The sequence below is a fragment of the Trichoplusia ni genome, chromosome 19, assembly GCF_003590095.1.
Source record: "Trichoplusia ni isolate ovarian cell line Hi5 chromosome 19, tn1, whole genome shotgun sequence".
In the NCBI taxonomy this organism is placed as follows: domain Eukaryota; kingdom Metazoa; phylum Arthropoda; class Insecta; order Lepidoptera; family Noctuidae; genus Trichoplusia; species Trichoplusia ni.
This window is the reverse complement of record NC_039496.1, coordinates 866,492-968,177: the sequence shown is the minus strand read 5'-3', so window position 1 is coordinate 968,177 and position 101,686 is coordinate 866,492. Positions and strand designations below refer to the sequence as shown.

Sequence of the window (101,686 nt, the reverse complement as noted above, 5' to 3'; positions counted from 1 at the left end):
TGCGAATCGTATTTGTTTGTTTATCTGCAAGCTCCGGCTTCCTGCTATCATAAATAAATATATTGAGAGTTCCGAGAATAGATCTCAAAGAAATATTTGGTTTAAATTAAGCTGATGGAATCATTGCGATCAGTCGGTATCGTGGGCGGCTGTTTGTTTCATTATGAATGCCTTACGCACCATTTAAATACGATGGAAATACTCTTTTTTGCAACTATTTATTTCTAGCCTACATTTGTGTAAGAAAGTATTTAGAATATTTTTCTTAGAAATAGAATAAGATGATTTCACTATACACCACAGCAAACATATTTTTTTAAGACGTTAAAAGTTTGAACCAGTTCAAATGCAAACAAGTATGTGGCTCGTAAATGGAGTACGTTTTTTACAATGACTAATCGTGTTTTAATTTCATGGTTACACACAGTCAACGTACCAACTGCCACTTACGACATTTTGAATGCGCGTTAATCGTCATCGCCATTGTTATTTATTTTAGTAAGGGCTAGTAGTTACAATAAAAATGTACGTATATGCTTATTTATTTGAATGGTGCAGCATTCCACCCTTGTCAAAATCAAAACTTCCCGGTATTTAGTATTAATCCTCACTGAAAGAGCATCGGCCGTGAAATGAAGAGTCTCAGCGCGGCCATACCCACAGCACGCTGACTCGAGGCTCCTTGCTCTGATCCTTCCTAGCCATTCAATTGACTGCCAACTTTTAACTTAGGAAGATAAGGTTCAAAATTATTTGTGATGCAAATACGTTGTCGGGCTCTGCACTTTAGGTGTCCAATGACCCTGTCTTTATCCACAAAACGATTTACCTGTTACGAAACCATACTACAACTACTTACTATAAAACTAATCATAATTCACAATAAACACCCTTCTCCCAAGGCAGTAAAGTACCATATTACATAACTAACACAAAACAGAGACAGTAAACACAACGACACAACTCAGCATTGAATTCCATTCACAAGTTCAACACAAAGAACTCGTTCATTCTTCCATTCTTTCATTGAACGACTGAAATAGGTCACCATGTCACCTCTAGCCGGGCTTACTTCTATAAGCAGTAGTGTTCTTGAACCTGATATTAGCTCTGGTCATTCACCTCTGCTAACATGCTTTCAATGTAAGTTTACATTACTAGAATACTTTTAAGTCTGGAGTTTACCAATTCGAAGTGCAAAACGCATAAAAAAAGAGTTGAAAAAAATACATATACTATACTATAATAAATAAAAAAATGAATTCTTCTCGATTTTGTAGGCAACAGGAATAGTAGTATTACAGAATATTAATTTCAATATAATGTGAATTCTAATGCTCTATTGAAATACAAAATTTATTCAATTCTGTCAATTAAATAAATGCAAATAGACAGAAAATTAAACGAACTCAATAGCAGAGCATAGTGATTAAAATCTATCCAATGACCTACCACAATTTCTAAAAGTTAAAGTACTGCTATTGAGCAGGATAGATATCACTATACACTGTATAGTATGCCATCTCGCTCCTACAATGTCTATAGACTTACTCTAATATAGGTGGAGGTAGGCCTGATTTATTTACGTCTATCTGAACATCGAATTGCCAATAAACTTTCGACATTACGACTTTGTACCATTTGCACACATTTGTTTTTTATAGGATACAGTAAATTAGGGAGCATTCTGAATACCAAGGATTTCTTCTAAAAACTGGGCGATGACGTCAGACCGGTCCGTCATTGACAGGAGGTTTCCATGAAGTACCCACACAGCTGATCCTACGAGCTATTTGAGTAACAATTCGATCGGAACGCAGACACTCCTACACGGCTACAAACTGTGACGTCACAAGAGTGGGGGCAACTATTTAAAACGTCACCCATTCATAAAATCCCGATACTTCATTTTAACACTGACCGCAGTCGCGTGCGCACGTTCAAGTATAAATCGCGCTATTTTTAAACCGTTATAAAAACAAAAGCGCGTGTTTTTTTCTTTAAGTGGTGATATATATTGTGAAAATGAGCGGCAACTTCCTCACGATACCCGGAGATGACCCTATTCAGAGGCGATCAAGGGTAAGTGTTTTTTGTATATTATTTATGTTGTCAAAAATAAAAAAAAACAAAGTCATAAAACTGTAAATGTTGGAAACGAACTTGAAAACTGAAGGTTGATTTGAAATGACATCGATGAAAGGAATGTTATTTTTTTAACATTATTAGTTTTTTAAAAAGCCATATACAATTTTGTCATTGTGATTAAAATATTGATATTTCTCTCTTCCTCTCTCGATGTCGAATTACATATTATTTTGAATAGTGTGTATTATAATAATAATGTCTAGCCAGACATACTTTCGTTTCAAAACATTCAAAACAACAATAGATCGAAAAATCGCCCATGACTGATGTGAATCCGGAACTTTTGGCAGCGTCCACTGCACGTAGTGTGCCAAATATTAGTTCTAACTTTTCTCCATAATGACGGTGTTCCTAATCAACACTTCATTAGTATTATGAAGGCGAAAACTAAGGTCATGTTCAAAATTGCAGTAGTTCCGCGTCAGAATGCTAAAATAAAGAAAAGTTACAAATACGAAGTCATTCTTGGAAAAACTAGACAATGTTGATTCGTATTATCATGAAATGAATAGAACATTAAATTTCAGTATATTATACTTCTAATGTCGTACACTTTATAATCATTTTTCCTGTACATAGCTTTTTAAGGTCTTTGTCGGATAAAACCTATTTCTTTGGAAACAAAGATAATAAATCTGCAAACGGTATTCTCATTAGAAAAATACGAAAGAAATTCCGTTATCTTTTATCATATTCTTTTATCATAGAGACATGAATAAATAATTCCTAATCATGATAATAATAATTTCATCGAATCACGAATTACGTAATATTCCAAAATAAATAAGAAACCAAATTCTTATAATGAGTGAGTAAATTCGTTAATTAAAGTTCCAATTATCCTTTATTGACTCATGGGGTAAACCCATTCAGTCGGTGTTATGAACAATATGTCATTTTAATTGGTAAACTTCCAATAATTTTAGGTTTTAGGAGAAATATATTTGTTGGTAATTTTATGGTATATTTTAATAATAAGTTTCAAACATTTCAAGTACTATTGCGTTTTTAGAATAAATCGTCGCAGGGACGTTTTTGTGCTTCATTTACAATTAAATAATAGAAAAATTAACAAATTAGGAATATATTCTTATAGAAAAAATGAATACCAGAGCCATATTAAAATCATTCACAACAAATGCACATACATACATAGCACTTTATATTGTGGTCTTAATCAAAATGTAAAATAACCTTCAATTATATCAGCTTTTACACAAAAAACTCTTCATTTCAATTTTACTTCCAAAAACCAAAACCAACTTCCAAAAACATTTAATTTCAACTACTCCCCTAGCACCACCTTTCTTAGCACACCATTGCATTTATGACAGAGACAACACTACGTCATATAGCGGGCCATCTCAGTCTCACTTGCAATTATATTACTTTATTAGGTGGTACCAGGCCTGTAATAACAATTATACCGCATACTATAGCTCCGTGCATCATTGACACTTGTACGGTATCTCGGTCAAGTGCATGCTCCGCTTCTTCCGTGTTCACGTGTTCATGTGTTGTATAATGCACATTAAAATGTTTTATTTGAGCATTTTTGAGCGAAAAAGAAAGTTTAGATTAGTGTGAGACCTAGTTTTTACCGTTCATTTGTTTTTCAAAAAATGTTACTGTAGCTATTTACGTCATCAATTAATATTAATACTATTTAAAGGCATGGTTATTTATCTATTTAATTGTCTTTCAACAGCTTTCAGCGTTCAACATTACTACTTAAAAATACTTGCTATGTAGTATTTCATTACGCAAACAACATTTAGAGTCGGAACATAAGCAATGACTAAAATAGGAATTGATGACACACATAAGGTCCATTTTATATTATGAATTAAAAGAAGAAGATTCCCGTCCTGATACTGTTTAACAAGGCGACATAAAAACCTGTGTCCCATGACTTATAATCGTGACTTCTTAAAAGTATTACATGGATTCCGGTTTTTTCGAAACCTTGCGTTAACTCCGAGGATGGTATAATGAAACAGAGGCCCTACTGGCGCCTGTATTAGTAATATTATTGTAGATGTGGAAGTTAATTTCTTAGTAATACAATAAAAAAGTTATTAATTTCTTATTTTACAAATTGAAGTTGCACAACTTTAGCTGCTAATATCACCACCTGATCCTGTCGCGGGGCCTTTTACAATTTTTTCGTAACAAAAACGACTTCCGAATTAAGATACTCAATCCTTGTGTCAAAGGGTTTTTCACACACCCAGGCTCAGGGCCAGCATAATAATATATGTATCATCAAATTTGGGATTGAACCCAAAACACATCGCACTAAGAGGTTTGGCGTGGTGACTTTTACCACTCGTCTATCCGTGCAGTGAAATTAAATGCCTATATTTTTATCAACAAAAGACAATATTTATTTGAAATTGTAGTTATTTTCTTGATTGCAATATAGAGAAATTAATATTTGAATAACTAATCTACAAATTTCATTCTGAACTAATATTTAAATTACTTGCTCGAATAGAACAAAAGATAGTGCCTCAAATAAAATAATTGGGATAAGATCAGGTGAATGATGATGAAACATAATTACTTGTTCTAATATTTACTCTAACTTTCTTTCATCATATTCATTTCAAACACGGATAGATGTCTTAGCCTCGATCATTAAAATCGCAAACAGTTTGTTTTTACGTAAAATACCGCTCAAAAACAATATCCGTTTTACTATGACGTACATAGATCGCTTACACGAGAATTCACAAATAAATTCCGATAAAAATGTATTAGAAAACCAGACGTCCGTTTGAGATCTCGCATCCGTAATTTTATATATAACAAGATGATTTCCGCGACTTTGTCTGCAAAAAAATATATTAAGAAAAATAGTGGCAAAGTTTCGTTCGATTTGAAATTTAGGTGAAGAAGTATTTGTATCCCTATTCCCTATTTTTATATCCCTTCTTGGCTCTTTAACGTAGATAAAGCTCCTAGATAAATTACATTATATTGCTCAATTGAGCAATCTATCAGCGATATTTGGGAACGACAGGTATTTTGACGTATCACATCATTAAAAACAAGGGAAATAAAAAACAAATAGGTTTGGTGGTTACGCGATAAATAATAAATACGAATCCAATAATTTTTAAAAATCTGTCTTTAAGACAGTCACTGGTCGTTTAGAGAACCGCAAGTTTTTCACGGACCTGTCAAATCACATAAAACCCTTCAAAAAACTCAGTTGTAAAAGTATAACAGTCATACCAAATATACTTTCGCACTTGCATGTACTGTTTGAAACTTTTTACACGCAAATAACGATTTACGGAATCATGCATCCATTGATTGGTTTTTTCAGCTGTAGTTGACGCCACAACATGTTTTCCTAGTGGCTTCGTTAAATATTTATGTCTGATGGTCTAGACATTAGCAGTGACGTTTTACATTCTTTTCAACGCGAGCCAAAAATAATAGAATGTCTTCATTCATGACAATGTATTTAAATCAAGTATAATGTTCGGTAGTGAAAATTTTATGTATGTATTTAGTGTAGCTTGTGTTCGTTCACATTTAACTGTTTCGAACATTCGAGATTGAGGCATTACATTATTTGTATCTATACTTCTATACTAATATATAAAGCTGAAGAGTTTGTTTGTTTGTTTGAACGCGCTGATCTCAGGAACTACTGGTCCAAATTGAAAAAATCTTTTTATGTTGAATAGACCATTAATCGAGGAAGGCTTTAGGCTATAAACCATCACGCTACGACTAATAGGAGCGAAGATACAATGGAAAATGTGGAAAAAACAGGGCAGGTATAAATCAAAACTCATATCTCCTACCCACGGGGACGAAGTCGCGGGCAACAGCTAGTTCAGTTATAAATGCCGTCTGGTTGACACAATGTCTTGGTAATTAGTTGCCTTTGTTATAAGGGAATAGGCAGATGCGAGTGGTATTATTATATAAAAGTAAAATCGTGCGTTTCATTTCCTTTCTGGGACAGTACGATGAATTTAATATGATGTACAATCAGATTATTATTGTAATTGGTGTAATTTTATCGATTTAAAGGCCGTTTCATGGTCTTCGTCTCTTTTTACGATATCGGATACATTTTTTTTTTAATATCTATAACTTTCACTGGATCAAAAATATTGTGTCATGATTATGATGGTGTCTCTTTAACTTCATACGCCATCAATAAAAACCAGCATGGTTTTATTGGTTCGGTATTTTTGGGGGCTCTTGAGCGTTATTACGATTTGATAAAAGACTTGAATATATTTTTTATCGGTCATCTGAGAATTTTCAATTCAAAATTCAAATTCCACTTCTAGCAAAATTCCTTCTCGAAGCACAACGATTCTACGATTCAAACAATTGGCAACCTTGACTAGAACCATCAATTATCTGTAAGCTAAGTAGTAAAATGTTAGCACCGATCGAATTCCGGAACATTTATTGGCATTACCATTCCTTGCCGACATAATGTACAGGATTTATGAGTATATAAATAGGGATCTTCTCGCATAATAGCGAATGACTCAGACTATCTTATCGTGAGTAACAGTTAAATTAAAGGTATTTTGAATGTTTGAATGTTATTTGAAAGAGGGTTCCGATTGTAGCTCCAATTTTGCTGGTGTTTTCCTATCATGGAAATGTGTACATTTTTGTTTGTCAGTAAATACACTACAAAAATGAGGATATACGCCATCTAACGCGAATTTAGAAAAGTCGAATTGACAAAAAATATAATAGACAAATTCTTGTCTATTATATTAAATCAATGAGAACTCGAACTTGCAACTCTTGGCTATTGCACCATTCGTTTTATCAACTACATATGCTGCCGAAAAACTCAGACGGAAGAAATGAGGAATCATTTAAGTTTGGCTTTGCATGTAAATATCGTAGTATTTTCTACGTATCAAATAAAAAAGATTGACGACACTGTCTCTTAAATTCTTCTTAGAAAATAAACCTACATAGTAAACACTTAAAATACAAATAAAAATACACAACAATTTGTGCCTTGAAAGAAAAACTTTCGATCACAATTTGTATTGTCATTCCACAAAGGTCTTTCATCGATCATTCTTGATTTATATATCTAACCATTCTCAGATACCTCTTCGTTTATTCCGTATCCATGTCAGCAATGCAATAATACTTGTGTACTTAATCCTCGATCAATGTCAATCCGATAGAGAACGTAATGCGTGAATGCTGCGTTTTATTGAATACTAGCTAATGCCTGGGGGTTTGCCTGCGTGGATGTCAGTTGCAGATAATTGCATGTAGATTAAAGTTTACACACTTTTATTTGACATTTATTTAAAACTAGAGTATAGTATATGCTATACTCTTGTACTGTAGTAACAATGGTGCTTTCAAAATATGTAAATAATTAAACCAAGAAGATACATAAAATACCATATTTATAGTCTGTCTATATTCTGTCTGCAATTACCGATAAGTTGCTTGCCACCAGACCTCTGCCTTCTTCTATGCTATACTGTATCTCTGCATAATACTTCATCTAAATCTGTTCAGTAGTTCTTGCGTGAAAAAAATACAAACAGACATACAAAGCATTCATAATATTAGTAGGATCTATTCAACATTCCTTTGTAAGGGGGAAGCCGGCAGATTGATCTTAACTGGCAGATGAAAGATTTAAATGTTTTCTCCGAAAAACCTTTTAGCCAAATATCTGTCTGTCAGGCCACAAGACTGATGAATCGAAAGCAAAAGGATCAAAAACAAAAAACTTTTCAAATGTTGTTTTTAAAACTTATTTACGTGTTGGTTAGACTGATTCCTAATTATTTGAGAAAGGCTTTAGAACTAGTCTTTCGATCCCATATAGTTAAGGCAATGCCAGACTAGTTTTTGAAGGCTTCACAAACCATTCCACCGAAGTCCTTAATGAGCATGAGCTGATCTGGTTTCAGGGTTGCGAGTTGGACTTGAAATCGAACTATTCAGGCGATTGACTCAGTAATTATAATTAGAATCGAATTTAAAGACAATAATATAAAAGTGTGAATCAGCTTTAACAGACTATCATACAACATTGTCATTTGTCACATTACGATGTACATACATTTAACGATTGCCCTTCATCCTGCTCTCTAACCTTGATTTTCGTATAAAAACTTCTGTTGTTGCTGCCATAAAAGAAAATGAGAATAATAAACGTAATTATCCCTTCAAGTTCAGAAAGTTTTGTTTTATTTGCGCTAACATTTCTCATTCTTCATCGTTATGTTTGAGGATTGCCAGAAGCGGTACTCCTTGACTGATCTGTCAAAGCTTAACGAATAAGTAGAGAAAGGAGGATTTTATATAAATGGCTAAGCACTGTCAATAATAATTGCTTTCTACTAAAATCTTCCTACATTATAGCCTCATAAGATAAATGTGCGTATTGCATTACAATGATGGCAATCATAGTACCTTTTTGAAACCAGACCCGTACAGCACGGCAATGTATTGCAATTAACTCGACGGGATATACACACGAGTTCCTTATATATTCGTATTAATAAAATATTAATTAAAAATTCACGTATTGACCATACAGTGCTTGTGTGGGCAGCCTTAACGTCAGATTCAAATTTGGAATCCATTATTCTTACTTACCAGGAAAACATGAAACGTATACCTCACCAACGCACTCGCATTTGCTCTCCATCGCATCTATGTCGAAAACAGCAGTCATTAAACAAAAATAATACACCCTCGTCAACACCTAAACATTTCCTCGACAATTTCGAAAATGATTCCATAAAATTAAATAAAAGGTGTTCAATTAATTTAAATATTCCATTAGCACATCACAAAACAATAGAATTTGGTTGTAACAAATGAAAAGTTTTTATCTCATGGACGTTTGCCAAACATTCCTCGAATATATTCGTATGAGTGGATCCAGTTCTGATTGTCACAAAGCGGGGCAAGATAGATACACAGCATTAACAACGGATGAATTCGTAATGTGTCCGATGCATAAGAATTCTGGCGTCAGACATATTCAATAAAAAATATAACTTATGGCAGTTTGTTTTCTAAATGTTTATCGGTTTCATGTTGGCTAATACTTCTGATGTCTATGCTTTTGTTTATGATGTTATTGAAACAACTGCGATTGTATTCAGAACTCTATGTTGTTTTTAATAAGTAATTAAAACTCAAACTTCTTGCAGTACCTCAAAGATTCTTTGTATGTCATCTGAATCACTGAATCTTCTAAATATGGACTCAAAAACATTTTAAAAGACATTACAAACAATATTAAACTCAATACACGCATTTTATAAATTTGGTAGAAATTTCACGTAAAATTACTCTAATAAGATAAAATAAATTGGCACAAGAACAACATTTCACCGTTCCACGAAACATCAAGAATGTAAAAAGTTAACTACACCGAGAAATAATTCAAATACTCGGTTTTATTTTTAAAGATAAAAAAGTTTGACACTTGCCTCTCACGAAGTTTCTGTGGCGAATAATTGAAAAAGTTTTTTATCAAGATGCTTTTGAAGAAAAGGGTTTTTAGTGATACGTGTCGGCTGTAGTTTAGATAGGACAGCAGTTTAGATCTCAAGGGACAAATGTTCTTGAGACAGCGACGACGTTCAACTTATTTCACGAGATGTAGTTGCGTAACCTCCGGAAAGTGATCATTCTAAATTTATCATGGGTATGAAAAAAAGAGCTTTTTTCTGAAATTATAATGAATGCTGAAATTACCAAAATATCATAATATTCGGTCTTAATTAAAAAAAAAAAATTAAAAAATGGAGCAACAAAGAGCGTAATTAAAAAAATATTGAATCATTATGAACGGCAATTTACCTGAATAAACATATTGTCATAAAAGTAAATTCAAATTAACCACGTCCTTTTGAAGTGTGCATATTCGGTAACGGCGCCACAAAAATATTGACTTTATATTATTTTCGTATTTGGTTATTTTTCTGTATCTCCGTATATTTGAAGCTAACATAACAAAGAATAACGAATTCCCTGTGATCGATGCGTCGTGTAGACGACAAATAATCTGTCAACACATTTCTGTAATTTGTCAATCCAAACCTATCGCATTGTTTGAGGAAATACGCAAATAGTACAATAACAATGTTAAAATGAAAATGAACACAATATGATTAGTATTTTGTCAGAGTGGAAGGAATAGTTTGTGTATGATTCGGAAATTAGCAAAACATGATTAGTTTTTGTCAGAGAGGAAAGAATGGTTTGTGTATAATTCTTGCTTTACGAAAGCAAAGCGGCACGCTACACAGCTAAAGCGGCAACTCTATTTTACAACGGCCTATATCTAGCCGCAATTTAAGCGGCGGTTGTGTAAGGCGGGTGTCTGAAATCCTTCAGACTTGGGAAAGACAGGAATGAGAAAATATTTTAATTTTCTATCGTCTAAGTGGTTACCATGTTTTCTCATTAATTTAATAATGTCGATCGGTCGGACTCTCCTTTTTTTGGAGACGCGTATATCCTCTCCTCTCATGGATCCCAATGAGCTTCCTTCTCGTCTTCAATCTGACTTCAAACAATTTGCGTATTACTTGAATACAAACCAACTAATATTATATTTAGAAGAACAGAGTATTACGCACAAGATATTACGGTGCACAAGTGTACTCAAACATAGGAGCAGTCTTTGTTCTACACTTTTAATGTTCACAACAGAACGGCTTTGTATGCGTACTGATGAAACTTGGTTCGGTCAATTCGATCCTGAAATGGTACTATTAAACAAAATTAAGATCGAGTAGCACCGTTTTAGTGTCCTTAGCTGATGAGCAAGCATGGTTCGGAAATTAGGCGCTTAAAGGCATTAATCGATTTAAAGTGAACTTGATTCTGGGCCTAGAAATCTGTGTGACAAGCGTCAAATTAACGTGACTTCAAAGAAGTAAGTCTTACTCGTATGGTTGAAGTTTTCTTCTTATTTTCTTTTCTAACGCGATGTAATAATACCTACGCGTTCTGGATTATTAAAGTACCTGGTTTTCGACTTTTGAGTCATGGTTACCTCAGGCGTGGCGTTCTCGTTTAAAGTTAGATGAACACTAAACTACTACTCCAAATTAAACGAACAACAAGAATTCGTTCATGAATCAAAATACATAAATACTCTAAACATACCGATGCCAGTAACAATGGCGCTGCCAAAAAAAAACTTAAATTATTTCTGCGTCATCGGCCCAGTTTAAATCATCAAAAACAACACTTTTACAACGTCGCGTCCGTTAAACATTTACACCTAATTTTATCTGGTAAAATTCCTTTAAATAAACTACGGAAATATGAATCACAGAACATAAGAACGTCAAAACAGCAATCATTCAAATATAATGAGTGTTAAATAATAAAGGTCGCGGCGCAACGCCAAGCTATTCACGCTGTCATTCACCCGAGCCATGACAAATTCTTGTATTTTTATTTGTATATCCTGTAAAATATTTCAGGTATTTTGTGTCAGTGCGAAATACCTGCCCCGCTAGCCAAGCGATATTTCTATAATTGTTAATGTCAGTAGATAACGCTCAAAAGTATAATGTATGATAACAACCATTGTAAAAATTTCACTTGGCTAGAAGGGTTGAGATATTGTACGACTTACAAAATACAGTAGGTACTAACTATATACTGCATGACCATTGAACACTATCTTCCAAAATCTTATTGAATAGAATATTGAAAAAAGTCGTAAAGGTATCTGATTTAAACTTCGGTAAAAAAAAACCTCTTCTCTGCGTGGTAATAATAGAACTGATTTGCTTTTTAACTTTGTACCTTGCTTTTTCAAGTACTATGCATACTCATTGGGTATCAAGGATTGAGTCTAGACGGCTGCATAAGAGAAATTCATGTTGATACAACGTTTTTTAACAAAGAATAGTATATTCTTTTGTTATTTTTAGGTATAGGAAATTACTTCAAGTATTCTTTTAACGTGAAACCCTCCAGAACGTATACTCTATTTTAATTTTCTTATTTACCCTAGACTTCAGAATTTATTCAAAATAAGCAGTGCAATAAGCAGCAATTTTTTAAAAACTTAAAAGGGTTATTAGGTTATTATAAAACGACCAGCTGATGCCCGCGACTTCGTTCGCGTGGACTTCAGGTTCGTCCCGTCTAGTCTAGTAATAAGTAAGAAATACGGTAACTAAGCACTGCAGAGCCCTAATCATAGGTTGTGTTTTTTGCGACCTCACATTAGAAACCTCAAAAATTGTAGCCTATGTGTTATTCTGATGTATAAGCTATATTGTGGTAAAGTTTCATTCAAATCCATTCAGTAGTTTTTACGTGAAAGAGTAACAAACATCCATACATCCATACTTACAAACTTTCGCCTTTATAATAGTAGTAGGATTTTCAGATAAATACAGCGAGTAAATAATATAAGTTCAACGAGTAAAGGAATTCCTTCCACATGAGCTGTACATCCTTGGGGTGTCATTTATTTTCTGAATTACAGTAATTCGGAGAACATTAACTTAATACGTTTCTGAAGTGTGCACTTGACCAGCTTTGCTTTTCAGAACAGACGTTCACACAACCGTGACACTTTAAAACAATATAGACCCTATATCGTAGCCGTATGGTTGTTTTTTTAATTTTTGTAGTCCATCATATTACTATTTTTAGTTCAATATCAACGGCATTTCATTATAGTAACAAGCTAATTGATATCACAATTCTCGTTATAAGAAATTGAGCAAAAAATGTGAATTGTTATGAATAGTTAGCCAAAAAACCTTCTTTTGTTTTTCCTTTCTTACCTCATCCGACTCCATCCTATAAGACAAAAATACGAGCTAAAATTGCTAAATATGGTATCATTCAAAACAATTTTCGTGAATTATTACGTTGATGTGCAGCTTTCTAAAAGAGACTAGAATTTTCCCTTCAACTTTCTACGAACAAATTTTCTTTTTGAAAAGACACAAAAAAACGAATCAACACCAAGATTACTTATAAAACGTTGTGTGTCTCAAAGTATGAAGTTTTATCATAACAAGAATGTTATTATGTTTGCACAGCTTCATATTTTTAAACAAACAGAATTTCACATATTAAATCTTTGAAAACAAAACTCTCCATTTTATATCAAATGTTCCTGGAAAATTATGTGTGTGTCAAAATAATTATATATATGTTTTTGATTCCCGGAAAAGCACAAGAAATTTAATTAAATATTTCCTTGACTTTCATACCTTAACATCGGATAAACATGGGAAGAACACGTGTAAATTAAATGACTTAAACAAAGTTCATTATTTCTTAAACTCTGTTTTTTTTTTGTAAGGAATTCTGTACCGTGAAATTTTCTCCTCATGACGCAAGAGCGTTTTACAAATTTCAAGTCACTGGTATTTAGAACAAGCATTCATCGATCACATATTTTTTTGGCATTGGTAACTTTTTTTATATAAGACCATCAATTTAGTTTCTTTATTTTATTGAGCGTAATTATTATGGAGCTAGTAATTGGCTACAATAGGATAGGTTATAGTTGTTTTATATTTTGACGTATGGTTATAAATATGACTTACTTAGAACCATCGTCCACAACTACTTAAAAAATTGCAATACATTCTACCGAAATAGAAACCCTTGAAATTGATGAATTCACCCATCGTTGCCTAACTTCTGCGGAAGACTTCTGTTACACGTTGACAGAATTTTGTTACTTGCATTTGGGCACGGGACCCAGTAAAAAAGAAGAAAAGTAAAAAATATCACTTATAGAACAAAACTATTGACTATTTAAAGAATGTTATAAAACTCTTGGTGATGGCTACAGTAATGTTTGAAACAGCTGTAAAACATTGGATAAACGGTCTTTATTGCGAGTGTTAAACACGTTGTTTTTGTAGATTGTTTGAGATTTTCTTAAACTGTTTTGTCTAGAATTTAATGCGGATATAGATTTCAAGGATAACTTTCTGTTTATGTAAACATATCAAATGGCAGCCATATTGTTTATTTATGTTAAGAACTAAAAACTTTTTTGCGTAAAATACAAAGGTCATTATTAATGCCATTGGTATCTACCAGTCAAACAATGATATTATCAGCGTATGGTCTGACAGCTGATCATAGTAGTACTCTTTATTCATTAGTCATTTTGCTAGCTCCCTGAAGGTTGGCGATTTTAAATTTCAACGTTTTCGATACAGATTTCCAGACGAATTTTTACTGCGAATGTCTGCGATGAAACAAAAGCAATACACAGAAGGGCAAGGCCGCCAAGACATCATAGTCAATCACTCAATGATGACACGAAATATTGAATCCCACGTAACTAATTATTATTCTCCGAGTTTCGAAAGACATCTTAGACAACTGTTACGGGTAATTCGAAGCTATAAAGTGTCAGAACCAGTCTTACTAAGGGGTACTCTCCGAACCGACGTTGTAAAACTGGTACTTAGCACTGCACCCCTCCCCTCAGCATCCTGTTAGCCTGGAAGCCGACCCCAATATAGCTGGGAAAAATTTGATGATTTTGACATTGTTACATAGACCCTGTAAGTTGAAAAGATGCTTCTAATACGTTAAATCACAATGTTGCGTTTCGATTCAAAGATGTTTTCGTTTTGATTCAAAGATGTTTTGTACGCGAAACCTTGACATATTTCGTTCGTTTTATTATAAATCCGTCAACGTTTATTATATATATATACGACAGCATATGTATCTGAATCATTGTCAATGATAAAATGTGGTTTATTTTCATTGGCTTTTGATGTTCACACGAAATTTGATTGCATTAATTAATTAATGCAGTGGAAGTTCGTGTAAGGTGAATAAGTATTATTAAAACCAAGCGTGAGTTGGACTCGCGAGTCTGTTTTTATTGCGAAACAAAATTGCAACATAATTTGTGCCTATGACAAATTTGTGACAATACCAACCGCTATGATGAAATTATACAATGATTAAACTCATTATATAATTTATACCTGCTAAAAAAAAAACTTTAAACATTTCGAATTTTTCAGCTATTACGTTTATGAGATACAGCCTAGTCGCAAACGAACAGCCAGCGGAGGTCTTAATAGGGTTCTATTTTTACCCTTTGTTTCCCTTTCCAACACAACTTGTGTTCTAAACAAATGACAATGCCACCAAAATGCTTTATGGTAATCGTTACGTATTGCGTTCTAATTAAATTTACCTAGATTTACATCTGACAGAAAGCCGGCAACTGTCCCAAGAGTGAGTCATTCTATGAGCTAATACTAGGCTACAGATGTTCACAGTCTTTGCCAATTTCGGATTAAATTATAATTAAATTTTATTATGCGTTCCGCTGTTTTAATTTCGTTCTTCCCGTTTGCTTGGAGAGAATAATGGACATCATTCAATTCAACTCATCTCTATGAAAGTACGTACGTAAGGTACGAGCGGTTGACAGTTTTATATAGTGTCGTATTTTATTACTGACTGCACGGATAGTCAAACCGAAGAAGGTTGAGGTCACCACGCCAAACCTGAGAACCACTGAGAACGTGTCGTAGGTCCGATTCTCATGTACGACAAGCATTTGTGTGATCCAATAATACTTGTCCTGAGTCGCCGCGTCTTTGTCCATGTGACTTGAATGTTTGTGAAACCCCCGTGAGATTAAATTACTTAACGCGGAAGTCGTTTTGAAAAACAGGAAGAAACGCTTGCATAGAATCCGTTCAAAGATGAGATAAGTTCTCTTTACTTGTTTTTAAACTATGAATTTTTTTGTGTCCAATCATTTTTATTGGATTTACCATCATGTTTCAAATTAATAATATTGCGGGTATGGAAGAGAGATACCAGTACGCCGTGTAATGCGCTGTTTCACTTTTATGACCATGATAATATTACTTTTGGAAACTTTAGTAGATCCTCCTATATAGCCTAGTTTTAACTCATATCATTACAATTTCTACATCGTTAATGCATATCAAAAACTTTGAACTGTTCCTTAAACTCAATAAAAGATAAGTTTTAAATGCTTAGTGACGTGCCAGTCACTGTCATACATTTCTTTATAATTTGTTCAGCTCACGTAAATGATTTATTTATGCTTCCGTCGCCGCCGTCTACATACACTTCTCAACTTTCGTAATTATAACATTTAGTTTTCCTCTTGCACATGTTTCTATTTATTCATCTATTTAGCAATATCACCCGTTGTCTTGTTAGTAAACAATAACTGTCTTACATGATAATGCTTTAATGACCTGCACACACTGAAAAACATAACATACAAATTAATGTCTGTTTTAATCATCTACGTGAAGGATTAATGATCTTCTATTGCCTCGTGTCTGGCAAAACGAGTAATTACGCTACTTTATATTATCCAAAAGTCAAAGATGGTCACCCACCTACGAACCGACCGTGTAAAGCGTAGTTTAATCTGTGATCGATACTCTTATGCACATCTGTTAGTCAATACAAATGTGACATTGATAGTTGAAAGTTTTATTACCACGGCCGCTTTTAATTCGATAGCATATTTATTTTTCAAACAATAAATGCACATGTACTACCAAACCTTTAAGTAAGACTAAGACCAATAATTAGAACGAGATGGCTCTATACTTGCGTCTAGAGACCTCTCACTCACACCAAAGCAAAATAATGTATTTATAGCAAAGTGCAGATAGTTTAACACATTAGTGCGCGTGGCGCTGTGTGTGCGTGCGATGGAGAGCGACTATTTATTACGGAAGCTTTAATTTATGTGACAGTGACACACAAATCAAAGCTGTCTTAGTACACAATGTCAATGTGTATTTACAAGGGCTACCCGCACATGTCGCCGCGCGCAAATATGAGTTGAATTGACTATACGGGCACTGATTGTACTCATCAGCTCCCGACACAAAACCGACATCTCGAACACAAAGTTCATAGAACGTTTATTTTTAAACATCCATCGATGCCAAGTCGTATTTATTAATTTATAACGCATCACCTCTGCGTTAATGGAAGTATTAGGTACCAATAAAAAACCGCAAGATATACGTTTTAGTGCTTCAGTCGTAAACTACTAGGAATGTTTTCTTTTAAGATTTGAATCAAGATGAAATCGTTGATATTTTTTGACATAAAAAGTTTATAAAAATATGTTAAATACTGGTTTAACCATGTTTTATTTCAGTCCTTTGTTGACGGATTGACATAGATTTTTTGAATTAAAATTTTGAATTTTCTTAATTTGCTTTAAACATGGTAACACTTTTAAATTAAAACGAAAACACAAACTACAAAAAAACATCTTTTTTAAACATTCAAATTGACAAATTTTAATTCATCCTTCAATTTAAAAATCCTAAAGACCAAATATACTTGTGAGTAAACTTTTAAACGTTTATAGTACCTATTATCGATGTGGAAGCGAGAGAGCGCATTACGCTACATAGTGCCGTCTCGCTTACAGGATAGAAGGCCTGCATAAAGAGTTTATACACAGGATTCACAGATCTCAATCAGTATTATATTGTTACCAGGGACTAAAGCTAGTTAGACATAAATCAACATTGAGGTGGACAATCGGATTCCAATATTAATTATGAAGGTTTATATTAGTAAACATACTTGATAGAATTGAAAGCCTTTTAGTTAATACCTGTAAATCTAGCAAAACCTATTATTTAGTAAATGTTAAATTTAATATTAAGATTTTAGCTATGACTCATAATTAATTGAAACATTCAATAAATTACTGTCTCGTGAAATTATTTTCGAATTTCGACGAAAAATAACTGTTTGTGGATTTTGCTTTCTTTAAATTAATTAGATTTCCAGCCTGTTTAAGATATAGAATCATGATTATGAACGTGACATTGTGATTAAATTCATTCCATAACTAAAAGTAAAAAAAATATATAAAAAAAGATAAAACCGACTTTAAATAAAAACTACTCATCTAAAGTTGATGAAATTTGGGAATGGGATCATGGGAACAAATTACGGTATGTCAATCAATCGGAAGTTTTGAATTAAGAACGCATTAAGAATCTTTATTTTTGACGTCGGTCGAAAACAAGTTTGTTTCTAAACATATCAATTCATATATCAATAAGGCCTAATTTTATTTGTTGTTCGTGAGAGGTTTATAGGCTATTTTTTTTTCAGAGCTCATCACTCACAGACCTGATCTCCGCCTTCGACACAAAGGCACAAGCACACACAGACCTACAAAAAGTGACGGCCTTCAGTGGGTCGTTTGACAAAAGCCACAAACCGACGTTTTCAAAGGATGAATACGGCAAGTAAGTAACCATGGGAATGGAATGGTCAGCAAAAAAACTGATTGAAATCAGATTTAAGTATTGCAGAAACCATAAAACTGCTCTATAAACATAGTTCAAAACTACATAGTTTTTTTAGGAAACAAGGCTACCAAGTTTGTGGGACAGAGACGGTGCTCTACGCATTATAGTTCGCTATCTCACTTTAACCACTACAGCAATAATAACTTTAAGCGGTTGGCAAGATTTTTGAACAAATTTGTATCCCAGTCACAATACGAAGCTAAAACGAAGGTAAAAACTCCCGCACTAATGAGTGTAACCTATAACAAAAATTTCAGTTATAGACACAAAGACACAAACATTCCTGGAACCTGCAACACGTCGCGCATAAAGGGTTTGGCGTGGTCTATAACGCTCGCCTAAAATAGAATTCATTGAAGATTTTCGTTACTGACTGTATCTGCACTAGATTGGTATTGACACAAAAGTTTCAGAAGCCATTTAAGTGTGGTGATGCAGAAATATAAAACCTCTTTGTGTTACGCCTTTTGTACAAAAGCAGTCGTATATGCGATGTCCATTCAATGAATAATAGGACTTCTGCAAATCGGCGTTTGAATGGAAAACGAGCAAAGTGCAAGTAAATGATAACGAGGGTGAACTTTTTATAAATATTTTTGAAAATTAATTCGCTATAAACAACGACGGTTTATACGTAAGATTATTTTAAAAGGTAAACAATATGAACATTATTAAATTCTTTTAAAATTATTTTATTTTGTATTGTCTGAATTCGAAGAAACGCTTAAATATTTCATTAAAAATGTATTTAAAAAATAATATGAGGGTTCTAAAATTTCTCAAATGTCTTTGTTTATACTAAAATTAAGGTGACGGAAAATTTTAATGAACTCAAAAAGAAAACATCAAAGCGCTGTAGTTTGGCAATTTTAATTAAAGAAATTTCGGTTTAAATAATATTATGTATCTACATTTTTAATTAAATATTTGATACAAGGTAAAATTAATGCTTAATACCTTGGACCAGATTTCGATAGGTACGGTTACTAATGACTACATTATTGGTTGCCATAACGAAAAAAAATAACTACTTGCGAAAAGCACACTTTGCCGCTCTATTCGCCAAACCATCATCAACATTCGTTAAGTAAAGATTTCTTGGAAGGAAGCAAGCAAGCAGATGGACCGTTTTATAGTATGCAAATCATCAGTCAATAAACCTTATCATATAATAAGGAATTAGACCAGTCCAAAGGAATCCGACGAGACCAACGACAGTAAACTACGTATTACGTAAAGGTCGTATTGTACTGATGGTCCTCAGGTTTCTCACAAAAATAATAAAGAAGGATAAAAAATGTTCAGAAATTCAGTCACAAAATTAATTAAGACATCAATATTTCAATGAAAGAAATATGTGAAAATTTGAACAGTCTAGCTATGGCGGTTCATGATAGACGCACGGATAGACGGACACACGCTACAGCCTTAGGAATAGATAAACTCACTTTAATTAACTAATAACTTTTGGAAAGATAGAATTTACTTTTTCTCATTTCCTGATCGAAAATCAACACGTAAAAAGCGAACGACCTGATAATATACGTGTCACTTATTAAAACATGCTTCATGTATCAAAATAAAATATTGAGTACCGAAACCTACCATTTCCAATATTGTATTTCACGAGGATATTAACAGGAAAATGTACGCGAACCGCAATTACCTCAGTGACAGACATCCCATTAAATTTAACCTTTATTTTAAGGTCATTGATACTGATGATATGGAAAATCTTCATGAATAAATTCATCATGAAAAACAGACTAAAAGCAGGCACACTGACATATAGCTCGTAGAGTAGACATCCATTTAGGCTAAAGTCAAATTAGTGACACCTCGAGCAGACAGCTGTTTGGGTTAAAGTCAAAAGTGGTGACCGCTTACCGATAGGGTAGCACTCAATAAGGTGGACTAACAATCTGGTCAAGATCGTTAAAGCGTTAATTGCAAAAAGGCATTAGGGCATTTACCGGAATTTAAACTTCGTATAATTTACTCAAACAAAGTCTGTTTCGGTATCTTTTGCTGTAGTGAAAAGATGGTTTTATTTAACGTAGTTTTTTGGATGTTACACATTGATAAACAGCTCTATTCCTTAAAGTTTATAATATTGGCATTGTACCAAATAAGATTTCATAAACTTTGTCCAAATCCACGAGAGTCTCAGACTTTATTAGACGTCTAACCGTTTATTTTTTTCTAGACCCATCCCTGGATCGATGACAGAGTTCCGAGGGGCTGAAGCTCAAGCAAGAGTTTGTACAGAAATGAAAGAGCTCTGCGAAATCATCAACGAGTATGGAAAGACACCGTGCAAGAGTCTTCTACCTCCAGAACTGAAGGATGCCACAAAAGTCATCTCATTTGGTGAACTATTTACGGTAAGTGGTGACTGAAAAGTCAAAAGTCTTAATGAACTTTGGAGAGAAGAATCATCTCGATTAAACTTTATAAGTGTTGGTATATTCAGCTTTAAAAATATTTATTTGTTTGTTTGTGCTGAAGAATTTATAAAAACGAATGTAAAATAATATGAGGTTATCATGAAATTATACATCTCATAAATTGCGCACTCATGTAAATCTGATACGCGATACTTTTGGCGCCGACCTAGTTAATATTCAATAATTCTTTTCGTTCAATTACGAGTTACCAAATTGGCATTCTTTTTCGTTTTTATCGATTATAATGAACATAGTCACCAAAGTAAATAATAGAGGTTTTACAAAAAGTTTGTTTTGACCGAACCATTTTATAGCGACCAGAAAAACAATCAGATTCCTAACTAGCCGTGCTTTGTAGTATGACACAAGGGTTCCTATAACAAACATTCCAGTCACAGTTACCTTAGTGACCTCAACCACTCGACAATCTGAGTTACGACTAGCCAACGACAAACACTACACATTTATCAGTTTAAATGATTAATGAAAAAAAATACGATAAATTGTCAGGTAAATAGATTTTGACTCAAGGAACGCCAAGTTCTAGCATTGTATGCTGTTATGAATAGGACAGTGGGTCCCTTGGGTCTCGTAAATCATGAAGGAGATTAATACCCGGTTCGACAAGTATTGGTCGGGCGAATACATCAGTTGGTCAATATTGGGATCGCTCTATTGTTAACAAGACATTAAATGCAAAGTTATTCTAGTATTATCATAGTTTGTGTCTGATGGTAATAAATTACGATTTTCATTTGTTTTCAAATTTGTATACCCTTCACGGTACACACGCAGCATTTTTTTTTCAGATTCGGAGTCGTTTGTACACGAGTGTACTTATGAATTTTCTCCGGTTTTATTGACAGATTTTTTCTTAAGCTAAGACGTGATTTTCACTTTTAAAATAGTCGTTAATCACTTATAAAACATAAATTTAAGTATGTAAGTGATTATATTCAGCATAAAAGCCGAGTCTAGGTGACTTTGAAACTGGAATTCAGGTTCTTAAAATATATATGCCTAAGTGTAATTTTGCTTAAAGGTCACTAAAAATATACTGTATTTAATAATGCGGAACCTTATTATTTTTTTAAATAGAATACGTCGTTCATGGTGTGTACATGATTGGAAGTTATTTGCCTACAATTAATTTGTTCTATGCTGATAATTATTTTTTTTAATTTTTGTTCGGTACCCGTAATTGCTGCTGGGTACTTAATGTTAACATAATTTTTAGGCTCGTGTTCCGAAGACGATTTGTAACAATAAGGAATACTAAGTACATATCCTACATCAAATCCAGTCCTACCAAGATTTCAGCAAAATCTCAAACCGAGAAGTTCATGCAATTTAATTTGCAAGTTTTCGATAGATAGACAGACTGCAGAACAGGTTACTTAATAAAAGCTTACAAAAACGTGTGAGTCTTGACATAAGTGATAACTTAAGCTAAGTAAATACCTAACTGATCGGAAATCGGAGTAAGTATCCCAGTAACGCGTTTTTCACCGATAAAAATACATCATTCCAAAATAAATTTTAGTTTAAGGAGGTATACCTACCTCGTTCATATGATAGGCGCAATAAAATTCATATTTAAAAAAAAATCTCGGTAAAAATAAATACACAGATATCATGAAACTGAGCTATGTTCAGATTGAAAGTAGAATGAGTACAGACAATCACACAAAAGCTTTTATCGTGAAAACACTCTTATTGCAAAGCAGTACGGTTCATTTTAAGGATTTTAACTGCCGCCGGTTGATTAAACAAACAAGTTATCTCGTAAATCTTATCCAACGAGGCTTGTATATTTGAAATATCTGTAAATTCTCCTCAAAATTGTAAACCAAAGAAATGTAGACTAGACAATTGATCACAGCCTTGTTTCAAAGTTGTAACACATTGTTTTAACTTCAGGCTTTTGAAAGTTTGATCTAAGAAGTTTATTATTAAAAACCCGAACACCAAGTTTTTTTTATTTAACGGACGACTTCAAGTGATATAAACTTGTGAGCAGATATTATATAATAAACTTCTTGGAAATAAAGGAACAACTACGAAACTTGTGAAAGTTTCTTTTGAGATAATAATAAGTTTTCTTTCTTGTAAATATAAAGAAAGAACTGAAACTAACACTTTGATGGTCATCTTCAACTTTCTAAGAATTGTGTTGTTCTAGAAGCTAACTTGTATATAAAGTTCAAAGTTCCAAAATATTCTCTCGGTAATCTGTGGTAAAGTCATTTCTAATTCACATTTTTGCGACCTTAGATTTTCCTCCATACAAAAGAGACACAAAACGAACTTTATATACAGACAGCTGAATCGCAGGTCTCAATCAGTCCATGCTAAAATCAAATATCCTATATTTTTTCCTTAATCCCAATAGACATTTATGAAGTCTTTAAACAACAGATTCCCCATAAAAGACAATTCACGCCCATCAAACCTATACCTATGAATTTTCACTAATGGCACCCAGATCGTCCTAAAAACTAAGTGAACTCGAACATAAACACTCATGATCTACGTACGTTATAATTATATAATTCGACCCATACTTAAAACAAAATAATACATTATCTCGTCTCGGAACTTTTCGAAAGAAGTTTGTGAACGAAGCTTTCAAACGTCGGTTCGAATGGTCGAAAACCGTTCTGTATGTTGACCCCTAGTGGTCAACACGACCTCATACAGTCACTGCCCTCAGACATGATGCATTGAAAATGAAGAAGAAGAAAAAGAATCCGCACTTAAAGCAATTTGTATGTCGCTAATTCTATTTACAAACCGAATGAATATCGCTTTGACTCATATATCCGTGTTGTAAACACCTGCAAACATCTCCAACGTAAAACTCATTGTTTTAGTGATTACGAGCCATGTCGCAAGGTCGTTTCAAAAACAAAAATAACTCCTAAATGTTCGTCAAAATATTATGTTTAACTCAAGTGATGACAGCCTTACTGTTTGAAATGAGGAAACGTAAATATTTGCTCGAAAATCTGACTTATTCTCTTTGAATAATACTGAAATTCAATATTTTTGTATGTAGACTTTCTACTTCCGCTGATATTCGACTAGAACTTATTAAGATGTTGTGCTGATTAATTATGCCAGAACTGCTCAAAGACTTGAGGCATTGATCTTATTTCATTTCTTCTAGGGTTTCCAATCCTTTGAAATTAAACAGAAAACTGCCAAGAAGAATAACACTCCCAAAGAGTATTTTGTGTCTTTTTACTAGTATTTAGACCTTATCTCACGGTGAACATAACCGGAGTAAAAGGTTAAGCCCTAAAGATAGGACTTTTTGTTTTTATTTCCGAGAAATGAACTTCGAATATTTTTGTAAATTTATTCCTACAAAATTGGACTAAAGAAAATCTAAAGTGAGCTGAGATATTTTTACCAACAATACTCCTACAACCAGATATCAACCAGAAAATAAATTACAGATTTTCCCAAAACAATTCAACTATCTTCATAAAATTATAAAATACTTCATCAAAATATATTGTGGGTTGCCCTAAATTAAATTTATTTAATCCAACCGCATTTTTTTGGCCTATTTATACAGACTCTTCAATTTCACAAGTCCGAATCTTACTTGACCGGTTATTATTGATGTGCGGGTACAGACCCCTAAAGTCCCATTTACCGATTTCTCCTTATTATCCTACATACCTAAAAACAAACTTCTCTATACCCTGTATGTAATAATAGGAACAGTATATTATTCGAGTAACATCAATACACGTGCCGTCAACCACTGAAAAAGCTTGAAGGCCTCACGTGCCTGTCTTACATCATACACAAATGTAGTTATATGATATCGATATTGTGATTGTAATTACTATTCATCCGATCTGCTAACACATTATGGTCCGATGACGTATATAGGATGTGTAAAACATCTGCAGTTCAAAAACAAGTTTTTTTTTCAACTCTTGCTCTCTTGCTTTAGAATCGAAGTAGTTGTCAAGAAAATTCGAAGGGAAGCGTCAAAATTTTACGAGTTTAACGGTTTAATTAACCATCTGTGAAAATTTAACGGTCTAAACGGCTCATGAGATTGGTACGAGACGGACAGACAGACTACAAAGCCTAAGCAATAAGGTTAAATATTTAGGTTTTTAAAAAAAAAAATTGTCTGTACACAGTGAAAATGAGTTGAAACAAATAAGTTTGACTCCTTTAAACATACTTAAGACCAATTCAAAAATGTCTTACTTAGTAAATTGTGTCAACCGATTAGTTTTCCTGACTGTACTTACAACTGCCGATACGCAAGGAGGTTTCATTCCCACGCAGATATAGCTCCATAAAACGAAGGTTATTTGACACGGATCATAAACATCCGATATGATACGTCCAAAAATAAACCGAACACGAAAACAAACAATCAAACATGCCGATTTTTTTAAAACCATTTCATAATTTCTACACAAGGAGAAATGTAGAAGAAATGGAGTCAGTCAATCTAAGTATAATTCTGGTATTAGTGTGTACGAGATTGTCCGAAGGGGTTACCGTGGCTTAATTACACGAAGGGCAAAGGAAGGAACAAATCAAATTAGTGTGCTACTAAGTGTTCCTTCTGAAAGTCAGATTACATTGGACAGCACACAGTATCGCCCATCCTTTACCGTTTCCTAAGTGCTTTTGCTGTATGAAAAGAAACGGCGCAACAAACTCCCCAGCACTATACAATATAGTTCTAGCACTCTACACTCTGTATCACGGCGTCTCTTTTCCACAATAGGGATGACGACAATTTTTTTTTGCAGAGTCCCTCTTGTAGTTTTTTTGTATAATGATGGATACGTATTTTTTAATTTGTCCCGCAAACATAAATTAACCAATTTACAGTGAATGAAACTTACGCGTGACGTCACGATTGTGTATAAATTTTACCATATCGTTACGTCACAAGCCCCATCTCCTAAACTTTAAAACAGTTAATCTTTGTCAATTCTAGTTTTTCTGAAAAAGGAAAAAATACGTGTCTAATACTTTTCAATTATCTAACTGAGGGACTAATGAGATTTTTTCTTTTTATACCCAGTCGTCATCCCTATTGCAATAACAGTACTTTAGGGTATCTTGATAGCCCGCAAGTACCATTTTATGTTATCAAGGTTAAGGTCAATGTTCTCAAATGGCAGTGGAATAGCTATTGAAGACCTCGTTTTAAATGTACTCTTGTATCAAATTGCTCAGTATTGCCAATTTAGATTCGTTTTCAAGGTATTTCAATAACTTTTCAGTTTCAATTCTGTAGCTGTTTCATTTTAAAATGAATTCTTTTCTCTATTGCCTTAGTTTAAAGAAAAGGCTAGACCATGTTGTTAGAGTAACAATATTGATGAAAAAGAGCGTTTTAGGCAAGTTTTTTTTCTTGAAATACCTATAAGTGTTCTTAGTGCTTTATCAGCAAGAAATTTTCTTTCAATAAATTTATCGTCATTTTTACACTTTATTAATTAAAATAATCATTATTAAAACTTTTTTAACGATCCACCCTCGTTTTCTAATTAAAAGCTAAATTTAGGTTTATTATAAAATTATCAGCTGATATTTATGTAACATCAAAAGGGGACGGCGACTGGACTTAATTCAAAATTCTCTGAAAACTTAAACTTTTAAATGAGGGATCAGTGGAGAGTTTACATTTTCCGGCCTAAAAGTCACCTTTCGAACTTCTTGTCTGCCATAACACCATTTTTTTATTATTAATGTTGTTCAGTAGAAGAGATAAAGTACTGTAAAAAAGTTTTAATTAGGATTCCACAAGATTCCAAATTTGAAATCGTTCGCCGATTTTAGTTTATCGATTTACGCAATTTCTTTCTGTCTATGGCAAAAATGTTTTTAACAGGTAGTAGGCAAATACCCCCGCGATACGAGGATTAAAATATTTAATGCGAGTCGTTTAAAAAAAAACGAATCGAATTTTGAACTAGAAACATCTGGAAACGATGATCTATAACATCATTAATTCCTAAAGAACAAATTGAAGTAAAACAAAAATTATTTTTACCTCAATTATCTCGAAAATATGAGTGGAGGTAATCATGAAATATTTTATTACCCTACCACCAATATAATCGTCCGAAATTACGCTGTTATCAACGTAATATTCACAAGAATGTGTTAGAAAAAATACTTTTTTTCCCGTACATTATTTTATTACTATCATAAAACTATTACATGAACGGTGTTATAACATATTAAATTCACGGAAACCCTTTGATAACGGGCACTAAACTGCGTATTAAAATGGTTAACAATGAACCACGGGGGCTTATGTCATTGCAGTTCGGTTGAGGGAAAGAGATAGTGCTATCTTTTTATTACTCTTTCATTTTCACTTGATTGAAAGTATTTTTCTGAAGACATTGTGAACCCCAGTAAACGTAAGGCAGTATTTTGTGACGGCAAAGACACGTAGCAAACTGGCTGCGCCTTATGTACAATCGATTTAAACAATGTAAATGGCGTAACAATGCTGAGAAAATTAGTTTCGTCCTTTCAAGTTTAAAGTGGGTATTTGAAGTCGGTTGTACGAGTTTATTCTCAAAAAAAAATTACTTTCCTTTGTCATGGTTGCAATTAGGTAATGAAAAACTGTCGTTAAAATAGAATATCCATATCCCAATCATTCGTTTATTAATGCGGTTGACCAAACAAATTATGTAAAATTGAATTCATATTTATTAGTATACATAATTATCGTATACAAATTGTTTATTAAAATAAATCCACGTGTCAATATTAATTTACTTTACTAAAATGAGCGTATTATATAATATTTGGCAGATTACAATTGATAGGAACTTATTTGTTATTTTGTCCAATATATGCCAATTAAGAGCTATTTTTAATGAAAAAAACTGATACTTAATATGAAATACCATGTGAGCCGAATTCGCGACACAAATGGTTCCGTATCAACCCTCAATCACTTTTAAAACCCTTCTACACATTTGCTACCTTTGCTTAATTTCGATTTTTATTTTTAGTGTTTGTCTTTGTTGTTATAGTGGCAGCAGAACTATATTATCTGTGAATATTGCACTTTTCAATTTGACGGACAAACCGACAGACGTACAGACCGCGGAGCTTCGGATACTGATTTAGCTTTTCTCTGGGCAAGCAAATTAATACCTAATTATATATTAGTAACTAGTATTCTATTAAAGCGAAGTCGTGGAACGGACCATGTGGAAACGTAAATTAGCCAATAAGTCTCCAATCCGCATGACAAAAAACAGGTCAAAAAAGATTTCAGGCACTGTGATTGGTTAGTTCAGATTTCTGTTCCATTCTGCACGACTCCACAGCTCTTGACACCGCGAGACTTTACGCCAGTGGCATAACCTGAAAGCTGAGTCCATTGAAGAAAAACATTACACGTAATGGGAAACTTACTAGAAAGATTTAATGGGGAATATGCATGATTTTTTTTTTATTTTTTATATGTTTCTACTAGTTATTACATTACCAAACATACAAATATCACGTCCAAAATATAAACTATTATGCAAAAAATTTAATATTAAAATCGCGATCAATTTAAACGCGGCCATTTTGGCGCGCTTGCTCGTGACGTCACCATTACACGAGTTCGATGTCAACAGCAAAGTGATTGGTTTACAAAATTACCAAAAAATAAATAAAGTGAGTGAATATCGACTTAATTACCATGGAAAAGCACAAAAAACCATATTATAAATATTGTGTCGTTCCTATGTGTCCAAATAACATCAACACTGCACCTGACAAAGTGTATTTCCTTATGCCGAAAGGTGAAAATCTAAGGAAAAAGTGGTGCAAGGCGATGAGAAGAGACAATGTATCGTGTTTGAGCTGTTTATACTGTTGTGAAGATCATTTCAATGTAAGTAAGGATATCAAAAAAGTAAAATACATATACAAATCATTCTTACTTTTACCTACCTACTTGTTTTGTTTACAAACCTCTACAAAACATAAAGTAGTTTACAAAAAGTTGTAAAGATATTATTAAAAATTCTTATTCGATATTCTAAATTTATCTTTATGTATGTATAAGTATTATTCATGAATAAAAACATCTAAATTATTAGAGTAAGAGGCAAGTTCGAGAGTAAAACGTCGATTTTCGGAAGATTATCCGACTGCGCTTTTACGAAACCGGTTTCAGTCATTCTCTAAGTCCTTCTTCACAATTAATTAATATTTTGAACACATAAAACTATTAACTTAAGATAAAAAAACAGCGACACAATACAATAACAATTATTCCTCCAAAAAGAAACCATACAAATAGCTTGTTGACAGCAGACGTCTCGTGTAAAACTGACGTCACGTTTTGTTCCACCAATAGTGTTGCGTTTCGAAAATTTGCGCGGTAATTTCAAAACAGCCACTTTTTGATGATTAAATTTCATTATTAAATTAAAATAAATTCTAAAAATAATTGTATAGTGTGTTTTCAGTAGCAATAAATATTACAAAAAAAAATATTTTGTCCATATTTAAGTTACGTGCATATTCCCCATTCGACTGCACAGATGACTCAGTGGCTTAATCTCTCGGCTATCCGCCACTGGCGTCATCACAGCTTATCAACTGGCCGCGACGAGTTGCGGGTTCAATCCCCGCAGAGTTCAAGCGTTTGGGTGATCCACGAATATCCTGAGTCCGGGTGTCTTTGTCCTTATATCTGCAATTGTTGTGGAACTGCGACGCAACGCTTAAATAAAGCGGATGCTATGTTTTAGGAAATATACACATATATCTGTATGCAAGTGTGACGTAAATAGAACGCACAACGCTCTAAGTCATACCGCTATCTTAGTGTGTTAAAAAGCGGACTTATCTACGTATCGATTTTACATAGCCGTCAAAAAAGTACGACAAAAATAAACTCAGCAATCGATACTATTTATACAAAATTACTAATTAGTCCTATAATTACACTACGGCTACGTAATATTTGGCAAAATCACAATACTTGAACGAATATCAAGAATCTTTAAATTCCTCTCGCATTCTAACATGTCTGCATTGTCAGAACTTATGATAAATTGTTTTATTTAGAGTTTCGAAATGATTCACGACTTATTTTATGAGCTGATGCTTTTAAAAAGACTTGTAATTGGTTGTTTGGTTTATAATTAGCAAATAACAATAACAACAATTTGGTGATATTTGTTTTTTTGCGTTTAATTTTGGAGACGTTGATGCTCCTTTTCCTTTACAGTTTTCTACCTTGTAATGTTATGTGACATTAACCCAGTAATGATGAACGGATTTTACTGAATTCCGGAATGTAAATGACATACTTGCTCCAAAAAATGGCTTTTTTTTGTAGAGCCAAACATAAAGCTATATATACCCAACCTGTTTTTGACTTTAATTACTGTAAAGCAAGTCATTGTGCCTTCTTACGGTAAAGAATAATTCTCAGGAAATGTCGATCAAAATAATTAAGTATGAAATCGGAAACTCACAACCATCATTCCTTCTTTTTATAGAAAAAGTCCTTTGCTCAACAATAGAACAGCCATAGACCTGAATTATATTTATGAGTCATTTAAAGAGAATGCACTTGGAAATAAATAGCACAATAGCACAAAGCGAATGCAATATTTGAAATTATTTTCTCGTCTGAACGAACTCGGTTTTCATTATGATTCTTTTTACTTTTAACTGCAAATATTTCAATGAAATTCTGTTCCTTTACCATGAACTGATAAAACGATACTTTTTGTTTTGTTAAAGCGAGATAACACTACGTATAATTTAATGTGCCGTCTTGCTCTTTCATTGGTAACAGTCCCGTTGTAATAACTTATAATACAAGGCAACTGCAATACCATTTATTTTTAGTTTTAAATTAAAATTAGAATAAACTTTTACATCACAATGGAATTCAAGAAGCTGTTTGTAAAACGTTGAAGAAAATCGTTCTACAATTTGATAAGAATGTCTTACTATAGTGTTAATCACAATTTTAAATACCGACTTTCATTCTGATCAGTTTTTTTCCATCTTTTTCTAATAATCTTACCATAACTAGGTATGTATAAATCTTGTTAAACAGAAATCTTGCTTAATCAAACAGTTATTAAGTCTTTTTGGTTCGGTACACAAATGGATCTCTAATACTTAGGCTCTGTTGTCTGTTCGTCTGTGATAGCTGGTCAGGTTAAATATCCACAGACGATGTATACGATGAAGACGATGCTATAACAAAAATCATGTCATTTGATGGGTGACGAATATTTAACCTATTTGTACTAAGTGTCACGTGTTACATTCACATATGCATTTTTTTAATTTACTTATTCAGTATTAAAATGAAAATATATAATATATATATATTTACATATATTTATATATAAATATAATATGTGTTTTGTTACTTTTTTATTGTCCTTGATCAAAAATGTTTAAAAATAATTATTTACTCAAGTGTTCCAATGAGCAGAAGGCAATTAATCGTGAAATAAATAAATAAATCACACAACGATGCCGATGTCATTACAATATTATATTAACTTATTTTTTGGATCGCAGACAAGGTCGCGCGATCATTGATACATTCCGCTTAATAGTGTCAGGTACCATAACAATGTCGGGTGTCTTAGTGTTCTCTACTCTAAGACACCTGACAGTTGACTTTTACTAAGTACCTGTCATATTTTGTGTATTCGCCTCTAAATAGCTACATAACTTCCATGATTTTATCTGTAACTGATCACAATGTAAACTACAGCTGTAAGTTCAGGCACAAATAGCAAGTGATACGTACAGAAATCATTCAATAGAACTATTTGGCTCACACAAGCAACTTTTCAGTGTCACCATCAATTAAAATAACACTTAATTCATCAAATTTACGATTATGTGAATGTGAAATGAAGCATGATCGGATATTGTGATAACACCTGCCAATGTTTATTGTAATCCACAGTTGGCTTTCGGCAATGTCATGACACATATTATAGCTGCAAGAATATCGTTCTTTTACTGTATTTCTGTCTTACAATTATCGCTTTTATTACCTTTAATTTTCAAACTCTTGAGACCACTGCGGGCCGTGCGTAAAGAATTGTTTTGGATAACCGCGCATCGACTGAAAGCGGAGACGTTGAATGGCAGTGCAAGCTCGCTCATTCAGAGTCTGGTACTACCCGCTTCCTACAGCAAGGAGGTGGGTGCTATGATGGTTTTGAGTGACCAAAAAAGGGCTCTTGAGGTGTAATGACGCTACTTGGTTGGTACTGTTGATAAAACTATCATTTGGGTTTAATTAATGATAAGGGGAACACTGCTTATGTCAGTGGTGACCGATAAACAACACATTCTCCATAGCAAATATAGTTATGTACTGAGGATAATAATGTCTTATGGCTGTCACTAATTCCCTTCCTATCCTCCTTTAACTAAATCAGAATGATAACAAGGAAATATCCCAATATTTACACTGACAATCCAACTATACCATCAATAAATCATCCACAACTTCAGTACTGAGATTACTGAGAATTATTTTATATCATGAGTGTACGAATAAACAAATAATACATCATAAGATGAGACCGCTGCGTGTGTGTGTGTGTTGTGACGTCACACGACATTCCTTGTGGCGAGTCACTCCGTCATGGCCAACGTTAAATTTGGAATCGGTTTACCTACTAATGATAGGGCTGCCAGATAAAATTTGTTTATTAGTGGCCTGTTTATTTATTTCACTATATTTAATAGATTTCCGCTGTGCTTTAGTTGCGTGATTTAGTTTGGTTTAGTTTCAGTTCAGAGTTCAGAATATGAATTTGAATAATATAGGTACGGGAATTCATTCTTTTTAATAAAAGTTTAAATCTTGTTCATCCCTAGTATTGACATTTTAATATACAAACCTTGTCATGAATAGATCGAAATTATAATTTTATTTTATTTTTGGAGTAGACGAAATATTTTTGAATGGACCTAGCTTCTACTGATTTTATTTTTGTCACAAATAAATACATAATTGAACACGAAACAACCCAAGTACCTGTAATATGACATCTAAAAGCCCGTATATCGTGATTGTGGAAACGGGACGGCGCACCACACTGCACGTAGCGCTGTCTCTCTCACACATCGACAACAATCTCGCTTCGAAATCTTTAGGTACAGGCACAGAATACCTTTTCATATATTTTAGGTAAAGCTAAATATAAATGATATATACCACAACAATACTCTCCACTGTTGAATGGACTTGAATAATACAATACCCAAGTATCATTCAAACAAATTGTTTGTTACATATATTACAATATATACATACATAGGTACTCCATGTACCTTATTCTCTTTGTGTCAAAATTACACGATTATGGACGACAACAACCTAGGAGAGTGACCATTGAATGGCATTTGTTTTTTCATATTAGGTTCAATAGCCTTGATTAAGTTAGTAGATGGTTCCGTCCTGGGTTATTTTGTCGATTGTTCAAAGTGGTAGAACAAAGGGTACAATGGCCTATAAGATTGTTTGAGACTTTGCTATTTTATGAATGTACTACTCTACACGGGTAGCCACGTGGTTGAGGTCAGAAAGCCCAATGATCAGAGCGCAAAGTGTTACGATTTCGATCCTCACATAGGGCAAGAATTTGAATGTTCCACCAAGGCTTTTCCCGAGTCTATTAAAAAAAACATTAGTAAAGTGTTTAAAAAATTAATTTTTAATTACAAATTCAAGTAATTGAAAACCAATTAATCTGTATTTTTTTTTTCATTTAAGTAAAATTAAACAATTTTTATTTTATTGCTATTAGACCAATGGAAAAGTTATGTTTACATACCGTATACAACCTTCATGTAAAAAATAATTCAAAATCGTAGAACATTAGATGCCCATACTGCAATCTATTATCTAAAGAAACAATGAGTTGTTTCATGCCAATCTCTGTTATCATGATTTTCTTTGAAGACTATTCTGTTCAATATAATCAACCTGTCAAGTTGTACCGACTATTTTATATCGTAAGAGAATGTTCTGATATCTCGTTAAACTACTAAAAGGTTATTATGAGAAAATAAACGCAGTTTGTGTGATGTAGACGGTCTTTGTACAAGCTTTAAGCTAAAAGGTCAGATCGTGTAAGATCTCTTCAAATCTCTTGATATTCGATTGCAATAAACTTTCTGTTTTCCGTTTATTTCGAGAAATTGTGCTCCCGGGCTGGATAGATTCAAATTTCGTTAAGAATTTGATACAATTTATACTAGCTGTGTAAATTAAAATAATACGATACCTTACTGTTTAAAAAAAACCCAAGAATAGTAGGATGAAACTCTGTATAACATTTTGTATCAATTCCCTTTGTTCAACTCAGGATGTACTATAACTATAGATCAGTACTAAGCACGATCTTTCTTACTAGTTACAATACAACTTAAAAGGGTTTCACTAGAAATTTATTATTTGATTAAAGTCCCTGAGGACCGAGAGTCCTATGTCCAGCAATGGACCGCGATACGTTAAGTTGAATTATTTAATTGAAATCATACCATAAAAGCATCTTAATTAAGAACAGATTGTGCATGAGACATAGGTTATTGTTGTAATAACACACCTACATGTGTGTGAAACGTTTAAAGCTTGTTACGTATTACATTGCATTAAAGTGTGCACTTTCATAGAAATACAGAATACATTTCAGATCGTTTACATTCGCATTTTCGCCGTAAATCATTTATGATTTTGATGAAGTGTCGATGCAGCTGTTATGATTCAAATCCTACGTAAAATCAATGCGTTGTTCTACCACTTACTGGTCCGGGTCAACCGGAATGTAGGCAAGAATTTTATATGAAAAAAAAATATAAAAATGTTTCCTTGCAGATAATTTTAGTTATTATAAGGAGAGAAGAGTCATTGTTATGGTCAGGGACGCGGCCAAAAAGGGTTTTTATCCTCCAAAATAAATTCATGTTGACCTTACAATTTACAACGACACATTCTTTTTAAAGTTATTGTGTCATTAAAGACAATAAATTTTCTGAAAGTGTAAAGCGTAGGCATTATTAAGTACTATGTAAAAACAACACAACCTTTTTTTAAATACTCTCTGAATGACGCTGAGGTTGAGCTGTTTATCATTTAGGATGATATAGCTCTGAATGAGTATGTTTACACACGAGTAAATATATTATGTATACGGGTATATTTAGGCGACAGTAATTGTATTATTTAGCTGACGATATAATAAATAACTCGCTTTAAATATAAACCAAACTTATGTACATTACGGTTTTAAAATGAAAACTTGTAGAATACGGTTCAATTGCAATACGTAGAAAGAAACATGTTTAAAAAAACTTCCACGAACATTAAAATCACATGCACGAAGGCGTGATTCATGGATCACACTAATGCTTGTCCTACGCGGGGATCGGACCCACGATAAGTCGCGTTCAGTGGGTTAGGCGAATTTCATTATTATTAATAGCCTGGAATGTCCCACTGCCGGGCAAAGGCCTCCCCACTCTTCTTTCACTTGTCTTTCTCATGAGCCGCGTGGGACCAGTTCGGTAAGAACGAATCCATGTCATCCCGCTAACTCCGTCTGGATCTGCCCCGTTGACGTCGGTTTTATTGGTTCCTGAAAAAAATATCTCTCGTTACATTTATTATAGCAACTTTTATTATTTAATTTAAATGTTATCGTGCTGGTTCCGTCTCTCATAAATATTTTCAGTCTCTCTGTCTCTAAACCACCACAAATCACGATTAATCAATTGGGTCGCAAATATGACTGTATTATTACCGGTATAGCGCTTTCGAATTGGAAATCCGAATTTCCATTGAGTATGGATATTTGTAGAGACTCTACAAGTACAGAATCATTAATCTTGTTCCGGTTTTTGATAACTTTTTAGTTTTAATTATCTGACAAGTTAGTAGGGTTTGATGATTAGGTAGACTATGTTGATATCTCAGAACCTCAGACTAGATAAACGTGATGAACGATTTTATTGATTGTTTTTTTTTTATTTAACAAAGAATAGCTGTCATTTGATCCTATAACAATTTCGTTAACTTTTACTCTGTAGCTTTCAGTTGAAAGTTGAAGTAAATATTATATTACTTGTAATACATCGGATACGAAATGAAAATATAAAATATTTTATCATGAATCTAAAGTAGGTACTTGTGGTAAACTACTTTACAGATTGCACTAGACGGTAAGCTTCAAGGAAAATGTTTCATGTTTTTCACTCTTGAAATTGTACAAATTTAAGATTTACAAGAACTGTCACACTAACATCATAAAGATGAAAGTATGTAAATTTGCTGTTATATTATTATGTTTGTTACCACTCATATCTCAGTCAATTTTGATGAAATTTGGAATTAAGGTACACCTTAGCCCTTACCTACTTTTATCCAACTCTGTAAAGGAGCGTAATGCTTTGCGACAACCCAGTCGGAAGGTCCAACAACAGCTAGAAATATATAAAGCCATAAATAATTCAGTTATTCCTACCTACATTACAACATACAGTGTTATACAAGCCAAAAAAACTCCGCATATATCAATCGATGTACGCACATAGTAATGAACCAAAACTGAATGCCACTTCCATGATTTATACCATCCGGTCAGATATCTTTATACAACGGAGGAATGTGCAGACATTATATTAAATAATTATGACTACCGTACTATAGAGCAGTTTCTATATGAAAACTTGGCAACAATTCACGTTCCTTTTGACTGCCAGTTCGTCCAATGACGCGTAATTAGTAACATAAACACATTAGTCCTGTACGTAGCCGAATATGGAAGCGGAAGATAGAGCAGACGTGGCTCGACTGAAATAAACTGGAGTATTGTCATGGAAGCTGATGTTCATTTGTTTAACTAAGGAGAGAATGGATTTTCTGTAGTATGAATAACTAGCTGTTGCCCGCGACTTCGTCCGCGTGGTTAGAAGATATATTTATACCTGCCTTCTATCTATCTATCTGCCTTCTATCTATCTTGTAGGATTCAGTCAGCGTTTGCAATGTAAGCGCAAAAAATGTGTTTTTTTACGACCTCACACTAGAAACCTCAAAAATTGTAGCCTATGTGTTATTCTGATGTATAAGCTATGTTGTGGTAAAGTTTCATTCAAATCCATTCAGTAGTTTTTACGTGAAAGAGTAACAAACATCCATACATCCATACTTACAATCTTTCGCCTTTATAATAGTAGTAGGATTGTCAGTGTCAACCTGAAATCATACCATTATCACAGAGGAAAATACTACAATAGGGAGAAAAAATATGGACTTCTGAATCATTTGTATTATCAGTTACATAAAAAACAGTTACCCACCTGAACAGTGATACTGAAAGCAAATATTAAAGGTGCCTTAGTTCAAACAAGGGAATCGGTGGGGTAAAGTTCAACTCACCGTAAAATGAGTTAATTGCGAAGCTCAAAATCCTTTTCAATGGTTTTCACTGATACCGAGAGTAGATTGTTTGGACAATTCACAGTCCATTCCTTTCTATTTATTTCATCATTACAAAACACCTAAAAGTCCTTAGGCTAACCAACTGCCAAGACCTAAAACCGCAAATCGTGACTCAATAGCTCAAAGTTTAAAAACTTAGGCTTCTTAGAGTAAAATTCATATTTTTCTACTTTCTACTTCTAAATATCAGCTGTTGAAGCGCCACTCTGTGCCGTGAGTATTATGGTATGATACACCATGATGTTCTCATGACTGCGTAATGTTAGGCTCGAAAACAATCTGTCTTCTATATTTAGTTCATGCTCAGAGCAATAATGTTTACGTTTGAACCTTCAATCGGTCTCGAACATTTGTTTGCTTTTGCAATGAATTAATTTTAGATTGATTTGTTACGTATGGACATAGGTCATGGATAGATTCCGTGGAATATTAGGTATATGTAAAATGTTTCTTAAATCTGGACATGTAATGTTATTTTGTCTCATAAATGCTGTAATGGTTGAGGAATTGGACTAATTATATTCAGTAGGCCAACAATTCTTTACTTTTCAATCGACCGCGACGCTTACCATTTTTTACTGAGCCAAACACTTAACCTAGAATTGCTATGACCATTTCTCCTATTTTTTTTCACGTGTATTGTATAGCTTCAGAAAACAATGATATAGCAAGTTATCACAAGTAAATCCTTGTTGGATAACCTGACGAACATGAGGAAGACTGTCAATATAGTTATTTGTATTTTCCTTTCGAGTTTCCCGGGGAAGCCGGTGAGCCGTCTTGTTGTTTAGGTTTGCCGTCCCATTGGACTTCTGAGAGACGGGATTGAGTAATGGGCGTATCTGAACTCTGAAACTTCGTAGTACAATTTAAGCACAATGTATGTTGGATTGGTTAGTTGAGATTTGTGACCGAATTTCTTCAGTGAGATATTGTATTTTTTTTTTCTTTTTGCCAATGTACACTCATCTGTTTTTGGGAAAGCATTTGAGAACAAGTATGTAGTTAGATTGCAAGTTTTTGGTATTATCCTATAAATGTAGGAACTATTGCGAAGTTTTATACAGGTTATTCCATTTATATTGAAAACCAGCTAAGTAAAGTCCACTTAAGAAGTTTAATTTGTCACATCACTCAAACTACAAGTCTGAATAAACTTAGACGTTATCAAATGTCAGTCCGTCTCTACTTTCTACCTTAAAGTAGTCGAGGTAATAATGCCATTTGATGAAGCCTTAATGCTTACAGAGTGTCATGTAAAACTGTCAGACTTTATTCAGCCATCACTTGTTTGGAAACTGTGACTAAATTAACATCTAGGCACCTTCAAGCTTTCGTGCCTTATTTCAAAAATAAGGCACAATAACAAATAAATGTATTATTTCCTATCTAATTTGGGCTCAAATATCAAGAGCGGAATAAATCGGATAGTAACAAAACTCTAAGCTTATTTAATTAAGGAGGACTTCCTATAAGTTATTGCGGAAAATACAAGTTGAATCCTAATAAATTTCCACTTTACTTGAAGTTAGAAATCGTAAATTTTCGCCAATTGTGAAACAAACTCCTCTACTTGAAGTGCTTATTTGGAGTTAATAAATTCGTTTTGCGTTCTCAATATATTTTTAGTACATTGTAGAGTCATGTTGTGTTGTGTTCTGAAATAAGTTCATATTAATTACCTCGTATTGATTATTGAAGACTATTTTGAAAGGTATCGGGATGAATGCCAAAGATTTCACTGGGTCGTTAATGCGAAAAGGGGATTGAAAAGTAATATTTAAATATAGCAGCCTACTCGTATCTTGCCACTAACTGATTTACTTAGGAACTAAATCTAAAGCTAAAATTATCGATTTTGGGTCAATTTTCTCTACTAAATCAATTCACCCACACTGAATAGATAACTTATAGACATAGACCTACATATAAAAGCACACAAACCTAAAAGGTTTTCTGGGACAATTAATTTTAGTTGGCCAATATAGGGTAACGTTTTTTTAAATAAGAAACTTTTTAATTTCCTGTGGTTCGTGCCACGCAAAAACGTCAAATTTGGTAGGGTTGTGATATTTATCTTAGAAAATTATATACAGATATTATTTTAACTGTGTAATAACAATTGAGTCAATTTTTTAAGAGCAAAAATATTATACTAAAATTTTAGGATGAAACTGATCGAAAGCTGCTTATTTAAGAAGTAAAGGATGAGTCACATCTTCTACTGATAATGGAAAAAATATAAAACAGTGAGACACAAAATAGAAAGTTACCCGTCAAGTACGAGTCGAACTTGCTACATTGAGGGTTTTGTACAAATACACGAAAGAAAAATAAATCATGTGAAAAAATACATTTGAGGATGACCTTAACTTCGATATTTATTTTTAGTCAGTAAATATTATAACAGGACAGGACAGACAGCGAAGTCAGTTACAGGGTTTATTATTTTCCCTTTAGGTACAGAACCCTAAAAAAATGAGAAAGATGCTACACATAAATTACGATTAATTATTGTAGCAGATAACCCCAAGATTAGCTCGTAGATAAAAAATGGTCAAAAAAAAATCGATGACTAAATACTCAGAGGTTTTTCACTATTTACTCCATACATGTCGGATTGAACTCGTTTGAGTAAAAAGTAAATAAATGTTCGTGTCGTGTTTATCTTGGTTTAGAAAGCTTTTTCTACACACACATCATGGTCCTACAAACGAAAGGGATAATAAATGAATTCCTTCACGCACGACCCCAAGTGACTTTTTCATTTTTTTTTCTCTTTGGGTCAAAGTGACCCATTTGTAAAAGGGAATAATTAAGCGATTGATGATACAGGAGTGCATAACTATGGTACCTAATATTTTAAGGTATTAAAACAAAGCATTTTTCTTTTAAATATCCTTTATGTTAAAATACATTTTCAAAAAACTTAATTTGAAAAAAATTGTCGTACTTCGTATCTAGGATTTCATTTATCGCTCAAACAATAATCATTTACTTAAAAATACCGTTTTAAAGTTTAGAACAGCTTATGACGTTCAGATAAAGCAAAATCTGACATCAGAAATAACTTCTATACATTGTTATTTGATCAACTTATGATTGCGGAACATGAGAAGAAATACCTACCTATCTTAAATTATTCATTAAATTATCTGACGGAAAAAAATCTCATCATCCCAGTAATACATTAAACAACTTGAACCAATATCAATACCGATGAACCTAAAAATAAATGTTCGTGACCCAAAAACCTATCAGTTTTTGGTATCACACAACTTGAATTTTCCTTCCCTTGATCTAGAAAACTTCTCAAATACAATTTTCTTTTACAGATATACACAGTGATCTCGGACAAACTTGTTGGTATACTGCTAAGGACGAGGAAACATCAGCTAACGTACTTTGAGGGGGAAGTGCTGTTTCAGGTATTTATTTTATGATACACTTTTGAAAGTAACTTAGTTAGATATGGGACCTTGGCTTACTTGATTCTTGGAGTGGTGAAAGCTGTCAGCGAGCTGTTTTAATGGTTTCTTTTGCTGGGATAGTAGTGATGTTATTTGTAGTTAAATATTTTTATGTTTCGTCCTTGTGAATGTTGTTGTGTAATAGTTTTTTTAATATAGCAGAGATTTGTTTATAATATGATGAACCCAGAATGCTCGTTCCTCTGGAATTTCTTTTTTATCTATAAAACAGTGTTGTTAAAAAATGAATTCAGCAATGATATTTGCGTCAGCTAGTTGGACTTTATACGGAAGGAGTACAACACTTTTAGAATATAAAATTATAAATGGAAAATGTGACTGGCAATTCGATGACATATTAATCGCTGTCATTTTCTTTTACAACGTACATAATATTCCTGCTTTGTCGTTACGTTGTACAAATACGGTAGGTATTAAAACAGAATATCACGAATACTCTAAATATCAAATTACCTTTTCAGAAACGCGATGACGACGTGCCAGTATTCCTTATGCAAACGATGCAAGATATCCGAACATACTGTGACAACAAGGCTATGCAAGCAAGGAGATCCGTGTCGCCCATGCCTCAATAATGTTACAAATAAAGTATTTAAGGAATCGTTATTGGAATAAGTTGTAAAGACGAGGGTGAGAGTGAAGCTTAGTTAGAAAAGGTTGTAAGAACAAAGTTGTACCATATGATGATATATTCATACTAATTTTAGTAAGAAAGTTTCATACTCGTTCGACTTGCGACCCCAACGCCGAGTAGCTAACTCGGCATTGGGGTTAAGGTCAAGGTCATGAGGATGCCGGTTGGATCCGAGACTAGTGTGACTATTTAGCTAAAAAAGCCTGATTATAACTTTTCATTATTTGAAGATATAATTTTCAGAAAACGAAAAACCTTTATGGGTGACTAAACTATTAAAAAATGTACTCCACTAATTAAACTATAAAGAAATTTGAAGGTTTTAGATGATTCCAAAAGCTATTGAATTGTGTTTTCGATAAGCATGTCAAAGAAATATGACTATACATATAAAAAGTAACTCCCGAAAACCAACCCTTTATTCAGTCGCAGTAGAGTAAAAGCTATTTATCTAAAAACACCCCTTACATTATACCCAACCCCTTAGACCAACATCATTTAGTAATACTAAATCCACCCATGGGTCATTTTGACCCATCCGACATTATTCCTTTTGGGTCACCCTAATATAGCACGTCCTTACCAACTACTTGCAGGATAACGCAATAAAAACAATAGAAGGTCGCAATCATGCAAGGGTTTCTTTTGTTTTCATATTCTTTTTTTTTACTTATTCTTGTACAGTCAGCAACACAATGCTATTTAACACATTTTTTTTTCAAATTTGACATTATTTTTAGTGATATGTATCCATTTTTGTTACGTATGTTTTAATATAATATGGTGACTATTTGGTTGCTTATTAACACTTTGTACGATTGTTTTGAATATTATATATCGTGTTAACTAACTTCTGCGACTGACCGTACGTGATGGGTTTAACAAAAAATTTTCGATGTCTGTCTCCGATGCTTTTGTGAATATTGGACTTTATTAATGTTTTTCTTTTAATGGAAAATAATTCTTTTGTATGCACAACCACGGATGCAGAAGTACATCCAGTCAGAGTTTGTATTTACGTAATTATTTTCTTTCAAGATTAAATATTATTTAATCTGTTTTACAAATATAACTCTTCGTATATATAAAAGTCGAATGAAAACAAAAGCAGAGTACCTTGTTAAAATCTGTTGAAAAAATATTAAATAACCTTTCTTTTACTCGTACTACATGTAAATATTTTAATTTAAATTTTCCTCACATTACGAGTAAGTTTAATGTCTTTACAACACCCATTAACGTCTTTGCCTTCGCTCACAAATTTGGTTGTTTTATGAAGCCTTGGTACAGGCTTCTAATAATGTTATAAGTTCCGTGAATTGTTAAGAACGAAAATATCACTAAAGGAAGACCTCATTTTTGTATCCTCTATTATACGTTAAACTAAGAATATTTCCATTCAGAATATTTTCATTTCATTCTTTAATATGAAAATCAAAGTATTTTTTTGCAAGGTCCCTAAAAAGCTGTTGGGTTAGATCGGCTTTTTAAAACATCAATTAGAAATGAAATCATTTATTCTGCAGGCAGGATATATCATCACTTTAAAATGGTTTTTTTTAACAATGCTGGGATTCGACATTTTCTGTCTGCCTACCCTAAGAAAATGACTAAATTCAGTATATATTAATAAATTATGAAAAATACAACGGTGTTCAACATATTATAATTTAATAATCGCTTCACTCTCACATGAACAGGTCATCATTCTTTAAGACCGAGTTCATTGTACGGTTATTTTATAATTAATCAGATTATTTTATCGAATCATCTCAACTTATCGCGGTCTGCCAGACATAGGCCTGCGATGCGTTGTGCCATTTTAACATTAATAGATCATAATGGTATTGTATCCATTAAAACTACGGCCAACTCCTCAAAAAGGTTGTCTAATATAATTAATTTTAAGTGTTTTATTAAATGTTTAGGTCATTAAGAAAAAGCCTAAAATGCACTTAGTTTATAATCATTTTAATGTTAATTTTTAAATTTATTAAACAATTATTTTAAAGTGACTAACTTTATCTAATAGGTTGAATTCTGACGCCTTGAATATTAGGTATGTAATATCAACTACAGTAATTGTAAACGGTAATTATTTTATGAACAAACCTGCGATTTGTTCATTATATCATGACAAGTCTTACGCCACTCACGTCTACCCTAAGACGTATCAAAATGCAATTTCAAATTATTGGTCAGTGACCTCATTAGATTAGTTGCCAAAGCTAATGGAGCATATAGCCAAAAGTCGCAGGTTCGAGTCCTGTTTAAAGGGGTTTTTTTTTCATTGTTTTATCAGTAGAGAATTGCGACAATATCCGATCCGATTGTAATGTAATGCGTCTTGGTCATGTGAGATAATGTAATTGCCATTTGCCATATAAAGTGAGTTCTGCAGTTAACTTTAAACTGATTATTTTCTTCATATGTACATGTCTTTTAACTAAATACTCTTACTTTTATTCGGTATCAATATTTTTAATAATATTACCTCATATAACAAAAGTTTAATAAAAAAATATATAATTAATACTTGAAAGTGGAATTAGGTTAGGGCTTAGAAAGATATTTTTGTAAAGAAGGGACCTTTTGTGTAGTTTTTGCAATTCGCTTTTTGTTTGCAACGCCAAAATCCTGAATGTTAAAAGCTTTTGTTGCTCGTGTGACAAATTATGCTCAACCTATCGTTCCCCTGATCAGGAAAAGAAGTACAGTAACTAGCAGAATTTATCAGTTTACAAAATTTTTACTTACATATCTAACTATGTCATTAATTTATTTAAGTTTTTATCATAATTATAGGCAATTAATGGTCAACTAAATGACTTTGCTTGATGTAATAACTTTTTCATAGAAAAAGTGCCTGTTCTAAAGTATATTTTAAATTCGGTACAAAATGAATTCAATTTTAAGTTACGTAAAACCGCAACAATTGTAATTTTGGACAGTTAGGGTCAATTCACACCGAAAGAGCCGCGGACGGCAGCGTATTTAAACTACAAACAATTTAGAAACATATCTTCGTGATTACCCACAAAATTCAAAAGCCTTCTAGCGACTCAAGGTGCTTTGCTTAGTCTTTTCTTTCAGTGGGGGTTGATCCTTATGAGGAAGTCCATCTCGTGTATATTTATTTGAGAATACTTTTGTTTTAATTTGTTTTATATAATGTACTAAATAATATACGATTTGTATCCGCTCATCCTTTAGAGATTTATGATGATAGGATTTTCGTTTGAGTTGTTTTATGTTGAAATGTTTTTAGTCATTTTGCCAGGATAGGGTGTGAAATGAAAACGATTTTTTTTTATATCATTTCAGAACTTAACCTTCTTTTAGATAAATTGGAAGCAACACAATGGAATAATGTATTTTTGAATTTTTTGTCCCGAACAGAAAAACATGTAAACTAATCAGTTTTAATTTTATTCAGTAGAAAATATTATTACTCTATGTATTTAAAGCCTCTGCCTTTAAAAGACATGGCGATGTCACCAATGGCGCTAATAAGTCAGAGCTTATTACAACATAATGTGTTATTTATAGAATCACCGAGGGCATATTATTTTCTTTTTTTCTAGGCTTTAATTCAAATAGGTTGTGAACTTAATAAAATATTTCATTAAATCAATCTCGCTCTTTGTCAATCAAGGCTCTTTGATGAAAATATTTAATAATAAATTAGTTCTCATTTTAAAGTACATTTAAAATATATTTATAGTTTTATTATTGCTAAGAATTGTTGCAATAAGCATACGGATAGTTAACTTAGTTTACAAATAAATTAATTGGAATTAATTTAAGAAAATTATTTTCGAATGTTTATTTTTGTATTTAAATTTCATTTATAATTATATATTATTTTATTTATTTTTAAGCCATAAAAACAGATTTGTGAAATGTTTGATATAATATCTATATCTTTTCGACATTTTTACGAAATAAGCAGCACCCTTGTACACCTAAATTGGTTATTTTGCCTGTAGGTACATAAATTCTAAAATTATTAAAAATCTGTTGTACCTAATATAATTTGGTCAGCTATATTTTAAAGTTTAAAAATATTAGGCGCTTTAAGAATAATGACTTTCTAGTCTACCTAGTCTTAAATATGTTAATTTAATCTAAATGTGTTTAAAATAAATGTATTAAATAAGTATTTTATGTTTTAACATTATTTATTAAATACCTCTTTTGTGGTCTAACTGGTCCTTAGAGAATATATAGGTATATACGTTTTCTCTTAGTAGCTACACGCATACGTGGGTTGGCATAGATTGTTTGGCAATATTCCATTCAAGTAGAAAAACAATAAAAAAAGCATCTCGGAAATTGTACTTTCCTTAAAACAACTTATGTACTGAACGTGGGTGTTTGAACTACTCTCAATTTTTATTAATTTTGTATACAGATTAGGTATTGATAAAATTATAAAAAAACAAAAAAATCGCCAAGTGATTACTGTCTATTCTAATGTCTAATTTTTGATTTCTTCATTCGACTTTTTCCGCTTGGGAAGCTAAGCTATATGTATTTTTTTACACGAATCCCACACTAAGTAATCCTTGTGTTGCGGGGTTTTCACAAACATTAGAGTCACAAAAGGACACCCCGACTCAAATAAGCATTTGTAGATCACACAAATGCTCATTCTACTCGGGGATTGAATTGTGAAAAAAAATAACGTAGGTATTTTGATTCCCGAATATTCAAAAATATTTACGGCCTGATGCGAATAATGCTGGCCCGCTTATGTGTGTAGTTACTGTAATATTTATTATCAACTTTATCATCTCGTTAGCTAGTCAACTTTTGTTCGCATAAAGAAAAAGTTTCAATACGCAATTTTGTATTTCCCGTATTTTTTGTTTTCATCACATTGTCTTAGTTAGTTGTTCCGTTCCAAGGCTTTGAGTCGAAATCAACAATAACAACATAAAAAACGTTCAATAATTCATAAGTCGAATATACAGTGGAGATAACCTGACTTACATAGGCAGGTATTTGCATTAAAGTGCAATATTATACCAGCCTATAGACATCCCACTGCTTGGCAAAGGCCTTTGCCCGTATTCGGAAGGTTTAAGCATCACACTAGTAGACTATGGGTTGGTAACTGTGAATAATAAATTCTCTTTAGGGAAAACAAAACAAATGCTACAAGATATTGCCTTCATTTACTTTTCATGGTAAATTACTTCGGACACTTCCTTCAAATAATTATAGAGACAGTTTTGCTCGTGCCTCATTTCCATTCAAATAGAAAAACAATAAAAAAAGCATCTAGGAAATTATATTTTTCCTAAAAATAACGTATGTACTGAACGTGGGTGTTTGAGCTGGTCTCAATTTTAATGAATTTTGTTTACCAGATTAGGTACCGATAAAATTATAAAAAAATCATATCGTTGCTAGGTATTAATTTTAGAAAAAAGTCTTCAAATAAATACTATCTAGCTAAAAACCAATCTGTTTAAAACAGTTTATGATTTACAGCAGAAAACCACGAAATCAGATTAAGGATGTAAAAGTTTATGAATTAATTGAAATACTGGAAAAGCTTATTGAAACCACAAAGCATTAGTGGCCTACAACTATAATCTCCATCCCCACCACTTCACCACTTGCTATTCCATTTTATATCTCAACAATTCCCGACTGCAGATGTAATTAAATTGACGTCACTGTGTAGAGTCGTAGATAAACATTTCATTTACACTACTGCAATACTACTTTTATACAACTTGAACCTAGAGTCATTAAACCAGTACCTAAAAAAACACAATGTGTGCCACAATGCCTTCTTAGTCTAACTAGCAGCAAAAACGTTTTGATCTAGATTTTAATGTTGACCATGCCATCTCTAGCATGAATAAACATGCTAAACATTTAAAAATTGAATTCAAGTCCAAAGCAAAGCTCATTTGAAATCATATTATTTATAGAAATAATAGGTATACGTATCATCAGTTGTTATTTACAATAAACTGATATGATCAAATTATGTTTACTTGACAAATTATCTGCGACAACTTTGACCTGAATTTCGCTTACGTAATATTTGGAAAATTACATTTTTGTAAAACGAATGTTTTTCATTTTCGTTACCAGACCCATTTTTTTAGATGCTTTCGATTGGATTTCTTTTCTCAAAATTTCGTATTCATATTTAAGAAATAGGTACTAAAAATGACTTGAAAAACTTAAGTTTTAATTAATCTGTACGATTAATTAAACGAAACAAACAAAAAGAACTGACGAAATAGTTCTTATGACTTTATTAAGAACACATAATATTCACCTATTGTAGGAAAATAAAAATACATCTCTATATTTGACATAAAATTAGAAAATGTCTGTCGAGACTCATTATGAATTATATGAAACTGCAGAAACTGTCATAACTATTAAATTAGACGGTATTGCGTGTTAGCAAGAATGCACTTATTTCAATTTGCATAGAAATGACAAATTGTAGCCATGTCAAAAGACTATTAAATTCAGTATTACGATCTTTAAAAAGTTATCGATTTGCACTTGAACTTCACCTTGAATTGATGTAATCTTCATCGCTTACCGAGCCTCCTATTCTAGTGGAACTTTTCCTGTGGAAGTCTTATTATAAAACTAGCAGATTCCCGCGACTTCGTCCGCGTGGTTAGAAGATATAAGTTATGACACCTTGGGTTTTCGTAACCCAAGGTGTCATAACTTATATCTTCTCAATCTCAATTTCATATCTCAATTTTCTTTCAGAAATATATTATATTATAGTTTTTGAAATATGTTATAACCTATGTTCAGTGGGGACAATGCAGCTTCTCAAGGGTGATTTTTTTTTTCAAATCGGACCAGTAGTTTCGAAGCCTTTTCGTGTCAAAGAAACAAACAAACAAATCTTTCCTCTTTATAATGTTAATGAAAATCAGACAAAACTTCATACGTTTTCGTGAAATATATTTCGAGAAAATCATATTACACCTACATACAAAAACATAGTATTTGTTCTTTATTCATTTAAAAGAGAAAATACATCATTATGTTGCCATTATCTATAAGTATTGCCTCAATTCGGTAAAAAATACACGTGGATTCATAACTAAGTATTCAGAAGTCTCTTTTATTACAGAAATAAATACGTTTCCCCCACTGATACCTAGCTATTACTGATAAATAGAAATTTTACTTGGAAACGACAATTTGATTCTTCGAACAGATTAAAAAGAGATTTTATTCATATTTGTGACAGCCTTTCATAAGAACACGAGACAATAGAAATATATACAAGCAAATAGAAATTTGTACCTAATTATGTATGCCTAAACAAATTTGAGTATCGCTTGTATGGAAAGTACAAAATTAGATAGCAAAAATTTCTACCATCAAATTTTCACGAAACTATAACTATGTTTATGAAATTCCACAATTTACTACGTAAGTAAATTTAATTTTCCATTACTAACATAATAGAGAGTTTAACATTATCATTAGGCTTATAAATAGTAGATTCTAAACAATGAGTAAACGGACACACATTAAACATTAGATCTGCTTAATTACTGTGTTAATTACGTAACATTACTTGCTAAGGAATTTTAATAAGGTACATTAGTGAACAAATACGAAACGGATTCAGCGTAGTGAGTACGTCTAATGGCCTCAGCGAGCATCACAGAAATATCAATGGTTTGTATCTTTGGACACGTTTTCATATTAGCCTCTTGGGGAATGGTGTTCGTAACAACGATGCCCTCAAGACAAGACTTGTTTATCTTTTCTATAGCATTTCCTGCGAAGACGCCGTGAGTTAGTATAGCGTAAACTTTGACGGCTCCAGCTTCATACAAAGCTTCAGCGCCTTTGACGATAGTATCACAAGTATCTGCCAAATCGTCAACCATTATGGCTATCCTGTTTTTAACGGAACCGACAAGGACAGTGGAATCTCCTTCATTAGCTCTCTCCCTTTCCTTGTGAATGATGGCAAAATCGATGTCTAGTCTGTCGGCGATTGCTGTCATCCTTTTCACACCACCTGCATCAGGTGACACCATCACACTACTCTTCCAGTCCGGAATGTTTTCTTTGATCCATTTAGTGATAGCTGGCTCAGCGTATAAATTGTCGACAGGGATGTTAAAGAAACCTTGGATTTGTGAAGAGTGCAAGTCAATTGTGATGACGTGGTCAGCACCAGCGACTGATACAAGGTTTGCAAGTAACTTAGCTGTGATTGGTGCTCTGCTCTTCTCCTTCTTATCTTGTCTAGAGTAAGGGAAACAAGGAATAACAGCAGTGACGCGGGAAGCTGATGCTATTTTACATGCGTTGATCATGATGAACAGCTCCATGAGGTTGTCATTGATCTCCCCGCAGCCACTCTGTACAATGTACACATCCTCACCTCGCACTGACTCACCGATCTCAACATTGGTCTCCTTGTTGCTGAATTTCTTCGTGGTAGCTCTTCCCAAATTGATGCCGAGCCTCGCTACAATTTTCTTGGCAATTTCTGGATGCGAGCTTCCAGTGAATACTTTGATGTTCGGCATTCTGGCACTTGGATGATTGAAACTCCCTTTTCTTTTTTCTTCTGTTTGCTCCTGACCGTTCTCAGGTTTCATTAGATTCAGATCTGAAGTGAAGACTTCCTTCACTGGTCGCGATTCATCACAAATTAAGACGTTATTTGTTATAAGCGAAGATTTATCTGGGTTCACTAAGAGGTCAGTTCACTATAATCTATGTCCCCCGCATGGACTGTACACTGTCTTATCCATGTTTCGGTAAACACCGCAATATAAACACTGAGCTCCGTACTTGTTTATAGATTGTGACAAAATATTACGTAAATTGTACCACGTATTACGAATGATCGAGCAAGAATAGAGTACGTTCACATAAGTCTATTTAATTGTGTTCAAGATAAGAAGGTCGTGGTGATCTGTCACTAATTGCATCATTACTGATAAAATTATTACTGCTCGACATAACCTGTTTACGCGTTGTTATGGATACGAAATAACAATCGATATCGTTTAGTTATTTGTGGACGAAGATTTTAGGATTCAACATGGAATTTTTGAAGGTTAGTCTGTCCTCAGAAATGTATTAAATTTGAATGAATAAAATATTTGTTATTAATAGATATGAGTTACTATGAGAAGATGGTTTAAAAAATATTTTTCCAAAATCGTATACGAAAAGCGATTTTGTTATTTTGCCTTCAGCAAATATAAAAGCCTCTTCAGACAAATTCGTTCAAACGCGCGATTTTTTGCTTCCAATGTAGGATAATCCACGCCCAACAAGAATCAATGATACGCGATAGATTTTGTCATGTTTGCTTTTATTACTTTTCTACCACCACATATTTTCTAAGCAGTTGTAGGAGCCTAGATCTATCAAAAACTTGTATGTTTATTATTTTTTGCAAGCCAAAAAATATACCGAACCAAGTTGGAAAAAAGCTATTACCCAAGATCCCAACTCATGAGCAATCTCAAAATGAATTTTTATATAAACAAAATTTGTAGTCATTTTTCTATGTTCTATCTTATAATAATTGCAACCGTTTTTGGCGTGCGCGCTATTTCTTCTTGGTACACCTTAACAAGGACCATTGTACCTATTTCTAATTTACGTACGCACATAATATAACGTAGGATCAAGTAGTCATGTCAAACCGTCAGTATGATGTAAAAAATCAGAAATAAAATTAATACATTTTTTATTAAACCGCGTTTAGTGTATACAATGGTTCGTAGGTCTTGTGTTTTACATGTGCGAATGACACGACAAGTGATGTCATTCAGACATGACTTATATCTAGCGTCTCATTCAAAGATAATATAGAGACAAAATATTTTCTTTTACTAAAAAGAGGTTATAGTGATCAGTAAAATAACTCTTTACCCGCTTAGAGTCTGAGTCAACACAGGAGACAAGCAAAAAAATAACGTAAAAACATACAATAAAGTAAGGGCAGTTATATTCGGAAAAATATTTTAATTAAATTGAAATTATCAAATCCAAAAAATACCCTGTTCTACCATTATCAGGTTAGAACAACACCAGTATATGAGTAATTAACACTTTCATTGTTTCCTGAAATTGTTATCTCATAGCAATGATGCAATAATGGACGCTTTGTGTCTTAACACACAGGCGTTTTGTTCATAAAGACAGTAGTTGGTATTTTCTTTATTCTCTTAGCGTCCTTTGTATGGGTATCCACGATAAATGCCTCTTAGAGTTCCGCATCCAAAAAGTAAAGACCGAATTTTGAGGCTTCGCTGTCTCTTATTTTTATTTTTTTAAAACGACTTCCGCAGTATGGTATTTAATCCTTGTGTCGCGGGGGATTTCACAAACATACAATCCACATGCACAATGACACCCAGACTCAGAACAAGCTTTCGTGTTTCGGATTCGTATTATGGACCGTAATAGCTTTACGGTAACATTAGACTTCTATAATCTCGCAAATAAAGTATTTTTACCACTGCGAAAGCGAACTTCCAAACTGTGTGCATAAGACGAAATAAAAACTACAAGGCTGTTCTGAAATATCTTTATATTGTGTTTGCATCTGACAAACGTCATTTTGTACAAAAATCTTCTAAAAAATCTAATTAATGATGATTCAAAATAATATTTCTCCAAAATCAATTTACAAACTTAAATACTATTTCTTTAGCATTCATCAAACTGCATAGATTGATTAGTGTATCTACTTTTCTGTCATCATCGTAATTATTTTGGTCATCACTTAAACCATAAATTGATACGTGTCTTAGAGTACTTGACCAGATTTGTCCATGTGGATCACAGATCACTCCAAAATCATCGCCTAGAGCGGAAATAGTTAATTCAGTTTCAGTTGATTTAAATTGGATAGTCATGTTTTCGGACATATAAAGTTTTCCACGTGCGTAACACTTAGGTGTTGCACCATCAGATTCTTCTGCTACCTTTTTACTTTTGTCTCTTTCATCCGCTGTGTTGGTATTAGATAGGAATATTGTTCTTTTCTTATTTACTTCATCACCCAAATCAGGGTCAGAAGTTGTCGGATCTTCAGTGGTAGTCGTTTCTTCAAATACTTCTGCAACGGTTGAGTTTTCACAGTCGAGTGCAATTATTACAGTGTATTCTGATTGGAGACGAGTTAGTTCAGCCGTCAATTGAGTGTTCTGAAATGTAAAATTTGTAATAAGTAACTGGATAACAAATAAAAATAAAATTTGATAAATAATTATGATCCTCTGTAAGAATCTAAACAAAGTTACCTTCTGCATAATGATAATAGAACCAGCACGCATGAAAGTCAAAAAGTCCGCTTCCGTCGTTGTCATGGTAACAGCTTGTCCTTCTATACCATCAATTTTCAAACCACCCCAAAAGTCAAACCAGGTTCCTGGTGGCATCCATAGATGAACATGGCTTTGACTCGGTTGCAAGTTAGGGACAATTACCAAATCATCTCCTACAGCAAACTGTGTTGACAAATGTCTTAGAGGCTCGGCATTCGGAAATTGATAAAACATAGGCCTAATAAGAGGTCCTTCTTGAAGTACTGTGTAAAAGTAAGGCAACAGACTCATACGTTTAGTCAATGCTGATATCATTTGAGCTCTATCAGTCCCAGTGAATGCTAGTGGATCTCTTGCAACATCTTTTGAATGTATCTTGATCATCGGCATATACGTTGCTGCCATGTACCATTTAGCGCACAGTCTGATTTGCGATTCACTATCAAAGTTGTCCGTATCACCACAAACGGGTGTCGACCAGTACCAATGTCCAGATATTCCTCCCAAACTTGCTTCAATAAGTTCTCTATTCAGATTAGTCCAAGAAGTTCTTATATTCTGTCGGTTTACAACCACATTCACGTTCATCCATTGGCTGGTGGAAAATGTTTCTGTTGGTCCTTTGATTTTTTCGAATGCACTAGCGAATTGGTTTCCGAATTCGTTGTGGGTGTATAAATATTTCTCAGGAAGCTCTTCGGCGTTAAATGAGAGTGTCTGGTCATCGTCAATCACGATATGTCTTGTGGCATTCCATTTTGGTGTGAATTTGAAAGCTGCTTCAAAATCCTGAAATAAAAGTTGTTAAAGTTGATTTGTTTTATTTTTACTTTTTATTGATTTCTGGTCTTGGTGATACTTTATTGGACCACAATTAAACCAAATCAAATCTTTGACTCACGAGAAGCTGCTTCTACTTATTAACACTTACCTCATTGAAGTATGGTAAATGATCATGTATGTCTACAAAATCCTTTTTCGATTCATCTAATGGCCAATTATTTTCTAAGATAACGCCATCGAAGTTGGTGTTGTAGATCCACAGACTCTTCATGAATTCTTCGCTTACATTCTCATAGTTAGGATAAATGACTTTGTTACCACCTACTTCCCCTTGATATATGTGTGATGAGTTTGAACTTCTTATGATGTACTTTTCATAAAGATCATCATCAAAGCATCGTTCACTCGCTCTCGTTTCTGGTTCATTTGTAACTTCTTCTGGCTCTTCGGTTATACGTTCTGTATACTTTATCTGTGAAACAATAACAAAATTTATTTGTTCTCGTTACTCAATGTGACGCTATTAATTAGTATTAAATAATCAAACGCGACAAGCTGTGCTCGCACCATAAAAAGTTAAGAGTTTTTAAAATTTATTTGTTTACAAGCCAAGCGTATTTGTTTTCGTTTTTTCCAAGGAAATCCTTTTCATAAAACAAATTTTTAAACACTTTTTGGTACGTTGTTGTTACACCCATATCTCCCTAAGCTCGTTTGAACAGCTAACATGGTCATTTTAGTACAGATTTAAATAAAGACCGTTGCTTTTCTTTGTTGTTAGTCTTTAGTTTTTGTTCTTACAGTAAGAACCATCACTTTATGACCAAATTTCCACAAAATTAGACTGCACTTAATTGTTGTCTATTCATTAATATAAACCTATTGTGCCCGCATACCTTTACCGTCCCCCTATTATTAAGATGTTTATATATTGTTCGACTAAAAGTAACTAAACAGCCAAGGCACAACTAGAGTGTTTATAAATAAATTGTTGAATATCTTGTATCTTCTACTTAGTTTAAGTGTTCTGAATTCACTTTGAAGATATTTTATATTTGTTTGGATTCTTAACGCTAATTATAATAACGCTGGACAAAGGGTTTTATTAAAATTCATTGACGAATATTTATTGATAGGAATTTTACAAAGATAATATGATTTTATTAAAGGAGTACGGAGAAATTAGATGCTGAAAGAATTTCCAAAAATTCATAAGCTTAATCCTTTTGTCAGTTTAATTTAGTTTAATTAATAAAAATGAAATATTTTCTTAATGGCATTTTGTATTTTTATAATATTACTCTAACTTATTGTTACTTATTTGGACAACTGGCTCAATCCTTCTTCTAGTCTTAAAGATTTTCGAAGGATAAAAACGATTGTTAAAAGTTTCTATGGTACAGCAAAATAATTGAGTGATCAAACGAACTTACCTGAAAGTAAAGTTCAATCGTACTTATCCTGGCTTCGTCGCAACCATTTTGAAACCATATTTCAATACAAAGACATAAAGAAATGAATCATGAGAAACCTTCAACAATTATAAAAGTGGTTGCAGAATACTTACATATGGAGACACGTGAGGAATATACTTTTTGTTAGAATTCTTTAACTGCGTGGCACCCTGGTTAATAAGAGTTACAAGGTCAGGATCACAATCCGTTTTGAATACCACAGGGGCGGCGCCACAGTGGCTGTCGAATGGGAGCCTCTGGGTGTTTGACGTGGTTATAAATGTTTGAAGTTCTGTTAATGGATTTTCTGATGTGCCTTCACTGAAAAAGAGATAAACGGATGATACAGTGCAAGTTCTGAGTCTGGGTGTCATTGTGCATGTGGATTGTATGTTTTTTGAAACCCCCCGCGACACAAGGATTCGTGAAAAGTGTTCACAGGGTAGCCAGCTAGGTAATATTGACTCCACCTGGCTTAAAAAATGAGTTGTCAGTGATGACGTCTGTAGTATTGCTGAATAAATTATATCATTATTTTGTCTTGATAGTATGACTCTTTAATGTTTATGCACCTACTTCTTGTTATCTTTACATCACTGCATCACCCTTTTTTGACAAATAAAGGAAGGTTCAGGCATTAAGTGTGCTATATTGTGCTAGGACGTGTAGATAAATAAATAAAATGACAATATTTGATATCTTCTTGAAGGATCTATAGAAATTCTTCTTTCTTTTTTGTACACTTGATGATACAAGTCTTCATTTTTTTTTAACTCCTACGCCCATGAAGCTACCGTGCTCTGGTATCCAAAATTATAAATTAAACTAATAAATAAGTATGAAAAAGGTATCACAGATGTATCCCAAAATTAAAACAGGAACAAATTACTTTAACGTAGTATCACGTGCTTGTAATAACCTGAGTTTGTTGACCTTTACTTTTTTCTTAGGAATTTATTTATGTTCCAAGATAAGGAACATTAAAAAACTCATTCATACTTTGTCAGATCTTTTTATAGCTATTATTTTAAGAGAACGTTTTTCAAGGTAGGAGGATAGATTCTTTATTATTATACGTAAAAACATTTAAAATATTTATTTTATAGTACACTACGCAAAACATTTTCTTCTACAAGATCTTTGGAAGATATCAAAATATGAAAACTTGTCTTAAGCCAACAGACATCCGTAACATAAGCTATATTAGAGGCGAAAAGGCAACACTAATATAGATACACCGTGATTTCTTTGTCGTCTCACAAAAGCAGCCCAGTTCATGTATCCAATGACTAGAACACGTTCATGATAAAAAAATAGGTATTTATGAGATTTGAATAAATTTAAAATGCATTTTTTTTTCAATATTATGATGCAAATCGTAGTTTTTTAGAAACACAGCTCTGTTGCGAGCGCGGTCCAAGCCTTGTAACAATAGTGAGAGGCGCGGGCGGCCGCGTTTTTATCATTTTTAAGAGTATATTTCAGATTTCTCTTGTTACATTTTTCTTCCTACTTATTATCTTAGTTGATTAAAAAAAATCGCGTCTAGGGGTATTTTACGTCGGGTACATGAACTGGGCAGCTTTTGTAAGACGACTAAAAAATCACCATGTATACGTTTACTGTTTGTAATCAACTATTAGTATATTTGTATCATGAGCTCACCTGCAAACATGAGCTCCAAGCATCCAATATTCAAGATTATTTTTGAAACCGAGCATTCCCTTCACATCCCTCATTATATCGGCCGGCGTTGGTCCAACAAACAAATGGAATTTTAATCCCCAATTTGTTATACTGCGTATGACCATTTGATTATCGGGTCTGATCAATATTTCCGTAGGGGCCATCGCTTCAATCAAAAATCCATGATACGAGTTATTTGATTGCGCAAATATAAGCGGGATCGAACTGAGTCCACCACGGTGACTGTATATCATTTTTGTTGTTCCACCTTTTAATGGTATCTCTCCTAATCCGTACATATAATTTGATGAATTCGTGAGTCTGAATGAGATCTCCCATATATTATTAGACGCTATCAAGGGGCCTCGGGCCGTATTGAATATAATTCCATTAGGGCCATTAACCACGATGCTCAGCTCGTGTTTTAAGACAGTGTAATCATATTTCTTTTCTGTAATTCTTCGGCCGCTGATATCGTCGTCTGAATGGTGGAATGTCAAAGAAAGATGCGAGGATGAAACTTCGTCGATTGATAACTTGAGATTTGTTAGACTTCTCTGTAATCTGTAAGGAACAGTTGGTACTCTGGGCTGTAACAACATTCCTTCTGACCATTCTGTAGGGACTAAGTAGGAGAACCGGGAAGGGAATCTATGGAAGCACATGTGGCTTTGGTGGTCGTAACAGCATTGTGGATGGCAAAGCTCTGGTGGAACAGCTTCCACACCGCAAGGTAGCCTGCTTTGTCTTGGTGCCAAGCAAGACCCGGTTGAGTATCCATCTGAGGGTGGGTGGTTGAAACTCGGGAAGAAAATGAAGTGGTATATTAAAAGTGGACACGCGACTGCTATCAATAATAATGATAGAGTAACCCTAAATGTTTTATTCAACAATATTCGGTCGTACCATTTTACATCTGTAAAGAAAAATAAGAGTTAGTTTTTATATGCACCTATAGACTTTTGTGGGAAAAATGTCCTAAAACCTCTTTAAGTCATAGTTTTAATACAAGAACTAAAATCTAAGTCAAAAAAGAAGAAAAAATGGCGAAACACCTATCTAATCTTCGCATTGAGTAAACAATCACAGTTATCTTCATAATCATAAATCCTATAATAAAATATTCCCTTTGAAAAGTGGTTGTCTATTAGGATTATGTAAATTGACTGAATAACACAACATCAATTCCTTTGATCCGATCGAGTGCGAATTTAAGTAGATATTTGGCTTCTCAGAAAAGGAAAATGAAAAGCTCGCGTTCTATTTTTGTTTTGTTATTGTGTAATAATCCGCATTTTTCATATTGGTGTCAGGGTGGTAAGTGAGACGGTGTGGTTGTGACAGCCATTATATATGGTCTCCGATTTATTGGTCTATGTTATCGGATACTCTAACATCTATTGTTCTTAGTTGATGGTTTTATGATTAATTTTATACAATACACATTATTCACATTATTCATTATAAACTGAAATCTGTTTGTGAATGTACTCATTTATTTTACCTTGAATGTACGTTTATGCCGAATTGGCTAGAAGCCATATTGTTTTATTCGAATAAGATTTTCGCGATATTTCGACTTCAATGAATTTTAAGAGCCTTCGACATAATGAATAAAATTTGACTTAAATTGTGCGTAATTTGTTGGATACGTATAAAGCATATTTGAAGGTAATTTGAACTAAATTGCGTTTCCAGGAAAAATGAGGCACGCAAAAAAATTATAAAATTACAGTACACAATTTTCCTAAAATTGAATCTTTTGAAACAGCGGCATCAAATTTGACACCTAAAATGTGTAGCGAATTATACTTAGAAATGTAGCTAAACATATGGTAACATACATTTTTTTTTTCTTAAATCTTTTGAACCCTCCGTGAAAATTAAGTAGGTATGTATGACTCAAATATATTTCAAAATCTGCCTAAACAGAATCAGAAATCCCTTTAAGAGTAAGAAAGGCTTTTGAACTTATCTAATAAGAAGAGAAGCTTAAAAAAAAATTCATGTGTCCCTCTTCTCGTGAAAAATAATTTACGATGTATATATTTTTTTACTGAAAGCTTTTTTAACATCAATGTTCAAAAAATGTTAAATATCTGTGCCATGGTCACAAATATTTCGCTTTTGAATAATTCGCATGTGACCTTCATAGATAAAATTAAGTAGTTAACTTTAAAAACTTGAGACGAGGTGAGAGAGTTTGATCACAAAATTTAAAGGATCATTAACAATTTAATTTATATTTAATAGAGTTCTGTCTGAGTTATAATCCAAGTCAGCGTTGGTACCACGTATCACGATTGAAGCGAGAGAGCGTGTACTGCGTAGTCTGCGTAGCACGACGTCTCGCTACGGCTACGACGACAATTTACATGGCGTATTGCTACGTCTTACTACGACTATTAAAACGATTTAATTCAAAATATTGGTAGGAGGACTCTCAGACAGTCTTATGAGTTAAGTGCTACAGAATGTACTGACCCAAATTCTACTAATTATTCCCATATTAAATGTGAACGTCAAGAGCGATACAAATAAAAGGGATTCTTATTTCTTTGTTAAAGTGAGTTCGAGTACCACTTATCATATTGTTAAAGACTTACTTGTGATCTTATTAAGTTTTAAGTATTCTGATTTATTCATTTTATTATTTTGATGTTTATTTTTGAAAACATTGTTTTATCAGAAATAATTCTTTTTCATTTTATTCGATATTGCAAAAGCGAGCAATTTACATATTTATTAGCTTTTTGGAAGATGAATAAATATTTTAATTTATTTTTTCTTATTTGATATACACAATATCGAAATTTGAAATTTAAATGTCTTTGTTTTTTTTTTATGATTGATAAGGACGTTACTTTGTCCATGATCATTTCGGAATACTTAAATGTAAAAATAATCAAAATTACGATTGAGGCTAAGCAACGATTGATAAGGTCATAAATGCGACGTGAGTGAGAAATAAATTTGAGTTGGTATTTATAAATGTACTAGCTGACCCAGCAAACGTTGTTTTGCGGATTTTTTTTTTCTAGTTGTATGTATTTTTAATGCCACATTATAAAATAAATAAAAACAAACAATTTCGTCCAAAATATAAAATATTTTTTTTTAGTGTGAGCAACTTTTCATAAAAATCGCTCGAACCGTTTCGGAGGAGTACGGTAACTAACATCGTGACACGGGAATTTTATATATTAGAAGATTAATCAACCAAAAGCTATTAGTCTATTTGTACAGAACCCTCAGTATTGCCAGTCCGTCTCTTACTCGACCGATTTTATTATCCAATGACTGTCCAACCACCCTGATCGCTGTGTAACGTAATTGTTCAATTCCAAAAGGTAGACAAAATATTTAACAATTTGTATCAAAAGCCCGGGGCATCGAAACGTGTCCAACAACATCCCTACTAATATTATAAATGTGAAAGTAAGTCTGTCTGTCTGTCTGTTATGCTTTCACGTCTAAACCACTGAACTGGTTTTAATGGTTCAGTTATTTGGTACTGAGATAGAGTTGACCTTAAGAAAGAATATAGGATAGTTTTTATCCCGGACTTTTGAAGAGTTCTCTTGGAAACGCGATATAACTGAACTGGACGCGGGCGAAGCCGCGGCATAAAGCTAGTTAGCTATAAAATACAATATTTTTTTACATCCTTAGTCTCCAATGCTCAAATGTTAAAAAAAAAACGACACGTGTAGTTTCCAACATGGAACATACAAGTAGTGGGAAGAGTCATTCACATGTCACGTCTTTACATTCTGCTAAAGAAGATTTGTCAAGTGTGTTGGTTTAAATTTTATATTGTTTTCTTTTATGAGGCATTATTTGCGATAATCGAACTAAGTTTAACCATTTAATGAAGCCGTCTGTCTCTACCGACACTCGAGTGCTACTTCCTTATATTTTCTTCCTCAATGTTTTCCGCTATTTAAAGAGTTTTGTTTTATGTCGTAGGAGTATAGAAACGTGGACACCCACTATTTGGCCCTTATTTCCTTTAGGAACATTACAGTGATAAGTGGGAGTATAAGAATACGATTTTCCTATACTAATTATTTGTTAAAGAAATTAAGATCAAGGGCATTTCATGTAGTTTGTAGCGTTAAAATACATTTTTATAAAATGAACGTTTGAACAGATATCTAAGTATTATTGGTTGTTTAGTGCTCATATTACAAGCTCTGCTTAGTTTGTGACTATATGGTGTTGTGTGAATGCTGTGGAGTCGTATTTATTCTATTTGTTTGTATCACTTTCAACTCATGGAAATTACTTTAAGGAAATAAGCCCAGTCGTGTTAAAAGAAGGGGGGTTATAGAGAATCCAGAATGTGAAGCATTTATTAAAGGCCGTACACTATTCTTATTTCTTATATTATAAGTGACGTATAGCCATCAAAGTACATAATAAACATTTTATTGGAAGTAACTAAATAATTACGAAAATATCTTTGGTAATTCTTATATTGATTATAACACCACGTCCTCAAACTATAATAAAACGCATATGTCCAAAAAATAAACATTCATAGATACAGTAGAAAAACAAAACAATACCTACGATGCAAAATATGGGTAAAATAAGATACAAACTTACTTCTGTATTTGTCTTGAGCGAAAGTCAGATCCTCTTCAAAATCATCTTTGGATTCGTTGATGTGTGGTATCATTGTTCATGTTCAATTGTACCTGAAAACAATGAACGAACAAATTAACTTTGATTTAATTTATCCAGAAATCAAATAGTTATCTTATCAATATAAATTCCGGTAATGATTCAGTATGTTGATTATTTTGCAATATATTTGAAATATCTATTGTTTATTCTTTCATTACATAGCTGTAATAGGCTATTAATAAGACCATTGGAAACCCAGTCTAAGGTTACAGGTTAGAATCCTGACGTACACCAATATTTTCGAATTTACCTTGTTCTTAACGGCAAAGTAAATTCTACAAATTATAGTTTTTACTTTGTTATCATTTAATGTCTTGGTTACATGTGGTTCCATGCATCAGCTACAGGTCAAATCCCAACGTATTAAAAGTGCCTACTGATGCAACTTTTTCGAAATTATTTCTACTTTTCGAATTACTTTAAGAGACCGGTGTCATACGCTGACATCGGAAACCAAATATTATAATAGATTACAAATATTGAAATCTAAAATCACCAATATTTCAGTTAGCTAGCGTGGTGATGATTGCTCGAAACCACGGGAAGAGGCATGTGACCAGCAGAGCGGCATAAATAGCAATATTTAAAAGCTAGCATTATGATAGTCATGTTATTGTTTGGAGTACACGCAACAAATATTCTTTTCCAAATCACTTTTCCTCCACTTTTACACGTTTACGTACATACATTCTGAACGTCAATAAAAACTAAACATAACAGTGTATCTCATGGCATGTCTGTCTTAAGAAACTTTTATTAAAGGTGGCAGTTTGAACTTGAATAGTGTGGGCAGACAGCACCCACGCAGTTCAAATTCATTAAGATCAATACATAGTTGTTTTATCAAATAATACTGAATAATGTACTATGGTTTAATAAAATAATTTAAAGTAAGACGTTTAATCTTTATAAGGTAGAAACCGTTGTATGTCATGCAACGTGCTGTTTCTTTTCCACAATTGGATTTTTGCAAACAAAATTCTTGTTACTCTTATAATTTTGTGTTTCATTTTTATAACAAAAGAACTTATAACTACTTATAGAATTCCAAAAAACAACGAAGGTTTGCCTGTAAAGCGTCACAATTATGAACATAAAGCCATTTAAACCCAAATTGATACACAATAATAAATATTTCAATAGAAAGTGGGTACAAGTAACATCACATAACATAACTCTCGCTAGATTTGACTACACTAATAGTCTGGAAGTTAAAAGTTCAAATTCGTGCCCATAATGAGAAAAAAACCCTTCCTCTATATACATTAGACTTGCCTGGATTCAAACCTGCCACCCGCATACAAAGCTGATTGTACCGTAAGGTGACCCCACTTCGCTACAGAGATAGTTCTCTCCCGATTAAACAAGATTTATAGCAGTAGTTTCGTATTTATTGATAAATTAGTTTAACATTCCGATTTGATTTATTCAGGCTAATATAATAATTCAATACTAATTTGCAAAACAATGATCGGGTTTTAGTTTTAAAAAGTTTATTACATAAACTTTAGTCAGATTTTGATTTATGAAATCAGACTTTAAATGTTTGCAATAAAGGTTCAATTTGAAAAGCTGAAAACATTCTTCTTTAAAATTATTATTATGAAATCTTCAATCTCGATGGTATTATATTCGCTTTAAAGTGATACTTCAACTTTTTCGTATTGGAATTAAAACTACGTAATATTCTACTGCTTATTAACGATATTTTTTTGGTAAATTGAAACACGAACAAGATCTAAAAATGCTAAATTAATTTTAATTTTCCCATGTTTTTTTTTATACACTCTCTTTCTTATGTTTTTTGTTTGTTTGTCGTTCCGGTAGGATTTTTGTTACTCAATTTTGAGGCACTTTTCAGGGTAGCTTCAAACCCGATGACAATGCAATTCACAAATATGTAACCGGCTGAACCGATTTTGATAAAATTTGACTGGAGTGACAAACCGTTTGTAAATTATTATTTTTATCATTTGCTGTTGAAAGCTTGGTAACAGATGAACTGACACCATTAGTTCAGTTTTTACCTTTGAATTAAGAAACACTAAAAACCGCCTTATCTACGACATTATACGTAAGTAGATATGTACAATATCTCAAAAAGTAACTAGAATGAAAATGATAATCCCAAAACAAAAATATTCAAATCGTTGTTATCAAAATAGTACGATAACTGTATGTAATCTGGTCATAATTGGATAAGTATCCAATCCGCTTGACCGGGTTTTGTTGGAACTCGCAAATTATGTGGGTAGGACCATCGATGTTGACATAAAGCTGAATTAGGGCTCAAACACTCGACAACCCAACGTACCACGCCCCAGGACAACGTCGTGACATAAAATCTCACGGTGCACTCCTGCAGCTGAACAGCTTTTTTAGATGACGGAAGTCATTAAAGTTAATCATTTGGCAACGCCCTGAGACTGTGTGAGAAATATCCTGCAAGTTGCATCACTTTGATACTTAGAGTCTACCACCACGTCAAAGTAATGTTATTGCGGTTTTGAAAGAGAGCCGTGTATTGCGCTCTCACGTTTAACTAATCAAAACAATGCTTAACTCTCTCTTTACCCTCAGAATCGTACCTGCGCGTTTCCTTCGGAAGCCCTATACTGAAGTATTTAATGTTTAAAAAATGCATAGCATGTATTCATACTTTGGTTTCCAAAATATTTGATGCAATTTATCCAGAACCTAAATTATAATTCAAAGTTCAACTCAAATAACTAAAATTTTTTGATTGTATCTTATGTATTTCATTGCTAACTATTTTTAGAATCAAAAATACTTTTATCCTCTATGTGATTTGTGTCCAATTTACTACATACGATATTAAAATTGGCTTGAACTCAATCTCTTTTGAGCATAGTAGAATAAAATAAGTTCTAAGTACTTCTGCTGCTAAGGTTTTCATCGAAAAGGCTTTTGCCGAGGGGCATAAAATTGCCCAAAGAAAATACATGAAAAATCTTTATATTTATGAAAAACTACCAAAGGAAAAGTGAAGGGTTGAAAGAAAAACGTAAAGAAATATGAATCTGAACGCGTTTTAAATCTACTTTTCTTGAACAAGTTTGTTTGCATGATAGGATACAATATAATAATACAAATTTTGTTACTACGATTAATATATTGTAGACTTTAATTATTCTTCAAAGCCAGACCAACTAATTAAACGCGCTTAGTAATTTGAATTAATAAATGTGAGAATCATAGTTTTACTACTAGAAAAACAATAAGAACACACATCGATCCAAAATTACAAATGAATGAAAATAAAGGTCCTGGCCTCAATTCTGCTATTTACAATGGCGGATGAATTAATGAAAATTGGATTAAAATTACACTGTTTTGTAACTCTTCCCAATCAGAGCTAGGTTTGTGTTAAGTCTCAATTAAGTCCTAGTTGACCATAGGTTAACTCTGCTTGACGCGGTCAGTCCGTGGATGGGTGATCTATCATCTATGTGTGTATGTTATAAAAAGTTCCTCCATGTTTTAGAAAGCATGTTAAATTGTGGGTCCCGTCTGTTATTTACAAACCTTTGACAGTCGTTAAGGTTAGTCAGAAGCTAGAAAGTCTGGTATAGTATTGCTCAAGTAAACAATCTAGTCTTACTAGATGCAATTTTTTTACCTGAGCAATGTTCCCAACGTTGTTGGGAAAAGACAGGGATGGTGATAATAAAGACAGAGTAAGGCCAGATTTAGGTCATAGTAGAGTAAAATAAGTATACTGACATCACTTCCCGTTTCGTTATAAATTGTTTTGATTTCTTATAAAGATTTTCCTCATTTACTAATTGTCGATAAGAACTATTAAATCGCCAATTTAAACGTAAATATGACTGATATCAACAATATTAAGATTATAACAGTGCATTAAATAAAGATATCAAAAGAGATTACTACAAAGCAATTTAATAAAGGATTCAAAATGAAAATGCCAACAATGTTGTCTAAATTTCTATTGTCTTCTGATATGAATTTTAACATTGGCGACAATGGACATTTCCAATGTATAGACTTGATAGCATATTATTATAATAGCGACAACATTATTAAAAAGGTATAGGTAATGAAATGTTCTCTCTGATACAAATTAGTTTTTTAAGAAACTGCCAAGAGAACCTAGCAATCAACAAATTATGAAGCAGTTGGCACGGTCGTCAATTTGCTGGGTGACAATTTTTTTTACAAATAAACCCTTTTCTACGGAACCGCACTTGACCAGGTTTTGTTTTTCATAATTATCAATACTCTAACTGGTTAGACAGCATCAAACAAAGCAAACAGACTTTACTTACAAATACTGTTGACATTAACCCTTTAATTGTTTTGCGTGATAACTTCATCTTAGTCTTTTACGAGGCCGAAGACGATTAATCGTAATGGAATAATAAAATCAAGTTACAACTCCGCCGACGGTGATTATGGTTTCGGCGAAATTCGCGTCTTTCAGTCAGATTTGATAGCAAGTAAATTGAAAACATACAAGTTACTTTACGACACTTATAATATGGGACTATTGCAGATTTATTTACTTGGTATGTGTTGTATTTGTCAACAAGTAAATATAGAAAAAGATAAGAATAAACAAGCTCCTTTACTTTACGTAGTAATGTATTATCACGCATTAAACATGCAAAATTTCAGCTCAATCTGAGACCGAGAAGCAGTTTAAATTTTCAAAATTACACACATGTAATGCCGCTGTGATACTGGAATATATTAATTATGTTTGGTGATACCATGAGACTAATGTCGTTAACATGTCAACGATACAAAAATGTAGTATCTAACAGTAACCAGGACCACGACAATACAGGGCAATGGCACCAGCCCAACTAAGACGTAAAAGTTTATCGTTTTTCGGAAACACCCACTCGCATTACAACGCAATTTCATCGCCTCACATGCCACAATATATTCAACTAGATTTACTTTTCTCATTAAACGAAAACTACGAATAATGGCGTCGATAAACATTAATATTACTTACTCTGTTGCTACTGTTCCAAATTTTGTGTAAAACACTTCACAAAAATCACTTAAAAAAATATAATTATAATTAAAAACTCGTCATTCGTCCACAATCACTCAATGCTTTGTTCGTTTGATTTATCTGTGACGAAGGCGATGCATTGATTATCATAATTATTGATTTAATGTCTTGATAATGCGGCTGATAACACGGTTTCTCAAGTAAAAGGAAATAGATAAGATTATTAGATAACGGGGTTGTTTTGAATATACTGATAAGTGAAGTATTTGACGGAAAATTGTTTCTTTTTTTAGTACGATGACGTATGTGCTACCGGAATTATTTGCTTAAATATAGAAGTCCTTTTCCTACCAGATTAATACTTTTAAATCTGGTTTGTAAATAAAATCCTTGTTGACAATTTCTATATTTGCAAATCTGACAATTCGTTAAAAATTTTAAACCTTGCTTCATTTTTCATTAATCAAATACGATTTTAGTGACCAAAAAATGAATAAAACATGTTTTATAAACATAAAACAAAAAAACGTCTCAAACATTCAATATAATAAATTATCCTTTTTTGTTCGTGTTAAAAATGTCATAAATGGACTAGATGTTAAGTGTTAAATATTTGTCTACACATTTTACACCCATTGAATTACATTATTTACCCGTTATTCGTATTTTTTAAAACTATTTTTTAAATTACTACTTTATTTACTACATTACACAAAATTCATTAGCTAATAACCGAATCTACGTATAAAGTTCGTACTTTAGTAAGGCAAGTAACAATGCCGAGATATCTAGTATCGTAGTAAGAATAATCAATTATACATTCCCAATATCCCGTTCAGTGCTTCCTCAGGAAACTAAATACTACTAAATTTGTAATAGTTCAGTGAACTTTGATTTATTAATAGCCGGTTATAACTAGATCAAGTCATTCACGAGTAAATTTTAATAAACCCAAAATATAAGAGCACTTTTTTAATAAAAAATGAATCCGGTGATCTGTTTGTGATTTCACGTGCTAGCATTGACTGCTATCTACCCCCAGAATGGTCCATAAGGTCACTCTATCAAAGGCCTCCTAATAATATTTTTCTTAACTGGCGTTGGAAGACTTGAAACTTCGTCGCTTATTACCATACTAACGATTGTTCTTGCCACCCTTGTAACACTTCATAGTGTAACAAATCTCGAGTTATTTGAGCATTTATAAAAGCCTTAATAAACAAGAAATTAAGGACAGAAAAATACTCGGAAATTGTTTTCCGTGAACGTTCTAATTCGGTTAATTACTAGCTCTTATGCCCTAACAGTGCTTTTGAACAGATGACAATATAGTTTTTTAAAGCACACCTAAATCAGATATAGAAATGTCGGGGTGGCCTTGAGTTTCTATGCATTAATTTATATGCAAGAGATGCAAGCCTGTACTGTATAGTTGTTGCCGTCGTGACCGTTTTGCTAATTTGCTGAAGAGTTTGTTTGTTTGTTTGAACGCGCTAATCTCAGGAACTACTTGGTCAAAATGAAAAATTCTTTTTGTGTTGACTAGACCATTCATCGAGGAAGGTTTTAGGCTAAATAGCATCACGCTGCAACTTATAGGAGCGAAGATACAATGTGAAAAATCAGGGCAGGTATAAATCATGACTTATATCTTCTCACCACGCGGACGAAGTCGCGGGCAACAGCTAGTTAGGTAATAAACCTGTTGGACAATCAACGGTTTGGCAAACGTAATATCTTTAACACTCACATAGGTGTGTAAAGGCATCTTCTCTTACGAAGGCCATTTAGAAATCGCTATGACAATGATTTTGCTAGTTTATTAATAGACCTGTCGGTCACTGAACCGTTAAAACTCAATCATTTTAATAAAAAACTTGTGTATACTCAACGACAGTATAAGTGTTCATTAAAAAGTTCTGCCTTTTAGAATTTAATAAAAACAGAGACCTAGATACACTGGATAGGTTTTTGAATATCCAATATCTTGTATATTAGTTTATGAATGCTACAGACAGGCAGACAGTCCGACACTTTTACTGACAACTTATAAAACAACAACAACTTATAAAAGGTATATTTTTTAAACTCCTAAGCAAAAATGAGTTTAAAAAATATACCTTTTTTAATACCATAATATAAGTATCAAATAGAAAAGGCTGAACATAACAAATTTATCACGATTATCATTATAATCCTTATTTCAACGTTAGCAATTAATTTCACATTACTTATTTCTTTTCAAGTAGTCGGGTTTCCTGTTTTTGTTCACATTAAATCTTTATATTGCCTTGCGATTGTTCTATTGTTTAATTTACCTTAGACTTTCAAGCGACTATTTTGCTTCCCTTTGTCCTACGTCTATTAAAAGCACCTTTTAGTCCTGAGTCGTGAACAAGGTCAACTATAACACTGCTCTCAGTGCTTCCAGTTACAATGGAGTTTAATTTTAAACTTTGAAGTTGAAAAAGTCATATTTAAAAGTCTAAGACAGTTGGAAAAGAGTAATAAACTGGATATTTTATACGTTTTAAAAGATCCGTGCTCCGTGACAAAGCTCTGTCTATCAAAAAGTTGAAATTAACCGTTATAGCAAGACAGTTGAAATTGTCACGGGAGACGTTTTGCAGTTGCCTATCTGTCAAAAAATAATTCAAACAAACCGAAGCCTAATCAATGCTTTGTAAGAAATAATAATAAAATAATCAATCCGATGGGTGCCAAAAGTCATTACGATACGTCAAATACGATTTTAAGTCCAGTAAGTAAAAACATCTTTGACTGAACATCATTACTTGACACGACTAGTTGTTACGGGCAATATTAGAAATTCGCGCGTCCTTTAAAATACGGCAATGTCTTGGTGTCGAAATGAATGGGCACTTTACCGTCAATCAATGTTAACAACTTAAATGGTTCATATTAAGACTTAATTGAACAGTACGTACTTATAAAATAACTGCAAGAAAACTCAGAAGTCGAAGAAATTGTAAAATCCAAAATTACTACACCTTAATTAATATTAGTAATTGGATTGTGAGTAGTTAAGTGTGTTAGTTACATACTCCTTCGCGCCTAAACTGCTAAATCAATTTTTTTTTCTCAGTTTTCGAAAATTGCCTTATAATGGGCATTTTTGGGAAATATAAAGTCATTAATGCTAGTTCTGATGATTTATATTCACGAGAATTTGCGTTTCAAATTCGGCGTGTAGTGTGAACAGTTCCCATAAATGCTGATATTATTTTTAAAGGCAATTCTTTTGTTACTTTAAGCTAAAAAAAGATGAGGTAAAGTTCACAAAATTAATAAAATGTACCCGCAAGAATTTGCATTCGATTTGTAGTTCAGATTTTTTTTACATTCAGTTTCCATCAAAATGCAAAATGCAAATTAAATGGCTTATTCATAGTAAGCTTGACCTTACTCCACACGATTGGAAACGTGCCTTCAAAAGCTGATATAAAGCATCCAAAAGCAAACTATCGGTAAACTAATATTTGTTTCACTCTCGCATAAACTTCATATTTAGATTACCAGTCTGGTCGCCGATCAATGATTTTCAATCACAACACTCATAGCAAGGGCAACTCATCCGAGATTCTGTAATTTATCCCGTTTGCCTTTCTTTTGCAATACGTGTACAAGTTCCAGTCTTTCTAAATATATCGATTTATGGTTTATGATTTTCTGCTCTAGTCGATCTACGTTCAAGCAACTTTTAAGTCAATAAGCTTGTTTAGTTCCAAACTTCATCATTATGCCAAAATATACCATTATACCTATGCGGAGCAAAATTGTTTCTAAAAATTATGGTTTCGAGTCATGAGGAAACGTGTGAAACGCTCATTTCTCGTACGTCTAATATTAGATCAAACAGTTTTTATGTGGGGCGTGATCGTGGTGTGAATAAAGTATTTTTATTAGTACAGTTGGGGTGGTAGGATTCCTTCGCTTCAAACCTAACTTATTCTTGTCAGAATACCCTAAATTGAAGTCTGATTGTCGGAAGGCTCTCTTTGGGCTGTGTCATGTGTGAAGTGCCATTGACATGCCAGTTTGTAAGCATGGTTGGATGTTTCAAGCTTACCCTTTCAAGCAAAAACCACTGAAGGGATTTGGATGAAGTTCGGTACATAAATAGTTTATGACCTGGATTAAAATATAATATAGTTTTATCCCGATTTTAATGTTACCGTGGATTCATTTTTAGGCGGAGCTTTTGGCAACTGCTGGTCGTACATAATAATTAGGCTCATTTTGTTGACTTAATAAAATCAAAGCTTACCTACGTATTTCTACGTGTTTTTTCTTCAGCTTATTTGTACTCAGACACGCACTTCAACAGTTTTTATTTTATTTTATCGAGTGCCTGCTCAAGCAAGCACTTTCGACTTACCAGTCAGAGCGCTGTTACCAGGTGTATCACCAGCAAGACTTGCGATCATGGTTTATTTATATATGACGGCTTTGACATCGCGGATAAAACAAAATCCAATTAGTTATCGCCTACGTGTATATTTGATTCTGTGTCAGGTACATCGAATCTACACCTACACGAAGATCAAAGTATTCAGTTGTAGATATTTAACTTGTTAGCAAACATATTAATAAAGTTCTTAACTACCTTAATAGGAATAATCCTGGCAGAAATATGGTTCTGACTAATTCCTACATAGGGATAAGGAATTTTTATGAAGGCCAGTTCTAGTTAAAAATTCTTCCAGGATCAAAGTATTATTGGGTAACAGACGAATACTTGACAAACATTTTATTAATCGACTGTCAATTGCTATGCTCAGATATGTGACTGGTTGTGAATCCTCTGGTTTGCAAATGACAGTCGTGATTAGTAACATGTAATACCTTATATACCAGCCTATAACACATGTCACTACGCTGGCTCACTGCGCATTGGCGATTTGAGATAAAAAAATATTTGGAATCCAGATTTCCTTACGATGTTTTTTTTTTCACCGTATGTCGATTTTAGAAAAGTCAAATTTTGCCTGTACAGGGATTGAAACTACACCTCTTCTATAAAAAACCATGTACAGAAACGCATGACTTCTACGACATCATCGGGAAATTTGACAAAATATCGTTCACCAATCATTCAGAATATATATAATAACCAGTGCAAAGACCTAACAAATTATAGTTCCAAGCAATCTGAGCAAAGACAATCTAACTAAATACCCAAACTCTAAATAGAGTCAACTGTCTACCTAATCCCAGCTTAGTTGAGAGGTCAATAGGCTTAACGAATTTAAATATAAATTACTACCAAAGTTCAATGCTTGCTGAGATCAACAACTTTAATTGCTTCCCCTTTAAGGTTGAGGGACTAATGCAATAGAATGTCATGGTCTTCTTGAGGTTCGAAGAATTGACTTGTATGGATGAGTGCAGCATCGATGCCTACGTAATCAAATACCTAACCGACTTTCCCAAAGATATATACATGATTTTTCTCTATTATAATAACACACAAAAAACAAATGGATTAGGATAATACTCATAGGAAAACCGGATTCTAAATATTAGAATCTAAAATCGCAATCTTACAATAAGCTAGCTTGGGGATAAATACTCGTAACGTATTTGATATCGAAAGAGGCCTATGTTCAGCAGTGGAATGTTTATAAGCTAATATTATAATGCAACCGACTACATAGTAATTTTAAGGGCAAGCTAACTAAATCTATTCAGTTAAATTAATATTATTAAGCCAGGTGTATTCATGCGTAAGGCGTCAAAGGCACCCCATTTGTTTGAGGATCAAATAGAACTGCTCATCATAAGCTCAGTCACTCTTCAGTGTCGGTTCCAAGGAGTTCGTTTAATCCTCTAATCGGACTCTTTTAAGGATCTTCCAGTTAATATAATGTTGTTGCAACTGCGGAAGGGAGATGCTGATATACGTAGTGTATAGTGCCGTCTCGTTTTTGCAAGGGCAACGTTCCTACTTTCAGAGTTAGTGATAGAATATTTGATATAACCTTTGAACAAGTACAGTTGTTTGGGATGTTATCGTTCCTTAACAATAAAATGTAATAATAATATTCTACGACTTTTACACAACGCCATCTAATCTCAAACTAAGCAAAAATGGTATGAGTACCAGGCAATTGACAATTATCTAAATAAATCTATATACTAATATATAAAGCTTAAGAGTTTGTTTGTTTGTTTTTTTGAACGCGCTAATCTCAGGAACTACTGGTCCAAATTAAAAAAATCTTTGTGTTGAGTAGACCATCCATCGAGGAAGGTTTTAGGCTATAAACCATCACGATGCGACTAATAGGAGCGAAGATACAATGGAAAATGTGAAAAAAACACGGCAGGTATAAATCATAACTTATATCTTCTACCCACGGGGACGAAGTCGCGGGCAAAAGCTAGTAAATTCATATTTTGTCTAAATAAATTCATATTTTGAATGAATAACCCCCAGACGTAGAGCTAATGATCGTGCTCATCACATTTGTCCTGGATGAGAATCGATCACACAACCTCCGGTATAGCAGTTAGAGCTACTAACCATAAGACCAAAAGGCCAGCCAAGGCCTCATTAACGCTGAAATGTTTTTGATCTGACTAAACAACAATTTAAAGGCTGACTTCTATAGTTCAGCACAATAACTACAAATTTACCTACAAGAATTTACTGATATACACAAATGTCTCGAAGTTTCAACGCATCATGGTCACAGTAAATTGCGTAACTTCTTTATTGCTGACAGCTGTTGTCATCAAGAAGTTTCTGCGGTCGTTTGGACTCGTACTAGAGGCCATGTATCTAAGATTAGATGTCTGGTGAATGATATCCGTCCACCCTTTTATAATCGGGTTGACTATCTTTAGTTCGGGTGAAGCTATCGTATTAAAAAGATAACCGCAATCATAAATATGTGAATGAAAATAAATATATATGTATAATATTACAAAAAAAAAGTGTGTGTGATGAACACAGTCGTGTTGCCCAGATAAAGAAGATATTATTTTTTTGTCAATCATATGATACTTCATAGTTATACTGTTAAGTTAAACTATGAAAGCGTGGAAAGCTAAATATATACGAAAGGTATACTGAAAAACCAAATAAAAATTGGCATACACATCACCTCTGTTTGATTTTTCTGTATCATACTATGCCAAAAAAGTCCGAATTGTGTTAAAAACAAATATATGTGGGCTAAGAAAATGTTCCAAAGTGCAGTGCTCTATCTTAAGTTACGTTAAGTGGGTTGTCAAGGCTAAAGCCGAGAGAAATAGCCGTAACTTAATATGTATTTTGACTTACTATTCTTGTCTTTGCAACTGTATGTAAAAACGAATTAGATCCTTATTCCAGGGTAATAAGTTTGATTTTACGTTATTTCTGACAGCAACAATGCAGTTTAGTTACCATTGTTTTTACGTAACTTTTTTTAGATGTTTGTTTATAGTAATGTAGTCTAAGAATCTATATTAAATGTTTTTATAAATAGGATTGGTTGTCATTTGCTTTTTTCAACAAATCAATTTCACAGTTCATCTCTACTTTAAACTATTATCAAGTAATATATTTTTTTTAAACTAGAATGCTAGAGAAACGCCTGACTTTATTAAAGTACTTTTTAAACAAATATATTTTGATTTGGATTTAAATGGTTCTGTAAGCAGGGATCGATTTCACATTAAAATGATAAAATCGATTGCAATAAACCCTTTTTCTCGCTACCCAAGTGTAATATAGTAATAGTTCATTCTCGCCCCAATCATCGTTCAAGTAAGACGTGTTAACTAATATTCGAAAATAGGAAATACCGATTTTAAGTCCTAAAACTATTAAAATAAAGTATAAATTTGCTTAGTGCTGCTTGTCTATTACAGACATTACCTGCATTTAAGTTGTGTGAGTGTTGTATAGTATACGCGCGGATACCAGATAAAATGCAGCGCACACCAACATCCAACCAAAAAATGAAGTCTTCCTCACAACCAGATCTCTCCACTGAATATGAATGTGAAGACCAAGTAACCATAAGAAATGTGAACATTAGAAAACGAAAAAATCCTGATCACCAAGAAATGATGGATCTTAAAGAGGACCTCTTGCAATCTTTCAAGGTAATGATGATAGCTGAGATGGCTGTGATTAAACAACAAAATAGCAAGATCCTGGAGTCTAATGCCGAGATAAAGAAGCAACTTGAATTAAATGCCGAAAACTACAGGGAATTAAGTAACAGAGTGTTAACACTTGAAAAGAAGCACGAAGCAGCTGTAGAACGTATTGACCAATTAGAAATACAGTTAAATGGAATACAAAAACAATCTCTAAAAAATACGATTGAAATAAGAAACATATCGTATGAGGATAAAGAAAATGTGCTCAATATTGTCAATAACGTATATAAAACACTAAAGATAACTGGAATTGATGAAAATGCAACTATATACAGAAGAGGCAAAAAGAATGGACCAATTGTTATTCAGTACCAAAACGCTGAAAGTAAAGAAATATTGCTAAAATCTGCAAAACAATACAATTCTGATAACAAAGATAAACCCCTTAGTACCGACATTATAGGAATGACTGGAGGCTCTTCACGAATATACATATCGGAGTCTTTAACTCCTATGTCAAGAAAGATTTTAGCAGCTGCTCGTGATTTAGTGAAAAACGGATCCTTCAAGTACTGCTGGACCTCCAGAGGAAATGTTTTGCTACGCAAGGAAGAAGGACAGCCCACCATAGTTATTAAATCATTGAGCCAAATTACTGAAATCAGTTCAGAATGACTATCTGCTATGATGGGTGGCGTAAAGTTATGGTACATTCTCACTTATTTTTTAGTTTTGGTGTTTTACTTTTCTGTACTTTGCATGTATTTTTCTAGTTTAATCCATTGCACAAATACTAAACTCCTACCACTAATCATAATTATTAATATATTGTCACTTGTAATCTTTATATACAACTATCTTTCTTCATACAATATATATATAATATCATACTTACTATATATAACAATATTTGTATATTATAGTTACTTCAGGTCCTACAATAGCAAAAACAATGAACATATTACAGAGACTCAAATCGTTGGCCAAAGATGCTATATTACTGTTTTAGTGGGTAGATCTTGTTGTTATGAGTAACAGTATAGATGAGATAGCCACCGAGGTTGATAGAAATATCAACGTTGGTGACTCATTTTTGGTCAGTGATCCAGAAGCATTTCCACAATACAGTCTTAACATTGAATTTTCTCTTAAAATTATTGTACAAAATATACGAAGCATACATAAAAATTTTGATGACTTTAAAATTTTTCTTGCAAGAAGTAACTTAGATTATGATATTATTATTCTTACGGAATGTTGGCTAAAAAATTCGGATCTAATACCAAAACTCGAAGGATATAATTCATTCCACACTAGGAAACATATTAATCAAAACAGTGGTGTGGTAGTATATGTGAAAAACTATCTAGAGAGTGTCACAGTATATGAGCCTAATCTCATCGATGTAGACTGTTTAATAATAAAAATAAACAATAGCCACGCTTTTATTTGCTTATACAGATCACCGTCTTTTGTCTCGATCACAAATTTTATTGAATCTTTAGAAAAACTTTTAGAAGACTTAAAACAAATACCAAATATTTATTTAACTGGAGATATCAACATCGATATCAGCAAAGATAGTTCTGATTTGAAATCTGATGAATACCTTAATCTTCTTGCCACGCACTGTCTTTTACCTAGTCACTTATTTCCTACACGTTTTAAAAAATGCATTGATCATTGCTTCGTGAAATCAAATTCAAGAATTTTAACTGTAGTTTGTGAATCTGCAGTTACCGATCACAACAGTATCTATTTCAATGTACCTCTGACTGAGAAACGTAGTCACAATAAACAAAAGAAGACACGACATAAACTAAATTATGAAAAAGCATTTAGCCTATTGAAAGGTACTGACTGGGCTAAAAAAATATCTTTAAAAGATGCTAATACAGCGTCAGAAGTATTTATTGACACGCTATCTGAAATAATAGAAAAAAGCAGTATCCCAATCACCATACCCAACAGGCAGCAGATTTCACAACCATGGGTGACCCCGGGGTTACTACGTTGCATCAGATTCAGAGATACATTACATAAGAGATACATAAAAACACCTAATAATAAAGACCTTGAAATAACATATAAAAGATACAGAAATCATTGCAATAACATACTTCATAAACTTAAAAACGAGCACCATAAATCAGATTTGACTGCAAGTAGGACAAACATAAAAAGAACTTGGAATATAATAAGGCGTGTATGCAACTTAGACACATCTGACAAATCGCAGATGCCACATGAATTATTAAAGTTAAAGCCAACAGCTCAGGAATCTGCGGATTGTATAAATGATTATTTTGTCAACATAGCCTCGAAATTATCATGCGACATTCTACGAAAACTTAATCTTACGGAAAATGATCTAGCAGGAAAATTTAAATGCAAAAATAGCCCTATTAACTCACTCATGTTGTTGGAAACTGATGAAGCAGAGGTATATAAAACTGTTATGTCACTAAAAAATACTCAATCTACTGGATGGGATGGAATATCGGCTGCGTTCATTAAAAAAGGTATAAAATTTCTCATAAAACCTCTGACTCATATATTTAATTTGTGCCTATCATCGGGAAGATTTCCGAATGTCTTAAAGCACTCCATTGTCATACCAGTGTTCAAGTCGGGGGAGCGAGACATCGTTACAAATTATCGTCCGATATCACTCTTACCAACTGTGGCTAAAATACTGGAAAAAATAATAAATAGCAGGCTAACAAGTTATTTAGAAAAAAATAAAATTATTTCAGAGAACCAATTCGGGTTTCGGAAAAATAAGTCAACCATAGACGCAGTCGAGAACTTTGTTAACAACGTAGCTGGCAATGTAGACCGTAAAAAAAAATGCATTGGTGTTTTTCTAGATTTAGCCAAGGCGTTTGATACTGTCTCGATTCCCCTTCTTGTTTGTAAGCTGGAAGCTGTAGGTGTTAGAGGTGTACCTCTTGATCTTTTTAAAGACTATCTGAGTAATAGGACACAAACAGTAAAAATTGGTAATACCTTTAGCTCTAAACTAAAGATAAATTTCGGTGTCCCACAAGGTTCAGTACTTGGACCGACGCTTTTTTTGATTTACATCAATAATCTATGTAATATTTTCATACCTGATTCAAAAGTAATTACTTTCGCAGATGATACCGTAATCCTATTTCAGGATGCCACATGGAGTGATGTTAAATCCTCAGCCGAACAAGGCCTTCGAGTAATAATGAATTGGCTTGATCGCAACTTACTAACTTTGAACGTTACAAAAACCAAATACATAACTTTTAGTATAAAAAATAATTTACAACCTTCTTCAGATTTTAATTTAAAGGTCCATTCTACAGACTGTAGAAACGCTGGTGACTGCGAGTGCTCTTTTATATCTGCAGCTGACAGTATCAAATATCTTGGCATTGAAATTGATAAACATCTAAATTGGAAACAACACATTAATAATTTAAAAACAAGGATACGTAAACTCATACCAATCTACAAAAAAATTAGAAACCTAAAGGATAAAGTTATAAGCAAAACTGTTTACTATACACTTTGTCGATCTATAATAACATATGGCATCTCGGCATGGGGTGGTGCTAGGAAAAGTAACCTTTTAGAAATAGAAAGAGCTCATCGATGTATATTAAAAGTGATTAATTTTAAGAATTTTAGGTATCCTACGACTGCATTGTATAAGGAGTTTGAAGCCCTTAACATTCGCCAACTATTTATTAAAAACATAGTCCTGAGACAACATTACCGTGAAAGACCTTGTAACAAATCGATTAGAAGGTCACATGAAGTATATGATGTCCCAGCATGTAACACTTCTTTTGCACATTGTTTTTCCTTCTTTCTAGCTCCATTTTTGTACAATCGTATAAGTAAAATTAAACCGCTAAAAGACATGACAAGATTTGTTTGTGGAAAGGCACTGGAAGAGTTTTTGTGTAAATTAGACTATGAGCGGACTGAAGAACTTTTACAAATATATAAATAAATATTAAATAATACATACACATAACACATACTTATATTAACAAATAATAACCTATATAAAAAAAGAACATTCTATATATATAAACTATATACAAATATACATTTAATTACATATATAATACAAAAAAAAAAAAAAAAAAAAAACATTATATAAATACACATTTAAAATTATAAATTCTACCAAAATACATGCAAATATTAAACAATAAATTAAAAAGAAAAAAAAATGTATATTATATATACATACACAAAAAAAAAAATAATAATGCAAAAAAAAAAAAACAAAAAAAAAAAAAAAAACGTGGCTTACATTAGTTTTTTTACCCAATTAATTTTAATATCTTATTGTTTTGATTTGCGTTGTACTTTTTGTCTGTTAACTTTGCATATACTACTTGTTTGTGCAAACTTTGTTATCGGCATTCATTCTATTCATTAGTCAAATAGAAAGAACATTCATAGAAAAATGTTCTGTAAGTCTTTAAGAATACGACTGGTATTTCCTGGAGCGAGAATCTTACCTTGCCGTAACACAGTCTTGACTAGCACGGGAGGTAAAGAACTATGTATCTGTGTATACCCTCATTTAGATTTACTAAATATTTTGTTGTATGCTTTGTACATTTCATGCCAATAAAGTTTTATTATTATATATATATTATTATAATACTAGCACGTGACCGAATTTCACCAAATTGACTCGTGTCATTGACCGCTGCTGACGTCACATGCCCTTAGGAGCTCTAATGATTGATAGAGCCGTTTAGAGCATTCTTGGAATCCGTTAAATCAATTACGCTATTCGGCGCACACAGCACTACACTAGATTACTATTATATTTTATAGACCAGTATCACACAAAAAATACGTTCTCCAAAATTCAAGTCAGAGACTTACAATCGTTAACGTCAATGAGAAAAGCTAGAGTGTATTGAGGTGATGGGTTTAAGTCACATATCGAAGGGAAATGTAATTTTCATTTGAGCGTTGTTTATTGACGTTTCCAAAAAATCAATACTCCATTGAAACTGTTGCGTAGAATATCTAACACTGTGAGTAAAATAAGTTTGATCGTCATTAATCTCCTTTTTATGCATTAAAAGGGTGACGTAGAACCCATAATTTTAAGACAATATCTTTTATATTAAATTATGCCCGCGTTTATGCTATCGTTTAAAACGCGACCCTTGATCTCTGTATGATGAAAGCGAACCCTAATTATGGTCGTACATTATCATAAATTTTAGTTTTATGTAGATTTTTAGTACTGGGGATAGATAACTAATTTTTAAAATAACAATAAGAAAAAATAATGAATAATAACTCTTAAAAAATAAACTTAACTAGTTTAAAAGACTATATTTTATTAAAAGCACCAGTTTTAATTGTAGTTTTAAGTCGATTTCACTTTCCATAGAGTAGAAAATTATAAAAAATATTCCGCAATAAACACGTTAAAAAATATTTTAATAGAGTTTACGATTACTGAATCATGCGAATAAACATTTGATCTCGTGTAATATATGGTTTCGTATATCCAATGAATATAGCCAAGAGGAACTATGGGTTCTCAGAGATAAAAACAACCGCTGTCTACGTCAGATCGTGCTACGACGCTACGCCGGTAACACGTCTCGTAGCGGCTACGGCTACGTGCGCTCGTAGACTTCCTGCGCGGTAAAAACTTTCGTTCGTTTATATCATAATTATAATGTGTGTAGTATGTGATAGTGTTATTTAAATTTACAGATTTATTCTCTCTTTACTATAGTGTAGTGTGTCGTAAAATAAAAATAATAAGTGTGTGTATAATATAAAATAAAAAATCATACTCGTAAGCAAGTGAATGTTGCTTTAAATAAGTATCCCAAATCCTGTGTTAAAATTATTTTTTGAATGTCAGTGTTAAATAAATACAAATCATTGTGGAGTGTTTTTACCTTTAACAACCGATAGTGAATTAAACAAACATAATCATGTGACCCAAGTGAAAAAATGTAACAAAAACAAAAATGTTGCAAGACAGTCCGTCGAATACGGACCAAATTGAGAACGAACAAAAATTCTGGGACTATTTCAACATGGATTTGCCGAATGACGTTGTGAATGTGACTGACGTGGTTGACATGATCCCAGCGCCTGAGCAAGGGTTCGTAGTCGGGGTGTACAGTGCGTTGTTGGCCGCTGGTGCAGTTGGCAATGTGGGGATATTCGCGTCATTGGTGCGCTCGCGCCGAAGGAAGTCGCGCGTCAATCTGCTGATGACGCATTTGGTGATTGCTGACATGATCGTCACTTTCATTGTTATTCCGCTTGAGGTTAGTTTTCTTTTTGTTACTTGTTATGAATATTATTAAATGAATTAATGAGTAAAGGAAAAAAGCTAATTAAATGACGCAAAATGTTAAATGTTAAAAATATAAAAAATGTTTTGTAAAGTAAATTTTCGTACAAGATTCAACAGAATTGGTTGGCGCATGAATATAGAAGTAATAGTTAACTAAAAAAAACACATGTAACCCAAACGTAGGGCTTTAAATGGGACTGACCCTTTTAAGAACTGCTGTTTTTAATATCAGCGATATGAAATCAGTTACGCGAAAATTACCCATTTTTCTGAAAAAGTACAAAAGTGTCTGTTTCCTTATCATCATATTCAGCTAACATGGAGCAAATAGACTTTTTTAATAAATATAAATTTGATAAAATTACTCGCTTTTAATAAAAGAATTAATGATGAATGACATTTTACATATATGAACCAACAATCCTCTTTTGGAGTATTTAATACTAGCATATTTTTATACCTCAATGGAAGCCAATTTACATCGATTAATTTACACGCTTTCGTTGACTCTTTAATTAGTCCATAGCGCGAGGCGGAAAGGCCTCATTTAAAATTTAAATTAAATGGACAAAGAAGGACTTGAATGCTATTGGACTATGCTCCAGTACTTAGTACCTACTACCGAATTCACTTTCTACTTAGAATTCTTAACTGGAAACTTAGTCAGGAATTTTGTTCTTTTCCTCCTAAATATTGAGTAGATTGTTGCTTTATATTGTTTGTCGTTTTCAAGATACTTAAATACTATAACATCACTTTAAGTGCCGCTAGCTTTTTTATTTTGCAAAAATATATGATTGTTTAATATTTGTTTAAGGATTCCGTATCCAAAAGCTATTACTTTCCTGTCTATCCGTCTGTGCAATCAGCGTCTGTCCTTTTGTCACCAGGCTGTATCGTATTAGCGGTTATAGCTAGATATATTTACGGAATTTCTATTTACTTTTAATTTTCACTTATAATGTATTGCTGCTATCCGTATCAAAACAAATAATAAAATCAATACTCATTCACTACCCCCAGAATGCAATAAAGGTTTTCCTTTTAATTTTCTTTATCCAGTTTGCTCGGTATGTAGAAAAACCAGCTCGCAATTGACAATGATTTAATTGTTTAGACAAATTATCTGTTTGAGGAAGCAGATGATCTAGGTAATACTGTGTCATTAATACCCCAAATACTGAAACTTCAATTACTTTAAAACCGTCGTTGAGACTTATCCCGTCTCTACCATTTCAGTTAACGTGAAAAAGAACAACGGAATGTTAATTTGACTTTTATTGTTCGGGAGCAATTTACTCAGAATATTTAACTGATCCTATATTATCTTATCTTAATTAAATACTGTTATATAATACACTCCAAAATTTGATTTCATCTTAACCTTTTAATATTAATTTTCACTTTATTAAATATTCTTCGTTCCCCGTTTGGTAAGCAAGATTCCTGGTAACAAGATTGACGACGGGTCATACAGAATCCATGGAAATATGTTGAGTTCCTTTGAGCCGTTTTTAAACGGAAATTCCTGAATCGGAAACTTGGACAAATACTCTTATCGTAATAATACGAGTATGAATATTATACCGTTCCTTATAATGCGTACCTACTTTATGCTACTTATTGTATCGTTTCTCGAACAAATTTTCTGAAAAATGACGTCATTCTGTACATTATTGGATAAATGAGCTCTTTCCTTTGTCCCGAAGCTGCTTTATATTGCGTTGGCTATCGGCGTCATTTACCAAACAAAATACGACGTTAACTATGAGCGTGGTCCGAGCCCCATTATGTTACGGGGATTCCATTACTAGGCAAGCTACCATATAGCACAAAATGTCCACGTTATTGTTGAAGGCTGGTCTTACGTAGCTGATAACCTACTTTGTATAACTTAATTTTGCTTAGCATAAGATTAAACTAGAAGTTAGTTAAGTCAAGTTTTAGGCCGTGTTTAAACTGAATGATTACTCAGTTGACAACTGTGGGTCAAGGTTACGCAGTTTTTAAACATTTATTTTGTGGTTTTGTTCTCACTTTTGGATAATAGAAAAATATCCTGAAATACAACGATTGGAAATTGAACAAAATACACAATAACAATTTTCACAAAAAAAAAACGACTTCAAATTAGTTTCAGTATTGCGTTTTTTGTAGGGCAAGTTACGAGGTAACAAACATAAAAAAAAAATACAGTCCAATTGAGAACCTCCTCCTTTTTTTGAAGTCGGTTAAAAATGCGTCACGCGTAGTCGAATGAAATAAAGTTTAAAGTTCCCTTTTTCGACACTTGACTAGTCTTTGTGAAAAAACTAATTTAAGTTACTTAAAGTGAAATGGTTACTTGTTTTTGGAACTTTCATACTCAACACGATAAAAAGTTATGATACAGTACTACGGCTGAAAGTTTTTTGGTAATTTTCTGTTTTAAAACCTGTCGACAATAGCTTAACCTGTGATCGATTTTCTTATGCAATTGTAACTTAGCCATGGCCGTTGTAATTTAAATTAAAAACCGGCCAAGTGCGAGTCGGACTCGCGCACCGAGGGTTCCCTACAAACCTGCAAGGTTTACAAAGTTCGTTCATTACGACAATCGAGTCATATAAATATATATTTTGTAATGTAACTAAAAATTTAAGGATTTTTCCTTTATGTGTGCTATAAAACGTTGCTTCATGCCAAATTTCAACATTCTAGGTCGACTGGAAGTACCCTTTAGGTTTTGATTCCCTTGCGAGCTTCAAGGGACGCGTTCCCGAGAAAAAGGGTCTTGACAGACGGACGGACGGACAGACGGACAACAAAGTGATCCTATAAGGGTTCCGTTTTTTCCTTTTGAGGTACGGAACCCTAAAAATAATAGTTTTTTAAAGTATTGCAAAAATACTTAATTTGATGAATAAAATAGTTTTACTGCGGTCGCGGTATACGGTCGCAGTATAGACTCACAAAGCTCAATATGAAGGTAGTTCACAAAGTAATACTTGCTTACTCAATTTAATATCTGGTTGTAAGCTAGTGTTTGCAATAAGTTTCCCACTTAGAATACCAATATTTACTTCAAAACATTTCCCGAGTCGGTTACGATCTCGCCTTTCTATTTTAAGAAGTAGATTATCTTGCTACGGTATAACCTATTTTGATCAAGCATGAATTAAAGGACAAAAAATTCTAGAAGCACTTGGATTTGTCAGGCATATAGGTTTGGTGACCAATATAAATTCTGATATTAAGTCACGGCGGCCATTTGGGACAGACTCATTAAACATACAGTTTAAAAACAATAATATTAATCGTGGTGTTGTCAACTATGTTTAATGATCACCTTTCTTTTTCTCTAGCTCATTGTGTCCCACTGCTCGGCAAAGGCCTCCCCCAAATTCGTCTACGATTCTTTATAAATAAAAATTAAAAATCCTTATAAAATGAAAATAAAATCGAAATCATTGAAGTTATTTTTTGTGGGGGTGAAAGTAAAGCTATATTTTTTTGTTAAGCTGTCAAAATAACATTTCCTTTTTGTGTAGGAAAATGTGAGTTTTTAAACATTGCAAACTTATCGCCGTGGATTTGTTTTTACAAGTTATGTAATAACAGCCGCTTTCTATTTTCAGTACCATATTTTCCCGTTTTTATTTATCTGAACATCACAGCACGTAAGAACTTTGCTTAAGACGCAAAAGTCAAGCTAAGTTATATTGGATTTAGCCTCTAGATGTTTTGAGCAGCTGCCAAGAATTTTGACTTTAGCAGATTTTGTTACAACAATAGGTGTATTGTAAATGATTTTTTGTATAATCTCTTTAACTGTAGCGACTAACTTTGGGTGATGGTTTTTATTAAATACAATATGAATACATGAGCATCGTGACTATATTTGCACGATACCCGATATTATATAGCAAAATAGCCCATATCCTATTATCGGACAAACACCACCGTCAGATTAGAAAGCCTACCGCCAAATTGCGAGAATCACCCGGCCATTATAGTTTCTTCTGCTCGTCCATTAAGGAGTCCAGTTATGTTCGAAACAAGTCGGATGATAAATACGTATGACAAAACTGTTCTTTAAAAAATCTGAATCTGCCTCACGAAGCCTATTGCAATAATGCAATAACATTACTTTGAGAAATAGTTTTTACCGTAAGGCGACGCCTCTGCTCCGGTCTGTGACTATCTGTGGTTTTTATCTAACAAAGTGTACCACAGCATAGTTACAGCATTCTACCAAATTGGAAATCCGAGATTCCAGCATATATAAACAAACTTGATACAAAAAATATTATTTAAAACACATTTTTCGACCAAAGCATAATTATCCGCCCGCATAGCAATTAGTAACCATGTATTTTGTAGAAATCCTGTATTAAATATGCCTACGCTAACTAATTGTAACCTTTAACATATTATTCCATAGCTCTTGTATTCCGTAATTGGACTGAGTTGGAAATAGTCTGAGATTTGTGTTCTAATGACTGTGCTAGGCATTAGTGTGTGATAATAACGAGTAGAGATTATAATGGGGTAACCAATATGGTTAACCTCATCATTTAATAAAACATGATTTAGGGACAATTTGCTATGTAGGTACAAAGAAGTATGGAGGGATATGGTATGCAAGGAATTATGTATGTTTTAATGCACGCCTGTTATTAGTATTTTTATAAATAGTACTTGACTCATTTGCATGTCTATCGAAAACAAAATTATCAAAATTGAGTAAAGGGTACATGTCACAGCAACATAAATCAAATCCGCGTTCAACTGATAAAATAGTATATTATTTTTCAAATTAGCTATACACTAAAAAAGTATCAAACTTCACTTACTTCACGTATGTCATGCAGTGCTACTGCATGACATACTGAAACACTTCAAGCAAAGAGTTAAATAGTTTTGTATAAACCAATACCATTGGTCTATCCCCACTGAGCACTAATCCAATGTCTCCCCAAACCTCCGATGTATCTTCGTTACCGAGTCCCAACCGATGCGAGCGAACACAATCTCACTTATCTACACGTAACCCCTCTTATTTATCTCGACTATACTCCGCTTGAGAAACCAATAAGTAATCCGATCTTAAGTTAATGACACAGCAAACATCGGCTATTCTTAGAATGTACTTGTATTTGCACAGATAATATATTAGGTTTGGATTAATACTGCGTTTTATTTCTAACTACCTGTTGCCCCCGACTTCGTTCGCGTGGTTAGAAGATATAAGTTAGGAATTTTTGAACGGAAGCCCTCGAAGATGAATATTTTTCCCCGTTTTGGCACATTTTCCGTTGTATATCCTATTAGTTGCCTATGATATATAGCTGAAAACCTTCCTGGATGAATGGTCTATTAAACACAAAAAGATTTTTTCAATTTGAACCAGTAGTACCTGAGATTAGTAGGTAGTAAAACAAACAAAATGTTCAGCTTTATATATTAGTATAGATTTAAAGAACGCGATTGTCTAATCTAAAAAGATTAGACTACTTTCAAGTTTTCTAGCTTTTGCTAGAAAACTAAAATTCCCGGGATCGGAAATTCACCTCGGCTTGTGTACTGTGCAGACCAGAATAGAAATTGAACTGCGAAATCATATCTGTAACATTTAGTATCGTAGATGACGGTATAATTGAGCCATTGACTCATGCGTAATAACCCTTATCAGTCATATTGGTGAAACACCCTAAAGGAGATAAGTCACCACGACAAACAAACTATGCACGTTGTGTCACGAGCTTTATCCCGACGACGTAGTACAAGCATTTGTGTGACCCAGGAATTCTTTTACTGAGTGTAGCTGAATGTTTTTGTGCACGTGACTTGAAAATATTAACTTTCTTTCTGCGGGAGTCGCCAAAAAAAGTATTAAACTTGCTTCGAAGTTAAAATTATTCTTATAAGAAAATTGATCTACCAGGCGGCGTGTGACAAAGGTATATCTTCATTCTCTTTAAATTGTATATTTAAAAAGCCATAACGTCAACTTTTATTAACCTCTTGTCGCCTGACATGACAATATTACCGCTTCGCGGAAACCTTTCATGGCGGTGTTCAAAACAATATCGGTTTACTGTGACACAGCCAAATAGAGCTCTGAGGCGTAATTGACGGCGAAACGTTTTATTTGGAAAATACTGAAAAGTCTCATGATTCAAAATTCATGGAATCATCTGACGTGATAATAACAGTTCTACAGATAATCATTTCTTAAGAAATTCGCAGTATTCTTGTACATCTTATCGTGTGATGTGTGTTTTATACAATTTTGTGTACATCATTTTTTACATAAATTTATAACGGCGAATTACCGCATAATGAAAAAAAAAATCAAATAAATTATGTTAAAGTTAATACAAGTGCGCAATTTTTTAACCGTAAGGCATACATATGTATATTTGATGGAAGTCAAGTTGATGATAAAATATAGCGAGCCGCGTCGTATGAGTACAAGTAGATTTCCGGGAGCTCTCTTTGAACGCGTCAATTTATACAAGAAATATTTTTTATTTGCAGGCAGCATGGCAGCAGCTTCAAAGATTGAGACACTTTATTGAGTTTATTTTATAACCATGACACGTATGACAGGATTCATGTTGCAAAAGGCAAAGGAAATGGGAAAAGAAAAAATGAATACATAAGTTGCGTTTTACCGAAGCTTTTAACCACTTTGTGTAAAGGGAACGATATTCTTTACAGGAAATTATTAGTTCTAAGGTTCATTTAAACAATACGGGAAATGTCGTGTGTTTATAAGTCGCAACTTACATTGCGGGCCCGTGTGGCTGTGACATTACTTGCCATCTATCACAAACAGCAATGTAGAGTATTGTAGTGTAGACCATTCTTGTATCGTTTAATAAATTAGTCTTTGGTCACTTTAACGAACTTTTTTCTTTCTTAAAAGTCTCTTATGAATCAGTTTTGTATTGTTAAAATTGATCACTTTATAGTTTTTGACGTAAAACCCCTAAGGTCCAATTTATTAGAACTTTTCGCAACAGATTTTCCTGAAGTTTCAAGTTTCTTAAGAATGTTTTGAACTAAGTTGGTAACAGTGCTAAATCATTGAAGTAGGTACGAGTATGTGCACTGACTGTGTAGCTTGCATATGGAATTTCATGAATTTAGTGTAAGTTTAAAAAAAAATGAGAGTTTTATTGCATGAGATAAAGTCTAAAATACCGATCTTTTAAAATATCTCTCAAATATCAAAAGTAAGATTATTATCAAAATACTTAAACAATTTCTATTACAAATTACGAAATAATTATATTTCCTTTAAAACAGTAGGTAAACATCTCTGGTAACACGTTACTATTATATTTATATAACTTCAATGTATCTTTGTAACATTAAAGGCAGCGAAACCACAAGCCAATTAAAACGTACGTGTTTTGTGCTGTATTCAATGCTATGCCATTGTTGTCTCCGAAGTCGGGTCGTGATAATTGCACAGCATGAATGCTTAGTACGAACTCCTCGAAGCTTCTACCACGTGACATTGTAATAAAAATAGGCATATGAAAATAAGGCTAGTTTAAGTAAGAATGGTGACCTGGTAGCCTTGCGGTTCTATGTAAGGATTTGTACGCAGTTGGTGTAAGTTCGAGATGAACCTGGGCAAGTTTCAATGTAACTTTTTCCAAATTTATCTCTACTTTCAAAAATATTTGAAGGTATTATTAACAAATGATGAAGGAAAGCATCGTGACCAAGACCCTAAATATTGGAACCTGATAACGGCAACCCGCAGTAAGCTAGCGTGATGGTCATTGCTCCAACTTTCCATACAAGAGAAAGACCAGCAAACTCTACAATACCAGATTCAGTCCCAGGCTCAACAATATCAACCATGGAAGCTAATCGCTAGGAAACGTACCTGTAACTTTAAAATCACTTAAAACTTTTAGGTTCATCCGAAAGTAAGAACACAGGAACAAGAACTTCAGGGTCAAAGTAAGCACAAAATTTTCCATGTGTTAATTTTTCGGTCTCCAGATGGCAAATATCAACACATTTATTTCCAAAGTAAATATTTTATAAAAGGGACAGAAGTACCAATTTGTGAATTTAATCATCCCTTCTTTAATTCATGACGATTAGGCCACAAAGGAAGGGTTGAAACCTTTCGTGCAATTTTCGCATCGTCCACTTCATTCTAGATGGTTCAATTATACCAATTGTATTGTTACACATTGTTCTGTAACACGTTGTATTATTCAAAGCCTTTGTTTGAAAATTCTAAAACATAAACTAATTTTACAAAACTAAAATGTTGCGGCAATTGAATAGGTAACTATAATGTTGCTTACATGTTTAACACCCCACTTAATACACCACGCTTTTAGTTAAGGGTAAGGGTCTTTGTAAATTATACAAAATCATTCAAATCTTATGTCTTTTGGCAACTTCTAATTAATTTTGGCAGCTTTACAAGAAAACTCACAATTTTCCAGGGACATAAGTATAATACTCGGTTACAGGAGGTGCAGCGACAGACACTTCGACTTACCTGATACCAAAGTAAAATCAAATAAGGTCTCGTTTCCAATCACCATTCCACGACCAAAACATGACGTTAAATATGTTGTACAAGTTGCCAACATTTTGTATTTGATTTCGGATGCCAGGCTTTTCTTCAATGTCGTTTGCCTGAGTGTTTGTTGCCGAATAATTCATAGTTTGATGTAAGTACACAATTTTGAAAAACATAAAGTAAATCGGCTATTAAAACGATTTTTAATCTCACTACTATTGTTTTTTTTTTAAATGCGGACAACATCACATACATTAATCTGAACCCAAAGTAAGTTGCTAAAGCACTTGTGTTATGGAATTCAGATACAACGAAAGCACCACATACACTCAGATCCGGGAAAATGTAGAAATGTGAATTTTTATATTGATCCGACCGGGGATCGAACCCAGGACCTCAGAGCTAGCGACACCTTGAAACCGGTGCGTACGCCACTCGACCACGGAGGTCGTCAAAATATTACGTACGTACGTATTGTACTACTGTGAGACCTAGAAGGAATTATACAGGTCAAGTAAAGGAAAAGGTTGGAAGCAACGTAAAAGGATGTAAAAGAGATGGCCTTGGACCGGAAATGATAAAAAAAGCTAGACCTACTTAACCAGACCTCGAAAAAATTAGACTTATGATGTTTACATTATGTGATTCCGCCCCTTTCCTAATCAAAAGTCCTTCTAAATAAGTATTCAAATCGTTTCTTTCACGTCAAGGTGTAGTTCTTTGGTTTCAGTTTTAGAGGGCAAGGCTTTATGACGCGCATTCAACTCTCTCTGGTTTTTCACGGTCTAAAGCTATGCAAAGGCAACACTGCATTCGGCCAAGAATAACAAGGTATAAATTCTACAAGAAAAAAACCTTTTATTTGAGTAAGTCTACCGAGTTTAAAAATTAATCTTGACTTAGAAGTTAATTAAAATTAAAAATTGAAACCAAATCATACAAAAAACTAAACTTTATTAATCTTAATAAAATCACTATTTTAATTACTTTTTACTAACAAAAAGTTTTTATTTGAGTTATTCATTTTAGAATTCTTCATTTAATCCATTGGGTTTAAGATAATTAAGACAAAAAACTTGAAGTCATCGATCAACCGGTATTTCTGATTTTTCAAGAACCTATTACAATTTACTTTTATTTATTTAAATGGTCCTGATCTATGACAACTCCCCGTGACCAAAGTTGGTATCAAAAATATTAGAATACTTTGGCAAGGGCGTTAGATACTGTAACAAGTGTAACAACATTTATTATCATTCTAACCACGCAAATTTTGTTTAAAAAAATATATTTTCCAAAATCATATTTCTTTAAAAAAAATATATTTATTTTTATTGCATTAGACACAACATTTTACTAATTAGATTACTGCCCTCTTGAATAAAATAAAATAATTTATTCCCACTCAATAAGTGCTTTTTAAGAATCAAGCATGAATCAAGTCTGTATAAACACGTTGGAAAATATGAAAACTTAATTTAAACATAATAACAACAGAAATTCTAACTAATAATGTTTGCGAAGACCAAAGCTTTTAAATCGGATAATTAACATGAAAAGTTTTGTTTAAGAACATGTAAATTATAATATTATTTTACGGTCTTGGTTGGTTAGAAGTGTTCTCAGACAATAAGGAAAGTTGAATGTTAGTAACCTTTACAAAAAGGTTTTTGTGGTGACGTCATTCACCTTTTACAACCAAACAAATATCAAAAGTGTTGGTCTAAAGTCTAGACTGCATTAGACTGATATAATCGCAGATTCAGATTCAGTTTAAAAAATGAGTTATTTAGTTTAAAGAAAAGTGGAGTTTTCTTTGAGTTATACCAGTTTTTCCCCTGTCAGATACTGTCTAAAGAGGAAAAAGTGCGATTTAAAATAATCTACCCTTCTCCGATTCATTTTTATGGTAACTGACGCTACTGCGACACAGTGAAGGCACGATGATTTCAACCATTTTTCAATGTAAGTAGGCATCAACGCAGCCTATCCCATTCCGCACTAAAATACTTTAATTGGAAAACTGGTTTACTTCTTAATTAAGACGTTATTAACATCCATTCCCAATCAGCCAAGAATCGGGCTGACTTACTGAACAAATGAGTCAATATTTAGAGATTTTTGATAATTTATCAGTTCAAAAATATTATTTATTAGTGGACCGATTCGAATAAATATTCATGAGTCATTCGATAAGAAAAGTAAATAACAAATTAATTTGCATAACTGTTTCTGTCGTTTCATTTATAAAGCGTTAATTTTTCATTTTGCAAAGATGTATAAATTTCAGATTTTAAAGTAAATTGTTCGTTTTTTTATTAACTTTTTTCTTGTTTATTTTAGAAATTAACTTTTTAAAATAGGTATAAACGTACATTTAAGGGAAAGCTAAGAATTTATTTTTATCACCGTCGGACTTATTAGGTCCGAGTAGCTTACATCTTACATCATAAGGGCAGGAAGCCAAAGCGAAAACATCATTGATTAACAAATATCAGACCACTGGATTCCAGCTTACAAGGTTTGCAATTAAGATACGAACATTGTGAAGGAAAAATTTTACCTCGAACAGGGAATTAACTTAGTAGAGAAAGGTTGACTGGTAGATAATACCTTGCGGCATTCATCTACAACTACTCGCAAGAGTCGCAAGCTACGACGGCTCAACATACTTGTCGCTTAACCAACTAACCTATTGGAGTCACTACCGAAGGTTCATTTTTATCCAGTACAATTAAAACAACAACACTTTTACAAACAAACTGAAATGCAGTATCAGTAACTTGTACCTTCTATTCACTTCCCAAAAAGGTTCCGTTTAATTTAAACCTATTCGGCCGCACAATCTGTTGCTAATTACAACTGTATAAATGTTAATGAAGTCCTTTCATTAAAAGTTTTGATGTAGTTAACACGTTTCATCAGCGACTGTACCGTGTACCGTAATCCTTCTATTATTTAAAAAAGGAGGTTTGATATCTCCTCATTTAGCGAGAGAATGCCAAGTGAAAATATTTGAGACAGACAAAATTATTTTAATATCAAGTTATGACTTTTAATTATGGGCTTAAAAGTTTTGGAGCTTATGATATGTATGGCAGTAAGCTGTAAGTTAAAGACCGTTAGATAAGTATTTATGTGCCACTGGGCCTTTTCTATTTTCATATCATCTTTACATAGGTAGAGGCATAGAGATTTCGTCGAGTTTCAGAATCGATAGAATCAAAAATCACGTTATTTGTAAAGCGAGTCAGCTTGTACGTATGTAGGTATTATGAAGTATGTTTCGCACTCCTTATGGTGAAATATCCATCCATCCGAATGACGAAAAAACTAAAATACAAAAACGACATCTAAAAATTGTGTGCTGAAAATAACTGGATAATTCTAAATAGGTTTAAATTCCTGAAGCCATTAGCCTGCTGCTAAGTGTTTCTTTTAAACGACTATAAGTGGGCAACAGCCATTTACGGCCACTTAAGACCATTTAATTTTATGAATAAGACTGAAAACATTTTTGGAATTACCTTCCCAAACAATCTTGCACGTATTTGTTTAATGTACCGCATTTTACGGATGGGAAAAATATTTCGTTTCGTTTTGTGCCTAGTGGGATTTTATTTAATTTTGTGGTACTTATTCCGTTACGTCTGATCCCTTAGGGAGTACAAGTCTCTAAACAATAATCACGACGTCTGACACGTCAGCGTAAATTTGTTAAACGTTTACCATTTTGAATTGAACCATATTAAAATAACACTAGATCTCAATTTTGCACACGCTTGTAATACAAAATAATGTTTTATTTGGTTTCCGAAACGATAACTTCGTGTTATTTTTTTTAAGGAAGTTTATGGGTGTTGTAAGATAAATGGAAATTGTGTTGACCTTTGTAATGACACCTGAAGTGGTTTCAATAAATCTTGTAAGGTTGAGTGATATGGAAACAATGTGTCATTTTCATTCAAAATTTTGTTATTTATTTATAGATATGGGAATTTTGGCAAATAAAAGGTCTGAGAGCCCAAAGACCCCCATCACCCATATGTATAATATCCGAAGCAGCTGAAACACAGCTTTTTTTCATAAGGCGAGAAAATCCTCATGGACACCCACTCCCTCGGGGGAGGAAATGGGTAGTGTCAGACTTTTACTGAATAAACCTGAACCGCCGTGCTACGTCTTCTGCGTTTTTGTGTCGGTGTATGGCAATACGTTGCAATCCTCCATACAAATACACCTGAAACATACCTGGCTAAGAGTAGTTTTAGCCTATAATTGGACAAGGATTTCCGCAAATTCTTTGCTACTATTAATATTACAAAACAGGCTACCAGGGCCCCAATTCTGCTATTTACAATGACCGATGAATGAATGAAATTTGACTTATAATTACAATTTGCATTTTTCAACACAATAATCGTAAATTCAGTAACGGACGGTATACTCGAGGTCAATATAATTAACTTCCAATTATAGTATTGGCAAAATGCTTAAGAAAATAGGAAGAATTTCACTTTTAATCCAATTGCCATTCATTCATCGGCCATTGTTAAATAGCAGAATCGGGGCCCAGCAAGACTGTCGCTAATGTGGAAGCGACATAGCATAATATAATAGTCACGAATTACTCTACCAAAAATAAACCTTACATTTAATAGGAAAATAATCATAGCACTTGTAGTGATTGACATTCATTGGCGAACTCATATAATTGATTAATTAAATGAGTTAGTGAACGTTTCGTACTAATTTATTATTGAATTTCGATTGGACAAGTATTTTAATAGTTGATTTTGTTCTACCCTAATATTATTGAGTAAAAGTTCTTCTCTCTTCTTTCTCTCAAGAACGTTCGATTCTGTTTCTTTTTTCTCGTTTTTTTTGGGAAAGTTTATCTATCGAGAAATACTCGACTACAAACATCACGCTATGACTATTAGGAGTATAATCAGTACAGGTAAAACGAAGCCATACCAACGATGAATAAACATTGATATTATAAAGGGTAGAAATTGTTACCTATACCACACCTACTACACTATACCATTTGAGAAAATACTGCGGAAAAAAAAAACTTCCTCATAAACTCGATTTTATTCAATCAATATAAATTAGATTATTTTCACACAATAGATTATTCAATAATTAATAGTTCTAAAGTAACCGTCATGAGAAGCTATAAATTTTGTAAACAAGTGTTCAGGAGTTCACAACATTTGGACCAACAAAAAAAATGAATTTGTTTAAGATTTAATAAATTATTAAGTAACAAATATTAATTAACATAAATATTATTTAAGAATAATTATTCGTCAGATTCAGATGTTTCCATTTCTGTGTCAGAATCAGTGACATGTATCACGAAGCTGTCTACAGTTTTATCAATCATCTCATCGATTTTGGAATAAAAATTATCTTCTTCCTTGATAACATGCTCCACACAACGCTTCCAATTTTCCGAAGTAATCTGCTGCAGTCCCTCTTGTAATAATTGTTTTACCTCGTCAAATTTAAAATTTGTATTTTTGCGAGCAACATATCCTTTTACGTTGGCCCAAATTAGCTCAATTGGATTAAGCTCACAATGATATGGCGGGAGTCTCAATACTTCCACCTTATATTTTTTTGCAAGCTCGTCCACTACATAAGTTTTAAAATTGTCTTTAACATTTTTTACTTTTAGCAGTAATTCAGTCTTAATTTCATTGTCGTCGTAAGAAATATTCTTACTTACAAGCCAATTTTGTATATCATTTTTTTTCCAGGCCATTTAAAAAGAAACTGTGAATTTTTTTCCTAATTACGGATTTATCAAAATCGTCTACTTTCTGATAAAATTTAGGCCTGTCTTTAGACTTGATAGGTGATTTTATTCCCTCTTCTGATTTATATTCTTTTAATATATTATACACAGATGCTATGCCAATTCCCAAAATCGATGCTGTTTTTTTATTTATTTCGGTTTTGTAGGGATATTCATTCGATGGCCAATTTTCTTTCACGTACTTATATACGTTGATCACCATATTTTTCTCATTAACCGTAAAGCTCGTCACCTGTAAAAATCACCGGTAGTCACTTGTCACACGAAGCTCAAGCTATATCTCCAGGTATACCAATTAACCTAACCAATTACTTCACAATTTAAAACCTACTTCTAATATTAACCTTAAGTTTCCAAAGATTAGCGCGTTTGAACAAACAACTCTTTCTTTTTACTTATTATATATTTTAGATAAATTGTATTACGCACCTTTTGACGTTTTTTTCGTGGCGAATTTATTTCCTTAGATGTACTGGCTACTGGCTCCATTATACGTAATAACAAATAAAATTAACGCAACAATTAAAGTAACAACAATAAAAAAGTGATAACGAAACAATAACAAAATTAACAATAACAACCAGATCCGCGATATATGCAAAGCAATGAAACAAACTCGTACGCATTCGAAACTCGAATGATGCGTTTATTTCAAAATGGCGTCCCGATAGTTCACAATCCCTGCGACGGACGCGTTCCGGTACCAAGAAACACAAACGATAGCGCTTTGCGTCGTTAAAATATGATCCGACTAAATTAAATAGGTTGTTACTTTCATATAACCCGTCTATATTTCATGTCGATTGAATATGGTCAATTTATTATTATCTCGCAGTATAAAATGTTTACTTAGTAAAAGATGTTTGTTTACATAATTTATAGCTTCTCGTGACGGGTACTTTAGTATCACTCGCTTTCAGTCAGAACGAATAGAACGAGGTCAATATAATCATTAAAATCTCAACCCCTTATAAGTTGAAACCGCAATAGGCTTAGCGTATTCTGGGCTGAGATGATGAACAGAAACCTCCACCAACAATTACCACGACGAACCATCCCTGGCTTTTCGAATCCAACACTTTTCTGCTATCTCGAACATCGGTCCACCTTATTTGAGGCCTGCTTATACTGGCCGATATATCTCCAACTAAAATACCTCTTCACTTCAAATAAGTCTATCGTATCATAAAATCTAGTCATACGAAAGGAATAAAACTGCAAACATCGAAAAACGAAATTCCAAATTTTTAAAGGGTTCGTCGAAATCAAAGATCTTAGTAGGAGATATTTTCGGTTCCAATTCCAACAAACATTTCTGTACGAGCTAGCGCGGCGATTGGCAATATACTTCAACACGATCAAATTACTCTTGGCGATAATGGTTTTGGTTGATATATCGTTCTTCAAACTGTAAATACGAGGATTCATGGTCATCTACATGGTCTTGTATGCGTGATTAAAATGACTATTAATAGAAAATATTACAAAATAAAGGTCACGTGTTAGTAGGATTCTGTTTCTGAAATAATTTGACGGCAATAGTACAAAAATAATTGGTATTGAATTTCAATGCCAATTGTTTCATGATATAACATAATTTGTGAAGCTGAACGCTTTCAAACTTCAGGGGGAAATCAATTGAACTGGGTAGTCCACTGAACTTAATATTACTAATCCTATAAATATCAATGGATTATAAATTAAAGGATAAATTTTCAATATTCGTATTTAAGGATTATAACTGTAACACGCATTAAGCTTTAAAGCTTCGTGAAAATAAATTGAATAATGAATTCATGACCAAATTTACTGTGAAATAGTGAAATGTTTTCTCTACGAATGCTTTAAATTTTTTATATTTTGTTAATGGATTTCTGAAGAAAACTTACTGTTTCCGATGCACGATGATGTAACTTAACCCTATTAAAAAAACGACGGTTCGCACTCCTGGACTGATGGCAGTAGTGTAAACCAGACTATAAAAGTTTAATAGGGAATAGTTTAGCACGAATTGCTTTAATCGGTATAAAAGTATTGTACCGTACCCAAAAGACCTGGTTTTAAAATAAAATCGTCGCTAGGTGCCGACTGTCTTGCGTTGTAACGTATTATCCGATTAGACCCATCGTTAAAATAGCTCTAATCATACACTCTAATAATTATAATTAATGTATAGAGTATGGATATTTTTAAGAACGATTCCCGTAGTAAGGATTTTTTTCTTCTGCCGCGGGGAGACACGTTTCACAAAAAATCAAGTCACATGCACAAAGACATCCAGACACAGGACAATCAACGAAATAGTAAAAATTAAGGTCGTTAAGTAACGATTGGCACAGTCATCAACTTATTCGCAAATTGATTTGTGACCCAACCAATGTATAATGTGTGTTATCATTATCCGATTTGTACGCAACCTTCAGTCTCTGCCGACCCCCGCACTGGACTGGTTTTTTATTCACTCTTCTTAGTAGGGCTGGCATAATTTTGAATGCTTAATTTATATCAGCTAGATTTTAGATTAAAGTATTAGGGTGAATTTCAACAGGTCCAATAAAATCTTAGTTTCCGTGGATTTTTTATTCTTCAACTTTAGAATAAGATAAAATAGTGTTTACTCAAGTTTTTGATCAGATATTCAGTTTTGCTTAATATCTAGCAGATAGCTTAAAAACTAACGAGATATACAAGATTGAAAATTCCGTGCCACGAGGATGAAACATGCATGCACGGCAATGAAACATGCGTCCATGGCAATGAAATTTTTATTATAGTGTACAAGAATATTTAAATGATAGAGTTAATAATTGAAACAAAAATAAATACTATTAATTTATACGCAATAATAATAGAATATAACATGTAAAAATCCAGTTACACATAGTATTATTATTAAAATATAACTATAAATAGATACATCCCTTTCCAGTCAAGTGGCGATGAAAACATAAGTCACGGAAACGAAACACGTGGCCACGGCAATGAGAGGAAACTGTTTTACAAGGCACGGCGATGATGTTTTTTTCATTCCCGTGTATTTTTTTTGATTACCATAGCAAATTTTGTCCACGGAAACCACGACAATGAAAGCACGGCGATGAAAATCAAGAGATATAATTCAATTTACTAAAAAACTAGTAATAATTCACAGTAATGAACACTTTACAAATAAACTAAATATAAATGGCATTGAATTGAATGCTCCATCGAGATTAAAAATTTATTGAAATAGAAGTTAGACCTATCCACGGCGATGAAAGAAAAAATGTCCAGTACCAAAAAAATCGAAAAAAAAAACAAAAAAAACTTTTAATTATAGCTCGAAAACGCAGGCACGTACACACGTCGTTCCTTGTCGAACCTTTTGAGGCTACTTACATGCAACATTTAACGCACAACGGGAGCGACGCAAAACGTTAGAATATGCAATATTCTCAAATATGTTTAGGACATGGCGATGAAAGGTAGTTCTGGGACAAACGGTTTTTTATTAACCATACGTTGTATTGTTTAAATATTTGAATAAATGTTTTCCTAGACAATACTTTAACTATTCACAAATCAAATAAAACTAAGTTTTAATATAAATAACGATACATTTTTGATCAATGATGTATTTAATACATCAAGGTGACGTGTGGACAAACACGGCGATAAAAGATTACGTGGTTTAACTTTTTTTTTTGGAAAACCTATTAATTCTATTAATAAAATATTTAGTGCTACAGATAGATTTTTACGTCATGTACCTAAAAATATTGTTAGAACATTATAACAGTGATTTTTAGTACCGATTTCATCGATGCCACTCAATTTTTGGGTCCGGGAAATTCACCCATTACATATAATTTCCTACATATAACTTATAGATATTCGAATGAGTTGACCACTTGACCTAAAACGCTTGTTTGAGGTCTTGGTTGCTAGTCCAAAGACAACAGAGTAACTGAAATTAAAGTTATTGTGCATATTAAAATAAAAACTAGACTTTCAATGACTGCACAATCGCACAGTTATTTCACTATGCCAGAAAAGACTAACCGGAAAATTCAACTGGTGAAAAATTCAAAATAAAACTAAAATAATTGATTAAAACTCATTCATTTTACGTTACATAGTACAAAAAGCTAGAAATGGTAACAAATAATGTGGAGGTGCTGGGATTTGAACCCAGGACTTTCAGCATGCGAAGCAGACACTCTACCACTGAGTTACACCCCCTGTACGATAGCACGACGAATAAACGACTAGTTTTAACAACTTGTAAAAACGATTGCTCGAGTTGGATGCGTAAGGCGGAGGACCAGGTGTTGTGGCTTACCTTGGAAGAGGGTTTCGTCCAGCAGGGGACGTCGATAGGCTGTATTTATTTCTTGTCAAGTGCAAGTCGGACTCGCTTCACAGAGTTTCGTACAAAAAGGTTAAAGAAAAACAAATCTCTTGAGGAGCAATTCAATTTATGCTCGTTACAGCGTTGCTTATCTTCGATTTTTTATTATTTTATATTAATTGTTCTAGCCGTGTTGGAAGTTAGATGTATTTTGTCCGTCCAAGTAGCCAAGTCCCAACTGACGAAGAAATTGAATTTGTTCATTTCTCCTGCACGTCTTATGGAGGTTTTGATATAGGAGGTTCTTTTAAGTAAGATAATTATCTGTTTCGCTTTTAAACATGTACATCAAAAATCGAAATAAAATAAAATGAAAATAAATTGGAACTTCTATCATTTGTTGAATAAAATAATTTATTGGTTACAAAATCGATATTTAAAATTCGATTATCCCAAATGGTAGTTTTTTATCGCATATCATTTTTATCCCGATTTAATTTTTCCGTGGGATTATTATCGATTTATAGCGCTGCGAGCAGCTGGCGAAAGCTAGTGTCAATATTGATACTAGGATTAATCAACATACAATCGATCAAATTATATCCGCCGAGTGTTTTGTGGTACCTTTCATACGAATAATTCATTTCAACTAGAACATATTTTCAAACACGATGCATTAGAGTTGAAATATAGGTACCGAATATTTTTATGGTAAATTTCATGAGGATGATTATACCGAAGTATGCGTATGTATCTATTTACTCACGTGTATTTATCGGGATTGCCCGACTAGTTTGAGTCGACCCGTAGCTGCATCAGATAAAGGAGTCTTTGCTATATCAACGTTTGAACTCCTTTCTTTCCACCTCCTTTCTAGTCTACATAACAAGAGCAAACGTTTTCATGTCTTTACCATATATCACGGGCAAGTTTACAAGATTGCTCCTATTATAAATGATACCTACATGTCACATACGAATTCAAATGTTTATTCCCTTGGATCCCGTACCTAAAAAGTAAAAGCGAAACCGAAACTAAGGCATCGCTGTCTGAACGTCTGTATTTTATAAAACGTGTCAGCTTTACAAGTCATCATCGGCCTAGCCTTTTCCCAACTATGATGGGGTCGGCTACCAGTTTAACCGGTTTCAGCTAAGTACCAGTGTTTTACAAAGAGCGACTGCCTATCTGACCTCCTCAACCCAGTTACCTGGGCAACACGATACCCCTTGGTTAGACTGGTAAAAGTAAGTGTCAAGGTTAAGCAGTGCTTGGCAATCATAAATTTCAGGGGAGACCAATCTTTTTTGGGAAACCCGTTTTCCTTTAGCCTATTTGTAGTTTGTACTGAACCTCAGTATTGCATGTCCGATTCACACTTGCCCAGTTTTTCTGTGAACATTGTTCCACATTGTGGGATCTCACATTCATTTTTCATATTGCAACGGTTTTGTGTCACGTGACCTCCAAGTAAAACGGTTTTGCCTTTGTTTACATGAGTAAAATATTATGATGAATAGTTATTTGTGAAAACAGCTAATGTGTATGTTATGCTTATAATTGACTCTATTTTATAGTAAATTGTGATCGTGAATACTAGGAAGACAAAAATTTCGATGGAATTGCTATTTTCTGTCATCGCTTAAAAAAACATTAACCGTTCGATTCATTGAAATTGGATTATTTATTTATATCTTAATATTAAACAAATGCGTGGCACAATTTAATATTTGACATATTAAAATAAACCACCGCTCCGAACTTGAAGAAATTTTTATTGAACCAAGTTTCAGCTATCGAAATCGAATAATTCGGGTTTATTCAATCCGAAATTCGGGTCACAAACAAAAAGAAATACAGTCGAATTAAGAACCTCCATTTTGAAGTAGATTCTATGTTTTTCCATAATATATAATTGAAATAATCATTAAAGATACTATCGCAATCGTTTTTATAGCAATCGTACAAAATCGTTCGAAGTAACAGCG

General features: G+C 33.2%; 4 protein-coding genes and 1 non-coding gene across 5 annotated transcripts; 2 read left to right on the top strand and 3 right to left on the bottom strand.

Moving 5' to 3' along the window:
* Positions 1-1,901: 1,901 nt before the first annotated feature.
* On the top strand, positions 1,902-42,268 carry LOC113503348 (actin-binding Rho-activating protein-like). The gene is made up of 5 exons (XM_026885235.1): positions 1,902-2,082; positions 18,307-18,443; positions 20,713-20,890; positions 40,811-40,903; positions 41,428-42,268. Exons 1-5 carry the CDS (start codon positions 2,026-2,028, stop codon positions 41,539-41,541), a joined length of 579 nt encoding a protein of 192 aa, XP_026741036.1. The 5' UTR covers positions 1,902-2,025; the 3' UTR covers positions 41,542-42,268.
* A 6,275-nt stretch (positions 42,269-48,543) lies between these two features.
* Positions 48,544-50,657, bottom strand: LOC113503308 (ribose-phosphate pyrophosphokinase 2-like). The gene has a single exon (XM_026885164.1). It carries the CDS (start codon positions 50,225-50,227, stop codon positions 49,199-49,201), a length of 1,029 nt encoding a protein of 342 aa, XP_026740965.1. The 5' UTR covers positions 50,228-50,657; the 3' UTR covers positions 48,544-49,198.
* Positions 50,658-52,162: 1,505 nt separating this feature from the next.
* On the bottom strand, positions 52,163-66,632 carry LOC113503307 (alpha-glucosidase 2-like). Its single transcript, XM_026885163.1, has 7 exons — positions 66,539-66,632; positions 61,453-61,544; positions 56,821-57,757; positions 55,269-55,476; positions 53,850-54,173; positions 52,895-53,707; positions 52,163-52,798 (listed from the first exon to the last, which is right to left on the bottom strand). Exons 2-7 carry the CDS (start codon positions 61,523-61,525, stop codon positions 52,271-52,273), a joined length of 2,883 nt encoding a protein of 960 aa, XP_026740964.1. The 5' UTR covers positions 61,526-61,544; positions 66,539-66,632; the 3' UTR covers positions 52,163-52,270.
* A 7,850-nt stretch (positions 66,633-74,482) lies between these two features.
* On the top strand, positions 74,483-75,334 carry LOC113503532. The gene has a single exon (XM_026885563.1). The coding sequence runs from the start codon at positions 74,483-74,485 to the stop codon at positions 75,332-75,334; it is 852 nt and encodes a 283-aa protein (XP_026741364.1).
* Positions 75,335-99,517: 24,183 nt separating this feature from the next.
* On the bottom strand, positions 99,518-99,589 carry Trnaa-cgc. The gene has a single exon. It is a non-coding gene; the product is annotated as a tRNA-Ala (tRNA).
* Between the last annotated feature and the right edge of the window lie 2,097 nt (positions 99,590-101,686).

Excerpts from the sequence above, each read along its gene's own strand:
- LOC113503348 (XM_026885235.1), top strand. The coding sequence starts at position 2,026 with ATGAGCGGCAACTTCCTCACGATACCCGGAGATGACCCTATTCAGAGG. Across the intron at positions 2,083-18,306 it reads CTATTCAGAGGCGATCAAGG|AGCTCATCACTCACAGACCT; the intron begins GTAAGTGTTTTT and ends TTTTTTTTTCAG. Across the intron at positions 40,904-41,427 it reads AGGGGGAAGTGCTGTTTCAG|AAACGCGATGACGACGTGCC; the intron begins GTATTTATTTTA and ends TTACCTTTTCAG.
- LOC113503532 (XM_026885563.1), top strand. The coding sequence starts at position 74,483 with ATGCAGCGCACACCAACATCCAACCAAAAAATGAAGTCTTCCTCACAA.
- LOC113503308 (XM_026885164.1), bottom strand. The coding sequence starts at position 50,227 with ATGAAACCTGAGAACGGTCAGGAGCAAACAGAAGAAAAAAGAAAAGGG.
- LOC113503307 (XM_026885163.1), bottom strand. The coding sequence starts at position 61,525 with ATGATACCACACATCAACGAATCCAAAGATGATTTTGAAGAGGATCTG. Across the intron at positions 57,758-61,452 it reads CGCTCAAGACAAATACAGAA|ATGTAAAATGGTACGACCGA; the intron begins GTAAGTTTGTAT and ends TTTTCTTTACAG. Across the intron at positions 53,708-53,849 it reads ATTTACCATACTTCAATGAG|GATTTTGAAGCAGCTTTCAA; the intron begins GTAAGTGTTAAT and ends CTTTTATTTCAG.